Below are 144,179 nucleotides of genomic sequence, written 5' to 3'. Positions count from 1 at the left end.
CCACTGTTTCTGACAGTGGGTGCTCTGCCTGGCATACACCCCCAGGGTCCGCAAGTCCTTGGCGATGGCATGCCATAATCCTTTCTTTTGATGGGCGCTGACCTGCAGAGACAGACAGGAGAACACCATTAACCACACAATCCAGCCTGCCACATACAAGGGCCCACCAATCCCGTTTCCATCACCATTGGCACACACATTGGCTGGAGCGCACCATGTACACCACAACAAGACATTCCCCTCCAATTACATGATTCTTGCACACACATCTCCATGCATCCTTCCCACATGCATTGTGTCCAACGTGTACTCACCTGTTGGTCTGGAGGCACATACAGCAGTCCGTACTGGGGTATGACCCCATCCACCAATCACTCCAACTCCTCTGACGCGAAAGGAGGGCCCCTTTCCCTGGTCACATGGACCATGGTAAGTTTCAGACACAGGTCACAGCAGCACACGCAGTGTATGTATTAGCCTATTGAAGGTCAGGAAACAAGTGAGGAATCAGATAGAAAATGGCAGTCACATCGACGGTGGTGTACACTGTCACTGCTGGCACAGATTCCCATTGGCCCCTGAACTCCATAGAGCCCCATGTTATTCAATGAGGAATTGCACGGCGATGCAAGACCACCTTCCACCACGAAGCCCAACGTCGGCGGAGTTACCTCACTTTCACCTGTCCCAAGATACAGGACAGGCGGTCACCATTTCATGGTAGCAGACAACGGACATATCAACCTTAACAGCGTCACAGCCTAGATTAGCACATACCTCGCCACTCCCACTGTCCCTTCACATGTACACTGAAGTTGTGGTTCCACTGTTCAAATTGTGACAGCCTACTCACTCTTGTGTCCCTTAAATACCTATTGCTGCGGATGACTCTGAGGAGAAGGAGACAAACCCCTGTGTACAGACCCTGTTTACAGACAACCCGTTAGGGGGGCTGACAGGGACACAATACCTGAGGTGTGTGCCCAATTGGAGCCAGACCTGATATCTGCTATCCCTCATCCCACAGGCATTCCCCCTCTTGAGCAAATTCTAACAGTGCTCCATTTCCTGGCAACGGGTTCTTTCCAAGGCACCAGGAATGTCACAGCCAATGTTCTCAATCATGCTGGCAAGAGTTTTGTCTGCCCTGGTCAAACACATGTGCAGCTACATTTATTTCCCCCAGGTGAAAGATTTGGCCACAGTGAAGGCCGGATTCTTTGCAATGGGGCTTATCCCAATATTAATGGGGCAATTGACGGAACACATATTGCATTTGCCCCCCACCCCACCAGAATTAACAGGTGTTCAGGAATCATAAGAGCTTCCACTCACTGAATGTGCAAATGGTGTGCCTGATGGATCAGTACATCTCCCACGTCAATGCTAGGTATCCTGGGTCTGTGCGTGACACCTTTGTTCTGAGAAATAGCAGCATCCCAAATGTGATGGCCCAACTACAGATGTACAGGGTGTGGCTAATCGGTGAGTCATGGTCCCCACCCACTGTATGTTAGTGTATGCTTTCAGGTGTCATCCCTATAGTATTGTGTGAGGCTAAATGTTGTCCCTCAATACTTGCAGGTGACTCTGGCTACCCAAACCTATTGTGGCTGCTGACCCCTGTGAGGAATGCCAGGACAAGGGTAGAGGAATGTTATATTGAGTTACATGGGTGAACCAGAAGGATTATTGAGAGGACCTTCGGCCTCCTGAAGGCCAGGTTCAGGTGCCTCCATCTGACAGGTGGCTTCCTGTGCTACTCACCCGGGAAGGTCTGTCAGAAAGTAGTGGCATGCTGCTTGTTGCACAACCTGGCCCTCAGGCGGCATGAACCCTTTCTGCAGGAGGAAGAGAATGAAGATGCCCCTATGGCAGCAGTAGACCCTGAGGACAGTGAGGATGAAGATGCTGAGGATGAGGATGTGGACAACAGAACATAAGTTATCCGTCAATACTTCCAATGACACACAGGTGAGACAGTGCAACTGACCACTCCTCTGATATTGATGTATTCTGTGTGGCTGTTGCATGATGGCATTAACTTCCTTTGCATCTCAACTTATTGTCACCTATGGCTTGTCATTTTACAGATGTTGGTGATACAACAACGGTGTACTGATGGGCTGACTACAGACAGCTACAGGTTGTTATTTCTATGCTCTCACAGTGTTCAGATCATTTGCACTAGATGTGACTGTTTCCATAAATGCACATTTTCAAAACATAAAATAGATGTAGTCAAGTTGTGTTCAAGGGTATTTATTGTAGTGCTAAGAATTTGAGGGAAAAGTGCAATGGAATGGGGTGTTGATGGAGGAAGGTCCAGGGTATTGTTCCAGTCTGTTTGTAGCACAGGTCCAGTGTCCAAGGGGCCATAAGAAGGGGAGCAAAGGCAGTTCAAAGTGGACAAGGTGACAGGGTGGGATACAAGGGGGACAATCAGGAGAGTCTCATTTCCTGGCAGTGGTCTCGGCAAGTGTCTCTGGCTTCTGTCTGGCTCACAGGGAATGTTTGCTGGGTGGTTCACCTTTTGCAGGGGCAGGGGTGCTAGTGGCTAGTGGGTCATGTGGCAGGGCCACCTGCCCACTAGCTGCAGTGGAGGTGGAGGGCTGGTCAATTGACAGGCTAGTGGTAAGGGCCTACTGCTATGCTGTTGCCTCCCTCTTGATTTTGGCGCAGTCTGCCAGCACCCCTGCTATGGAGATCAAGGTGGTGTTAATGGCATACAAGTCCTTCTTGATCCCCTGGTCCATCCAGCAGCCGCCTATTCTCCTGCACATTGTCAAGGATCTGGCCCAACATGTCATGGGAATGTCGGTGGGCTCCCAGGATCTCAGAGAGTGCCTCCTGGAGAGTCGATTCCCTGGGCCTGTCCTGCCCCTGGAGCACAGCAGTCCTCCTAGTGTCCCTGTTGGCCTGTGTCTTGGTCCCCTCAACGGTGTACCTACTGCCACTGACCCCAGGTTCCTGATTGGCTTGGGTATGAGATGTGGCCTGGGGTCCCTGTACATTTCGGCACACTTCTGATTGGCGTGTCCTAGGGACAGAGATGTGGGTACAATGGGTGGGTACTGTGGTGTTGGATACTGATGGGGGAGGCTCTTTGGTGGAATGTGAGTGGGCTTGGTTGACTGACTATCCAGTGGTCCCTGATGGCCCAGGTTGTTGGTCCAGATCCTGAAGTCCAGAGTTACTGTCATCACTAGGGGTATCTTCTGTTGGGGGACTGGTTTGTCGTGGCACCTCCTCTCCGCTGACATTGGCTGCGCCACCTGTGGGGATGTATGTGATGTATCATGCTTCAAGTCTGTCACATATTGTACATCCCGGGCTTCCCCTCTGTCATTGGTGTTGCCCTGTCACCTTTTGCTTGTGTATGATGATGTATTGTGTGATTGTTAGTTTCCCTATGCTGTTCATGCTTTGGTGATGGGTGTCAATGCAGGGCTGGGAGGGGTGTACATGCATTGGTATGGCATGCAGGGCTTGGCATTGGGGTTAGTCATATGTGTAGGTGCAGTGTGTGGGATGGAGTGATGGGAGTGAGGGTGAGGGTGTAAGATGGCATGCAGGTATAGGGGTGATAAGTGGTAAATATTAACTTACCAGTGTCCAGTCCTCCACCTACTCCAGCGAGTCCCTCAGGATGCAGTAGTGCCATGACTTGCTACTCCCATGCTGTGAGCTGTGGGGGAGGAGGTGGGAGTCCACTGCTAGTCCGCTGGATGGCGAGCTGGTGCCTTGCTGCTATGGAACATAGCTTCCCTGTAGGTCGTTCCACTTCTGTCACCCCTTGTTCTTGGGTGCTGTCCCACGGCGTTCACCCTGTCCACGATTCTCTGCCATAGCTCCATCTTCCTTGCAATGGATATCTGCTATACCTATGCTGCAAACAGCTGTGGCTCTACCCTGACAATTTTCTCCACCATGACGCTTAACTCCTCATCAGTGAAATGGGGGTGCCTTGATGGGGACATAGGTGTTGTGTTGTATGTGTTGGTGAGAGTGTGTTGAGTAATGTAGTGGTGTGTTTGATGTGTGGTGCGTGAGGGATGTATGGGTGTTTGTGATGTGTGTGCCTAGTTGTCTCTGTGCTGTTCCTGTCAATCTCCTGGCAGTAATCGTTAATCGTAAAGGGTTGTGGGTACTGTGGGTGTGAGTTTTTAGTGCTGTCGTGGGTGGGTGTGGTATGTTTAAATGCCTGTCAGGTGAGTGGTTTTAGTACGTCCAAAGTAGTGATGTTTTGTATCTGGGTGTCCATTCTGAGTGCGGCAGTGTGTAGCGCCAATGGTTTACCGCCATTGAATGTCTGCTGTGGTGATTCATGGGTCATAATGTGGTGGGCACTGCTCAGTTGGTGTAACGGTATGGGTGTTGGAACTGCCACTTTATAACTGACCTTTGGGCTGGCGGATTTGTGTATGTGGCAGTATTCTGTCAGATTGGTGTGTGTGTCACAATATGTTGAACGGATATTCGCCACCCCGGTGGTATGTTGCCGGCCGTCACCACATCGGTAAGCAGCATTTACTGCCAATGTCATAATGAGGTCCAAATTCTATGCCTACTATTGAATACATTTTCTCCATACCAGCCCCTATTAATATGGTTTGGTATGACACTGTTGCAGACCACTAGGCTGACAATGAAAGGTGGAAAATACTAGCAACTAGTACGATGTCACACTGGTGAGCTACATATTTCTTGACTTAGGAATTTAAGGTGACGGAGCATAACCTGGCTGCATTACTATGCTTCCTAAAATGTGAGCTCGGTGGTTATTTCTCTTTTTGTAATGTGTAAAATGATTTGTTTAATGTGGTGCACTGAAAAGTGCACAATGAAAATTAATGTTTATGTAAGCAACATTTAATACTCATTTGCAAGAATGTTAAAGTTATAATATTTTAGAAATGCTATTCTTTATAATCATTTTATATTCAACAAGTTAGACATTTAAATATATTCGAATTAAAGGTATATTCGTGCTCATCCTAGTTGGTCCGAGTGAAGGCAGCGTGATTTTTGTATGTACTAACCTTCAACGTGAAAGCTTGTTTTTTCAAAGCTGCAATGCTGAAGTTAACAAGGAGCTCATGGTGCACGAGAGATAATAGGATCTTAGAAAAACGCTACTGGACGAAAGGAGGATCCAGGCACTGGCTGCTACAGCTCTTGAGTTCCCTAAATGCAAGGATGTATCAGGGTCAGGAGACAAAGGCTTCGGGAGATTGAATTGTTAATTATAATTTACTTACAGTTTTGTTTTTCAAAGGAGAGTTTGTGTCATGATGTCATCACACCTGGGAAAACTAACATTTAAGTGTGGTTTATCTGGCGAGACATTCAGACTGTCTCTAACCCTTGTTCAGAGTGGACCTTTTGAGGTGCAGACCTCATATTTTCTATGTGGCTTTATGCACTTTATGTATGAGACAGAGGGGGTCATTCTGACCCTGGTGGTCAGTGTTAAAGCGGCGGCCAAACCGCCAACAGGCTGGCGGTCAAAAAAAGGGAATTCTGACTCTGGCGGGAACCGCCAACACAGGCCGCCGCTTTAACACTCCGACCGCCACGGCGGCACAAACAAACAGCGCGGCGGTCACCGCCAACAGGCAGGCGGCAGACAATGTACCGCCCACACTATCACAACTCACCAATCCGCCACCTTTTCCGGGGCGGGAGCCCCGCCGATAAAAACGCGGCGGAAATAGACTACGAACGGGAAAACGCTCACCTATACACACTCCACGAGGATGGAGAACAGCATGGAACCCGAATTAAACATCCTACCAGCTATTGTCTACCTGCTCATCTACCACGAGTACGAACGCCGGCGCAGACGACAACGGTGAGTACTGCACCTACGACACAGGGGAGGGGGGAGGAGGAAAGCTTACGGGCACACACATATGCGACCCCCCACCCCCCAACTATCTACACACCAATGCAGAGCACCAAGTCACAGTGACACCACCCAAACCCCCCGGAATTATGCAAAGACATAATTAAAGTGAGAAACAAAATTTATGTATAAAAGAGGTTCTTTGAAGTCATGGTAAAATAGCAATATGAATTGTAAAAAATCAAGTAAGAACATTGCGAAACTGATAAACATAGGCAATAAGTCCTGCACAGTCACTTAAATTTCCACTGTCCGTGGGCCAAAGTGTATCAACACATGGGCAAAGCCCACACAGGAGACCTGAGTCCGTTGGAGAGAACACTGCTGGGGCATCAGATGACAAAACTACAGGCACCTCAGGGGGAAGGGAAGGGGGGGCACCTCAGCCACATGAGTCCATGACGCCAGATCCACGAAGGGTCCACCATGCCCACTGTGCCATCCTGGGGAGTGCAAAGCCACAGTCTCACAAGTCTCTACAGTGGGTGGTCTGCCCACTGTGCCATCCTGGGGAGTGCAAAGCCCCAGTCTCACAAGTCTCTACAGTGGGTGGTCTGCCCACTGTGCCATCCTGGGGAGTGCAGAGACACAGGCCATCAGGTGGATTACAAACTCCACAGGTAATGGAGGAGGCAGGGTGCCCCGAGTGCAGCGTGAACACTAGCTCGACATAGAACCGGCACTGTCAATGGGCCAGCGGTGCTTGACAGGAAGGGCCCAGCGGAGCGGTGCTTGACAGGAATGGCCCAGCGGAGCGGTGCTTGACATGAAGGGCCCAGCGGAACGGTGCTTGAGAAGGCGGGGCCCAGCGGAGCGGTGCTTGACAGGAAGGGCACAGCGGAGCGGTGCTTGAGAAGGCGGGGCCCAGCGGAGCGGTTCTTGACAGGAAGGGCCCAGTGGAGCGGTGCTTGACATGAAGGGCCCAGCGGAGCGGTGCTTGAGAAGGCGGGGCCCAGCGGAGCGGTGCTTGACAGGAAGGGCCCAGCGGAGCGGTGCTTGAGAAGGTGGGGCCCAGCGGAGCGGTGCTTGAGAAGGCGGGCCCAGTGGAGCGGTGCTTGACAGGAAGGGCCCAGCGGAGCGGTGCTTGAGAAGGCAGGGCCCAGCGGAGCGGTGCTTGACATGAAGGGCCCAGCGGAGCGGTGCTTGAGAAGGCGGGGCCTAGCGGAGTGGTGCTTGACAGGAAGGGCCCAGCGGAGCGGTGCTTGACAGGAAGGGCCCAGCGGAGCGGTGCTTGAGAATGCGGGGCCCAGCGGAGCGGTGCTTGACATGAAGGGCCCAGCGGAGCGTTGCTTGAGAAGGCGGGGCCCAGCGGAGCGGTGCTTGACAGGAAGGGTCCAGCGGAGCGGTGCTTGACAGGAAGGGCCCAGCGGAGCGGTGCTTGAGAAGGCGGGGCCCAGCAGAGCGGTGCTTGACATGAAGGGCCCAGCGGATCGGTGCTTGAGAAGGCAAGGCCCAGCAGAGCGGTCTTGACATGAAGGGCCCAGCGGAGCGGTGCTTGAGAAGGCGGGGCCCAGCGGAGCGGTGCTTGACATGAAGGGCCCAGCGGAGCGGTGCTTGAGAAGGCGGGGCCCAGCGGAGCGGTGCTTGAGAAGGCGGGGCCCAGCGGAGCGGTGCTTGACATGAAGGGCCCAGCGGAGCGGTGCTTGAGAAGGTGGAGCCCAGCGGAGCGGTGCTTGAGAAGGTGGGGCCCAGCGGAGCGGTGCTTGACAGGAAGGGCCCAGCGGAGCGGTGCTTGACAGGAAGGGCCCAGCGGAGCGGTGCTTGAGAAGGCGGGGCCCAGCGGAGCGGTGCTTGACAGGAAGGGCCCAACGGAGCGGTGCTTGAGAAGGCAGGGCCCAGCGGAGCGGTGCTTGACATGAAGGGCCCAGCGGAGCGGTGCTTGAGAAGGCGGGGCCCAGCGGAGCGGTGCTTGACAGGAAGGGCCCAGCGGAGCGGTGCTTGAGAAGGCGGGGCCCAGCGGAGCGGTGCTTTACAGGAAGGGTCCAGCGGAGCGGTGCTTGAGAAGGCGGGGCCCAGCGGAGCGGTGCTTGACAGGAAGGGACCAGCGGAGCGGTGCTTGACATGAAGGGCCCAGCAGAGCGGTGCTTGACAGGAAGGGCCCAGCGGAGCGGTGCTTGACATGAAGGGCCCAGCGGAGCGGTGCTTGAGAAGGCGGGGCCCAGCGGAGCGGTGCTTGACATGAAGGGCCCAGCGGAGCGGTGCTTGAGAAGGCGGGGCCCAGCAGAGCGGTGCTTGACAGGAAGGCCCCAGCGGAGCGGTGCTTGACAGGAAGGGCCCAGCGCAGCGGTGCTTGAGAAGGTGGGGCCCAGCGGAGCGGTGCTTGACAGGAAGGGCCCAGCGGAGCGGTGCTTGAGAAGGCAGGGCCCAGCGGAGCGGTGCTTGACATGAAGGGCCCAGCGGAGCGGGGCTTGAGAAAACGGGGCCCAGCGGAGCGGTGCTCGACAGGAAGGGCCCAGCGGAGCGGTGCTTGAGAACGCGGGGCCCAGCGGAGCGGTGCTTGACATGAAGGGCCCAGCGGAGCGGTGCTTGAGAAGGCGGGGCCCAGCGGAGCGGTGCTTGACATGAAGGGCCCAGCGGAGCAGTGCTTGAGAAGGCGGGGCCCAGCGGAGCGGTGCTTGAGAAGGCGGGGCCCAGCGGAGCGGTGCTTGAGAAGGCGGGGCCCAGCGGAGCGGTGCTTGACAGGAAGGGCCCAGCGGAGCGGTGCTTGAGAAGGCGGGGCCCAGCGGAGCGATGCTTGAAAGGAAGGGCCCAGCGGAGCGGTGCTTGAGAAGGCGGGGCCCAGCAGAGCGGTGCTTGACATGAAGGGCCCAGCGGAGAGGTGCTTGAGAAGGCGGGGCCCAGCGGAGCGGTGCTTGACATGAAGGGCCCAGCGGAGCGGTGCTTGAGAAGGCGGGGCCCAGCGGAGCGGTGCTTGACATGAAGGGCCCAGCGGAGCGGTGCTTGAGAAGGCAGGGCCCAGCGGAGCGGTGCTTGACAGGAAGGGCCCAGCGGAGCGGTGCTTGACAGGAAGGGCCCAGCGGAGCGGTGCTTGTGAAGGCGGGGCCCAGCGGAGCGGTGCTTGACATGAAGGGCCCAGCGGAGCGGTGCTTGAGAAGGCGGGGCCCAGCGGAGCGGTCCTTGACAGGAAGGGCCCAGCGGAGCGGTGCTTCAGAAGGCGGGGCCCAGCGGAGCGGTGCTTGACAGGAAGGGCCCAGCGGAGCGGTGCTTGAGAAGGCGGGGCCCAGCGGAGCGGTGCTTGAGAAGGCGGGGCCCAGCGGAGCGGTGCTTGACAGGAAGGGCCCAGCGGAGCGGTGCTTGACATGAAGGGCCCAGCAGAGCGGTGCTTGACAGGAAGGGCCCAGCGGAGCGGTGCTTGACATGAAGGGCCCAGCAGAGCGGTGCTTGACAGGAAGGGCCCAGCGGAGCGGTGCTTGACATGAAGGGCCCAGCGGAGCGGTGCTTGAGAAGGCGGGGCCCAGCGGAGCAGTGCTTGAGAAGGCGGGGCCCAGCGGAGCAGTGCTTGACAGGAAGGCCCCAGCGGAGCGGTGCTTGACAGGAAGGGCCCAGCGGAGCGGTGCTTGAGAAGGTGGGGCCCAGCGGAGCGGTGCTTGACAGGAAGGGCCCAGCGGAGCGGTGCATGACAGGAAGGGCCCAGCGGAGCGGTGCTTGAGAAGGCGGGGCCCAGCGGAGCGGTGCTTGACATGAAGGGCCCAGCGGAGCGGTGCTTGAGAAGGCGGGGCCCAGCGGAGCGGTGCTTGAGAAGGCGGGGCCCAGCGGAGCGGTGCTTGACAGGAAGGGCCCAGCGGAGCGGTGCTTGACAGGAAGGGCCCAGCGGAGCGGTGCTTGAGAAGGCGGGGCCCAGCGGAGCGGTGCTTGACATGAATGGCCCAGCGGAGCGGTACTTGAGAAGGCGGGGCCCAGCGGAGCGGTGCTTGACATGAAGGGCCCAGCGGAGCGGTGCTTGACAGGAAGGGCCCAGCGGAGCGGTGCTTGAGAAGGCGGGGCCCAGCGGAGCGGTGCTTGACAGGAAGGGCCCAGCGGAGCGGTGCTTGACAGGAAGGGCCCAGTGGAGCGGTGCTTGAGAAGGCGGGGCCCAGCGGAGCGGTGCTTGAGAAGGCGGGGCCCAGCGGATCGGTGCTTGACAGGAAGGGCCCAGCGGAGCGGTGCTTGACATGAAGGGCCCAGCGGAGCGGTGCTTGACAGGAAGGGCCCAGCGGAGCGGTGCTTGACATGAAGGGCCCAGCGGAGCGGTGCTTGAGAAGGCGGGGCCCAGCGGAGCGGTGCTTGACAGGAATGGCCCAGCGGAGCGGTGCTTGACAGGAAGGGCCCAGCGGAGCGGTGCTTGACAGGAAGGGCCCAGCGGAGCGGTGCTTGACATGAAGGGCCCAGCGGAGCGGTGCTTGAGAAGGCGGGGCCCAGCGGAGCGGTACTTGACATGAAGGGCCCAGCGGAGCGGTGCTTGAGAAGGCGGGGCCCAGCGGAGCAGTGCTTGACAGGAAGGCCCCCGCGGAGCGGTGCTTGACAGGAAGGGCCCAGCGGAGCGGTGCTTGAGAAGGTGGGGCCCAGCGGAGCGGTGCTTGACAGGAAGGGCCCAGCGGAGCGGTGCATGACAGGAAGGGCCCAGCGGAGCGGTGCTTGAGAAGGCGGGGCCCAGCGGAGCGGTGCTTGACATGAAGGGCCCAGCGGAGCGGTGCTTGAGAAGGCGGGGCCCAGCGGAGCGGTGCTTGAGAAGGCGGGGCCCAGCGGAGCGGTGCTTGACAGGAAGGGCCCAGCGGAGCGGTGCTTGAGAAGGCGGGGCCCAGCGGAGCGGTGCTTGACATGAATGGCCCAGCGGAGCGGTACTTGAGAAGGCGGGGCCCAGGGAGCGGTGCTTGACATGAAGGGCCCAGCGGAGCGGTGCTTGACAGGAAGGGCCCAGCGGAGCGGTGCTTGAGAAGGCGGGGCCCAGCGGAGCGGTGCTTGACAGGAAGGGCCCAGCGGAGCGGTGCTTGACAGGAAGGGCCCAGTGGAGCGGTGCTTGAGAAGGCGGGGCCCAGCGGAGCGGTGCTTGAGAAGGCGGGGCCCAGCGGATCGTGCTTGACAGGAAGGGCCCAGCGGAGCGGTGCTTGACATGAAGGGCCCAGCGGAGCGGTGCTTGACAGGAAGGGCCCAGCGGAGCGGTGCTTGACATGAAGGGCCCAGCGGAGCGGTGCTTGAGAAGGCGGGGCCCAGCGGAGCGGTGCTTGACAGGAATGGCCCAGCGGAGCGGTGCTTGACATGAAGGGCCCAGCGGAGCGGTGCTTGACAGGAAGGGCCCAGCGGAGCGGTGCTTGACATGAAGGGCCCAGCGGAGCGGTGCTTGAGAAGGCGGGCCCAGCGGAGCGGTACTTGACAGGAAGCGCCCAGCGGAGCGGTGCTTGACAGGAAGGGCCCAGCGGAGCGGTGCTTGACATGAAGGGCCCAGCGGAGCGGTGCTTGACAGGAAGGGCCCAGCGGAGCGGTGCTTGACAGGAAGGGCCCAGCGGAGCGGTGCTTGAGAAGGCGGGGCCCAGCGGAGCGGTGCTTGACAGGAAGGGCCCAGTGGAGCGGTGCTTGACAGGAAGGGCCCAGCGGAGCGGTGCTTGAGACAGCGGGGCCCTCTTCAGCGGTTTCTTTCTGCACTGCGGGGCCCTCTTCAGCGGTGCCTTTCTGCACGGCGGGGCCCTCTTCAGCGGTGTCTTTCTGCACGGCGGGGCCCTCTTCAGCGGTGCCTTTCTGCACGGCGGGGCCCTCTTCAGCGGTCTCTTTCTGCACGGCGGGCCCTCTTCAGCGGTGCCTTTCTGCGCGGTGGGGCCCTCTTCAGCGGTGCCTGTCCAGTCATTCAAGGGAGCCAGACCTGGCCAGGACTCCCTGCTTAGTCGCCCTCCGACCGTGCAGTTGCTGGACCCTTCTGTGACGGAGTCCTGGGCCCGTGGGTGTCCTCCCTCACACCCGGGATGGGGCTTGTGGGGCCCTCCTGGTCCGCGCCCCTGCTGGCTGACTTCTCCGCCCTGCTGCCCTTGCCCTCCTTCGATGAGGCTCTCTGGCCCTTGCCTCCCCTGGATGTTGTGGCAGATGACGGCCCAGGACTTTGCTCCTTGGGGGCAGCCGTGTCAGTCCTCTTGCGGCGGCCCTTGATTTTATGGGTCCTCTTTCCGGGGGGGGGGGCTGGCTGTCCCCTTGCTGCTGGCCGATGTATCAGTGCTTGGAAAGGGTGGACTCCAAAACCCGTGCACAATGGTGACACTTGAAGGAGGGCTGGTGGTGGCTGAGGTGCTCTTGGAACTCTTAGCAGATGGAGGGGGTGGGTCAGGTGGGGCAAAGAGGTTATGTTTGGAGAGGTAAAGTTTTTTAGGACCAATGTAAAGGGTAGGTGTAGTGGGTATGGGAGTGGAGGAAGAGGATGTGGTTGTAGGAGAGTCAGGTGTGCTGTCTTTGGGTGCAGGTGCTTGTGACGTAGGCTGTGGTGAAGTGGTTGGCTGTTGGGTGGGTGGCTGCCTGCGTTTGTGTGTCTTGGAAGAGGGGGTGACAGACACAGTGGGAGAGGACACAGGGGACGTGTAAATGGCAGTGGGGGTGGTGACTGCACGTGTGCGGACTGTACTGGAGGGTGTGCTGGTGATGGAAGTACTGGCTGATGGTGGTGTGCATGCAGGTGTGAGTGGAGACGTCACAGGGAGGGAGGAGGGAGACGAGGAGGAGGGGGACACAGAGGTGGTAGTGACTGTTGGCATGTCTGCATCTGGGTGTTGCTTGGGTGAATGCTTGTGTGATCTGTGGTGCTTATGTCTGGATGAGCTTCCCTTGGGTGTTGAGGTGTGTGCAGGCTGGTCTGATGGTGTGGATGGGATAGGCTGAGGAACAGGAGACAGAGACAGGGTGGAGGCAGTTAGAAGAGGGAGGCTGGAAACAGGGACAATGGCTGCCGTCAGTGCTGAGGCCAGAGCATTGAACGATCGTTGATGGGCAGCCTGACCCGAATGAATGCCCTCCAGGTATGCATTGCTCCGATGCACCTCCCTCTCTACCCCCTGGATGGCATTCAAAAGGGTAGACTGCCCAACAATGATGGTCTGTAGGAGGTCAATGACCTCCTCACTGAGGGCAGCAGGGGTAACAGGGGCAGGGCCTGAGGTGCCTGGGGCGAAGGAGATGCCCGCCTTCTTGGGCGAGCGGGCACGGAGCAAAGGCTGAGGGGCTGCTGGGAGGGCGGAGCTGGTGCGCTGGGTGGCAGCTGTACCTGTTGAGGCGGGGGGCACGGATGTTGCCGCCACCGCTAGGGAGCTCCCTTCCGAGGACGTGTCGGTGTCGCTGGTGTCACCACGGGTCCCCGTTGTGGTGCTCCCCTCGCCCTCCGTATCACTGGTGACCTCAGTGTCTGTACCATGGCCCACCGGGGCCTTGTGAGTTGCAGCTCCCTCGTGCTCTGATGCCAATTCTCCTCTGCCTGATGATGCTAATGCACACATGCACAAGAAGATAAAGAAAAAGGGTGGGGGAGAAATAAAAACAGGTTGAGTGCATGCATTGTCAACACCGTTGGCGGAGAGGACAGACACAGGAGCCTCATGCACTACGCCGCGCAATCGGGGTACACTACTCAGTACTTGTGACTAGGCCAACAGGTCTATGGACAACAAATGCGCACATGGGTGATGCTGGACCATCGATTGCTGTACTTGGCACCCTACAGAGGTGGGGGGCAGGGGCACAGGGCCATGCCTAAAGGAGGGGACTACACTACAGAAAGCGCCCTGGCCTAATGTCACCCACAGACCTCCTACCCCACACAGACACCTCCAGTGCGTGTAAAAATAGCAGAATGTGCTGGTACTCACCCCCTTGTGTCTGCTGTGATGTCCTCACGCGCCCATCCAAATCGGGGTAGGCCACCGCCAGGATCCGGGACATCAGGGGGGTCAAGGTACGACTGGCACCCCTCCTACGTTGGGAGGCCATCCCCAGCAGTGACTCGGCGGTCTTCCTGGTCCGGCGGCGGATGTCCTCCCACCTCTTTCGGCAGTGGGTGCCCCGTCTATTGTGGACCCCCAGGGCCCGGACTTCCTTGGCGATGGCACGCCAAATGTCGACTTTCTGATGGGCGCTGACCTATTTGACATGTACAGGGTGGGAAAGGAATTTTCATCATTTTTCTGCATGTTAGATGTGATTGCACCCCCTCCCCAACCCTGCCATGTGGCACATGCTCTCATCTGTCGTGCCTTGCACTCCTCATTCGCTCCCCACCCCACCATCTTACACCCACCATACACAACCCAGGCATAGCCCATTCAACGTGCACCCAGTGTACTTACCTGTTGGTCTGGAGGACCGTAGAGTAGCGCATACTGGGGCAGGACCCCATCCACAAGTTTCTCCAACTCTTTTGAAGTGAAGGCAGGGGCCCTTTCCCCAGTCGCAGCAGCCATTGTCTCTTCCAGATCGAGGTCACAGCAGCACTTGCAGTATAGGTCCTCTCCTGTGGATTGTCAGGTCTCGAGTGGTTAAGCAGATAGAAAATGGCGGTCACGCCCGCGGCGGTGCGTACTGCCGAGGTGCATACCGCGACCACCGGCGCACATCGTCATTGGCTCCTGAGACCCATAGGGTTCAATGTTAACCAATGCGCCTTCGCACTACGGTCTTCGACCGCCTACCGCCACGGTGTGCCACGCCAGCGTGTTGACCTCATATCCCACTGTCACACTTCTCAGGTCAGGCAGCCGCCATTACAAGGGCCCACATGGCTTCATTTCTACTGCGTCACACAGGCCTAGGCCTTGCATTGCCACTCATACAAGCCTTTCAATGCATAGCGATTCGTGTACTGTGCAAGCTGGGTGAACGTACCTGTGGGTTGCTTGACTCTGTGCTCCATGTTGTCCTTCCTAGGCACCGTCCGCTGGGACTTGCGAGGAGAAGGATGAATCCTCCCGTGTACCGACCGCTGGTGGACCTGTCGACAATGGAAGAACGACATATTATACTTCGATACCGACTTGACCGAGCCACTATACATGAACTGTGTGCCCAGCTGGAGCCTGACCTGATGTCCCCCATCCACCAACCCACAGGGATTCCCCCTCTGGTGCAGGTTCTGTCAGTACTCCATTTTTTGGCAAGTGGGTCTTTTCAGACAACAGTGGCCATGTCATCAGGGATGTCTCAGCCTATGTTTTCCAAGGTTTTGTCCAGAGTGTTGTCTGCCCTGATGAAATACATGCGGAGATACATTGTTTTCCCTGAGGAGGGTGATTTGGCCACTGTGAAGGGTGATTTCTATGCCCTTGGACATATCCCCAACATCATTGGTGCCATTGATGGGACCCATGTGGCTTTAGTACCCCCAAAAGACGATGAGCAGGTGTACAGAAATTGAAAAAGTTACCATTCGATGAATGTCCAGGTGGTCTGTTTGGCTGACCAGTACATCTCCCATGTAAATGCCAAGTTCCCTGGATCAGTGCATGACGCGTATGTCATGAGAAATAGCAGCATCCCTTATGTGATGGAACAGCTACAGAGACACCGTGTGTGGCTAATAGGTGACTCTGGTTACCCCAACCTGCCTTAGCTATTGACCCCAGTGAGGAATCCCCGGACCAGGGCAGAGGAACGCTACAATGAGGCACATGGGCGAACTAGGAGGATTATAGAACGGACCTTCGGGGTCCTGAAGGCCAGGTTTAGGTGCCTGCATATGACAGGTGGATCCCTAATGTACTCACCAAAGAAGGTGTGTCATATCATCGTGGCCTGCTGTATGCTTCACAATCTTGCATTGCGACGCCAGGTGCCTTTCCTGCAGGAGGATGGAAGCAGCTGTGGAGCCTGTGGAGAGTGAAGAGGAGGAAGACGACGGGGACGACACGGACAACAGGGACACAGTTATACAACAGTATTTTCAGTAGCACACAGGTAAGAATCACCCACGCCTTTTTACACTTACTTCTGCCCTCCTGCATCTCTACTTTCTGTGTTTCCCCTCAGATCCTTTTAACTGATTTTTGACTTTCCCTTCCCTTTTCAGAGCTGTATGACCCACAGCGTGACTGCTGCTTTGTTTGCCCATGGACTAATGCTTATAGACATTGGTATGTTGTAATCACATTATGACTGAACATTATTGCACCGTTATGTGTAATACATTTGTAAAGAATACAAGCAGACTCCTGATTTTTGAAGTGCAATTGGTGATTTATTTTAAGTGCTGCATATGGGTCCATGATAGTAAAACGGTGATGGGTGGGGGTGGAGTAATGTCCATGGCAGAGTCCAGTTCTCAGTCGCACAGGTGCATTGTCCATATGCCTGTGGAAGGATGGAGCAGGGGCAGTTCAAGGTTGGACAGGGTGACAATGTGGGACAGTGGGATGACATCAGGGGGTATTGTTTGCTGGCGGGGGTCTTGGCATCCTACTCTGTCTTCTTGTGAGATCTCAGGTTCCGCTTGCGGGGTGGTTGATCTTCAGCAGGAGGTGGGGTTCTGGTGGCCTGTCGTTGTGTGGGGGCCTCCTGTCCACTAGCGCCGGCGGAGGTGGTAGGCGGTTCGTGGTCCGGGCTAGTGACAGGGGCCCTTTGGGGTGCCACATGGTCCCGCAATGTGGTGACTATCTGGTTGAGGGCCAGGACGATGGTCCCCATTGCGGTACCTATGTTCCTGAGTTCGTCTCTCAACCCCATGTACCGTTCCTCCTGCTGTGCCTGGATCTCCTGGAACCTGGCCAGTACCGTCGCCATCGTCTCCTGGGAGTGGTGGTATGCTCCCATGATGGTGGTGAGGGCCTCTTGGAGAGTGGGTTCCCTGGGCCGGTCCACCCTCTCTCGCACTTCAGCCCTCCCAGTTCCCCTGTTTCCCCGGGCCTCTGTCCCCTGGACGGTGTGCCCACTACCACTGCCCCCAGGTCCCTGTTGTTGTTGGGGTGGTGGGTCAGCCTGGGTGCCCTGTAGTGGCGGACACACAGCTGATTGAGGCGTCCTGGAGACAGAGGCATGGGCCCGCTGGGTGGGAGCTGTGCTGGTATTCCCAGAGGGTGTTGGGTCTGCTGTGGCCTGTGTCTGTGTGTGGGGAACCGACTGTCCAGAGGTCCCCGATGGTCCGGGCTGGTCATCAGGTTCTAGGTCGACAGAGCTGCTGTCATCACTGGGGGCCTGTTCTGGGGGCGGGATGGACAAATCTGGACCCTCCTGGCTGGTGTGTTGGCGTTCGGGCCCTGCAGGGGTAAAAGAGTATGGTTATTGCTTCTGTGTGTGCCATGGCGTGCGATTTGTGGGTGCCCTTGTCCCCCAGTGCTGGCATTCCCTTGTGGGAGGAGTTGTGAGGGTGGTTTGTGGGGGGGGGATGGGTATGTGCAGTGGTCATGCTTAGGTGAGGGTGTCCATGGTTTGTGTTGGCATTCAGGGATTGGTGTTGGGTTGGGTGGGTTGTGCTTGTGAGACATTGGCAGGGAGGATGTGTGCTGGGGGTTGGGGGTGAGGGTGGGGGTGTGGGTTGGCATGCTGGTGGTTGGAGGGGGTAAGGTAGTTGAGATTAGACTTACCAGAGTCCATTCCTCCGCCTACTCCAGAGAGGCCCGCAGGATGCAGGATGTTCAAGACCTCTTGCTCCCATGCTGTGAATTCGGGTGGAGTGGGTGGGGGTCCGCCGCCAGTCTTCTGCACAGCGATGTTGTGTCTTGACACCATCGACCGCACCTTCCCCCGTAGGTCGTTCCAGTGCTTTCGGATGTCTTCCCGGTTTCTGGGATGCTGTCCCACAGCGTTGACCCTGTCGACGATCCTTTGCCATAGCTCCGCCTTCCTGGCTATTGTGGTGTGCTGCACCTGTGTGCCGAATAGCTGGGGCTCTACCCTAATTATTTCCTCCACCATGACCCTGAGTTCTTGGTCCGAGAACCTGGGGTGTCTTTGGGGTGCCATGGGGTGGTGTGGGGTGGTGTTTGTGGTGATGAGTGTGGTGTGTGTGGTGGTGTGTGGTGTTTTGTGCGTGGATGTAGTGTGGGTGATGATGTTGTGTTCCTGTGTGTGTTGGGGTTTTCGATAGCTGTGCTCTCTCTCTCTCTCTCTCGCCTTCTCTCTGAATTTCTAGTTGTGGGGGTTTGTGGGTGATGTGGGTGTGTGTTTTATAGTTGATTGGATGTGTGGGAGTGGTGTTTGTATGTGTATCAGGTGTGTGTATTTCAAATTGTCCAATGTGGCTGTGTTTTGGAGCTGGGTGTGTATTTTGACCGCGGCGGTGTGTACCGCCAATGGAATACCGCGGTTGAAAGACCGCCGTGTGGATTCGTGGGTCGTAATGGCATGGGCGTGTTTGTGTTGGCGTGACGGTGGAGGTTTGGTCATCTCCAGTTTATCGCTGACCGCTGATGAGGCAGCCTTCCGTGGATGTCGGGTTTTTGGCGGCTTGGCAGTTGTGGGTCAGAATGACAGTGGCGGTTTACCGCGGCCGCGGCGATAGAATGGCGGTCTTCTGACTGGCGGTAAGAGCCTTTTACCGCCGAGGTCAGAATGACCCCCAGAATCTTTTAGTGAAGTTCAATTTGCTAAACGTTTTCAGATATTCCTTAAGTTTAGGAGCTAGATTCAGTGGTTAGGCAAGATACATTAATTTTAGAATTCAGACACCTCATACTTTTCCTAATTTCCTGCATTGTTGCTATTGACGTCCTGTTCTTTTGCCTGCTGCTTCGATTTAATGTTGTGCTACGCTTTCAGTGTCCATTGGGGATTTTGTACATCTATACTCTGGTTTCGATACACACCTATGTAACTTTGGCTTTGCGTCGGTGATAAATCTCTTTGAATCTTTCATTTGGACTCTGAGGTTTAATGTGTGACTATTGTGTTGCTCTGTAATTGATTTGAATGGTTTGGTAAATGATCTCTTCACCCCTTGGAACAGAGAAGAAAAGATTTATCGGACCCCAGATGAAACAATGATGCCCCAGGCTCCATCAGTTGGTAGCAAACGAGGATCGTTCTCTTTTTGAATTGAGGAGAACCAAAATTAGGCTCTAGAATAGTTAGGGGCAGATTTAAGAACCCCTAGTGCCACGTTGGCACTGCCATAGCGTAATTTTTTGGACATTAATTCAGGTCTAAAGTGGCATTTTCCTGCCTGCGCCAGACATAAGGTATGCAAGGGGGCATTCCCCCATTAGGGGGGCTGACAAAATGGAGCAAGGAAATCAAAGAGATTTCCTTGCAACATTGTGTATGGCACTTTTAATGCCTGTTCAGAGTAGGCATTAAAAGGAGGCCTCCATTAATTATAATGGGCCCCTATGTTCTCTGCAGGAATAGTGTAAACATTTTGGCACTACTCCTGCAGAGTACATCAATAGCATTTAAAAAATTGACGCTATTGCCACCTACCTTGCACCATCATGTGTTGTACTTTAAATACGGCAAACACATGGTGGCAGTAGGGGGGCACTAAAGGGCTACAAGGAAAATGGTGCTGCACTAGGTGCAGCACCACTTTTCTTAAATCTGCCCCTTAGTTCCCTGAGACCAAACCCTAGTGTCCATGTCCAGAGTTGGAGAATCAGCAAGGTTGCCAAGGATCAGAAGAGAGTTGTACTGGTGGACAGTGAGTATTAAAAGGGTTGTGGAGTTCAGAGGTTTGAATTTAGCTTGCGGCGATTGTGAAATTAGATGGTGTTTTGCAGAGATGTTTGCATGTTGTGAGTGTGGTGAATATAGAGATGTTGACATGGTTATTGAAACTGTTCTGATTTATATGTTACCCCACTGGCCGAGGTCTCATTAGAAATGATTGTATCATTGCAACTGTTCATTCTTTAGCAAAGCAGACAAAGGTTATTGCATTGTATTGTATTTTGTATGTGTGTGACGTTTCGAAGTAATTGTGTGTGCAGATTCTAAAGAAGGAGGTACTGTTGTGGGGAGGGAGATCTATGACACAATGTGCTGCATTGGTATAGGTCAGTTGGTGTGGCATTGGGCTGCTAATGGTGGGCAACATCATACGTTGCCGCGCTGCGATTGGTGGTTGTGTCAGAGCAAAGAATTGTGGATATGGCATTATTTTTTATCAAACTGGAATATTGTGAAAGGTTTTGAAATGTGAAATGCTGTAACGTGATATGAGATATGTTTAGAGGAGATGTTCATACTCCCAGTAGGGAGGGAGAAGTTGAACCTCCAGAAGCTACTACAGTTCACTATATGATGATTAATGTAGGGCTTCATACGTGTGTTTGGCTTGGTCAGTGGTACGAGATCACAGAAAATGATGGTCCATTAAGATTCACCCAAAACGACACATTAAACTTGAGAATTATTGAAAATTTGAAGAGAGTGTTATGTGAAAATTAAGCCACCTTCTAGACCCACTCAATGTGAAGCACTCAGGCTCATATTTAAGAAAAGTGGCACTGCAAAAAGTGCAGCACCATTTTTCTTGCGCCCCTTTGCGTCCCTCTAACACCACCATGTGCACACCATATTTAAAATACGATGCACCATGGTGGTAGTTAGGGACTAGCATCAAAATTGTTGACGCTAGTCTGGCGCATTTTAGGATTAGAGTAAAAAATGTGGATGCTAATCCTGCAAAGCACCCAATGTAGGCCTCCTTTTAACGCATGCTCTCAATGTGCGAAAATAAATGGCGCAAGGAAATCTTTTAGATTCCCTTGCACCATTTTTTTGGACTCTACTTATGAGGGAACACTTCCATTGCATATATTATGCCTGGTGCAGGCATAATGTAGCGCAAAGGGTTACAAAGTTGCGCAATGCATGCATTGCACCACTTTGGAAATGTGATGTTTTTGGCCTTCTAGTGCCACAATAGCGTCAAAAGATTATGCTAATGTGACGTTGGAATGACGCTATGGGCTCTTAAATATGCCCCTTAATGCTTGGGAATGTGCTGCTCCTGTGAGAGAAAAAGAAAAGTATCATGGCAGATTGAAGAAAGCTATGCTTACTCATGCAGATGCTAGATGGGATGATGAACTCAGAAGGTGGAGCACTGACACGATAGAAGGAATTAGATTGTATCCAGCTTTGATGACAGATGCAGTTGAGGGAGAAGGGGAGAGGAAAATAACTTGGGCATCGAAAGTGTGAAACAAAAACATCTTGATGATATGAGTCTGGACAGTGATGATGGCTCTGGAGGCAGTCTTTTGGATGTGTTACTTTCTGAACATCCACCCCCGTATAATGAAGTTAGGGATGGAAGTGGAAATCAGACTGTTAGTGGTTGTGGTCTAACTAGCATTGTGACTGCTCAACTAAGATGCCCCTTTGTCCTGTGGGAATTACTGCCACTAGTGTACCCTGTTAGTTAAGAAGTGAAGGTTTGAGAGAATGTGTCCCAGTTCATCCTGTTGATGCACTTATAGTCATAGTTACTATAGGCCCAGCAGTTCCTATGTATAAAACAGAAGCATCTGGGAAAAATACATACAATTTGACTGTACCCAACAATGCTGAAAAGCAGAGCTGAGTTCCAAATGCCTCAGGGGTTATGGAGTTTGCTTAGTTAGTTCCTACACACACTAGCACTGCAGACACAACTTTGAATACGTCAGGATGTACTTCAATAGGTACATATCAGAAGATACTCACACATACTACTTTTGCATGGGATCCAACTTTGAATTTGGGAAATGGTGATCAGGGAAGTGATTCCACACCCAAAATAATGTGGTGGCGTAATCCATTAGTGCGAAGGAGATAGATGATTGAGTGCAGTTCCTTAATGAAAACACCCCTTCCAAAGAAAGTGCTAGTTCAAAAATGAGTCAGGGAACATTTTTATCGACAGAGAGATAGAGGACTTTAAATGTCGCAAAGTTGAAAAGAAGGTTGTCACTCCCCTCATCCACCATCTTCTTTTTCAGGTTATGCAGAGTTTATATGGCCTCTGTTATTAATCCATTGTCTGCATCAATAACCAACACGTATGTACAACAGGCAGTTTTAATTTTGGCACAAACTTCCCCCTCATAGCCGTCATCAAGTCAAGCACAAACCTGTGCTACATGACCATTACTGTCATAGCTTGCAACTCTTCTTTGACCGCATTAAAGCCATCTTTATTGGCATTGATGGCCTTCATGAGTTTCCGGCAAGTTATTTGCTACCAATGTGCACTCGCTTTTGCTTGGACAAACAGAAAGATGCTTCCAAAGAGCAAATGGGCATAGCTGAACAACCTGTGCTCCTACAGGACATTGTTCCAGGTTGTAATGCCAAAATAAGCTCTCTTCCTCTGATGATGGTGCAGTAAGGAATTTGGACGGCTCATTGGATGGTCATGTAACTTCGAAATGTCCACTCCTGGAATTACCCAGGAGGAGGTGTGAACTGAAGATGAGAGACCTCTCCATTGGGAAGGAAGTCACATGTACAACCACTCTCCGCACTGCCAAGAGTAGTCTATTAGACTGGAGGTGCAGCATTGCATGTCAACATTATAATTTGTGGTAATTTAATTGAAGTTGTTACCCACTGGGACCATTCCATTCCCCCTGAAACATAAGGGGGAAAAAATGGATGTTCTACCTACTCGAAGAGTTGAAGTTCTTTCTACCCAAGTTAGCCTAGATACGTTCTCATTCCATACTGCCTGACACTTTTGTTGTGTGATATTATCACTCAGGTTTCTTTTCCATATGGAAAGGGCTGTGCACCCAAATGTATCGCCATAGTGCCAGTGACCACAAATGTATTCTGATCCATTTACTCTGAAATATGGTCTCTCTTGACAATTGTGGGACCTAGGTATGACTGAGTAGTTTTTACAAAAAAGTGTGGATTGGGATACCCCTAAGAATACCTGCTACAATATTTTAGCTCTCCACCTTTCACCCTTCTATGTCATACCTTCTGTCTTGTCCATTGTGTCTAACTTCACCACAAGTTCTTTGTGGTCTGTCAGGGCATTCATTATGTCTGCTGTCTTCCTTATACTGTGTGGTGTTTACTAGGAATGTTTCCTGTTTTACCCCTAGGGGCTGCATCACTGTTCTGTGATCTGTGAAAAGGTGTAATAGACACTAGTTAGTATTCAGGGGTACCTCTTTAGATGAGTGTAGCCTGTCTAAATCACTGGCGAGTAGAATCCTGGAACACACAAAACATAATTCATTAGAGGTTTGCATGCCTACCTCTATCATATGAAGGTACCATATATTATCTAATAAGCTAGCATGAATACTCTGAGATACGTTTTTGTATTTGTATACTTCTCTCTGCCAGCGCTTTATATACTGACATAATCTCATACATGGGCTAAAATACCATTCCAATGCAGCTGCTAACATAAGAAGACATGAACAGAAAAACAAAACAGAAATACATAACTGTCCACTAGCTGAGCAGATGAACTACTCTTTTTGAGCTTTGAACGGAGACGTTGTTGCTCTTGTTTCTATTTTTTCTCCTTTAAGTCTCCCTCCGAGGATGACAATACTTGACACAAAGCAGGAGCCAGTTGAACGTTCAACAAGTATATCCATGGTTTCCTGCCCTCCACTTTTACTGCAGTGAGTGTACTCTGGGTTACTGAGTAAGGGCCCTCAAACTTCCTGTCCCTCCATTGCCATACAAAATTGCAGATGTACACTTGTTGGCCAATCAGTATTCTACTGGCCTGCTGGGCTGTAGTGGTGCACTTCTCCTGTCACAACATCTGTTTAAAAAAGAACTTGGCAGACTTTAACAAGTAAGTTGGTATGGGGTCAAGTAGTGAAACAGTGATCACTTTCTGTTGATTTCTGTGAGCGTACACAGATAGAGGGAGACAATGTGACCAATTCTTTTGTAACGTAGCACACAGTTTACCTATTTTATTTTATAGAAGGCCATTGAAGTGCTCCACTGTATCATTACTTTGGGGGTGATAAACAGACGACTACTTATGTTTTCTTCTTAAGGAGGTGCAAATGTAATGCATTAACAAAGTGTGTGCCATAATCTGAGCGATTCGCTTCCACAATTCCCCAGCTGGGTATTATTTCTCCTATTAAAAAATACTGCTGCTTTAGTATCATTAGGTATACACAGTCCTGCCTCAATCCATCTCAACAAGGGACAGACAACCACAATAGGATAGCTGTAACTGTTGCATCTCCCAATCATGACAACAAAGTCTAAATGTAAATTTTTTAATGGGCCTGTTGGGCATGGTATTGTTGAGGTGATCACTTTCAATGTAGGCTTAGGGCTATACTGTTGGCATACTGTACATTCTGCAATTTACATAGTAATCGTTCAGACAATTAGGGAATGAACCTATCTTCCTGTAGTGTAGCAAGCATATATTCCTTGGCAGTGTGTGCTGGAAGATGTAGTTGCTGTAGAGCTGTGTGCAACAGGGATTGTGGCATTACTGGCTTGCCTGTGCTTTCTTGTCTGTAAATGAAGTCTGATGGTGACTGTGTGCTGCATTGCTGTTCCCACAGTTCCCTTTCATGAGGTAGTGCTGTTCTTGGGATTCACGTAAATTTAATTGTCCTGTCTCTGTATATGGGGGTGGTAATTCAGTTGAATCCTCTTGCCTGCTTGTCATTATTCCTAATGTCTGTTCATCATATTATAATTTGGGGATGCTTTAGCTGCTTCTGTTGCTGCCCAATCTGCCAGAGCATTACCTCTGGAGATAAGGTCTTGCTGATTGGTATATGTTGCACACTTTTCACTGCCACTTTGGATGAAAGAGTTAGAGCTTTTATCAATTGTGCCAATAAATCTGTGTGCATTATTTGGGACCAATCAGATTTAAGAAATACCCTCCTTTCCCACATGTGAATGCTAGAATGTACAGTGGTGGCGGTACATGCTGAATCTGAGTAAATGGTTACCTCTAGTTTGCTGCAATGCTTCAGGGATGGCCACTAATTCTGCAGCCTGTGCTGAAAAATGAGAAGTTAGTGGTATCTGACTATCGGCAATGTATCAGATGATCCCTGCTGTTCAGCTCTTACAACTGCTGCTCCAGAATGCCTAGTCCCAGTTTCCAGTTTCCTGATCTATGAAAGAGGACCCTTCAACAAAGAGCAACATGCTTCTTGTGATGGGGTCTTCTCCCACCTTACTTCCTTCATCGTATATGTAATGTACTTGTTCATTGTCAGTAACTGTGTGTGCAAAGAATGTCAATGGATTAACTATGTGACAGCGAACCACTTGCAGTGATGGTATGGAAAGTATTACTTTGAATCCAGATGCTCTCTGAGTTGTGAGGATGCTCTTGCCTCTTTGTAGGATAGCAAATACAGTATACTCTACATACAGTGTTAAAGGTGATCCCATCACTTTAGTGGTGCTTTTCTGAACCGTAAATGCCGCTGTAGCCAGTGCGTGTTTATGGATAATGACCTTTCATGATGGGATCTAGTAGCCCACTGTAGTAGGCAATTGGTTTGTGTTCCATAAATGTCTTTTGAGTCAGTACTGCTGTCATTGTCATTCCATGACAATGACAGAAGAAGTAGAATCTTTTGCTGAAATCAGGTGATCCTAACCCTTGAGTGTTTGTGATTGCTTTCTTTAGCTCCAGAAATGCTATCTTTCTTTCATCAGTCCAGTTTATTTTGTCATCATTGATATGGGACTCTTCTAGAGCGGTAAGAAGTGGTGCAGTTAGGGTGGCATAATCAAATACCCATCCTGTCACATAATTGCAGAGTCCTAGTAACTGCTGCATTTGTTTTGTGGTGGTGGGTTTAGGCATGATCCTGATGCTCTCCAATGTGTCAGGTGTCACCCTCCTCCCCTCTATGAATACTATCTGCCCCAAATAGTGGATCTCTGTCTGAACATATTGCAATTTGTTTTTGTCCACTTCGTATCCTTTTTTTGCAAGCATGCAAAGGAGACCAATAGTGTCATCTCTATATATGTCTTCAGTGGGCTGCATACCATAATGTGATCCACGTATTGTAGAAGTGTCCTTTTGCATTTTAAGTTCACTAAATCCTTTTTCACCGTCCTGCTAAAGATACTTGGGATTCAAAATTGCCCTGTGGAAGCCTTTTATGGCACTATTCAGTTCCTTTTCATGTGAACCCCATTAAATATTGACCTTCTGGGTACAAAGGAATGCTAAAAAATGCATTTTTGAAATCAACCACCGAAATGTGGGTGGCACCCATAAAAATGTTTGTCAGTATGCCTGACGGGTCCTGTAGTACTAGAAATTCTGGTAGTACTATATTGTTCAGGGAGCTGAAATCTTGATTCATCCTCCAAGCCTCCCCCTTAGCCTTCTTTATCGAGAAAATCGGAATATGAGATGGTGTTGATCTTATATATATTACTCACTATGGAAATAATGCCTGAATTATAGGAAATATATCTTCTTCTGCTTCTTTGAATAAGGGATACTTGTAGACCCTTGGCAATATTGCCCCAGGTGTCAGTGTAATTTGACCAGGCTCAGCTTCTTTATTCAGTCCCACGTCATGTGGCCCCTTTGTCCACAAGCCTTCTGGCACCCTTGACAAATCATTTTTACTTATTGTACTGTCTTGTGCAGGTCTTGGCAATGTCCTGTATTGCAACTGCACTCTAATGGTGATATCCATTTCAAATGCCACTGCCTCAATGGGTGGGCTGTTGTTAAACATTTCTTCATCTGATATATCTCACAATCTGATACGTCCTGTTAGGTCTGAAAAATAGTTCTTTTGCTATTTGCTCTGTCTTCCCCAGCAGCTCTGGTGTGTGAGCTCTCCAAACACATATGCCACACTAGGAGGTCTCTGTGTCAACAGGAATTGCTCTGACCTGTTGTCCAATTCCTCATGAGCTATGAGTGACAGTAACCTACCTGCTGTGATACTGGGTGTGGAACACACCATTGACCCATCTTCAAGAAAAGAGATGGTCATGTTCAACTTGCTCATTAAGTTTTTTCCAAGAAGGTTAATCGGTGCCTCTGGGGAATTTAACAACGGTCCTTCAATTTGTGTGTCTCCTACAACCATGTTCACTGATTCAGTAAAAGGAACCCTCCTGACAGCCCCAGAAAAAACACCTGTGTGTATATTGATTTGTGAGAAAGTGGTAGCGTTCCTTCTTTTATACATGATTTGGTGGCCCCAGTGTCGATAAGAAAACTATGGCTACAGTCACAGTGGGCTCCTCATCTGACCTGTAGATTACCAATAGTATTGGACACAAAGGGCCGTAGTTATTTATACTTTTTGACGCAAAACTGCTGCTCACACCATTTCTTTGCACCACTCAGGCGTCAAATTTATACTTTGACGCACGGTAGCGAAAACCATAGGTGTGAGTCATTTTTTTGTACTCAAACCAATGCGTCACGTTGTAAAGAAAAACTACATTAACGTGGCAAAAATGACTTTGAGACGGTCTATAACATCGCAAACCGGATACGCAGCATTTTTTGACACATTTTTTAGCATCAAAAAGTGGTGCAAACATTGCATAATTTGCTAAGGAGAGCCAAAATGGATCCCAGATGGCTGGACAGACCCCAGGAAGATGAAATGAGACCAGGAACCATCCAGGAGGACCCACACAAGCCCACACAAGACCCAGGAGAGGGTGAAGAAGAAAATAAAGTGTTGGTTCAGTGCAGAGGGGCAGGAAATTCTGTTGAAAGAGGTGACAGAACACCAGCACCAACTTTTAATCTCCTCAAAATGGCCAATTAGTAGGAGAGAGGCAATATGGCAACACGTTGTTGGCAAGATAAACAGTGTGGCAGAAGTATGGAGAACAGTTATAGAGTGCAAGAAACGCTGGCATGACTGCTAGCGCAGGACCAAGGAAATGATGGCCAGGAACAGGAAGGCAGCACTGCAGACTGGAGGTGGGTGTCCAGCACCGCAGGAGGCATTGGACCACATGGAGGAGATGGTGGCAGCCGTCATCCTTGAGGAGATCGTCACAGGGATTCAAGGACAGGACAGCACAGACTACCAGGAGACAACACAAATGCAGGGTAAGTCGCATTGGGAATTAAAATGCACAAATGATAACTGTAAGCGGGGGGGCCTACCTACTACACAATGCATGGAAGTCATGATATTGAGGGAGTTGTATGAGTAAAGGGGCATGGCACGGAGGCATGGGCTGTTCAGAGGAAACCTGGGGCACAGTACTACACTACACCAACAACCTTTGCCTGGGGGTATGCAGCCATGCCAAGGATGTTGGAAAGGTAAAGCCAGTCCAGGAGGGTAGGGTACAATGGAAAACTGGCCTGCTGTCACACGACAGCTGGTATTCTCCCTACATGAACTAGGGCTCAATGAACAGTCTCAGGCCATATCTGCAAGTGGAATGTAATATTGACAACAGTTGCCACTACCACCTCTGCTGTGTGTGCAGGTCACATAGCTAATGGCAGTACAGTCCCCATGGATCAAACACACCCATGTTAGAGGGTTGAGGATGACAACATTATCAATCCCCTGAAATCAATACTAATGTTCTAATCCTGTCAAATGTGAATGTCCATAGTTGCTACAAACATCAGCCATTGTCATAAAAATGATGAGGTACACAGCACTAATGTCATACCCATGCTGCATATGTCAGGGTCCGGCTAATGAAATTCACCCTCACAGTCAGAAGAGGAAATGGAACACTGCTAGGACCATCAGTGCAATCCAATGTAGCAAACATTCCCCAAACATCAACATTACACACTATCAATGATGACAAATGTAGTGTGCCACGCCAATTCTATACATAGTTGTGCTAGATCTCAGCAACATATCATATAGCTGGATGTGAAATATCTGAGACTGGCTCAGTTCCAGATTGTTAGGTGTGGTGCAAGTGCCATCAGAACACCGACAGCCAGTGCAAGGCCTCACCATGAGAATGGAAGTATACGGAGGGTTGAGTAGGACAAGAAGGTGGCAATATACAATTTGGCCAGAACCAACACCTAGAGGATGTGATGCTGACACGTCCCCAAACTGACCACGCTACACCTGACATGCAGGTGGGGCAGAGGCCTAGGAGAATGCTAATATTATAGACAGGAACAATGAACCTATATCACAATGTGCAACAAATAGGAAGGCAGGCACGTCATATTACAAATGCCACAACACAAACACACTAATTGTACAATATCTCATTGCAGAGGACGATGGCTCTCCTGGGGATATGCCTGTCCTGGACTTCCCTGATGACATGGATGGCGAGCTGACAAACATCAGCCAGCAGACCCTCCAAGATGTCCTTGGAACCCTCCAGACCCTACCTTCAGTTGCAAGGAGGAGCACAGATACAGCAGCCAACACAGAGGACCCACCCACCACCCCAATTGTACAATCTGCCAGCTCCAACCCAGCTGAGGACTCTGACAACACTGGCACCAGCTTTGAGAGAACTGTAGTTGGAGTACAGCGGGAGCTGGCCAAGGAGGTGCGGGTGGGGATGGAAAACATGGCAGCCAGCCTAGAGGGGGTGCATTTGTGCATGATGTCAACTGCAGAACAGGCAGCAGCCATGCAAGGGCGATCATCAATCTTACAAGAACTTGAAAAAAATGTGAGGGAAATCAGCACAGCTGTAAGAGAGTTGACACAACACCTCCAACAACAAACCTTTCAACGCATGCACAAATGCAATATTGATCCCACTCAGGGCCGACCAGGCTGCCTACCACAGTGACATGGCTGCCCTTAATAGCCCCACAGTTGGCAGCTACCGGGATGTCTGACTCCACATCTTCAAACACTGAGGTGTTTGTTGTGCCTTCACACCCACCACCACCAAGGGCAGAGGAGACAACACACACATCAGAAGATGAAGACGTGGAACAGATCACCTTCACCCGTAGGAGTACCCGGTAGCACTAGTCCCTGCCACCTGGCCACTTATAACCAAGGTCCTGTGCTTTGTAACATGGCAGTCTTACAACAGCTGCTCTCAAGCACAGTTCTCCTGCCCACTGTTTACCTTGCCTCTCTGCCCTGTGATTGTCTCTCACTAACTCATTGGCAAACCATGTCCCTCTGGACTGTATGAACCTTCACCCCAGCATGCCCAATGACATTTCTTTTTGCACTTGTGCAGGATCACAATAGAAGGTGTCACACTAATGGACTCACAATCATGGACAATGTAAATATAGCACTACATCACTTTAAAATAAATAGCACTTACACAACCACTTTGTCTCTGTGTAATGTGACACATCAACCGTGATGGAGATCAGTGATGTTTGCCTCATGTCAATGATCATAGAATGTCAATACAACCGCCCTGAAAGAATGTGGGCTGATAACTATGCACTGTGGTCTAGATTATACCATCATCTCCCCTTCATGAAGGTCAATTCTGAGGTAACTCAAAACTATACAGTAAAATGCTGTATTGGACAGAATAAGTCTTCTTCAATGGATGTCTAAGCCGAAAAATATTGCATTCAAATTATTGTACTAGACAATCTTTACATATGTGACATTTGTCACAATTCTTTCCACACAAACCATACAGCAGGAATGGATGTGTATGAGTGTACATACAAATAAGTAACCTGGCTGTACAATGTAACAAATGATAGGTAAGAGGCATGTATACTATACTACTTGAGAATATACCATCACTCACCTCATAATCCTTCACTTGAACATCAGACAGCAGGCAGACTTACCACAGTGTCCTCAATACCAAATCTGGTCCCAAAGTATGTGAGATTGAAAACATACATCATAAATTAACAACACATTGGGATCCATAGTAACCTTGAGTGGTGGGTGCAATGGATGGCATATTCTTAGCAAAGTAGCTCTGTTATAACTGCCAGTGTGACAGCTCAATTGGGATTTGGTTGTGGGATGGGACACAAATGCAAATACTAAAGAGACACTGTTCACCCATGCCAAGGCCCTGATTCCCAAGCACATGACAGATACTGTAAAGGAGTACCTAAGTATTTATTTAACAGAAAAAAAGATAATAAAGCCTGGGAAAACACCTGAACTAACCTAACCTACCCTAACTACACATTACCCACAACTGGCCCTAACTAACCTAAGCTAAACTTACTTATCACATTTAACTAAACACTCTAAACATCAGCCCCCCACACCCCTTATAAGATGGGACACATGGAGGACAACATATACTAACCTAAACACATACTATCTTATACTAAACAAATATATATATAATTTGTATATGTTTTTAAATCCTAAAACCCCAACATCATCACCCACCCACACACACACATAATAAAATAACATTTCAAAATATCATACCCCCAACCCACTACTTCTAACTAAACTAACAGCCTATTCTAAACTAACACTAAGCTCCCTAAATCCACTAATTAAAAGAACCAGGAAAGAGAAGGGATAGGAGGGAATCATGGCAGAGGGTATAATTGTTACAAGTTCGCACTCCGCAGGTCTTCTTGATGGCATACACCCTCTTATTAATTTGTGACACCTCCTGCTGTAGCCTGTGTTGTCTCTGCAACATTTGCTGCACGTCCCATTGCATCACTCTGAAATCTGCAGGGTCAATGACTGCAGCAGGGGTGGTCAGAGTGCCAGTTGTAGATGTGTGTTTGGTTGGTGGTGCCTGATATCCTTGGTGCCACCTAGGTGGTAGTGGTGGTGCTGATGGTGGCAGCTGTTGTGGACATCGAAGGGCCCCCTTGGGCAAATGCCTTCCACACTCCTTAGGCTCTTTCATGGCGATAACGATGGGCCATGTGGCGGAACCCAGACTCCACATCCAGAATGTGGCGGTAACGCATCGCCCGGCGCTGAAACTCACGAATTTGGATGCCATTCATATTGACTGCTGTTAAAAAAGATAAAGCCAAACATTAGGTACTTCATTGTGTGATATAGCTACTGATGAGAATCAGACAATACATCTATTGTAGCTAAAACAGGCCATATCACCATACAGATCACAGATTCTCCCTGAGGAAGTACATGCCAACACAGCCTACACATGTCCCATCTAACAGCACAGCAATGCTCTAAAAGATGTGTAACAACTTAACTTCTGGATGACAATCAAGGGCCACAAGATCTGTGATTTGTAGATGATATTGCCAGGATGGAATGCAGTTGCTAATCATGAATGGGTACCCTAGGTTTGGACACATTATTTACAGATTTACATGTCTGTGTACTAAACATGGATCATCACACCTAGGTACACATTTCATAACCCTAAGCCTGTGCCTCAGGGGGAGATGGACAAGCAACACATACTTTCATACATCAAGGACACCCAGGAAGCTTTGGACAGCTGTACATGGATTTGGGCTGTCCACCGCAGGTAAGGAGGATGTCCGACTAGGATACACCCAAGCCTTGGTCAATCCCATCCACATTGATGTTTGTAAATGTAGGCAATTGTCAACATAATTTAATACCACCAATACCTGTCTTACAACAAGCAGAGAGATGCAAGCACACATCTGGCCATGAGCTGCATGCTCACCTATGACATTGTACTCAAGTGCCACATACACGTAGCACAACATGTGAAGCTAGATGCTGCTAGGAAGTCAAACATACAGTCGAATATGTTCATTAGTGAACAGGGATGCTCAAGTCTGTGGATAAGACTTTGGCATCCCTATTCTGTCAGATTCAGGGTCTGACTTGCCGACTAAGGGCCAGATGTAGCAACCCTTTTGCGAGTCGCAAACGGCGAAAATCGCCGTTTGCGACTCGCAAACGTGGGTTTGCAATGCACAAATGCATATTGCGAGTCGTTACCGACTCGCAATATGCATTTGCGACTCGCAAATAGGAAGGGGTGTTCCCTTCCTATTTGCGAGTCGGAGTGGTATGCAACTCCATTTGCGACCGCGTACGCGGTCGCAAATGGAGTCGCAGTTACCATCCACTTGAAGTGGATGGTAACCCACTCGCAAACGGGAAGGGGTCCCCATGGGACCCCTTCCCCTTTGTGAATGGACCCCAAATTATTTTTTCAGGGCAGGGAGTGGTCCAAGGGACCACTCCCTGCCCTGAAAAAACCGAAACAAAAGGTTTCGGATGTTTTTGAAATGCAGCTCGTTTTCCTGTGAGGAAAACGGGCTGCACTTCAAAAAAAAAAAAATACCTTTATTTAAAAGGCAGGTCGCTAACATGGAGGCCTGCTGACGTCAGCAGGCCTCCATGTTAGCGAGTGCCTATACTCCCAATGGGGTCGCAAACTCCGACCCACCTCATAAATATTTATGAGGTGGGTCTTTGCGACCCCATTGCGAGTTGCAGAAGGTGTCTGAGACACCTTTCTGCATGTCAAATCATGAATATGGGCCTCTGCTAATTTTTCTTTATAAAAATTTCAAATACAAATGTCACCCTCTTCTCATGGCCATGCCTACAGGGCTGCACTACAATCCCAAAATATGACCATACACTACTGATTGTCCAACTCAAAGATGGAAAAAAAGTGATACTCCACTCAAGTAACATATCTGATCATTTACCAGCACATCATACCTTGCTATGTGTCTAACACACAGGAGTCAATCACACAACAGCTGCAAACACAACACAGAACTGAAATATCAACTCTTACTGGATGTGTCTGGGTCCGCAGATTGAGCCACTTCTCCGATTGTGTAGGGGGCAGGTCCACCTGTAAAGCATGGAAGGGAGAAATGTGCTCAATGTCTGTGCACTGTACAACACTTTCAAATAAAATTACTGTGTGTAACATTAAATCTGAAAGTCCAGCCTCTCAGGCATGATGATACTCCAACAGACATACCACTGCATACATGTACAGACACGGTCACTCCAGTGAGTGATACACACATATCTGCACACATGCAGTGGCCCTAACTATCATGTGGTGACAAACATGCTCCATCAATTGGTTGCAGACTCATTTATGGAGTGTACTCCTCTCATCATTTGTGGTAATGAGAGACGTGCAAAGCCACTTTCCTGGAGCACTGCAATACCAGTCACTCAGGTATTGTGGCTTGTGCATCAAGGGACAATCATTTACTGTGTGACACACCTGTGGGTTGAATTAAGGTCATGATTTATCATGCTTTCTATGGTCCCTTGCATGTAGAGCCTGTGTTGTGTGTAGGTTACATATGCTACATTAACAGTGTGCCCTGAGCCACAAATGCCCTCATGACCCCATAATGGCAGGGATCCTGTGCATTAATTGGTGCCAGTTTGAGGCTAGCCATGGATTGACCAGTTTGAATATTTGGATACAACAAGGAGATATGTGCTAACAGTGTATATTGTAGTCATCCATGACAGACTGTATGGGCACAGGTGTAGTCATTGCACCTGAAATGTGACACTCATTGCCCTGTGTACCCATTATGGGTTTTGGAAATCACAGTGAGCCACATTCATCATCTTACATTTGCAAGTTGGTTGATCAGCAGCTATACATCAAACTGACACTGTCATATTATTAACACATCGTTTAGCAAATGTACCACTGTGTCAATCATGATGATGTAGGCTTCAAATTGTATGTACCTTCGGAATATCAGAAGTCACAGGAATGCTGGTCTTCTGATCTTAGCATACACCCATGTCTGTGATTGCCTCCATACTGGTAAGTTAGTTATTAAACATATGCCGCACTAGCTCAGCAGGGGTATACCAAACAAAACTAGCTAAGTAGTAGGGAACTTTATATGTATGATGGAATTGGTCCGGGGTCCCATGCATGACATCATGCACGTAATACATTGTGACCATGCATTCCCCAAACGCCAGGTATCTCATGATGATCCCAAAACTTATGAGAAGTTAATGGCTATAGAGTAACACAGATGGCAAATGCATTAGCTCGGTTCCTGTTACTGTGCCCAAGACCAATGTAAAACACACAGGTACAATCAACAGAGGGCCATGGATAGTTGTTATCCCTCAATTTGTATCATTTGCTTCATTTTATGTGCTACAGCTATGGAAAGTAGCACAAACATTTAGATATGAATCTGTGTGCATTACTTTGGCATCCATCCCTAATTTAATTGAGGCACAACCAAGTCAAACTATTAACCTAAGATGTTACCTGAGTTTAGAAAGAACTTGGTACGTATGGGTCAGAATACAGTTCAGACATGTATCAGAAATAATTGGGGGACACATTAATTCTTGAAAATATCTGGTGAAAAATATGTCTTTCCTGGTACACTCACAGACCATGTCTAAAACACATGTTAGAGACAGATTTGCATCCTCTATTGATGTGAAGTCAGCAGTAATTTACAGGCTCCAGGTTTGTTTTGTAACTCAGTGCAGCTGTTGTGTCAACAAATGACGGTAATGTGTAGCTATTATTGTATAACTCAGGGCCTCTGTCTGTTTAACTTGCATTCCACATGTCCAAATATATTGCCTGCAGCATGTTAACAAATCTGCTACTGTCGCTACAGAGCATTTAAATGTGAACATTACTCTGAATTGTACTCACCAACAGGGCCATCAATCACAATCCCCAGGTGGTCCAGCAGGTCTTGCTCCCTGGCAACAAGGTCAGCCCAGTGGTGTTTTAGTTGGTGGTCAATGCGTGGTGTGTTATAGACGCATTGCAGATGGTACAGGACCTTTGACCACCGGAGCCTCCTTGCCTCTGTGTGACACCCCTGTATCACTCTGCAACCTGCTTCGATCATCAATGGGAGGAAGTGGCACACCAGCCAAATTAATCCCCCCAGCTCCTCCTTACCCATTCTACCCAGACGTGGCCTACCCAACATGAGTGTGATAATAAAGGAATTAAGGGTTACAGAGGATAATGAAGGGAAAGGAGGAGAGGGAAATTAAAAGTAAATAACCCTAAAACAAACCAACTATCCCCAAACTAACACTACCCACAACAGACTCCCAACAGTACAAAGACAAAATTAGTCACCAGAAATGACAAAAATACACTTAGGGCCTGATTCTAACTTTGGAGGACGGTGTTAAACCGTCCCAAAAGTGGCGGATATACCACCTACCGTATTACGAGTCCATTATATCCTATGGAACTCGTAATACGGTAGGTGGTATATCCGCCACTTTTGGGACGGTTTAACACCGTCCTCCAAAGTTAGAATCAGGCCCTTAGACAGGATACCACAGACACGTAGAAAACACCAAAAGACAATATAAAGAGCACACAGGAGACACATTCCCCATATTCACAGACAGACAAGTCCAAACACAGCCACACAGTCAAGAAAAATCACAGACTGCAAAGTGAAAGTGAAAGTACACCCACTGTACCAATTCTGTAAACAGGATATCGTATTACATCACTTCCTGCCTCAAAGGTAGTGCGTTTTTATTAAGATGTGTCAAAATATTATAACGCTTACAGTCTTTGCATATTTTTTTTTTTTACGCACATGCTTAGAAATGACCCCGCATCCGTTTATTCAAATGTTTTTAATTGTTAACCAATTTCATGGGGTACAGTGTGGGAAATACCGCTCAGGCCCAATGGATGTATCATGGCGGTGAGTGTAATTTTTCTATGCATATGCAGTGTTTTTTGACCCATGTGAGTCTTTTTTGACACGTCTGCGTCAAACTGTATGTCTTTTACTGGTTTTGGGTAATTTCTCACAATTTTATAGTACATGACAGCTGTAACTATACGGAGATAGGCTGTTTGCACCTACATTGTGCATTCCAGTGTATGGGCACATGTGGCAGATCACCCTACTGTGGCCCATAATCCTCTAGTTGTTTTCCGGATTTGCACTCTTCACTGACGCAATAGATCCCCAAACTTTTGGAATAGAAATTGGTATTACCCAGTTTGAGCAGGTTGTGCGTCAATAGAGGATATCAAGGCTACACAACTTAATACAGTATCTCATTGCCTGTGTGTCAATGTGTGTGAATTGGCTGTTACAATTTTAGCTGTCCCACTGTGTAGGAAAGTCCTCCTTTTTGCCCTGGTCACCCCCACACTTTTTGGACAGGTACTGGTGGTTACTGACTCTTGGCTGTGCCCTGGGTACTGCTTACCAGTCCCAGGGCCAGTGCTCTGTGTAAAATGGATATGCAAATTAGGCTAATTATAATTGGCTAAGTTAACCTACCTATAAGTCCCTAGTATATGGTAGGGCATGTAGGTTTAGGGACCACAGCATAGGTAGTGCACCCATAGGTGCACTGCTGAGGTGCCCAGTGTCATTTTAAAGGCAGGCCTGCCTTGCTGGCTGCTTTTAAATTAAAGTTATATGCAAATTCGACTTTGGAATTAAAAGTAGTTCCAAAGTCTCAAACTGCCTTATTTTTACATATAAGTCACCCCTAAGATGTGCCCTATGTGCCCCTAGGGCTGGGTGCCACGTAACTATAAGCAGGGACTTTTAAAAAATAGTTTTATAAGCCATGGTGTGGTAAAAACAGCCAAATTCGTTTTTCCCTCATTGTAGTAAATGGCCTTCATAGGCTAGAATGGGGAGACTTTGGCCCTCATTCTGACCCTGGCGGTCGGTGATAAAGCGGCGGCCAACCCGCCAACAGGCCGGCGGTCCAAAATATGCAATTCTGACCCTGGCGGGAACCGCCAACACAGCCCGCCGCATTAACACTCCGCCCGCCACGGCGGAACAAACACTCCGCCCACCCTATCACGACCCACCAATCCGCCACCTTTTCCGGGGCGGGAGCACCGCCGATAAAAACACGGCGGAAACAGACTACGAACGGGAAAACGCTCACCTCCACATACTCCACGCGAGATTCCGGCAGTATGGAACCCGAGTTGCAGGTCATCCCCGCACTCCTATACCTGCTCCTGTACCAGGAGCACGCCTGGCGGCGCGGAAGACTTCGGTGAGTACTGCACCTACGACACAGGGGAGGGAAAAGATTACCGGCACACACCCACCCACCCACACCCACTACAACACACACATCAATGCATTCCCACAGATCACTGTCACAACCCACAAACCCACCCCTCCGAAATAATGCAAAGACCAAAAGAAGAGATCTTAAACGGGCAGATATATTGAAAAATGGACAGCAGTAATCCCAATAAATAAACAAACTATGTACAAAATATATACATCTACTAAATGTAGTCCAACCACTGTCCGTGGACCACAGGGGTCCTGAGCAAAGGGGCAAGGCCCAGTCCCACGACAAGAACTCCACGGAGAGAACACTGCAGGGGCATCAGAAAGAAAAAAGGACAGGCACCTCAGGGGGAAGGGAAGGGGGGGCACCTCAGCCACTTGAGTACACAACGCCAGATCCACGAGGGGACTCCATGACCACTGGCCCATCCTGGGGAGAGCAAAGCCACAGTCCATACAGTCCATACAGTGGGTGGCCTGCCCACTGGGCCATCCTGGGGAGAGCAAAGCCACAGTCCAAACAGTCCATACAGTGGGTGGCCTGCCTACTGGGCCATCCTGGGGAGAGCAAAGCCACAACCATACAGTCCATACAGTGGGTGGCCTGCCCACTGGGCCATCCTGGGGAGAGCAAAGCCACAGTCCATACAGTCCATACAGTGGGTGGCCTGCCCACTGGGCCATCCTGGGGAGTGAAAAGCCACAGTCCAAACAGTCCATAACAGACTCCACTGCCACTGGAGGAGGCATGTTGGCCAGAGGACATTCTGCAGCCCTGCCCGAGACAGATCCTGCCCTGCCACGTCTTGCCTTGAAGGGCCCAGTTCAGCGGTTCTTGAGACGGCGGTCCCCAGCGGAGCGGTGCTGGAGACGGCGGGGCCCAGTTCAGCGGTTCTTGCCTTGAAGGGCCCAGTTCAGCGGTTCTTGCCTTGAAGGGCCCAGTTCAGCGGTTCTTGCCTTGAAGGGCCCAGTTCAGTGGTCCTTGCCTTGAAGGGCCCAGTTCAGCGGTTCTTGAGACGGCGGTCCCCAGCGGAGCGGTGCTGGAGACGGCGGGGCCGAGTTCAGCGGTACTTGCCTTGAAGGGCCCAGTTCAGCGGTTCTTGCCTTGAAGGGCCCAGTTCAGCGGTTCTTGCCTTGAAGGGCCCAGTTCAGCGGTTCTTGAGACGGCGGTCCCCAGCGGAGCGGTGCTGGAGACGGCGGGGCCCAGTTCAGCGGTACTTGCCTTGAAGGGCCCAGTTCAGCGGTTCTTGAGACGGCGGTCCCCAGCGGAGCGGTGCTGGAGACGGCGGGGCCCAGTTCAGCGGTTCTTGAGACGGCGGTCCCCACCGGAGCGGTGCTGGAGACGGCGGGGCCCAGTTCAGCGGTTCTTGCCTTGAAGGGCCCAGTTCAGCGGTTCTTGCCTTGAAGGGCCCAGTTCAGTGGTTCTTGAGACGGCGGTCCCCAGCGGAGCGGTGCTGGAAACGGCGGGGCCCAGTTCAGCGGTTCTTGAGACGGCGGTCCCCAGCGGAGCGGTGCTGGAGACGGCGGGGCCCAGTTCAGCGGTACTTGCCTTGAAGGGCCCAGTTCAGCGGTTCTTGAGACGGCGGTCCCCAACGGAGCGGTGCTGCAGACGGCGGCCATTCTATGGCCAACTGCTCATTGCCTGGTGGTGCCCTCCTGGGCAGCGGGGATGGTGCTCCTTCAATGCCCACCTGGGCTGTGGGTGGTGGGGCCCTCCTGGCCAGCTGGGCTGGGTCCTCCCTGGGCAGCGGCTATGGGGGTGGTGGGCTCTCCCGGGGCAGCTGTGCCGGTTCCTCCCTGGGCAGCGGCTATGGGGGTTGCGGACTCCTCCTGGGCAGCTGTGACGGGTCCTCCATGGGCAGCAGGCCTGCTGCCTGACTTCTCCGCTTTGCTGCCCTTGCCCTCCTTAGTCGGGAGTCTGTGGCCCTTTCCTCCCTTTGGAGCTGTGGCTGTTGACGGTGGCTGGCTAGTGTCCTGGGGGGATATAGAACCCGGGCTCCGGCGGCGGCCCTTCCGCCTTCTGCTCCTCTTCCCAGGGGGTGGGCTGGCTGTCCCCTTGCTGCTGGGCGAAGATCCAGACCTGCGGGCTGGTGGGCTCCAATACCCCTGCACCCTTGTCAAGGGGGCTGCAGGGCTGGTGGTGGCTGAGGTGCTCTTCTTACCCCGACGAGAAGGAGGGGGGGCTCAGGGTCAGGAAAGAAGGTAGCAGTAGAGAGATAGATTTTCCTGGGACAATGGATAGTGGTAGGTACAGTGGGAATGGGAGTGGAGGGAGAGGATGTGGTTGTAGGCGAGACAAGTTTGCTGTCTTTGGGTGCAGGTGCAGGAGCGCGAGGCTGTCTTGAGGTGGATGGCTGTTGGGTGGGTGGGTGGCTGCGTTTGTGTGGTGTGGAAGAGGGGGTGACAGACACAGTGGGAGAGGACACAGGGGACGTGTAAATGGCAGTGGGGGTGGTGACTGCACGTGTGCGGACTGGACTGGAGGGTGTGCTGGTGATGGAAACACTGGCTGATGGTGAGGTGAATGAAGGTGTGAGTGTAGACGTCACAGGGAGGGAGGAGGGAGACGAGGAGGTGGGGGTCACAGAGGTGGTAGTGACTGTTGGTATGTCTGCATCGGAATGTTGCTTGTGTGAATGTCTGCGTGATCTGTGGTGCTTATGTTTGGATGAGCTGCTCTTGGGTGTTGAGGTGTGTGCAGGCTGGTCTGATGGTGTGGGTGGGACAGGCAGAGGAACAGGAGACTGGGAGGAGGGAGTTAGTAGAGGGAGGCAGGAGACAGGGACAATGGCTGCCGTCAGTGCTGAGGCCAGAGCCTGGAACGATCGCTGATGGGCAGCCTGACCCGAATGAATGCCCTCCAGGTACGCATTGCTGCGATGAACCTCCCTCTCCACCCCCTGGATGGCATTCAAAAGGGTAGTCTGCCCAACAATGAGCGTTCGGAGGAGGTCAATGACCTCCTCACTGAGGGCAGCGGGGGTAGCAGGGGCAGGGCCTGAGGTGCCTGGGGCTAAGGAGATGCCCGGCTTCCTGGCAGAGTGGGCACGGGGCGAACGCTGAGGGGCTGCTGGGAGGGCGGAGATGGTGCGCTGGGTGGCGGCTGTACCTGTAATGGCGGGGTGCACGGATGGTGCCACCCCCGCAAGGGAGCTCCCTTCCGCGGACGTGTCCGTGTCGCTGCAGGGTCCAGTCGTCCCCGTTGTGGAGCTCCCCTCGCCCTCCGTCTCACTGGTCCAGTCAGACTCTGTGGCATGGCCCCCCTGGGCCATGTGAGATGCAGCTCCCTCCTGCCCCGACGCCACTTCTCCTCCGCCTGATGATGCTGATGCACACAAGCACAGAAAGACAAACAAAAAGGGGGGGGAGAGAGAAATAAAGAGATTTTGAGTACATGGATCACCGGTACAGTTAGCGGACATGACAGACACAGATGCCCCCTGCACTAAGTTGCGCACTTGGGGTCCCCTACGCATTCCGTGGAACATGCCCTACACGCCTAGAGTTGACAACTGCACCCATGGATGACACGGCCCAGGGATGGCTGTACTGGCACACTACTGAGGGTGGTGGCTGGGGACACAGGGGCTTACGGGGGTGCCCAGCCTACAGATATCGCCCTGGCCTAGGGGGAGCCACAGCCCTCCTCCCCCACCCAGACACCTCCACTGCGCGACAACAGAGTAGATAATGCTTGTACTCACCCCCTTGTGTCTGCTGTGCTGCCCTCACGCGCCCATCCAAATCAGGGTAGGCCACCGCCAGGATCCGGAACATCAGGGGGGTCAGTTGACGGCAGGCACCCCGCCTACGTTGGGAGGCCATCCCCAGCAGAGACTCGGCGGTCTTCTTGGTCCCGCGGCGGATGTCCTCCCACCTCTTGCGGCAGTGGGTGCCCCGTCGATGGTGGACCCCCAGGGTCCGGACTTCCTTGGCGATGGCACGCCAAATCCCGATCTTCTCATGGGCGCGGACCTATGTGACACGTACAGGGAGGGAGAAATACCACGTTCAAGTTTGTCTGCATTTTCGTTGCCAGTGGCCCAACGCCCCCCATCCCCGCCAGGCCCCCCACCATGCCCCCCGCCAGGCCCAACATGACCCCCATCCCCGCCAGGCCCCCCGCCATGCCCCCTGTCAGGCCCAACATGCCCCCCATCCCCGCCAGGCCCCCGCCAGGCCCCCCGCCAGGCCCAACATGCCCCCCATCCCCGCCAGGCCCCCCGCCATGCCCCCCGCCAGGCCCAACATGCCCCCCATCCTCGCCAGGCCCCCCGCCAGGCCCCCCGCCAGGCCCAACATGCCCCCCATCCCTGCCAGGCCCCCCGCCATGCCCCCCGCCAGGCCCAACATGCCCCCCATCCCCGCCAGGCCCCCCGCCATGCCCCCCGCCAGGCCCAACATGCCCCCCATCCCCGCCAGGCCCCCCGCCAGGCCCCCCGCCAGGCCCAACATGCCCCCCATCCCCGCCAGGCCCCCCGCCAGGCCCAACATGCCCCCCATCCCCGCCAGGCCCCCCGCCATGCCCCCCGCCAGGCCCAACATGCCCCCCATCCCCGCCAGGCCCCCCGCCAGGCCCAACATGCCCCCCATCCCCGCCAGGCCCCCCGCCATGCCCGCCGCCAGGCCCAACATGCCCCCCATCCCCGCCAGGCCCCCCGCCAGGCCCCCCGCCATGCCCCCCGCCAGGCCCAACATGCCCCCCATCCCCGCCAGGCCCCCCGCCAGGCCCCCAAGCCAGCCAGTGGCCCCAAATCCATATTGAATTAAACTCACTTGTTGGTCTGGAGGACCATAGAGTAGCGCATACTGGGGGAGGACCCCATCAACAAGTTTCTCCAACTCTTCTCCAGTGAAGGCAGGGGCCCTTTCCCCAGGCGCAGCAGCCATTGTCCCTTCCAGACCGAGGTCACAGCAACACTTGCAGTATAGGTCCTCTCCTGTGAAAGTTCAAGTCGCAAGTGAATAAGTAGATAGAAAATGGTGGTCACGTCCGCGGCGGTGCGTACCGCGGCGGTGCGTACCGCCACCGCCGGCGCCCTTCGCCATTGGCTCCTGAAACCCATAGGCTTCAATGTTAACCAATGCGGCTTCGCGCCGCGGTCTTTGACCGCCGACCGCCGCGGTGTGCCACGCCAGCGCATTGACCTCACATCCCATTGTCACACTTCACAGGTCAGGCAGCCGCCATTTCGAGGGTCCACATGGCTCAATTTCAACTGCGTCACACAGGCCTAGGCCTTGCATAGCCACTCAGACACGCCATTCACTGCATAGAGAATCTTTTACTGTGCAAGCTGTGAGTACGTACCTGTGGGTTGCTTGACTGTGTGCTCCATGTTGTCCTTCCTAGGCACCGTCCGCTGGGTTTGGCGAGGAGACGGATGAATCCTCCCGTGTACAGGCCGCTGGTGGACCTGTCGACAATGGAAGCACGCCACATTATCCTGACCTACCGGCTTGACCGTGCCACTATACATGAACTGTGTGCCCAGCTGGAGCCCGACCTGATGTCCCCCATCCGCCAACCCACAGGGATTCCCCCTCTGGTGCAGGTCCTGTCAGTACTCCACTTCTTGGCAAGTGGGTCATTTCAGACAACAGTGGGAATTGCTTCTGGGATGTCTCAGCCCATGTTTTCGAAGGTGTTATCCAGAGTGTTGTCGGCCCTGATGAAATACATAGGAGCTACATCCTTTTCCCTGAGGTGGGCGAATTGGCTGCAGTGAAGGGTGATTTCTATGCCCTTGGACATATTCCCAACGTCATTGGTGCCATTGATGGGACCCATGTGGCTTTGGTTCCCCCAAGAGACAGGGAGCAGGTGTACAGGAACAGAAAAAGTTACCATTCCATGAACATCCAGGTGGTGTGTTTGGCTGACCAGTACATCTCGCATGTAAATGCCAAATTCCCAGGGTCAGTGCATGACGCCTACATACTAAGGAATAGCAGCATCCCTTACGTGATGGAACAGCTACAGAGACACCGTGTATGGCTATTGGGGGACTCTGGGTACCCCAACCTGTCGTGGCTACTGACCCCAGTAAGGAATCCCCGGACCAGGGCAGAGGAACGGTACAATGAGGCCCATGGGCGTACTAGGAGGGTGATCGAACGCACCTTCGGCCTCCTAAAGGCCAGGTTTCGGTGCCTGCATATGACAGGTGGATCCCTAATGTACTCACCTAAGAAGGTGTGTCACATCATCGTGGCCTGCTGCATGCTTCACAACCTGGCTTTGCGCCGCCAGGTGCCTTTCCTGCAGGAGGATGGTCGAGACGGTGGTGTTGTGGCAGCTGTGGAACCTGTGGAGAGTAACGAGGAGGAAGACGACGGGGCTGAAACACACAACAGGGACAGAATCATTGAACAGTACTTCCAATAGGACACAGGTAACAATTCAAACATAATTTAGTAAATGTGAACTACTCTCCTGCATCTCTGCTGCCTGTCTATTTGCCCCAGTGTATGATGACTGAGTTGTGGCTTTTCCCTCCCTATTTCAGATCTGGGGTCCCCACTACGAGTCCTGTGCTTCGTTTCCCCATGGACTACAGCTTTGTGGCAGCTGTTTGTTGACTTCACTATGTACAAGGACATATTTGCACTGTCATGTCAATTACAATATTTTGAAATCACAGCCAGACTCCAGATAGTTTTGTGCAAAATAGGTGTTTATTTCAGTGCTCAAAATGGGATGGGTGGTTTCAAGTGGGTGGGGGCTATGGTGAAGGAATGTCCATGGCAGAGTCCAGAGTAACAGTCACACAGGTGCATTGTCCATAGGCCTGTGGAGAGATGGAGCATGGGCAGTTCAAGGATGGACAGGGTGACAATGTGGGACAGTGGGATGACATCAGGTGGTATCCTTTGCTGGCGGGGGTCTTGACATCCTACTCTGTCTTCTTGCGAGATCTCAGGGCCCTCTTGCGGGGTGGTTCTTCTCCTGCAGGAGGTGGGGGTCTGGTGGGCTGCTGTTGTGCGGGGGCCTCCTGTCCACTAGCGCCGGCGGAGGTGGTTGGCTGTTCTTGGTCCAGGCTAGTGGCAGGGGCCCTTTGTTGTTGTTGAGTGTCCGTCCTGGTGTTGATGAGGTCCTGCAGCAGCCCTACCATGGTAACCAGGGTGGAGATGAGGGCTCTGATGTCCTCCCTGTACCCCCGATAGTGTTCCTCCTGCAGTACCTGGATCTCCTGGAACCGGGCCAGTACCGTCGCCATCGTCTCCTGGGAGCGGTTGTATGCTCCCATGATGGTGGTGAGGGCCTCGTGGAGAGTGGGTTCCCTGGGCCCGTCCCCCCCCTGTCGCACAGCTGCCCTCCGAGTTGCCCTGTTTCCCTGGGCCTCTGCCCCCTGGCCGGTGTGCCCACTACCACTGCCCCCAGGTCCCTGTTGTTGTTGGGGTGGTGGGTTATCCTGGGTGCCCTGTAGTGGTAGACACACCGCAGATTGACGCGCCCTGGAGACAGAGGCATGGGCCCGCTGGGTGGGAGCTGTGCTGGTGTTCCCAGAGGGGTTTGGGTCTGTAGTGGCCTGTGCCTGTGTGAGGGGAACCGACTGTCCAGAGGTCCCCGATGGTCCGGGCTGGTCATCAGTGTCCAGGTCGACAGAGCTGCTGTCATCGCTGACGGCCTCTTGGGTGGGGGGTGTGGAGAATTCTGGGCCCTCCGTGGCGGTGTGTTGACGGTCGGGTCCTGCAGGGGTATAGAGGTATGGTTATAGTTTCAATGTGTGGCATATGGGTGTATCTGTGGGTTCCCGTGTCCCCAAGTGCTGGCATTCGTGTATGTGGGCTTTGGTGAGGGTGGCTTATGGGGGGGATGTGTATATGCATTGGGCATGCTTTGGTGATGGGTGTCCATGCTTAGTGGACGCATGCAGGCCTAGGTTTTGGGATGTGTGGGTTGTGATGGTGAGACATTGGCAGGGAATAGGTGTGCTGGGGGTGGGGGTGAGGACGGTGGTGGGGGTGAGGATGGTGGTGGGGGTGAGGATGGTGGTGGGGGTGAGGGTGGGGGTGAGGATGGGGGTGGGGGTGAGGGTTGGGGTATGATTTGGCATGCAGGTGGGGGGAAGCAGTAGTGAAGCTTCAACTTACCAGAATCCATTCCTCCGCCGACTCCTGCGAGGCCGTCAGGATGCAGGATGTTCAAGACTTCCTCCTCCCATGTTGTAAATTGTGGGGGTTGAGGTGGGGGTCCTCCGCCAGTCTTCTGCACGGCGATGTTGTGCCTGGATACCATGGAACGCACCTTCCCCCGTAGGTCGTTCCATCGCTTCCTGATGTCTTCCCGATTTCTGGGGTGCTGTCCCACAGCGTTGACCCTGTCGACAATCCTCTGCCATAGCTCCGTCCTCCGGGCAATGCTGGTGTATTGGATCTGTGTGCCGAAGAGCTGGGGCTCTACCCGAACGATTTCCTCCACCATGACCCTGAGTTCTTCGTCTGAGAAGCGGGGGTGTCTTTGGGGTGCCATGGAGTGGTGTGTATGATGGGTGGGGTGGAGTATGTGTAGTTAAGTGTGTTGAGTGTGGTGGTGTGTGTTGTTTTGTGTGTGGATATTGTGTGGGTGATGGTGTAGTGTGCCTCTGTGTGATGGTATTCTGTGATCGCTGATGTGTCTCTCAGTGCTTCTTTTAGGATTTTGGTCGAAGGGGTTTGTGGGTGATGTGGGTGTGTGTTTTATATTGTATTGTGTGTGTGGGAGTGGTTTGTGTATGTGTATCAGGTGTGTGGAATTCAAATCGGCCAATGTGGCTGAGTTTTGTTCGTTTGTGTGTATTCTGACCGCGGCGGTGTGTCCTGCCAATGGAAAACCGCGTTTGAAAGACCGCCGCGTGGATTCGTGGGTCGTAATGGCATGGGCGTATTTCTGTTGGCGTGACGGTGGAGGTTTGGTCACCTCCACTTTTCCGCCGACCGCTGGTCTGCCGGTCTGTTGTGGCTGTCGGATTTTCGGAGGTTTGGCTGCTGCGGGTCAGAATGACCGTGGCGGGTTACCGCGACCGCGGCGGAATTATGGAGGATTTCTGACCGGCGGTAGGCGCCTTTTACCGCCGAGGTCAGAATGACCACCTTTATTTTTAATTTTTTAAAGTCTCCTTAAATGATGCATACTAAGAGTTTGGTATCAAATTAATTGTTGTAATAAATCCCACAACTTCCAGTTGTTGGATTTAATATAACTTATTCAGGTAAAGAGTTTTAACCTGAAAAGTTGCCAATTTCAGCCCTGCATTGTTTTTGCTGCTGAGCTCTGATTGGCCAGCCTTGAGCAGCTTGACCAAGCTGCCTTGATGAGGTGTGAAGTGGCCTGGCTTCACACAAAGGAATGTGACTGTGGGAGGGAATCTCCTCTCAGCAGATGGTGAGGCAGGAAGGGGGAGGGCTGCCAAACTGGTCTTCAAAGGCAGAGAAGGACATTTGGAGCAACCAGCAACACCCCCACATCCTGCAACCCCAGACAACTAGGTGCCCCCTTGATTAGATTAGGAGAGGGCAGGAGAGGGGTGTGTTTATGATTTTTAGCCACACCAGTGGGTGGGCTCAGCAAGATGTAACCTCCAAAAATCAGATTCAGCCATGATGGATTTTTAGAGAATGTTGCCTCCTGGGATTGATTTTTGCCACACTTCCCAAGGAAGTGGTCATCACAGGGGGGAGGACCCTGCACCTGATTGGAGAACCAGGACCCCCCTGCTTTTCACCCAGGAGCAAGGATAAAACTGGCAGACCTGCACCCACACCTCAGATCCCCATCAGATTCCAACAAGGAAGAACCAAAGGAGAAGAAGGACTGCCCTGCTGGACCCATGGCCTGCACCTGGAACCTGCACTCAGAAGGACTGCACCAGCTGCACACTTGGGCTTCACCACAAGAAGGACTTTGCCTGGCTTCAACTGGTTCAAGGAGGGACTCCCTGTTTGCTACAGGTGAAAAATTGCTATCCAGGGTCCCCTGCACCAACTCCTGAAGAAAGCGACCAGCTGACCACTGTCCAGTGGCGAAAAAGGAGTTTGCGCCAGGTGCATTGTGGGAGTTGTAGTCCGCACCCCCCAAGGACCATCTCAGAACTTCTGGACCCTTGGGGTGAGCTGTGGACCCCAAAAGAACCTTAAAAGGACATCTGGGAGAAGCACCAGAAGTTTGGAGAAGTTTGGACAACTTTTGAAAAAAAGCTCCATAGAGGGACCGACCCGCTGCAGCAACTCTCGCCGGCTTGCCTCAACCGCGACCCAGCCTGATCTGCTGGTTCGTCCCAGTAAAGAAAAATCTCCGAAAAAGAGACTAAGGGGGTCATTCTGACCTTGGCGGTCCATGACCGCCATGGCGGAGTGCGGCGGAAGCACCGCCAACAGGCTGGTGGTGCTTCCTGGACGATTCTGACCGTGGCGGTAAAGCCGCGGTCGGAAAAGGGGAGCCGGCGGTTTCCCGCCGGTTTCCCGCTGGCCCAGGGAACCCGCCATGGCGGCGCTGCAAGCAGCACCGCCATGGGGATTCCGACCCCCTTCCCGCCAGTCTGTTTCTGTCGGTGTCCACCGCCAGAACCAGGATGGAGGGAACGGGTGCCGTGGGCCCCCTGGGGGCCCCTGCACTGCTCATGCCACTGGCATGGGCAGTGCAGGGGCCCCCTAACAGGGCCCCACAAAGATTTTCACTGTCTGCTTATCAGACAGTGAAAATCGCGACGGGTGCCACTGCACCCGTCGCACCCCTTCAACTCCGCCGGCTCCATTCCGAGCCGGCTTCATTGTTGAAGGGGCTGTCCCGCTGGGCCGGCCGGCGGTCTACTGGCGGTCACCCGCCGGCCCAGCGGGAAAGCTGGAATGGCCGCCGCGGTCTTTTGACCGCGGTGCGGTCTTTCGGCGGGAACCGCTTGGCGGGCAGCGACTGCCGTCCGCCGCGGTCAGAATGACCGCCTAAGTGTGAAGGTAAACTTTTAACCGAGGCCTCCCGCAGCCTGTAGCCGAGCAGGGCTCCATCGCGGTCGGCCTTAAACTTTGACTTTGCCCCAGTCGAGGTGCAACCAGATGACCCGATTGGCGCTTTTTGTTTCTAGGCGCTAAAAAAAAAAAAAAAAAAAAAAAATTCATATCTCCGGTTCCCCTTTTCCGATTTTATTCGTTTTGGTGTCATTTTAAAGATAAAAATATATTCTATTTTTTAAATTGGTTTTGGATTTTTAAACTGTTTCCTGTGTTTTATTTAATTACTGTTTTGTGATATTTGAATGCTTTACACTCTGTCTCCTAAGTTAAGCCTTGATGCTCGTTGCCAAGCTACCAAGGGTTGAGCTGGGGTTAATTTACTGAGACCTAACTGGACCTTAGTGGAGGTTAGTGGCCTATTGCTAAGTGTAGGTACCTACCTGCCCTTACCAATAACCCATTTTCCAACACACTGTGTGAACATCACAAGACATGTTTTCATAAATGTGCTTGTATGCATGTGTTGCCAATGTGGATAACAATCAGATGCTATTCAGTGTGGAAATGAGTAAGGAAATGTATTTGTCATACACATAGCAACAAATGCTGTGTGAACTTCCCAGAATTTTGGGACAAAAGCATCTCCCATTACAAACCATGCACAGGATAGATAGAGGATGGTTGATCATGGCAATGTTCCAAGACTAAGCCCTCACCTGTCCTTGAATGTTGGATACTACTTCCTGGTCTCTTGTTTCGATACTACCTATGAGTCAGGCATTTGAAAATGCTATGTGGGTACGGTGTTTGTGACACAGAGTCCCAAAACCAATCCACAAATTAAATGTCACTCCACAGTTTAAGTCATATAAATTACCTATGTTTCTCTCTTGGCAGTGGAGGCCCAGCAGACCAAGCAGCACGTGTTCAGATATTTACAGTGGTTAATTGCACAAAGGTGTCCAGTTCAAGTGTGTGGGCCCATTGGTAGCCTGTGTCATTATTGGGGTCCATGTTGTCACAGTTACGTTCAGGTCCAGTCATAAGTCTGTGGAGCCATTCCCTGCATTAACAAAGTATCCTTCACAGCTGAATTGAACGAAAGCCAAAGAGGAATTGAGAACACACATGGGGATAGTCCAGCTATGGCACTGCAGAAGTTTTATGAGACTGACAACAGGGCAACCTTGGTGTGCTCACAAAGTTAATGGATCAGTAAGGTTTCCTCACAACATTTGTACACAAGGTGGCCTCTAAAATTCCCGCTGCAGCCGGGAACATCACTGCCTCTGTGCTGATTAATCTCACAGCTATTCACCACGCAAGCCCCATCAATAGGTTGGGCCAATTCGAATCAATGTGTGGACCGTCAGGGTACAAACATGTGTTGACATTTCATGCACATTATCAAACTTTGTTGTGCTGGAGGCACCATACCCAATCCATGCATACAGCCATGGTACACTAACAGGATGCAGGGTCAGTCAGGAACAAAAATGAACAAGGCAAATACACAGTAAACAGATTGAGACTGGTCAAAGCTGCAACAACACTGTGGAAAATGAAAACTGTATTTGTCCTGTGTGCTGCAACGTTACACAATAACCCAAGGCCTGTGTTCCACAAGTGATTTATACGGCAATGCATAACAGGGATATACATATAATGGCGGCTTCTATGCCGCTCCAGGCAGCAGCAAGGGCAGTGCATGTTCAAATGGCTGGTCTGCATGGAAGTGCTCACAGGTGTTTGCAGCTTCAGTCTCTCACAAGCCCTGTAGGTGAAAATCAAGTTCAAAGGGCCAACAGTGCCTTTCACATTGAAAGCTATGGACAGGTGATTACAGTTCCTACAGACTACCAGGCAGTGCATTATCTGACCAGAACGCCATGCAGACAGATGAACTATGACTATGGCATACCATACTAAAGAGGGAAGCACACTGGAGTCAGAATGTGAGTCTGAGTGTGTGTAGATGAAGGATTATCTGGCTACAAATGGTCAATTTCCAGGGCCCCCTAGAGAAGGGTGGGGAGAGACAGAAAACATGGCAGTGGCAGGAGTTATGACCTGGGATGGCATGTGCAGGGGATGTCTTGTGAACAATGCTAGTCCTACCTGGGGCACTTGTGCTATCCATTTGCAGCTTACATGGACTTCTTGTCACACATACTCCTTACAAAGATAGCTGATGTCACACTTACTTCTGTCAAGGGTCTGGTCATACATTACTGTTACCAATGCAATAGCACATCCAATGCCTCATGTATGAGGTATTTTATTTCCTTATTGAATGATAGTGTCTTTGTTATGTGCCATATGTTGCAATGATCCACATTGCCAACAGGTATGTGTGAAATAGCTGTGGTCCTCTGATATTGCCCTTCAAATGTGAAATGGACAGGATATATGTCATTTACAGTGTGTGTGAAGTTGGGTGTACATTCATACCCATCAAATGTGATGTGGATTTTTTAGGATCCTAATCTGTATTTCTGCAATGCTCCATGAGGCTACTCTCTGATTATGAATCTTAGGGATAATGTGATGCAGAAATGATTACCCAGACCATTATATACTGATTAGAATAGGTGTTTAATGATATATGGTAATACAGTGGTGATGGTGACTAGAGTTAAAAGAAGTTTTGGACAATGTGTTTTCTCCGACGCAATCCTGATGCAGTGTTAGGATGGTCCCCCTCATGTTGATGGACAACGTCCTCCTCTTCCTCCTCTTCTGCCATCTGTGGGTCTGGTTCATAGAGGGGAATGCTCCTCCTTACACAAATGTTTGCAGAATGGCACAGGTCAAAACGATCTTGCAGACCATTTCTGGTGAGTATAGGAGGCTGTCTTCGGTGATGTCGAGGCACCTGAATCTTGACTTCAGGATGCCAAAGGTGCTCTTGACTATGGTGCGTGTCCTCCGATGTGCCTCATTATAGGCACGCTCTGATGCTGTGCTTGGGTTTGCAACTGGGGTCATGATCCATGGCTGGATCCCATACCCTTGATCAGCTGAAAGAGAAAATGAGTGAGAAAATGTGGATGTTGCTTGCACCATGATTATCACTTTGCATGGCAGTTGTTCTCTTTTGTTGTCTGTGACTCATCTGTGTTTGTGTTATTGTGGTGAATCCTAGGCTTCTAGGATGTACCTTCAGCAATGGGTTGTTTCATTATCTGAACTGGTATTTGGCTGATTGACCGTATGTCAGCAGTATTTTTGTAGACTTGCAGTACATTGTGTACTCCCATGCATTATGTCATGTGAAAGAGGTGTCCATGTGTCTTAACTGGGGGTGACATGATACTTCCATATACAGAATAAGTTCCACAGTGGTGGTAACATGGTTGCATCTATATGGCCTGGACATCCCATTCCAAATTAACATATGCAATCAAATTTGTTAAACATCAGTGAGGACCTTTGATTTGGCTAGGTGACAATGTACAACACATCTCCATAAGTTGGCAGCACTGACGTGTTGACAGTTGACAATGCACAAATATCCCATGTGTGACAAGTTCTCTGCAGACCTATTTATCTGCTCTTACCGAGTTGACTCCTGTTCAAACGTGTACCTATACTACTGAACCTGGTCCAGGTAAGCTGGCTACCTTGGATGTGAGGTTGACGGTTTGAGTGTCAGAAGGTCCAGATGCCTGTATATCTGTTGAGTATAAGTGTAATTGTCTTAAACCGTATGTGTAGGAATGTGCAGTTTCAATATATTCACATCAATATGTGTTCTTAGCACAGTCCACTTGCTTATTGGTAGTGGGCAATGTCAGAGCAGGAGTGATGTGAGATATTGGTGCAGCCTCAATCATTCCATGTCACCTTTATTAGAGCCATCATCATCATGCTATGTGTCTCATGGTGTTTGACCTGCAGCAAAACACATTACACACCCCTCACACAGTACTTATTGCTTGGAAGGGTGTTTGATTGAGTGTTATTGATGTGTTATCGAAAGATTCATCTTCCAAGATGTACTGCCAGTTAAGGCCATGTCATTGTCATTGTGTTATTTTAAATTGTCCCCATGTGTCTTTGGAGTGGCATCTGTTGTTATTTGCATCTGTCATTTGTCCATAGGTGTGTATCACATGACTAGCAGTGTCACAACCTCAGTGTGTTTCTGGCCACGTGTCAATGTAATGGTGTATGTGTTGTGTGTCCTACAGGGTTGCTGTGCTGTGTGTATATAAGTAGGTTTCTGTACTGACCAACAAGTAGGCCATTTCCATACCATCCATCCTGCAGGTGTTGATTGATGGTGCAGTGGCGGAAGATGAATGAATCATTTCCACTCCCAGGATACTTTGCTGCGAAGTTGGTGATCAATCCCCAGTGATCGACAATGGCCTGCACACTGATGGAGTGTGTGTGCTTCATGTTGCGGTATAGATGTTTGGTTGCAGCAGGTGGCAAAATGCGCACATATTTGTCAATGGCACTAAGCACGTGTGGGAAGCTGTTGATTCGGAGAAGCCCTGTTTTGTCTCCTGCTGCTTCAGCTGTGTGTTGGGGATGCTGATGTGGTGGGGTGTGAGGGTGATGATGGCATCCAATACCTTGGGTAGGAAGGCAGAGTATGAGGGCTGTGAGATCCCGGCAACCAGGGCACCAGTAGTTTGAAACGAGCCACTTGCCAACATATGGAATACAGCCAGCAGCTTGGTCTCTGGTGGAATGATGTTGGGTGTCTGCAAGCTGGGTGCCAACTGTGGCTCAATGTTGCGCAGCATCTGCTGAATGGCTTGCCAGTTGAGTCTGTACCTCTGGATGGTGTCTTGTTGCTGGAGTCCCAGAACGGTTGTCCTGGTCCGGAATATCCTCTCCTGCCTTCTGCGTTGTCTTTGGGGTCCCTGCTGGTGTTGTGGAAGCAGCTGGTGTTGGTCCTGTGCTCTGCGTCTTTGTGCATGCTGGATGAAAATCAACTCCATGTCTTTCTTTTGGAGCTCTGCTGTTGCTTCTGTGTGTTTTCCTTAAGTACTGGTGTGTTTGCCCTATTTGAACGCCTGCCCTGGCCCAGGTGTTATTTTGTTGAGGCAAATCGGGCTGTCCGTCATTTTCTGACTCCACCTCCCGGCCGTGCAGAATTTTTGCGTGGTTGGATAAATGTGGCGCACAGATGTTTAAGTAATTTTTGGGACGGGAACGCCTACCTTGCTTGTCATTAACGCAAGGCAGTTTCCCGCATCCAGAAAATGACGCACATGGCAGAATTTGGGCATTCGCAAGGTCGGGCGTCATAGTATAAATATGGTGCAAGGTTTGCACCGAATGTCCATCAAACTTTTTGACACAGATTTGGCGCAGACAGAGTATAAATGTTCCCCATAGTGGTTGTTCATGACCTCTGTCATTGAGTATAATTGCTGGTCAGTGTCCCTCTGGACATTTAAGGTAAAAGGGGTTACCTCCTTGCACCATGACTCTTCCCACTTGGTCTTGTTTTGTTCCTCTCGTATTGTTCCTCTCATACTGTTTCTGCACTGGCCCTTGGCCAACCCACAAAACATCCTTGTCCCATTCCCAAGTTGCTTGCTAACTGCCCTCCTGGTGCCTGCGCCTGTACTGGCGTTACGACAGCTGTTGGTGGTGCTGTCACAAGTGCTCCTTCTGTGCTTGGTTTCTTAGGTTTCTGTTGCACCAACTTAGCTGTGACCCTCTCTGCCTGTTCTGTCCTCTCTTTATCCTTTTCTTGTTTTTGCATGAAATTATGTATTATAGGGGCTTGTATTTCTGGCCACTGATAGTTTAGCCTATACTCCCACTACTCTATCTAGGTTTGGGCATGCTCTGTTTCAATACATATAAAATAAAATTGCATTTCCTCTCGTGTTTTCCCAAATGCATCCTACTTCTTATACCCATTGTTCTTTCATTACGGTAATAAATTTGCAATGTCCTGAGTCAGTTTTATGCTTTTTGCCATAAGGGCTCTAATGTCTGGTCTGTCTGAGTATGTTAGTTGGAGCGCATCCCAAAAAGGATTAATGGACATTGTTAATGGATGTCTTTTCAAACTGTGTGTTTATCAATCAATGTTATTTTTAGGGAATCCTGCTCTAGAAAAAAATGGTGTTTACTTCATCTCCCACTAAAGAACTTAAAAAGCTTTTAACATTGTCCAAGGCAAGGTTTACTCCAGCAGTGTGCTTTTCAAAGCATTCTATCCATTTTCCCTCTCCCTCAGACATCGGTGGTAGTGCTCTCTTCAAGTTCTCTTTATCCATCTGTGCCCATGGTACATATCTGGGTACTTGCCTACCTTGGAAAATGAGATGTAACTGAGTTATTGGAAGAGGGTTTACTGGCCTCGGGCCTAACCTCAGATCTGGTTTATTACCTCAAATTTCTTCAGTTGGTTTGTCTGTAGCATACTGCTCCCAGACCGTTAGGCACTCTTGCATGTAGGGGTAGTTCCAGTCTGGATCCCCCTATCACTGCCATTTAAAATCTTCTGCAGTTACTAAGTCAAAGGGTTTAAATGAGCTTTGTCGGGCCAAGGCTTTCTCCCTACCTTTTAAGTCCATCTTGTCAATTCATCTGAGAAGGGTTGGCAATAGTAATTTCCCTCCTTTTGATCTATTATCACTATGGGTATTAAATTAGGCTTGCTGTTTGTTAGGATTGACTTCCTCCTCATGTCTGAGGTTTCTCTTGCTGTCATTAGGAACCCCTGCGTAGGACAAGATAGAAATGATATGGTCTCTGGTTAGATTCCCGTTCATCTGCACCCCTGTTAGGTCTTTCTTCCTACTCTCCATCATCCTCTGCCTCTGCTACATCTTGTAACTCAGTTTGGGGTTCATTATACTGTGATGTCTCTACATTAATTTGCCATCCTACATCTTCTCTGGTCTATTCCTCAGCGCCCTCTCTCAGAGTCTCTGCAGAAGTATCACCCAGCCAAAGAACAAAATGTCCCATAGTCCATTGCCCTGGAAGGGGGCAAGACTCTCAGATTGTTCTGCCTATCGCACAGTATGCTGCAATTAATTTGTTAGTCTGTCTCTTCGGTCCAGTTCTGACCCAGCCTGAGGAATTGTGGGGCTGTGGTCTGACGTTGACTCGGCTGACTATGATTCTTGTTTCTCCTCTTTAGACTCAACTCTAACTGGATCCTTGTACCCTACCGCTGGCAGAATGGGATCACGATGGTAAGGTGGGGGGGTCCCCTAAAGCCTTTTCTGGGGGCTATGTCACTGCCTCTTCGGGTGATTTTGGCTTCAAGTTTGTTTTTGTATCATATAATTCCCGCCATAATGATAGGGTAGCTTCCCTTTTCTGTCTTTTCTTTTTCTTATACTGAGGGTGAATGTATGTCAATGTATGTCTTTGTCAAATGACCCTTTCTTTGCCCATGGCTGGGCGTGGTTCTTGGTACCTTTATACCATTGTTTGAAGGGAATGTTTTTATCACATGTTTCAAAGGAGTCTCCATGGTCCCCAAAAGATGTGTTTCCTCTATGTATCTCCTGATCAGTTGTCCACAATTTTATGTCCCTTTTGGACCTCGTCTCCTTTATTTATGTGTTTTTGTCTTTATCAATATTGCTAACCTATGACCGAGGTAAGCATCTGTTAATCTCATGCAGGGTTACCTGACGTCACATATATTGTTGTGAGACCAAATTAGTCAACATCAGCTATACTTAACACTAGTCTGTATAACACTGTCACAGTGCCCTTTCCTGGGGATCTGCACGTTGCTGACCAAAAGGCCCACCTCCTGGCGTCACCAACTCAGGGAGCTATCAGAGTGCAGAAGGGAATTAGGGTAGGGAACTGCAGGGAGAGAGGTCTGAAAAGAAAATGGTTAGGACAAATATGCATCTACTCTTTCATAACAGTATAAACTCACCACAAAACTCTGGAACAAAGGGGTCTCCGTGATATCGGATTGAGACCCTTTGTGAATTGGGCGTAGACCCTTCTTTGAATCATTGAACAAGAACGAACTGCAATCTCTGTACGTAAAGATGTCAAGAGCTTTGGACTATGATCATACTCTGAATATTAACCAAGTCACAATTATGCTTTCATAACATAAATGTTTGATCTCAGCCTAGAAATGCACAAAGATTTAAATATGTATCTCACATATCGTACTCCCCAAAAAACAATGAAACTACAACTTGCTTTTCTCAAGCGCTTTCACATTTGCAACTGAGGCCTGAAAAGTTTTACTAATTGAACTTGAAGCGCTTTGATCGTCATGCATGAAGTGCTTTACTCATTATGCCAGAGATGCTTCCCCTTGTTTTGCCTGAAGCGCTTTACTCGTTGTGTCAAGGGGTGCTTTACTCGTTTTGTCTGAAGCGATTTGATCGTCGTGCCAAGGGAGCTTTACTCGTGTGACCTGAAGCGCTTTGATTGTCATGCCAAGGGAGCTTTACTCATGTGGCCTGAAGCGCTTTGATTGTCGTGCCAAGGGCGCTTTCCTCGTGTGGCCTGAAGTGATTTGATTGTCGTGCCAAGGGTGCTTTCCACGTGTGGCCTGAAGCGTTTTGATTATGGTGCCAAGGGCGCTTTACTCGTTTAGCTTGAAGCACTTTGCTCGTTGTGCTAAGGGGGGGTTTTATTCGTGTGGCCTGAAGCACTTTGTTTGTAGAGCCAAGGGCGCTTTACTCATTTGGCCTGAAGCGCTTTGATCATCATGCCAGAGGCGCGTTACTTTTGGTCTAAAGCGTTTTTCTTGTTTTGATAAGGGGCACTTTACTTTTGGGAGTAAACAACCCCCTTCAAGATTTGACTCATCAAGACCTTACCGATACGAGTACGACCTACTTGTTTTTTAATTCACCATGGAAGCAAGGATACTCTGACATGCTGCCACTCTGCCATGCAGGAAATCCGCTTTCTTCCGAGGAACTCCCAACGAGGTCTGACTGCACCGAAGTCTTCAAAATAGTGAGTAATGTGCTTGGGTGTGGCTGCCTCTAAAAACTTGGGAGTTTTAGGCTATTCATAGAATGGTATTGATAAGTGCATCTTGTCCACCAATGTCCTGACCCTGCAGTTACATGAGCTTTACCACAGGGCAAGCAACACTGATGACCACTTCTGGAGCAAGCGGAGATGACAAGCAGCGCGCATGATGCGCCGCAAAGACGCGAAGCAGAGGTCAGGGCAGGTCCTGGACCGCGCACAGCCTTATTCCTGACAAAAACTTCTTCCACGGTTATATTTGGGCTGGTGCATTTATGGGAGGTCCAAGTGGATTGGTGCTTGATGCAATACATGATATGACAGTATCATGAGTTAAAATAACTATTTGTGATTTTCACGAATGTGGTGTCCAGTTCATGGTTTAAAGTCCTGAATTGTGAATGTCTGTGAGAAATGCATCAAGGAGACCATATAATATAACAGGTGACTGTGTTATTATTTCAAACCGAGGGGTGTTAAACAGGCCCAAGTGTTCTCCATGGGCCCACAAAAATAAATAGTTTTAATTCAATGGCCTCTGTTCCTGCCACAGTGAATCACCAGTCTCACTCATAGGGATTTATTATTAATCATTACACTTGTCTTGGAATGTTTTATTTTTGCCCCCATGTTTTTATCTGAAAGAATGTTCCCCTTCCAGGACACTCTAGGGTTTCTATCCGAATGTCAGAAATATGAAAAAAATCTGGCACCCTTTCTTCCTCACTTATATCAGACTGTATGACATCTGGCGTTGACCCTTGCCATTTCTCAATGTTTTGGCCCTTTGGATTATTAAGTCCTTTACTCTTTATGTCATCCTTCTTACTCATTACTCATGGGGGGATAGCTACTTGCTACTACTGTGCTTTGTGGGTTTGCAGCCAAGGGTCTGACTGTGCTCATGATGAAATCAATTGACTCCAACCATCCGGATGTCCCCTTTCCTAAACGTCATATTCCCTACTGATGCCTCAGCCTTCATCACTCTCATTTAAAAATACTTTCCAGATATTTAGATCTGGGAATTTGGAAACCACATGTCTGCCTTATTCAGAGCAAGGCTTGCTGGTGCCGGTGAAGTGACAGTTTCTTTGCCACATCAGACTTCACACCTGTTACCCAGTCCACTTCACTACTTATACTCTGCCCCTCAGGATCTAACCAGGATAACTGTCGGCCAATCCCAAAGGAATGTTCTTCCAGGAGCTGTCCTCTGGGTAGTACACTATTACCTGTTCTTCCTCCCTTTTATCTAAAATGGGATTAAAACTAGCTAGACTTCCGGTCTGACTGGGAAGTCACATTTTCATTTCTGTAACATGACATTGCATTCTGAAAAAACACAAAAATCATGCATGCATTTCCTCTTCCCCTTATACTATCATTGACACACAATCATGCAATTGAAATGTTAAGGTATGAAGCCCAACCTCTCCTCACCCTTTAGCACAGCAACTTCTGGAATCCCCACCCACCTGTTAGAATAAGCAGGTGTACACTCACCTCATTTCTGCACAGTGTTCTATTAAGCCAGTGCAGGCGGTGCCTCCTTCAGCCTCAGTCCAGGAAGGTAAGTGGCTCCAGGCAAGCTACATAAAATATTGTCCAAAGGAGAAATGGAGACAACACAATTCTGATTGGCAATATAGTATAGGTTTTTATCAAATACGGCCAGGAGGGCAGATCAGCTCTGTGACTGAACTGCATTGAAACTGCAACATTACAGAAAGTGTCTTATATAGACTCAAGACCACAACAAAAGCCTATTCATGACTGCCATGCATTTGAATTAAAGTGCTTGCTTAGTACACTGTTATCTCTAAAAGTTACAGCATGAAACAATAGTTTCCTGCAAAACATCTAAGCACACGTTACAAGAATGCATCTCAAGTGCACCTGCTATTGACACATTTTGCTAGCAAGCACAATGTCTTTTAGTCTTGTGCTCGAAGGCATATCAGCAAGTCCTCCCTACACGCCTGCTGTTCTGCAAAGTACATTCTTTCTCAGAAATGTGTCGACAATGGGCCTATGATTCATGCTGTAACCTATTATTTCAGCTGTGTCACTAATTATTGTATCTATTACAACTTGTGTCTGACTTTCACCAGTTCCCGACTCTATTCCTGCTCTCTATTCCGACATCGTAAACAGTTTTGGCCTGTGTTTGTCTTCAACCACATACATTTCTGCACTTTTTCCTGCTGATCCATGCATTAGCAAACATGGGCCTTCTCCATTTTCTATATTTTCTATGACAATTAGATAATTGGAAGTTCAAATGGCTCAAAAAGAAAGAGGTGAAGGAATCTTCAGGTGAGCTGCCACCCACTGAAGCAGAAGGAGGTGTTACAACCTTCCCCTTGAGAGAAGAACCTGGTGGAGGTTATGTTCATGTGCCATGGATTCAAAGTGATCTTGCATCGTTAACCAATAATTTCCTAGAATTTTGAGAGAAGCCAGGGGAATGGTGTTGATAGGGTGAAAGATATGTGTACATTTTGCAGGTGTTGTGGATTGATTTGAATACATAGTTTAACAGTGGCATTCCAAGTGACTTGTGGACTGGGTGCAAAATAGCTGTTTGATGGCCTTAGACAGAGCCGATTAGGAACATAGGGACTAAGGCTCCTTCGCCATTGGTGATGAAGAAATATCAGGAGGTCATGACATTCCTGAACAGGAAGGTACCTCCTCAAGATGTTGATTGGTTCAAAATCTTTAGAACAACTCAAGAACCAAAGAGGATGATCCATGCTTACTACGAAAGGCTGTTACAAGCATTTAAACAGTGTAGTGATGTGGAGACTTCATAGGTGTAGGATAAGGGAAATTTTGAGTCGAGGTTTGTGACAGGATTGAGGCCAGAGATAAGTCTTGTGATTCAGCAGTATTTAATCTGTTTGCAGAATAAGTCCATTGACAAGATTTTGCGTTATGCTCAATATTGCCATGGTGAAATCGAAATGAAGCTGAAAACATTGAAGGAAAAGTTTATGCTTACCCAAATGAAACCTGCTGAAAGAACTAGCCATATGCCCATGTCTGTAAACAATGCTGGTGCAATGCAAGGTGTATATCAACAGCGACAAACTCCAATGCAAGGTAGAGGTTGAGGAGTCCCACTAGACCCTAGTACAGGAATGGATTTAAACAGTCTGAAAAGGTCAACTCCTTGTCACCTCTGTAATAAGCTGGGAAGTTGGAAATGGGAATGGCATTTGAATCAGGCTAATCAGGTCCAAAACAGAGGATTTGTGCCTCCTCAGAATACCAGTCCTAACCAGAAGCAAGGTGTCCAAAGACCCAGGAGCCAAGCTCCGGTGTTGCAAGTACCCCAACCCCTGTAGCCACAACAGAATGCTCTTGGGATGTGCCACAATATAAATCAGGACATGACAATGAATGGGGTACAGGATAAACATCCGTTTCAACAGTTCCTTTTGATTGTCACAGGTGAAAGAAATGGCTCCAATTAGTCAGCCTGATGGTGCCTGAGAGGGGAGGAAGACTACATACTTGGTGCAGCCTTAGAGGTAAACAGGACTATTCACGGATAGTGAAGTGAATTGCCGTCCTGTGCATTTTTGGTTGACAATGGTGCTACCCATTCTACTCTGACAACAGCAGAAGCCTAAACCTACCCCTCTCTGGAAAAACAGTCCAAGTTGCTGGTGTGGAGAATAAACAAATGTAAAGCTCAAGAAACTGCCCTAGTCACAGTAAAACTAGAATCTTTTGAAGACAACAACAAGTTTATGATATGTGTTCAAAGTCCATTGAATCCCTTGGAAAGAGATTTACTGTCAAAACTGATTAGTGTCATCCATTTTACTCCAGCAGGAATAGAAGTTCATACCTAAGATAAGGATGCTATCTTTAGGCTGATGAAAACTAAAATGCATTGCATCTTACTGACTTTGTTAACAGTTAACGATCTGACTCCAGATTTAATAGAAAAGGTTAGACTTGAAGTGTGGGATTTTTCAGGAAAAGATATAGGACAGATAAAAGGTGTAGAACCTGTCCAGATTACTGTTAAACCAAATGCTGAATTTAAAAACACCACATAGTTTGACCCCCTAATGATTTCTGGAATAACTCCTGTGATTGAGTCCATGATACAGTAGGGAGTTCTGAAGGAGATCATGGGAAGTCTTTGCAACTCTCCCATCATGGCTCTTCAGTAACCAAATGGAAAATACAGAGTTGTACAGTACTTTAGGAAAATAAACAATAATGTTGTCTCTTTTTGCCGTGTGGTACCAAATCCAGTTGTAATATTGTTTCAGATTCCAGTGAGGATAAGTGGTTCACTGTCACTGATTTGTGTCAAGCCTTCTTTTCTATTCCATTGTATGAGTATAGACAATTCCTCTTTGCATTGTGGCTCATAAACAGGGTTTTGGCATGATGCTAAGTTCCATAGGGGTATACTGAGTCACCATCGATTTTCAATCAGAAATTAAAGAAAAATTTGAAATCCTTGGTCATGTTTGTAAACAGGATACCATTGCAGTACTGAACCACCTGGCTGAGAATGGACATAAAGTACCCCAGGAAAGTTGCAACATTGTCAAAAACAAGTCCAATACCTTGGACTTCACATTGAGAAAAGAGTGAGAAAGGTGTCACAAGAGAGGATTTTAGCAATACTGAAAAAAGTGCCCACCAACTACACAGAGATAAGTCAGGATATTTTTGGGAATGGTGGGCTTCTGTTGACAGCGTATACCCAACTTTTCCAAGGTGGCTAAGCTTTTACAGAGGCTAACACACAAGAATGTGTCTGATCCCATACCATGGGACAAGAATTGTCTTGTCACATTTCTAGAGCTGAGATAATGCCTCTGTCGTGCCCCGGCTCTAGGGATGGCTGAATATAACAAATCTTTTGTACTTTTCTGCAGAGGGAGAACTGTGCTCTCTCAGTGCTGACTGAAATTCATGGACCTGCTAAGAGACCTGTGACATATTTTTCCACCGCCTCAGATCCTGTTGCTTCTGCATTGCTTGGATGTTTAAACTCAGTAGCTCTAGTTAGCACTAGCATAGAGAGGTGCAAAAATATTGTTATCCAACACTCATTAACTGTGTACTTCCCTCAATTAGTAGAGCTTTTATTGACTAGAATGCAGCATCTATCAAGTAGTCAATTTACTAATATTATTTCGGCTGCAGAAAATGTAACAATCAAATGTTGTGGGATTTTTAATCCTGCTACTCTGCTGCCAATAGTAAATCAAGGAAATACTGAAGATTGTGAAGAGGATCATGATTGTCTTGATGTCACTGAACTATGTACCAAACCAAGACAAGACATTTAAGATGAACCATTACCTGAATCTGATTCTGCCCTTTATGTTGTTGGTTCATGTTTGAGAGACCACAGCAGAAGTTTGAGAGCTTCTTATGCTGTTTGTACATTGCCTGGAGTTGTCAAAGCTTCGTGGCTTCAAGGAATATTTTCTGTCCAAGAAGCTGTATTTATTGCTTTTAGTAGACCATGCTGTGTCTCTGATAAATTGAAAGTGACAATCTGTACTGATAGTCAACACAGCTTTGACGTTGTTCATGACTTTGGACAACTGTGGTATGAACAAGGTTTTATGACGGCCATTGGTTCTATGATCCAGAAAAGCGAACAAGTGAAAAACCTCCTCTATGCACTATAATTGCCTGAGCAAGAGGCAATGGTCAAGTGCCCTGCATGTCATTCTGGAGATGATCATGTGACTTTGGGCAATATGTATGATGAAAAGATTGCAAGATATTGTTCCCATTAAATGTAGATACCTTTAATGGTAAATTCACAAATGATGGAATCAATGAGACTATTTTTAACCTTTTTGTGACAACAGCTGTTACTTGGGATGAGGTGAAAAGGCTTCAAGAGCAAGTGTCTGGATGGTCCCTCTATAAAATCCTGATAGGGAGGGGGATGAGCCTGCCAGCTATTCATGTGAATGCACTTGGGACTATAACAGATGATTTGGCCCTAGATTATTGCAGGAGGTTAGCTGATGTGGTGCATTGTATGTTTTATCAGTTCAGATTGACTATAGTTTCTCCACTACAGGAACAGTGACATGACATTGGTCCTGGAGACTTGGTCTTGGTGAAGAAACACCCCTGGAAAACGTGTCTCAAACCTTGGTGGCGTGAACCTTACAAGGTGATCCTAGTGACCACGAATGCTGTGAAGCATAGAGATCTTCCGAATTGGATCCATACTTCCATTACTTGCAGTGTTGACTGGCCCCTTGAAACAACAGTGCCTGTCCCAGAGGAACTAGTGGTGTGAGAAAGACAACCGGAATAGGTCAGCCAAGCTGTTGTGGACCAAGCAGATCCAGAAGTAGCATTCAATCAAGTTGAAGAGGGGTTAGAATTGAGTCTTTGGTTGGCAGTCAGTGTGCACTCCGTCCAAGCAGGAACCCTCACTCTAGTCAGGGTGAGGGAGATGCAGAATTAGAAAAAACCCTGCTCACCCCCTTGGTAGCTTGGCACAAGCAGTCAGGCTTATCTCAAAGGCAATGTGTAAAGTATTTGTACCACTACACACAGTAATACAGTGAAAACACTACAAAATGGACACAGCACCAGTTTAGAACAATATCCAATATTTATCTAAATCAAACAAGACCATAACAACAAAAATCCAACATATAGAAACAAAGTTTTGACTTTTTAGATTAAAAAGAGTCTTAATCCATAGAAATCAATGGATGCATTGTTTTTACACAAAGTACCTGGTTTGTGTCAAAAATAAAGCCACATGGACGAGCGTGCTTTGAAAAAGTTAGTGATGCGTTGATTCTTTACTCACAAATAAGGCTGTGCATTGTATCTTCTCCGGTCGGGTAGGCTATGCATCGTTTTTCTCTCCTGCAGAGGAGCGATGCATTGATTTCTGGTCAGGCAACCTCAGGACTACGCAGGTTTACTGACGCCCAATGATAATGTCTGCAAAATTCCAGCACATGGTGGTGATGCATCGGTTTTCGCAGACACCAGCAGGTGTTGCACCAATTTTTTAGCTGCGATGGAGGTGGTGTTTTGATTTTTCTGTCGTGAAGAAGGTGCTATGTCAATTTTTTTCCCGCCCAGCTCCTGTATTTGATTTCAGTCTTGGTTCCATCAGCTACTCCTTTCAAGGGCTGAGGGACTAGATTGGGCACCACTTTGCAGGGTGGTAGTCTTAGCAAGAGAGTCCAGGTGCTGCCAGAGGCAGTCTTGGCCCTGAGACTTCAGAACAAGAGGCAAACTCAGTTCAAGCCCTTGGAGAAACTTCACAAGCTTAAAACACAGCAAAGTCCCATATTTGTCCTCTCAGTCAGAAGCAGCAACTGCAGGCCCACCCAGCAAAGCACACTCAGGCAAAGGGTCAGTACTCCTCCTCCAGCTCTTCAGCTCTTCTCCTTGGCAGAGGTTCCTCTTGATCCAGAAGTAATCTAACAGTCTGGGGCTTTGGGTCCAGTACCCATACTCATTTCTGCCTTTGAAGCAGGCACACTTCAAAGGAAAATCTCTGTTGTTCACAAGAGCCTGCCTTGCCCAGGCCTGGCCCCAGGCACACACCAGGGGTTTGGAGACTGTGAGGTGTGAGAACAGGCATAACCCTTTCAGGTGTAAGTGTTAGCTTCCCCTCCCCACTCCAGCCCAGGAGACCTATCAGGGTATGCAGACTACACCCTAGCTCCTTTAGTATCACTGTCTTGAGGGAATTCACAAACAGCCCAACTGTCAGTCTGACCTAAATGTGGATTCCACGGGGAGGCACAGGCAAAGAATGGTTAAACAAGAAATGCCCACTTTCTAAAAGTGGCATTTTCAAACTGACAATCTAAAAACCAACCTTACCAAAAGATGTATTTTCAAATTTTGAGTTCAGAGATCCCAAACTCCAATCTCTATCTGCTCCAAATGGTAAACTGCACTTAAAAGATATTTAAAGGCTGTATCAATGTTCACCTATGAGAGGGATAGGCCTTGCAACAGTGAAAACTGAATTTGGCAGCATTTGAGGAAAGGTTTGAGCCAGGCAAGTGGGTACACTTGCCAGCTTGAATTAGCAGTTTAAAACTGCACACACAGACACTGTAGTAGCAGGTCTGAGACACATTGATAGGGCTACACATGTGGGTGGCACAATCAGTGCTGTAAGGCACCCAGCAGCATTTGATTTGATTTACAGGCCATGAGCACCTCTAGTGCACTTTACTAGGGACTTACTAGTAAATCAAATATGCCAATCATAGAAAAGGCAATTTTGTATACAGTTTACAGAGAGAGCACCAGCCCTTTAGCAAGGGACAGCAGTGGTAAAATGACCAGACTTCTAAAAAATAGCAAAGTCCAGTGCACAGTCAAAACATAGGAAGCAGAGACAAAAAGACAGGGGAGACCACACCAAGGATGACAGGTCTAACAAGTTGGTCTTGAGCAAGTTACAAGTGACTCTGAAACAGAAACAGTAGAGTTTTTTTTTGTGGCAAGTGAGTCAGATTCAGAATCAGACCCCAGAAAATGAACGAGTGCTGGAAGAAAGCAAGTGGAAACTGGCGAAAGTTGGCCCAGAAGACAAAACAAGGAAAATTGAGTCTGCCTAAAGAGCGTGTGCCCCCAGCAATTGCTGAGGAAACTGAGAACTCTGACCTGAGTAGAAGTGAAGACAAAGGTGTTGCATTGAGAAAGTCAAAAAGAGCAAAAGTTCCTAGTCATAGGTATTCTTTACTAGAGTGACCTACTTTTCAAATTACTCAGATCAAGAAATCCGGGAGTATTGGAGTCAACATACAGGTTCAGCTGAACCTCCAGGAACCTCCAGGAACTGAACATTGTGAACATTGTGAACATTGTGATTGAACTATACATTGAACTTTCATTGTCATCCACGTGTTTCGATTACATGCACATTTGAGACATTTACATTTATTAGGATAAAAGAGTTTGAAAGATTCCTAGGCACCAGTAGAAGAAAGAAGGTTGCCACTTAGAAGAATACTGAGTAGGGCTAGGGAAGTCTCACAAAGATTTTTTACTTTTTGTCGTTTGCATTGGTGAAATCAACAAAGACATTTGTTGCTGCTACGGAATTTGCTTAACAATAGTTCTGATTTTAAAGACATAATGGAGCTAAACATGAGAAATAGATGTAAATATAATGGTTGCTTTATTGCTTTATTGCTCATTTCCTTTATAATCCTAATAAGTTTGCTAGTATGAGTGTTTTGCCCTACCAATCCAATAGAAGTGTTCCACCCAAATTAATAATCCTAAGAAAGGTTCTAAGGGGCATATTTATACTCTGTTTGCACTCAATTAGTGTCATTTATTTTTACTCTAATTCGGTGCAAAACTAACTCCACATTTATACTTTGGTGCTAGACCCCTCTAGCACCAAATTTATGGAGTTAAAGTCATTTTTTGAAAGTGGAGACCTACCTTGCCTTAATGAGATGCAAGGTAGGCGTTCCAGTGCAAAAAATGACTCTATGGCCTTAATGCCATATTTAGGGGCATATTTATACTCTGCGGCATATTTATACTCTGTTTGAACCGAATTAGCGTGATTTTTTTTAACTCTAATTCGGTGCATATCTAACTCCATATTTATACTTTGGTGCTAGACCCATCTAGCACCAAGGCCCTGACTTATACTTTTTTTGCACCGCATTAACGTCATTTTTTGACGCAAAAGTGGCGCAAACTTACAAAATATTGGCCATTATTTATACTTTTTGCTGCAAACCTGCACTAACTCAGTTTTGCACCAAAAAGTTTAGCACCGGCTTGCACCGTTTCTGTGCACCAGTCGGGCACCATATTTATGGAATGGTACAAGCCGGTGCAAAGGGTAGGCTAGAGTTTAAAAAAATGACTTTAGTCGGGTGGGGCTGGCAGTATAGAAGAGGAGGGTTTAGCACCAAAAAATGGCTTTAGGCAGGTTAGAGTAAAAAAAAAATGACTCTAACCAGATTAGCGTAATTTTATGGTGCTAAACTTACCATGCCACATGACTCCTGCCTTCGGAAAGGCAGGAGTCATGCCCACCACCCCAATGGCCAGCACAGAGGACAGGGGTCCCCTGGGCATGGCCATTGCACCCTGTGCCATTTATGGGGCCCATTTCAGGGCCCCCTAGGGCACTTTCAAAAATAAAATGCACTTACCTGTACTTACCTGGGATGGGGTCCCACATCCTCGCAGTCCCTCTAGTGTGGGTGGGGGTGCCCCTGGGGCCTAGGGAGGGCATCTCTGGGCTTATTCCATGGTGTTCCACCATGGAAATAGGCCCACAGGTTCCCTAACGCCTGCCCTGACCCAGGTCTTAAAAAATGGGGCAAAGCTTGCTTTGCCCCATTTTCTGACCCCTCCCTTGCACCATTTTTGCATGGGAGTATAAATATGGTGTTAAGGCCATAGAGTCATTTTTTGCACGGGAACACCTACCTTACATCTCATTAAGGCAAGGTAGGTTTCCACTTCCAAAAAATGACTTTAACTCCATAAATTTGGTGCTAGACGGGTCTAGCACCAAAGTATAAATATGGAGTTAGTTTTGTACTGAATTAGAGAGAAAAAAAATGACGCTAATTCAGTGCAAACAGAGTATAAATATGCCCCTTAGCGTCAAAAAATGACGCTAATCTGGTCAGAATCATTTATTTTGACTCAAAACTGCCTAACGTCATTTTTTTTTAAGCTAGCTTACCCTTTGCACCGGCTTTCACCATTCCATAAATATGGTGCCCAGCTGGTGCTAAAAAAATGGTGCAAGCCGGTGCAAAACTTTTTGGTGCAAAACTGCGTTAGTGCAGTTTTGCACCAAAAAGTATAAATAAGGCCCTAAGTTAGCTGAGAAAGCATTACACTTAGATGCATCCTAGGGCAGATTATGTATCACTTATATGAATACATAGAGACTATGGATGTAAGGGATTGCTATGTATGCACTCAATTGCCTGCTTTTGTTTCAGAAGGCATTGCCTATCATAATATTTCTGTGACTTATGGAATGTCATGTAGTCTATTGATAAGTTTGCTTTATGGGACAGGACAGTATCAGTATTATTTTTCAAACTACAATTTAATTCTTTCAGGAATCCCTATTATTGACCAATAGAACAGACGTCCAGCTCCCTTGGAAATAAGAATATTTCAAGATTTCTCAAACCTGTTTCCACTCTAGACACAGTTTATGCACATCAACACAATTTAACTTGTATATTATTAGATTGTGAATTTAGGTGAGATCAAAATAGGGTTGTGATCTAGCTCAGAGTCAGATGAGCATTTCTAGAGTCAAAATAACTGGACAAAGGAAGAAATAGAACATCAGTTAGCTGGAAACTTAGGTGATTTAGCTTTAAATTGAGAAAACAAAAGAAGATTGAGCATCTGGATGGAAAGAACTGATACTGATAATGTTTTCATGGGAAAGAGTGAATGTGAACACACTTTTTAAGTTCAAAGACACTATGCCCCTCATTCCAACATTGGCGGTAAATGCCGCTTACCGCCATGCAGAAGACCACCAACACACCGCTGCGGCGGCGGAATTCCGCTACAGCTATCACAACCCACAGCTCAGAATCCGCCATAATCCAGACACCCACACAAGTCCGCCACACCAAACGTCAGTGATAAACTGGCAAAAACAAAACCTTCACTGTCATGCCAACAGGAATACGCCCACAGTATCAAGACCCACGAATCCACGCGTCCGTCTTTCAACTGCGGTATTCCATTGGCAGTACACACCGCCGTGCTCGAAATACACACACATTTACAAAACACAACCACATTGGACAAATCGAAATACACACACCTGATACACATACACACACCACTCCCACACACCCAATCCAATATAAAACACACACCCAGATCACCCACAAACCCTTACTACTAAAAATTCTAAAAGGAGGCCAGAGAGAGACACCACCAGAAACAACACTAGCATCCACAGACACACATCATCACTCACACAACATTCACACACCTCAAACAACACACAACACATCCCCTCACACATCACACCACACACCACCTCACACTTCACCCACACCACATCATGGCTAAACAATGACACCCCAGGTTCTCTGAGGAGGAGCTCAGGGTCATGGGGGAGGAAATCGTCCGGGTAGAGCCACAGCCATTTGGATCCCAGGTGCAGCACACCTCGATTGCTAGGAAGATGGAGTTATGGCGCAGAATCGTCGACAGGGTGAACGCAGTGGGACAGCATTCAAGAACACGGGATGACATCAGGAAGAGGTGAAATGACCTACGGGGGAAAGTGCGTTCCGTGGTCTCAAGACACCAGATTGCAGTACAGAGGACTGGCGGTGGACCTCCACCTCCTCCCCCACAACTAACAACATGGGAGGAACAAGTCTTGGCAATACTGCATGCTAAGGGCCTCGCAGGAGTAGCATGAGGAATGGACTCTGGTAAGTCAACTCTTAACTATTATATCCCTCACCCTACCTGCATGCCATCACATACCCCCACCCTCACCCTCACCCCATCACTCCAACGCCTCACATATGTGCCACTACCACAACCCACCCATCCCAACACCAAGCCCTGCATGCAACACCAAAGCAGGGACACCCATCACCAAAGCATGTCTACTACAGATACCCACACAGATCCCAAACCAAATATCACACAAGGACAAAGACAAGAATGCAAGCACTGGAGTACAGGGTCACTCACCCACTGCACACAATGGCACACACATATGCAATAATCATGCCTTTACACCCCTGCAGGACCCCTACCCAACGTCACCGGACAGGAGGTTCCAGACATATCCAGTCCCCCCACAGAAGAGGCCCACAGTGATGAAAGCATCTCTGCACAACTGGATCAAGAAAACCAGCTCAGCCCATCTGGGACCTCTGGACAGTCGGTTCCCCTGACACTGGCACAAGCCACCACAGAGCCTCCCCCTCAGGAAACACCAGCACAGCACCCACCCATCAGGCACATCCCTCTGTCCCCAGGACACGTCAAGCAGCAGTGTGTCCACCACTACAGGGAACATAGGCAAACCCTCCACCCCAAGAAAATCAGGGACCTGGGGCCAGTGGCAGTGGGTACACGGTTCAGGGGACAGAGGAACAGGAAAACAGGGGAAAAGGGAGGACAGCTGTGCGACAGGGGGAGGACAGGCCCAGGGAACCCACTCTCCACGAGGCCCTCTCCACCATCATTGGACCGTACCATCATTCCCAAGAGACGATTGCAACTGTACTGGCCAACTTTCAGGAGACCCAGCGGCTGCAGGAGGAACACTATCTGGGGATCTGGGAAGAACTGAAGTCCATTAACACCACCCTGGTCACCATTGTAGGGGTTCTGAAGGACCTTGTCAACACCAGGAGGGACACTGTCGAACAACAAGGGGCCCCTGACACTAGCCTGGATGATGAACAGCCCTCCACCTCCGCCGGTGCTAGTGGACAGGAGGTACCGCCACAGGACCACGACACCAGCACCCCACCCCCGGCAGATGGAGAGTCACCCCGCAAACAGTCCCTGAGATCCAGGAACAAGACAGAGAACATTGCCAAGACCCCCGTCAGGAAATGAGACCCCCCTGAATGTCACCCTTCTGTCCCACTTTGTCACCCTGTCCATCCTTCAACTGCACTTGCTCCACTTCCTATGCCCCTTTGGACAATGCACCTGTGAAACAAATAGACTGGACTCTGCCATGGACATTCCTCAACCATCACCCCTGCCCATTTTACAACCCCCTCCACTTATTTGCACAGAACTAAATACACATCAATCACAAAACAATCTGAGACAGTCTGTGCTTTCACTAATGTGTAATTGCAATAACTATGGAATATAGCAATGTCAATTTAATTGTCCACATACCGATGAAACACAGCTGTAGGTCTGGAAGAAATATAGCAGAGGGCACAAAGTGGGACCCACATCTGTTAAATGGAAAGTCAAAGTGACAAGTCAGGGTCCATACACTGGGTGAAAATGACAGACTTCTGATAGCTCAAACAATAGTATGAGATATGTGAGGCAGTGACATCTTATTACCTGTGGCTCACTGGAAGTATTGATGGATAACGTTGTTTCTGTTGTTGATATCCTCTTCTTATGCCACCTCTTCTTCACTGTCCACAAGCTCCACAGCTGCCACAAGACCTCCAGCTGGAAGATCCTCCTGCAGAAAATGCACCTGTTGTCGCAAAGCCAGGTTGTGTAGCATACTGCAGGCCACGATGATCTGGCACACCTTCTTTGGTGAGTAGTAGAAACAACCACCTGTCATATGGAGGCACCGGAACTTGGCCTCCAGGAGGCCGAAGGCCCATCCAATCACCCTCCTAGTTCACCCATGTTCCTCATTGTAGCGTTCCTCTGCCCTTGTCCTGGGATTTCTCACTGGGGTCAGTAGCCATGAGAGGTTGGGGTAACCAGAGTCACCTGCAAATATCGAGGGACAACGGTTAGACACACACTAACTCTTAGGGACAACCCCATATCCAGATACCTACTTATACTGGGTAGGAACCTTGGGCTCACCTATTTGCCACATCCGGTGCCTCTGGAGTTGGCCCATCACATATGGGATGCTGCTATTACTCAAGATAAAGGCATCATCCACAGAGCCAGGATATTTGGCGTTCACACGGGAGATGTACTGGTCCGCCAAACACACCATCTGCACATTCATAGAGTGATAGCTTTTTCTATTCCTGAAAACGTTTTCATTTCTCGGGGAGGGGGAAATGCCACATCTGTACCATCTATGGCACCAGTGATGTTGGGGATATGTCCCAGGGCATAAAACTCAGATTTCACTATAGCCAAATCCTCCACCTGGGGGAATACGATAATAGCTGGGCATGTGTTTCAGCAGGGCTGACAACACTGGTCAACACGTTGGAAACCATTGGCTGAGACATCCCTAATGTTATGGCCACTGCTGTTTGGAAGGAACTACTTGCCAGGAAATGGAGCACTGACAGGACCTGCATTAGAGGAGGGATACCTGTGGGCTGGCAGATAGCTGACATCAGGTCATGCTCCAATTGGGCACACAGTTCTTGGATTGTGGCACGATCAAGTCTGTATGTTATGATAATATGTCTGTCCTCCAGTGTCGCAAGGTCCACCAGGGGTCTGTACACCGGAGGATGCCGCCATCTCATATTCAGCCTCAGCTGTTGAAGCCTATGGAAGAAAAAGGTGAGCAGATGTTCATATTCACATACTATTGCACTAATGATGATGTTTTTTTCCTTTACAGAACCAGTATGTGAATCCGACAACCTGTTGCTGTGCCAATGTCTGCTGTGACTCAGTTAGGTGCCATGCCCTGTGCCCCCCTGAAATGGCGGCTGCCTGACCTGTGAGGAGGGACAAGTGACAACGAGGTAATTCTGCTGGGGTTGTGCAACGTCGCGGTAGGCGGTCGAAGACTGCTGTGCAACTTTGCATTGGTTATTATTGGGCCCTATGGTTTCCAAGAACCAATAGTGATGTACACCAGCAGTGATGGTACGCACCACTGCGGACTTGAATGCCATTTTCTATCTGTTCACTCACTTGCTACCTGACCTTTAACAGGAGAGGACCTACACTGCATGTGTCTGGGGAAAGGGCCACTGCCTTCACTGCGGAGCAGTTGGAGAAACTGGTGGATGGGGTCCTACTCCAGTACACGTTACTCTACGGTCCTCCAGACAGAGGTCAGTAAACTGTGAGCATGATGCGTGGGTCATGAATGTATGGGGTGCTGTGTATGTAAGCCACATGTAGGGAGGGGCAGAAGCATCCTGGCCAGAGTGCTGCATGTAAGGTGGTCAATGTATGTGCGTCAGGGGATGGCAGGGATCTGGTGGGCCATGAGTATGATGGTACGGACGGTTGACTAATTCACTTTTCTGCTCTTTTTTCCATGCAGGTCATCACCCAGCAGAAAAAGTGTATTTGGCGTCCCATCGCCAAGGAGGTGCGGACCCTGAGGATCTTTGACAGGCGGAGCACCAACTGCTGCAAAAGATGGGATGATCAGTGCCACTGGGCAAAGAAGATGGCAGAGGACCAGCTGGGTCTTTTCTCCCAACGAGGAAGGGGTGCCCGTCGCACCATGACCCCCCTGATGTTCCGGATCCTAGCGGTGGCCTATCCGAAGTTGGATGGGTGCTTGAAGGCATCATAGCAGCCACAAGGGGGTGAGTACAGATTCAGAATCCTGACTTTGCGCGCGTTAAAAGTTACCTGGACAGTGGATGTGGGCTATGGGTGCCCCTAGGCCAGGGCGAAGATGGCAGGGTAGGTCCCTCGTTGGGCAGGCTCTGAAGCACTGTTAACCCAATGGTGTTAGTGGGCATCTACTACTGGGCAGGGTCCTGTGGGTTTCAGGTGTGCAGCTAATGGCAATAGGCATTGTACCCCATGGGCTGGTGACTATTTTAGTAACTGGTAGTGCATGGTTTAGTGCATAGGGCTGCTCCCTGTGTGTTGTGTATGCAAACGGTAGTGGTGTTGTTGGCATTGACTAAGTGGATCCTTTGTCTATCTCCACCCCCTTTTTGTTTTGTCACCCTGTTGTGTGCATTAGCATCATCTGGCGGAGGAGTAGAGGCACCGGTGATTGGGGGAGCTGCATTCCACAGAGGGTGAGGGCAGCAGTGGGAAGGGGGGGAAGAGAGCACCACAACAGGGACAGGAGGGGAGACCACAGAGAGCGATTCCTACTCTGATGGAAGCCCCCTACCAGCACTGCCCTCCCAGCAGCCCCTCAGTATGTTTCCCATGCCGGCTCACCCAGGAGGGTGGGCATCTCCTTCGCCCCAGCACCTCAGGCCCTGCCCCAGTCAGCCCTGCTGCCCTCAGTGAGGAGGTTATTGACCTCCTGAGATCCCTCACTGTTGGGCAGTCAACAATTCTGAATGGCATCCAGGGTGTGGAGAGGCATTTGCAACAAACAAATTCATACCTAAAGGGCATTCAGTCTGGTGTGGCGGCCCAACAGAGAGCATTTCAGGCCTCAACACTGATGGCAGCCCTTGACTTCTCTCTAGCCTCCCCCTCCAACTTCCTCTACCTAGACCCAGTCCCCTCAACGCCAGCCAATCCCAAGCACACCTTCAGACCAGCATTCACCCAAATCAACACCCAGAAGTGGCTCAGGCAAACACAAGCACCAAACTTCATCTTACAGGCACTCACACAAGCACCATCCCCATGCAGACACACCAACATCCACTGTCTCCATGGTGTCCCCCTCTTTCTCGTCTTCCACCTCCCTCCCAGTAGCATCTCCACTCACACCTGCATGCACTACATCCTCATCCACTACCTCCATCACCAGCACACCCATCACAACACACCACTCACGAGCAGTCACCACCCCCACATCCATTCACATGTCCCCTGTGTCCTCTCCCAGTGTGTCTGTGACCCCTCCTCCCAAAGTACACAAATGCAAGCACCCACCCACCCAACAGCCATCCACCTCACAACAGCATCCAGCTCAGGCACCTGCACCCAAAGTCAGCAGACAGACACCTCCTACAACCACTCCTTCTTCCTCCACTCCCAAACCCTCTCCCTATTCCCACCCCAGTGTGTCTAAGAAGCTTTTCCTGGCAAACATTGACCTCTTCCCTACCCCACCCCCCGTCCTTCCCCTTGGGCCAGGGTGTCCAGAACCCAGGTCAGCACCTCAGTCACCAAGTCGACGTCTGCTGTGGAACCTGCAACTCACAGAGGCTCAAAGGGGGCACTTGTCAGGCCAGCCAGTGTGCCAGCAACCCCTGCAAAGAACAAAACCATTCCGCCACCTGCCAAGGTGAAGAAGGGGACATCATGCAGCAAGGTTAAGGAGCACGAACCACCCAGCAAGGCCTCCTCAAAATCTCCAGCAGCCAGACCCAAGGTCCCACCACCATCTGCCAAGGAGAAGAAGGGGCAGGAAACAACAGACAAGGCACTTCAGCTGTCGGAGCCTACAGTTGAAGCCCTGGTGGCTACCAGCACAACCGCCAGCACTGCCACCTGCACTGCTGCCAGCACCGGCAGCAGCCCTGCTACAGGCACCACCGCAACCACCACCACCTGCACCGCCGCTAGCACCACTACTGTCAGCAGCAGCAGCCCCAGGGGAAGCAGTCTGAGGCTGCAGGAGAAGGGCTGGAGACTCCCTCTACCACTGGCAGTACCGGCACCTGCACCACGGCCAGCACCGCCACCTGCACTGCCACTAGCGCCGCTGCAGGCCCCGCCACAACCACCACCACCTGCACCGTTGACAGTAGGACCACTACCAGCAGCAGCACCAGTGAAAAGCTGTCCGAGGCTGCAGGAGGAGGGCTGGCGCTTCCCACCACCACTGGCAGCACCCCCACCAGCACGGCACTATCACCAGTTTGCAGCCTTAGCCACTGCAGGATGGAGTCTAGCCCTGCCTCCATGGACTATCATGCAACCTGTTCCCTGCAAATCTCGTGCCTCAGACACCCAGGTGAGGGAATGTGAACTGCCACACCCCAAGTGTTGTTTTACTGGGCACCAAGCCCCCTCCAGAACCAGTGGAGGAAGGCATACACTCACCCTATCCTTGGCAGGATGAGGCAGACTGAGCACCAAGCCCCCTCCAGAACCAGTAGAGAAAGGTATCCCCTCACCCTATCCTTGGCAGGATGAAGCAGACTGGGCATCAAGCCCCCTCCAGAACCAGTGAAGAAAGGCATCCACAAACCCTATCCTTGGCAGGATGAAGCAGACTGGGCACCAAGCACCCTCCAGAACCAGTGGAGAAAGGCATCCACTCACCCTATCCTTGGAAGGATGAAGCAGACTGGGCAGAAAGCCCCCTCCAGAACCAGTGGAAGAAAACATCCACTTGAGAGACTGTGGCTTTGCACTCCCCAGGACCAAGCAGTGGGCAAACCACCCACTTGAGAGACTGTGGCTTTGCACTACCTAGGACGAAGCAGTGGGTAAACCACCCACTTGAGAGACTGTGGCATTGTACTCCCCAGGACATAGCTGTGGGCATGGAGCCCCTCCAGGAGCAGTGGCGTTATTCAATCTTCCGCCTGAGGTGCCCCCCCTCCTGATCCCCCTGAGGTGCCTGTGTGTTTTTGACCTGATGCCCCTGTAGTCTTCTCTCCGTATTGAGGCAGGAGTCAAGTGTGGGCTTGCCCCATGAATTTTGGCTCAGTGGCTCATAGACATTTGGAGGGGACAATGTACGGCCTTATGAAAATATTGTAAATTTTTGTAAATACTGTTTTTCTGTTCATTACATATATCTGCCTATTTCAAAAATATCACTGATTTAACTCAATTCCTTTTGTCCTTGTGTTCTTCCTGGGGGTTACGGGGTGCAAATGTAAAGTTGATGCATGTGTTTGTTTGTATGGTGTTGTGGGTGAGGGTGGGGGTGGGGGTGGGGGCGTTGCTTGTTGCGTGTGTGTGTCACTCTCTTTTTCCTCCCCCCTTCCCTGTGTAATAGGTGCAGTACTCACCGTGGTCGTCGCCGCCGCCTTTCGTATTCCTGGTAGATGGGGAGGTAGACAGCATGGGCAGGACCTGTAACTCGGGCCCCATGGCGTCCTGGTTCTTCGTTGAGTGTTGAGAGGTGAATGGTTTTCCTTCTGTGTTTTGTTTCCGCTGAGCTTTTGATGGCGTTGGTACCGCCCAGGAAAAGCTGGCGGATAGGCGGGTTGTGATGGGGTGGGCGGTACATTGTCTTCCGCCTGTCTTTTGGCGGTGACTGCTGCTGTGTTTGTTGTTACCCCTGTGGCGGTCAGTGTGTTAATGTATCTGTCTGTGTTGGCGGTTTCCGCTGTGGTCTTGATCCCATTTTGTTTACCGCCAGCCTGTTGGCGGTATTACCACCGCTTTAACACCGACCGCCACTGTTGTAATTAGGGCCAAGATCTGCTCTTTGCTCAGAAGGGACTTTTTGAGGTGTAGACCTCCTATTTCTATGAGGCTTTATGCCACCACACCTCTTTTAGACAGAATCTTTTACTGAAGTTTTGTTTCCTTGCCCTGTTCAGATACTCCTCTAGTATTAGAATAGCAGCTAGATTCAATGGTTAGACAAGACAAGTTAATTTTAGAATACAGACCCACATACATTGTTGATTTTCTGCTTTGTTCCTTTTGAAGTCTTGGGCTTTCTCATGTTGCTTCAACTTAATATTGTGCAATGCCTAAATTGTCCATTGGTGATTTTGTATATCTATACTATGGTTTTGGGACTCACCTATGTAGCTTTAAGTCTGTAATAAAGCTCTATGAAACTTTAATTTGGACTATGAGGTTTAATGTGTGACTATTGAGTTGAATTGTAATTGATTTGAATGGTTTAGCAAAATTTTCTTTTCAGCCCTTGCAACACACAAGACAAGATTCATCAGACCCTATATGAAAAGATACGGCCTCAGGCCCCATTAGAGGCATATATTATTTCCCTCTCCGCCAAATATGACTATGTAGCCAGTGTTAACTACACAGCAAAACCTAAAAGTCCAAAATTCATACTTTGCCTACAATACGTTCACAGCCCTCGAGACATGTTGATTTGGTATTTTGTGGGTGTAACTGATTTTAGTCATAGTGCAAAAATTCAACATAAATATCATGTTCTCCATTGTTTGTAAAACGAAACAGAGATTTCAAATGTTTTAATTTAAAAAAAGAAAGCAAAATGGGAAGAGAAGGCTAATTATACAGATAAGATTTGGGGAGGAAGTTAAAAAAAATGCTGATGACCCGGTATCATAAGTATGTGCTGCCACCGACTACAAGAAGCAATGGCACGATTATAAGCACCTCACAAAGGAAAAACTGTGCAAGAACCTAAAGACAGCAATACAGACGAGAGGAGGGAGGCCAGAACCCTAGGATAAGCTGAATAGCTCTGAAGAGTGGGTGTCAGCTATCATTCCAGACAAGTTGGTGGCAGTACCCCAGATACAACAGTGCAGCCCATGAGAAATAGCCACAGATACAGGGTAAATATCAACAAGGGTCTATGTGGGCAAAAAGGTCATGTTGTGTAGTGCAGCTAGTTATGTCTCAGCACTCCACTGCATTGTGTGTATGGAAAAGGGCAGGAATCTTTACCACATCCTGTGAAATGCCACAGAATTCTCACTCACATTGTGCAGTAAAATGTTGGACAGCTCAGTCCGGCCACGTCATATTTATGCATTACATGTGTGATGTGCAGCAAGAGTCCAGGTTAGGCTTTGTATACTGGCACGTGTAGTGCAATGCACAACATGAGTCACCAGAAGTACAAGTCACACAATACAAAGTAAAAAACATGGAAGCCAAATCACAATGTAAGCGGTGCAGGGCAGCGATGCAAGTCACCTTGCTGTTCTGTCCTGTGCCACAGGGAAAGGGGGGGAATGGCCTGTTCCTACAATATACCATGCATTCCTGTCCTCTCCCCCTGTGGTAATGCACACTGGACTGTCCAACGCCTGATGTAAGCATCTTTGCACAATGTTCCAAGGATGCCTGCATCACAGACAGGATTGTCCCTGTGACCAATCATGTCAGGCTTTGTTATCTTCCTATGTGTGATGCAGAATGCCCCCCGACACAGAGTAAGGCAATGCAGCGACTTGTGGTGCTTGCCTCACTCCATATCTACAAGTCTAAGAGAGCCCAAGCAAAGTAGCCATGTATAACCTTGTAAAAAATTGATTTGCAGCTTACTCCACCAGCGTGTCTCAAGAAGTGACATGCCAGTGGTGAAAGCTGCATTAAAATGTGCCCCATGGACTGGAGATTAGGAATAATCAGAACAGTAGTGGAGTCAACATGGTAAAATACAATCCATGCAAATCATCTTGGCAGATGTGGACCTGACCTCTTCTCATGCATCCAGTAGTGCTAGGCCAAGTGGCCTATGTAACTGTGTTGCAAATTGTGCCATGGGTCAATATGTCTGTCTTGTAACACAGTGGTTGTATCAAGAACACAGAGGATACTGACTTATGAAAGGCAACTACAATGCAACTTGGACTCAATACGCCTATGCATCAACATTGTATTGAAAGTAAAATATTACCAACTCAGGTTGTCAGTCAGATTATGCATGTCAACATCTGACATAGGACCCCATGAAGATTGCTCTCTCACATTGCAGAGAATGTACCTACATCTTGTGAGCAGCTGCCTGTCCGATATGAAAATTTGGCTGAGGATGACAGACTGCCTATTCTTGACCAAGATACCCTCTGGCAAATCCTGGCCTTTGACACATCATCACCAGATGTAGGAAGGGCAACAACATTGTGGGGTCTCCAGAGGACCCAGCCAACACGCAACAATCACCACCTGCCATCCCATCCCTAGTAGAATTTCAATGTTGTGCGGTAGGAGTCCAGCAGGAGATGCTAGATGTGGTGCGCATGGGGATGAAGACCATGGCAGGCACCCTACAGACAGTCCCTAGGTGCCTCAGTCAAAATAGGGACAGCTTAGTTGCTATAGGAGGAACCTACCCTCCACTCTGTGGACTACAATAGCCTCTGTCTAACATTGCTGGTGTCATGAGGCAGATGCATGAACCACTGCCCTGCCAAGGTTGCACCAGTGAGGTTGCCACACAGCTGATGCAATCTGCAAAATCATGAAGTCCATGTAGTAGAAGCAGGACACATACATCGCTACAATGTGTGCCTACCACTGCAATATTGGTGCTGTCCTGGAAAACCAGCAGGCCCTTCTCAGTGAAGTGATGCCTCACTTGTTGGCACAGACAAATGCTGCTGCAGACTGGGGTTCCACATTTTCAGCCCTTGATATGTGTGTGTGTGCCACCCTTCCCTCCAGCACCTATAACACCCCCCTCACTGGAATCACCACACATCAGAGGAGGAAGATGCGTACTTCACCTCTTTCAATGTAAGACAGCCACAGGACATTTTTGCTATTCCACCTGTTGATCTCACCCATTTGGGGACTGTCAATGAGGCCTATCTTCCCTCCTGGCAATTTGTGACATCTCCTCCTCAATGAAACACTTCTCTCCTCCACATGTCATATGCAATGTATTACCCATTGACTCTGTCTGGACCTTTAATGGTCCAAAAAAACTTTTTGGGTTGTCACAGAAAGAACTGTGTCTGTGATTCTAAATATTTTTGCACATGTAAATAAATGCAACCTGTGTTTTGTATGCCTGTTGGAGTCTAGACTAAGGAGCACATGGTGGATTATATGAGACTAAGACACCAACTATTATCAATAGGGGCATGTGGGTAATAATGCCATAGACAAAGTTACACAGGCTGTGGGAAATATATTTGGTGAATCCTATCCGTATGTAGATTAGAAATTAGTTACTCAAGGTCACAAGCAAGAGATGCAACAAGTAGCATGCTGTCAACATTGATGGTGAATGAACTCACAGCACTGGTGAGGAGTCTATCCATGGATACTAGCCAGCAAACAACAGTGCTGGGACAAGTAAATGATGGAAAAGTAAGTGTGTAAAGGTCTGGCATCAGTATGTGACCACAAAACTCCTTAATTAGTCAAATTGGTTTGACATTACCATCCCTTCAATTCCTGTTAAATGACTTATACACAGAGCAACAGAATGTGAATACCTGTTTTGGACTGTCTATCCATTCTTATCAAGAGTACCACGTACAGTGCACAGCTATGTTTGTGGATCCCTTATATGCCCAACCTGACAGATTCCTCTCCAGAGATCTTTCACCTAGCCACATATGTCTACAAACACTGCTAGCAAAGCCAACTGCATGTACTTATCATTACCTAGGCAGATATGCCAACTCCTACACAGTAAATAATGAAAGTAATAACAGAAGACTTCAGGCTCTACAAGGGACTGCTGAATGAAAGACAACTGGCCTTCCAAGGCCGATATATCATATCAACCAGGAACACATCCGTGCCCAAGCCTTTTTGAATGCCATTTACCACAAGCTGGAGTCCTTGGCGGTCCAGCATTAGAAACCCTGGAAGATCCAGTTCATTTGTTACTTCTTTAAAGTTCAAGCAGGGATTCAATTCTTTCACAACATCAATTAAGACTTCTACATTCCAGGTGTGAGCTTGGGTACCATCACTTTTGTCCTTTCCATCACTCCAGATGCCATTGCCAGGGGTTGAAATGGACTGTAATGGAATACCATCAGTAAGTCCAGAGTGAGTTCGAGCCATCATTCCTAGGACCCTGGCAACCTGTAGAAGATAATGACACTTATTGTAATTATAAAACGTACCCTACCTAAATCGACCTAAGCTACAGTACCTTCCATATCCAATCTAAACCACACATAAACTAAACTGTGATACTTAATCTACAATATCTTATTCTAAGAGCATCTAAATGTCTTATATTAGCTTACTCTATACATATAACACAACATGTTAAACATCAACCCGCACCCCCTTAATACACAGCTTCATACAAAAACAACAGAAAGTACACCTAAGCACAAGCTACCTAAACATTTAAACCTAAACAAAGATTTTTATTTTTATTTTTCTGACTATTGTTTTTTTTTTAAACACATATCCTAAACATAAACCCCACTTCAAAAATAGCCTGCACAGCCCTAGACCCTAATAAATACCCAACCTACCTAATATATAAAATGTACTGTAACTGCCTACACTACCTATGCCTAAACTATGCTATAAAACAGTGTTTTAAAAACAAGATCTAAAACATGGAGAAGGGCAGAAAGGGTCCATATGGCCTACAATTGTTCAGAAATCTAGTCCACAGCCTGTTGCAGAGTTTGAAATAAGCAAATTGCAGTGCTCATCTTGTGTTCAAGGCCTATCAGGTAGAACGTTAGAGCAGACATCCTTCATTATCATTTGTTCAAAGGTTGAACCCTGTCCTGGAATCTGTGACTGGGGCACTGCTAGTCCTGTGGGCTGGCTAGTGAGTATGCTTAGCATGGGTTCAAATGCACCTCCCTTGTCTGCTGCAATTTCATGAACTTTGCCTGGCTGGGCAGGTTTGACTGGTCCCTGGAGTGTGACGTGCCAGGTCCGGCCGCCCTCTCTTCTAAAAACTGCTTGGCAATTCTCCAATATGCCTTTGCTACGAGGCAGATATTGTGATAATGTTTGGCACAGATGGGGTGGGCCTTCTTGTGCTCTGGAGTCATGTTGGCTGTTGGAGCAGAATGAAAATCTATCAGACAAAACATAGCTAGTAACAGGGTCAATCATAATGAATCATTAAGTATCAAACATCACATGTGGCATCGCTAAAACCTAAAATTCATATGTAAGGATAAAGTGACCATCTATCTACAAATATTTTTTTTCTCCAAATTTAACAGGGCCAAAGTACAAAGGTGTTGCAAATGTTGGCTATTGCAATTGCATTGTCTGGTCAAATCTAGGTATAAACATGTCAGTACAAAGTAAGCTTACGAATAATGCTATTGTGCACATATGATGTGGTATACATATCTCAATTACTGGCCATTTGTCACTCCTCAGCAGCCTGCAATGAGCTTGATTCCATGGCCATTAAGTGAGGTAAGATGAGCAATGTCCACCAAGGACATGTATAGTGCCTCCACATTGTGTACCTGACATGGCAAGGACACATCTCCAGGCACATAGCTATATAGGCTTACCATGTCCCTGGTTTTGGAAATATGAATCAAGGCTGGCTCGCTAACTCACATCAAACAGAGATGTTGGATACATCTCCTATATTGACTATTGTAAATCCATGATAGTCCATGCCATGGCTCATGACATGAGGCAAAGTGATATAGCATTTGTCCCTCATATAGTCTAGTGCCGGTCCCCACATGTCAGCAATTAACGTCACCTTGCTGCACATCATCACTAAGCATATCTATGGGATGGGTGTGTACATGCATGCTGTACATCTCTTCTACACAGGTATCTTGTTACATAAGTATCAAGTGATAGCCAAAGTGTAAACCTGGGTGGGAATGTTTTGGCAAGCTGTCATGAGTAACACCATCAGATGGTGGATTGTGTAATGGACTGTCAGATGACTATGCTGTACAGACAATCCTCTGGCCAAACACACCTTGGAATTTTTGTTCAGACAGCACAAAGCTATGTCTATGTATCCACTAATGAATATGGACATTAGATAAAAAGTGTGAGGCCTTCAACTGCATTACTATTTATGGAATGCTGACAACTGGGTCTGCTACACTTACTCATTCTGTCTTGACTGAATTGTGAATCCTCACATCCTGTGTGGACTAGTCATACACAATTGACATAGAATGCAATGTGGATGACTACAGTTTCAATGCGCATCTGACATGCATTTGGAAGGTTAACCATCCCCGGTCATGTTTACCTCTGAATCCACTACCACATATTTTAACAGACTATGGCATTTTGATCATGGCCCTTCTGTTAGGCCACCTATCATGTGGTTCAGCAGAGATCGTTAGTACATTTACCTTCACATTAGTCAGAAGTTCATGCACATGCAACTTTGACATATTTTATTTATGATGTACCATGTGTAGAACATATTTTTCCATTGGAATTTGAATGTCTATTGAGCATGGCATTGCAAACATTATCCAGCATCATACTAAATCCTTGCACAACGCATCAACCATTCAGGTGACAGTCACTGGTAGTACAAGGATCCCTGAATCTCTCCACCACACCCATTCTGTATGGTGCTGGTCCACCTACAAAACATAACATGGTACATTGCACTGTGAATGTAGAACACATACACTTTGGACATAAGAAGCACAGTACACTGAATTAGAAATTGGCTAGGTAAGTCTGCTTGTTGATCCTGAAGCATATGGCACAGATGACATGGCTTAATACACACCTATGTAAGGCAGGGTGAAGTGTACACAGATATGATGTGCATAATCGTGCATCTGGTGCCCAGATTGTGGAACAAACACAAATACATCACTACTTACAAAATGCCACAAAGTTACCTGCCTTTCATGGGTATGTGAATCTAATGATTTGACAAACCGCACTCTGTAAGGTATTACATTAGCTGTGTCTTTCTCATACCTTTCCATATCCATGACAATGCTACACACATCAGACTGTAGCAATGCACGTTCCTTGCCTTCACTGAGCTCATTACCTGTCAATGCTGCACAGTAACTACACATTGTCTAGTCATGCCCTGTAGAAGCACAATGAGGTACTGAGGACATATGAACACCAACATGTATGACAAATATTCAGATGTGACCTAAATAGCCTGTCAGGCATTTGGAGATAAATACCTGAATGAGTTTACCAGTAACATACATTGGGCCTCATTTACAAAAGGTCTGCACCACTAGAGCATCATTTTTATTAAATGCTCCAGTGGCTCAGCCCTCTCAGTCATGTCAATGATACTATGCAAAGCCACCCTATATGGCTTGGCATGTCTTCATAGATAAGGAGTGAGACAAGGCAGCACAAAGCACTGTGTAACCATACTCTACATGAAGGATGCATTCCATGTGCATTTTGATTGCTTCTCCAATGCAACTCCCATGAGTTTTGACACCTTGCCAGATTCACAAAAATATGTAAACCTGGGAAGGCATCATTACTGGTAGGCATAAGAGGATAAACATCTTTATTTCCCTTTGTGTTTTCAGACTTGTATATGTCCTGCATTCCGGAGCACACATAGAAAAGAGGAAAGCACCTAAATTGACTGTGTTTGTGCAGGAAGGTGTCCCTTCCCTTCCTTTCCTGCACAAAAACAATTGTGTCAACAGCGCAAACACCCTTGCACCATGGTGCAAGGGTGCCTAGGTTTGTGAAAGGCTCCACTTTGGGCACCTGCATAGGCAGAAAGGACAAACAGGTGATAACGCGTCCCTTTATGACTAATTTACTCACTTTGGGACTCGTTTTAGGCCAATGAATCTTTTGACCCTGATTGAAGACACCTTAGGACGAGATAACTAATCAGCATGTCAATAATGTCAATAACGTCATCAAGGTTTACCGTAATAAGACAATTCAGATTAGTCAAAGACATTAATAAAACTCAGAAACCACCATGACCTTTCAGTCATGACTAACCACACCAGTTTAGTACTATTATATGAAGTTTATTCCCTATTGATTACAATTCTACTAGTAAGTTTATTAGTCTCAATACCAAGAAACACATTAGCATAGTCACAATATGACAACTCTGATAAGATTTCATCAAAGCAAGAATCACGAATATTAGAACATAGCACGACGTCAACATAGGTTATCCTTAGCAGAGTATCATTATCACGTTATTCAACAAAGCATAGGTTCAGTCATTTGTCTATGTGCGTCTGTTTAGTGAACCCCTCATCTAACCTCAAATTAGCAGTGGCATGTTGGGCTTCATGCAAAATAATTTAGCAACACCAATTTGAAAAACATCTAACTATGGTCTCTGTCAAAAGGAGCAGTTGGTACCTAGAAAGGAAAAGCAAACAGACAATTACAATATCATTGTCATATAGTTACCCTCCGTATTGGGTCAGCGCACAGATTCAGTCTTCGTCCTCAGGGCATCAGTTGATTCGGCATCAGCCAGGAATTCAGCAAGTCAGGTAAAAGGGCACTTCCCTCATAAGGAGGTAAAGTGTAAACGGGCAAAATAAGGCAAGGATGGTTTTAAGAACCAAACAGCAAAGTCTCTATGCAGAGTGACAATGTGTCTGGGTCATTAGCAGAGTTTGCATCAGCATCTCCCCCTCCTCTAATCAAATGGCTCTGCGTTCTGATTTAGTTCCTTGTGTCAAGGGTTTTTATCCCTTTTCCGTTGTACAGTCCCCTAATTTTCCATTGGTCTAGGGTTTGCACCCCAGACCAATGGAAATAAGAATCCTATTAGAGGAAATAGGTCTCCCTCCAATAGGATTTCAATGACTTCATTAAATTTGTCACCCCATAACAGTTCTCACATAGTTTATTGGTCCTTATGATTGAAGTCTTCAGCAGGTAGAATGTCCGGTATGATTTCATACTTTCGTGGTCTTCTTTGCATCTTTAGTCAGTGGTTCCATTGTTTGTACCAGTTCAGGTGACCTTGTACCTGCGAGGAGTCTACACTTTTGCATTCAGCAAGAATGTTTCTCTAAGCAAGTTGAATTTCATGAGAACGGATCTACTACAGTTACATTCATCTTCTAGCTTTGGAAAAATAAGAGTTCATGTCCTTTTGCAAGTCAGCACACTGTACGTTAGAAAAACACATTTAATATGAAACCAGGCAGCTAGGCCTCGACTCATGCTAACTAAGGCCTAATGATTTATTAGCTGAACTTTAACATATAATCTCTTTTATATTAGTGCAAAATCATACTTTAACATAATATTTCATCATAATTAATCAGTTTCATTAGTCATTGTAAATATTGGCGGACACTCCCCGTGGGCACATTTCAAGCACACATTTAGCAAAATACATTAATACATTTTCTATGCGGCATTATTACGCATTAGTTCATAAACATTTCACTTTAATTTCTAAGTATATAAGCTACACTCTCTCACAGGAATGCCCCATATTTCCTCAATAAAGGACAGTCCTGCCCTTTCCCCTTGAGGCAGGGCAGTTCAGCAGGAAGCCTTGTTGAACTGCCCAAAATGAGTTTCAGAGAGTTTGACAACACTACCTGCCCAGTGCTGGTGGGGCAAGAAGCACATCTGGGACTGACATGCACTACCTGGTCTGTGTGGGCTATTGCCAGTCCAGTGTTTAAATGGGTCTGTAGAATGCTTCTCCTTTTCAACATAGTTTGGCGGAGTCATGGGCTTTTGAACCTAAAAATTATGTGACCTGCCGAGTCATTGGATACAAAACATATATTAGCAAAGGAGACACAGCATATCTGCACTTACCAGCTTCACCCACTTTGTCTTCAAGGTGATCAAGGAGGTCACACACCCTGCTGACCATATCTGCCCACCGATGTTTTGATTGGTGCATTGTCAACTCAACCTTGAAGATCCAATTAATGTGCTGCCATGCCTTTTCCTGTCATGTGTTCCCCTCCTGGGTTAGGTAGCCCATGATGACCCAGCCACCCCTAGCAATCATGTTTGAGAGGTAGTGTGTAATGAGCCATAGGAACCCCTTACACCCTGAACTCCTGTTCTGACATGCTGCATGCCCTGCCCCTCCCAGACATTTCTCTCCACAAATATAAATTACCCCAAATAACCATATACTGTCCTAAGTACCCCCAAACTACCCATAACAATACAAAGCCCCCAAAAGACAGACATGTAACAATACACAGGACAAAACAATACAAAAATCAATTACGATATAAAATTAAACCTTTAGGGACACAAAAAGGACAGCACAGACTTCAACAAGGCCAAAATGCAGCTACTCACTGTCCAGCAACCACAAGACACAACCTCCAGCAAGCACAGAAAGACTGTGAGGGAAACTGTAAGTAACTTCACACTTCCTGGTTTGGAGCATGGGAGAGCTGATGAACAATTTCCTGGGCGGATGTGTCACGTGTTTTTCCAAATGTGTTGTTTTTTATGCTTCCATGGAAAAATAGGCAATGCATGATTTTCACACAAGGCATGACAAGGCACCTTCCTGTATTGCTGCCACATTGACAGGGATGCGCGACATCCGGCTGATGTGAACGGCCAAATGTGTGTTTTACAGTACAATGTGTGGTGCAATGCATGTAAACAATTACAGGGATCAGTGTACTGCCTGAGAATACTTGAGAGAACATGCTTGATGTATTTGAGTGTGCTGCATGTGTATGTTGACAGTGCACATATGTGTGACTTCTTGCATTAATGGTGCCCTATTGCTGATAGAGTACACTTCTCTTTGTGTGAGAGCATACCTTACAAGAGGTGTGCCCTGCACAACCTGAGAAGATGCACACTATTAAATTGAATGTGCTTCCCCCAGGGCTGGCAGAAACTTGCATTGCCCTGGTGGCAGCACATTCAAGTGTAAAACGAAGCGCCATTGGTAAAGATGCTATGTGTTGCACAGTGCATGAGACAGCCTGCCTGCAATTTATTGAAGAATCACAGATCCCCTTGCAGGTGGGTGCAGTGAGTGTCTGTACCCACTTGCAAGGGAATGGCTGGGTGGGGCTGCAGGACTCCCTTTCTCCCCTCCAGAGTGCTGCTATCAGGGAGCACACTGTCAGTGCACCTCCTCACATCTTCTTTGCCTCTGCGTCCACATCTTTGATACAGTGCAGACAACGATGCAAAGTTATTCCTTAATTTGCATGGGGCCATGCCCCCCTGCAAAATAGGGATCCTCATCTGGTGATAACGCAGGCACTCTGGCGGTCATTACAACATTGGGGGTAAAAGCTGCTTACCGCCATGCAGAACACTGCCAACACACCGCGCGCCCACGGAAATCTGCCACAGCTATTATGACCCACAGCACGGAATCCGCCAAAATTCAGACACCCACACAAGTCCGCCACACCAAAGGTCGGTGGTAAACTGGCGAAAACAAAACCTCCACCATCACGCCAACATAAATACGCCCACACTATCATGACACACGATTCCACACGGCGGTCTTTAAACTGCGGTATTCCATTGGCGGTACACACCGCCGCGCTCAAAATACACACACATTTACAAAACACAGCCACATTGGACAATTCAAAATACACACACCTGATACACATACACACACCACTCTCACACACCCAATACAATATAAAACACACACCCACATCACCCACAAACCCCTACGACCAGAATCACCAAGAGAAGGCCAGAGAGAGACACCACCATCAACAATACTAGCATCCACAGGCACACCAGACCATCACCCACATAACTTCCACGCACCTGACACAACACACCACTACATATCAGCAAACTTATCACCACACACACCACCCCACACATCACCCACACAATCCCATGGCACGGCAAAGACACCCCAGGTTCTCGGACGACGAGCTCAGGGTCATGGTGGAGGAAATTGTCCGGGTAGAGCCACAGATATTCGGATCACAGGTGCAGCACACCTCCATTGCAAGGAAGATGGAGCTATGGGGAAGAATCGTGGACAGGGTCAACGCAGTGGGACAGCACCCAAGAAATAGGGATGACATCAGGAAGAGGTGGAACGACCTACGGGGAAAGGTGCGTTCCGTGGTCTCAAGAAACCACCTTGCGGTTCAGCGGACTGGCGGCGGACACCCACCTCCTCCCCCACAACTAACAACATGGGAGGAGCAGGTCTTGGCGATTCTGCATCCTGAGGGCCTTGCAGGAGTAGCAGGAGGAATGGACTCTGGTAAGTCAAATCTTAACTATTACATCCCCCACCCTACCTGCATGCCATCACATATCCCCACCCTCACCCTCACCCCCATCACTCCAACTCCTCACAAATGTCCCAGTATCACAAACCACACATCCCAACACCAAGCCCTGCATGCAACTACAAAGCATGGACCACCAACACCAAAGCATGCCCACTGCACAAACCCATACACCCCCTAAACCATCATCACACAAGGTCCAACACAAGAATGCAAGCACTGGGGTACACGGTCACCCACCCATTGCACACCATGGCACACACAGATGCAATAATCATGCTTTTACACCCCTGCAGGACCCCTACCTAACGTCACCGCACAGGAGGGTCCAGACATGTCCACACCACCAACAGAAGAGGCCCACAGTGATGACAGCAGCTCTGTCCAACTGGATCTGGATGACCAGCCTGGCACATCAGGGACCTCGGGACAGTCGGTTCCCATCACACAGTCACAGGCCACTACAGAGCTTCCCCCCTCTGGAAACACCAGCACAGCACCCACCCAGCGGGCCCATACCTCTGTCCCCAGGACACATCAATCAGCAGTGTGTCCACCACTACAGGGAACCCAGGCTAACCCACCACCCCAACAACAACAGGGACCTGGGGGCAGTGGCAGTGGGCACACGGTCCAGGGGATGGAGGCCCAGGAACACAGGGGAACTGGGAGGGCTGCTCTGCGACAGGGGGAGGACAGGACAAGGGAACCTGACACTAGCCTGGACGATGAACTGCCCACCACCTCCGCCGGTGCTAGTGGACAGGAGGCACCGCCACAGGACCACCACACCAGCACCCCACCCCCTGCAGAGGGAGAACCACCCCGCAAACGGTCCCTGAGATCCAGGAGAAAGACAGAGAACAATGCCAAGACACCCACCAAGAAATGAGACCACCCTGAATGTGATCTTTCTGTCGCACTTTGTCACCCTGTCCATCCTTAAACTGCCCCAGCTCCACTTCCTATGCCCATTTGGGCAATGCACCTGTGAGACCAATAGACTGGACTCTGCCATTGACATACCTCCACCATCACCTCTCCCCATTTTGCAACCCCCTCCAATATTGAGCACTTAAATAAACACCCTTGAAGCACAAAACAATCTGGAGTCAGTCTGTGATTTCAAATTAGTGTATTATCAATTACTGTGGCAAAAAGCTCTTTCAATTGTAATGTCAACATACCTATGTCACACAGCTCTAGTCCATGAGGAATCAAAGTAGATGTCACACAGTGGGACCCACATCTGTGAAATCATAAGGGAAAGTGACAACTCAGTGACCATACACTGGCTGAAAACGACAGACAGTAGAGAGGTAGTAGTGGTAAAGTACATGTAGTAGGCAGGTCTGTATTCTTACCTGTGTCTCACTGGAAATATTGCAGGATCACCGAGTCCCTGTTGTCGATTTCCTCTTCTTCTGCTTCCTCGTCTTCACTGTCCACAGACTCCACAGCTGCAACAACACCGCCATCTGGACCATCCTCCTGCAGAAAAGGCACCTGTCGTCGCAAAGCTAAGTTGTGAAGCATACAGCAGGCCACGATGATCTGGCACACCTTCTTTTGTGAGTAGAATAGGGATCCACCTGTCATATGGAGGCACCGGAACCTGGACTTCAGGAGGACAAAGGTCCACTCGAATATCCGCCGTGTTCGTCCATGGGCCTCATTGTAGCGTTCCTCTGCCCTTCTCCTGGGATTCCTCACTGGGGTCAGTAGCCATGACAGGGTGGGGTAACCAGAGTCACCTGCAAATGGCGAGGGACAACTGTTAGACACACACTAACCTATAGGGATAACCCCAGACAACCATTCCCACTGACTTGCTTCCAGGTGCTCACCTAATAGCCACACACGGTGCCTCTGGAGTTGACCCATCACATAAGGGATACTGCTATTCCGCAGGATGTATGCGTCATGCACTGAGCCAGGGAACTTGGCATTCACATGGAAGATGTACTGGTCTGCCAAACATACCATCTGCACATTCATAGAATGATAACTCTTCCGGTTTCTGTACACCTGTTCACTCCTGCGGGGGGCCCAAAGCCACATGTGTCCCATCAATGGCACCTATGATGTTGGGGATATGTCCCAGGGCTTAGAAATCACCTTTCACTGTAGGAAAATCCTCCACCTGAGGGAAAACGATGTAGCTGCGCATGTGTTTAAGCAGGGCAGACAACACTCTGGACAACACGTTGGAAAACTTAGGCTGGGACATCCCTGATGCTATGGCCACTGTTGTTTGAAATGACCCACTTGCAAGGAAATGGAGCACTGACAGCACCTGCACTTGAGGGGGGATTCCCGTAGGATGGCGGAGAGCTGACATCAGGTCTGGCTCCAGCTCGGTACACAGTTCCTGGATTGTGGCACGGTCAAGCCTGTAGGTGATGATCACATGTCTTTTCTCCATTGTCGATAGGTCCACCAGCGGTCTGTACACCGGAGGATGCCGCTATCTCCTCACATGTCCCAGCGGACGGTGCCTATGAAGGACAACAGCGAGCACAGAGTCAACCAACTCAGAGGTACGTACCCACATCTTACACAGAACACGAATCATAATCCGAAAAGTGGCCACTATGTGTGTTGAGACTAGGCCTTGGTATGTGTGACACAGTTAAAAATGAAGCCATGTGGGCCCCTGAAATGGCGGCTGTCTGACCTCTAAAGTGGGACAATGGGATGTGAGGTAACTGCGCTCATGTTGTACACCGTTGCGGTAGGCGGTCGAAGACCACGGCGCAATGCTGCGTTGGTTAACATTGGACCCTATGGGTCCCAGAAGCCAATGATGATGTACGCCGGAGATGACGGTACGCACCGCCGCAGACGTGACCGCCATTTTCTATCTGTTCAATCACTCGATACCTGATCTTCGACAGGAGAGGACCTACACTGCAAGTGCTGCTGTGACCTCGGTCTGGAAGAGACAATGGCTCGAGTGTCTGGGAATAGGGCCCCTGCCTTCACATCGGAGGAGTTGGAGAAACTCGTGGACGGGGTCCTCCCCCAGTACACGCTACTCTACGGTCCTCCAGACAAACAGGTAAGTAGATGGGAACATGCTGTATGGGCTATGCCTTTGTGGAGAGGGGTGGATGTAAGAAGGGGGGTTAGAGTGCGGTGTGCCTGAAATGATGGTGAGTGCATGTGCCACATGGCAAGGGTAGGGATGGGGGCCAATGACTGTGACGGTGCAGGTGGTAATAAGTTTCTCTTCCCCCTGTATAAATCATGTAGGTCAGCGCCCACCAGAAAAAAGATATTTGGCGTGCCATCTCCAAGGATGTCCGGACACTGGGGGTCTACCACAGACGGAGCACCCACTGCCAGAAAAGATGGGAGGACATTCGTCGCTGGAGCAAGAAGACGGCGGAGGCTCAGCTGGGGATGGCCTCCCAACGTGGGAGGGGTGCCCGTCGCACCATGACCCCCCTGATGTTCAGGATCCTGGCGGTGGCGTGCCCGGAGTTGGATGGGCACTTGAGGGCACCACAACAGCCACAAGGGGGTGAGTACACTCTCATCCTGCTGATTTTGCGCGCAGTGGAGGGGTCTGTGTTGGGAGGTGGGCTCCCCTAGGCCACAGTGAGTTTAGTAGGCAAGTTCACTCCATAAGGCAGGCCATTTGGCACCCCACCCCACCTCTGTAGAGTGCCAAGTACACCTAGTCATGCCCCTGTGTCATCCATGTGTGCAGATGTTGTCCATAGCCTAGTAGGCCATTTCCCAGGGACTGAACAGTGGAGCACAAGAGCACGGCGTAGTGCAGGTGGCTTCTGTGTTAGTCATGTCCGCCAACGGTAGCGGTAATGCATGCACTCAACATGTCTTTCTTCTGTCTCCCCCCCCCTTTTTGTGGTCTCTCTGTACTTGTGTGCATTAGCATCATCAGGAGGAAGAGCAGTGGCACCGGAACACGAGGAAGCTGCATCCCAAATGTCCATGGAGTGCGAGATTACGGACTCAGAGTTCACCAGTGGGATGGAAGGGGAGGGGTGCTCCACGACGGGGACAGTAGCTGACACCAGCAACACAGACTCGTCCTCTGATGGGAGCTCCCTTGTGGTGGCGGCAACATCTGTGCCCCCTGCATCTACAAGTACAGCCGCCACCCCCCCTACCAGCACCGCCCTCCCAGAAGCCCCATAGCCTTTGCTCCGTGCCCGCTCACCCAGGAGGGTGGGTATCACCTTCACCCAAGCACCCCTGCTGCCCTCAGTGAGGAGGCCATTGACCTCCTCAGGTCACTCACTGTTGGTCAGTCTACCATTTTGAATGCCATCCAGGGTGTCAAAAGGTAGTTGCAACAAACCAATGCATTCCTGGAGGGCATTCATTCTGGTCAGGTGGCCCTTCAGCAAGCTTTTCAGACTCTGGCCTCAGCACTGATGGCAGCCATTGTCCCTGTTTCTAGCCTCCCCCTTCCAACTTCCTCCACCCAGACCCAATCCCCTGTAGCCCAGCCTATCCCAAGCACACCTTCTGACCAACATGTACACACGTCAACACACAAGGGAAGCTCAGGCAAACATAAGCACCACACATCCCACAGGCACTCACGCAAGCATCACACACATGCAGACACACCAACTTCCACTGCCTCCACTGTGTCTCCCTCCTCCTCCTCTCCCTCCTCCCTCCCAGTCTCGTCTACACTCACACCTGCATGCACTACATCTACAGCCACTACTGCCATCACCAGCACACCCACCACCACACCCCGCTCACGTGCAGTCACCATCCCCACTACCATTCACACGTCCCCTGTGTCCTCTCCCAGTGTGACTGTGATGCCACCTCCCAAGATACACAAACAAAGGCACACACCCACCCAACAGCCATCCACCTCACAACAGCCTCCAGCGCATTCACCTTCACCCAAAGTCACCAAACGAACACCTCCTACAACCACAACCTCTTCCTCTACTCCCAAACCCCCTCCAGCTACCCGTCCCAGTGTCTCCCAAGAACTTTTATTGTCCAACCCTGACCTCTTTCCCACACCTCTCCCACCCCGTCCGTCTCCTAGGTCCCGACTCTCCAGGTCCCAACCTAGCAACCCAGCCACAACATCTCCGGGACCAGTGGTGCCTGTATTCACCGGAATCTGGACTACACCGGCAACCAGGGCAGCCAGTGTGGCACTGAGCCACAGCATGGACAGTCCCCCACCTGTAAAGCATCAGAAATTGGCCAGTGCCTGGCGGGAGAGGGGGAAGACTCCAGCCACCAAAGCCGCTCCCAGGGGTCCCGGTGGGAGTGTGAAGTCAGCTGCGACACCTTCCAAGGTGGGGAAGGGCCACAAGAAACCAGGAAAGTCTGGGAAGAGCAGCACGGCAGAGGAGACCGCCATCATCCCCGCTGCCCAGGAGGCCACCGCCATCATCCCTGCTGCCCAAGAGACCACCGCCATCATCACGCTGCCCAGGAGGCCACTGCCATCATCTCCGCTGGGACAGAGGGGACCGCCAGCCAAGCCCCGCTGGGCTAGAGAGGACCGCTAGCACAAGCCCTACTGGGCCAGAGAGGACTGCCAGCACAAGCCCTGCTGGACCAGAGAGGACCGCCAGCACAGGCCCCGCTGGGACAGAGAGAACCACCAGCACAAGCCCCACTGGGACAGAGAGGACCGCCAGCACAAGCCCCACTGGGACAGAGAGGACCGCCAGCAGCTGAGTCACTGCAAAGGAGCCCGCCGCCTCAAGCACCGCTAAAAAGGGCCCCGCCGCCTCAAGCACTGCTGAACAGGGCACCGCCGCCTCAAGCACCGCTGAACAGGGCACCGCCGTCTCAAGCACCGCTGAACAGGGCACCGCCACCTCAAGCACCGCTGAACAGGGCACCGCCGCCTCAAGAACCGCTGAACAGGGCCCCGCTGCCTCAAGCACCGCTGAACAGGGCCCGCCGCCTCAAGCACCGCTGGCCCATGAGCGTCAAGGGCACTGATGCTACTGAGTCAGTCACGAGCAGGATGTAGCACTCTGGGCACAAGGCCCCCTCCAGAACCAGTCAGAACCAGTGGAGAGATACATCCACTACCTCTGTCCTTATCAGGATGAAGCACTCTGGGCACCAGGCCCCCTCCAGAACCAGTGGAGAGATACATCTACTACCTCTGTCCTTAGCAGAATGAAGCACTCTGGGCACCAGGCCTCCTCCAGAACTAGTGGAGACTGTTATCCACTTGAGAGACTGTGGCTTTGCACTCCCCAGGATGGAAGAGTGGGCAACCCACCCACTATAGAGACTTGAGAGACTGTGGCTTTGCATTCCCCAGGATGGAACAGTGGGCAACCCACCCACTGTATAGACTTGAGAGACTACGGCTTTCCACTCCCCAGGATGGAAGAGTGGGCAACCCACCCACCCACTGTATAGACTTGAGAGACTGTGGCTTTGCACTCCCCAGGATGGAACAGTGGGCAACCCACCCACTGTAGAGACTTGAGAGACTTTGTCTTTGCACTCCCCATGATGGAACAGTGGGCAACCCACCCACTGTATAGACTTGAGAGACTGGCTTTGCACTCCCCAGGATGGAACAGTGGGCAACCCACCCACTGTAGAGACTTGGGAGACTGTGGCTTTGCACTCCCCAGGATGGAACAGTGGGCATGTGGCCCCCTCGTGGATTTGACATTGTGCACTCAACCGGCTGAGATGCCCCCCGTTCCCTTCCCCTGAGGTGCCTGTTTTCTTGCTCTCTGATGCCCCTGCAGTGTTCTGTCCGTCATGGTCGGGGATCTTGTGTGGGCCTCGCCCATACCGTGTTGGCCCAGTGTTCCACGGACTTCATTGGAGCACTACCTGGACTACTAAGCTTGGTGTATATTTTGTTTATGGTGTATATATATTTGTTTGTGTACTTGATTTTACAATGGTTACACTCATTTGCTTTTGTCTTTGCATTCTTTCAGGGGATTTTGGGGTGTAACTGCAATGTATCATGCTGTATTAGTGTGTGTGTTGTAGTGGGTGAGGGTGGGGGAGGGGGTGTTGCGTGTGTGTGTCCCTGTTTTTTCCCTCCCCCCTCCCCCCTCCCCTGTGTCGTAGTTGCAGTACTCACCATTGTCTTCGCCGCCGGCGTTCGTGCTCCTGGTAGAGGAGCAAGAAGATGAGGGCTGGAAAAATGTGCAGCTCTGGTTCCATGGCGTCCGGATTCCTCGTGGGGTGTGTAGAGGTGAGCGTTTTCCTTTCGAAGTCCTGTTTCCGCTGTGTTTTTGTCCGCGGTGAATCCGCCCCGGAAAATGTGGCGGATTGGTAGGTTATGATACTGTGGGCGGTACTTTGACTTCCGCCTGTCTGTTGGCGGTGACAGCCAAGCTGTTTGTCTGTACCGCCATGGCGGTCGGAGTGTTAAAGTGGCTGTCTTTGTTGGCGGTTTCCGCCACGGTCGTAATTCTATTTTTTTTACCTCCGGCCTGTTGGCGGTCTTACCGCCGCTTTAACTCCGTCCGCCAGGGTTGTAATGACCCCCTATATGTGGCCATGCTCTATTGCTTTTTAATTAGGGGCTGGACAGGTGTCTGCAGCCCCTTCTGGCATTCCAAAGTGCCCCAGGGGTGAACAAAGCAGATGCAAATGCCCATTGTGCCCAGCAGCACTTCTCTGATACAGCCCCTGGTGTGAATACTGGGGCACACAAAGTAGCATTTTCAAATTTGCAGGCATGTGAAGGGGCCTACTGTCTAATCATTGACACAACACAGGGTAGAAAGCCAAGTGGATGCACTGCATTACATAAAAGGGAGAGGGCGGGCCTGCCCCCATATATATGAAGATACTGAGCATTTCATCTGGCTCCTTGTGCTGATGGACCACAGGCAGCCTAGCACCAACACAGGCACCCTTGCACCATGGTGTCTGGGTGCCATCATTGAATAGAGAAGAGTTTCTGTGCAAAAAGGAATAAAATCCTGCACAATAGCAAGCTCTTGGCGTATTTCCCTCTTTCTAGGTTTGCAGCATAAGCTAACCCATGAAGGGACCCTTCTCCTCACCTGCAGATAGGATCTGTGCAGCACCTAACCTTACTTTGTTCACAGATGTATCCCAGGGGGCAGATAGTACCACCATGGCCAAAACAGTGGGGTGCCCACTCCACCCCCAGAGTGTGACTCCTGCCCCCCCTCAGGGGCAACTCTGTCTACTATCACAGCAAGTCACATTGGCCACTGACAGGTGTCAAGAATGAGAGCCAGGCCCCAAGTCTTTCAAGGCTCTCCAACCACTGTGACTGGAGAGTGGGGGGCAGTAGCCCGAGGTGCCTGGCACACCTTGTGCACTATCTCTTTCACCAGGTCAAGGATGGCAGTCTGACACTGGTTCCCCCTTCTATTGCTATGTACCCTCCCCCTAGGAGTGGCACCCCTAGAGTCCAGAATTGTCAGGCTGCTTGTGGAAGCAGTCCTGCACAATTCTCCCACCAGTGCAGGGATGTTAACCTGCAACTGGTCTTCCAATGTGGGCTCTGTACCTTCAAGTTGGGCCAAGGCAAAGGTTTTCCTCCCCTGCCCTTCCTTCTAGGGTCCTGCACACCTCCACTAGGAGTGACCCTACCAGAATTGTCAGGGTGCCTGAGAATGCAACCCTGCACAATTCTCCCACCAGTGCTGGGATGTTAACCTGCAACCGGTCTTCCAACCCTGGATCTGTACCTTCAGGTTGGACCTGGTGAAGGTTGAACCTGGGGCAAGGATTATCTCCCTTTGCCCTCCCTTCTGGAGCCCTGCACCGCCAGTAGGAGTACCCTCTCCTGAATCCAACATGGTAGGGGCACTATTAACAGTAGCCCCTCCCTCCAGGTCAGAGGGGACACCCTGAACCTGGCCTTTCAATCTAGGGTCTATCCCCTCAGGGTTAATTGGGGTCAGAGGTGAGCCTCTCCCTCCCTTTCCCTACTCCCAGGGTTCTGCACCCCCCCACCTTGGCGAGTACCCCTAGAAGTCAGATGGGGGGGGGGGTGATTGGGCCAACCGTCCCTCCAGCAGGTCAGGGTTTACTGTTTGCACCTGATCCTCCAGTCTAGGTTCTGTACCCTCAGACCAGACCATTGCCTGGCAATCCAGGCCTTCCTGGGGAGCACACCTACCCTCATCAAGTCAGAGCTTACCCCCTGAACCTGACCATCCAAACCAGAGTCACCACCCTCAGGCTGGACCACTCCCTGGTAAGCCAGGAAATCCTGAGGAGCACACCTATCCCCCAAAAGGGAAACACAGGTCACACTGTATCAAAAAACCTTGCTGTGTGGGGTTTGCTTCATTATCATCCTCTGTAAGAGCATCGTTTCTCCAGCCACAGTGCAGCGATCTCCCAGCCGCGATGCAGGTGGAGAGTCAGTTTCAGCCGCAAAGCTGCAGAGCGTCATTTATCAGCTGTGTTGTAGAAGATGCGTTGAAAATTTCCCCGCACAGTATTCTGTGTGTGGATTTTCAGTTCTTGTCTGCCAACTTTGCCTTTCAAGGGTCCAGGGACCGAATAGGGCACCACTTGGCAGGGCAGTAGCCTCAGCATAGAATCCAGGTGCTGGCAGGGGAAGTCTTTGATGGCCCTGAGACTTCAACAACAGGAGCAAGCTCAGTTCAAGCCCTTGGAGATCTTCTCAAGCAGGAATGCACAAAAAGTCCAGTCTTTGTCCCCTTTCACAGGCAGAAGCAGCAACTGCCGGACAGCCCAACAAAGCACAGTCACAGAACTTCTCCTCAGGCTCTTCTGCTCTTCTCCTTGACAGAGGTTCCTCTTGATTCCAGAAGTGATCTTGAAGAAATCTAAAGTCTGGGGTTTTGTGTCCACTACTTATACCCTTTTCTGCCTTTGAAAATGGTAAACTTCAAAGGGAAGTCTCTCTTATTTACAAGATCATGCCTTTCCTTGTCCAGGCCCCAGCCACACACCATGGGGTTGGAGATTGCACTGTGAGAGGGCAGGCACCGCCCATTCAGGTATAAGTGACCACTCCTCCCACCACTCTAGTACAGATGGCTCATCAGGACATGCAGGCTACAACCCAACTCCCTTCCTCTCACTGTCTAGAGGGGGTTCACAAACAGCCCAACTATAAAACTGAACCAGACAGGCAATTCACAAACAGGCAGAGTGACAGAATGGTTTAAGCAAGACAAGAAAATGCCTACTTTCTAAATGTTTTTTCCAACTAACAATCTAAAAAACAACTTCACTAAAAAAGCTATTTTTAAATTGTGAGTTCAGAGACTCCAAACTTCATATTTCAATCTTGGCATTCACATGGTGGTTTTCGAATCGGCAAGACCCACAATTAATTTCTTGTGTTTAGTTCATGATATTCAGTGCAAGCTACCATTTCATGGCATTCACATGGTGGCCTTCGAATCGGCAAGAAGCGCGATTCATTTCTTGTGTCTAATTCATGATATTCATATTGCGTTACCACTTCTTGGCATTCACATGGTGGTATTCGAATCGGCAAGACGCGTGATTCATTTCCTCTGCTTAATTCATGATATTCAGTGTGCGCTACCATTTCTTGGTATTCACTTAGTGGCCTTCGAATCGGCAAGATGCGCGATTCATTTCTCGTGCTTAACTCATGTTATTCATTGTGCACAATCATTTCATGGCATTTATAAACCTTTGTGGAAATCTGCAATGTGCAAAATTCATGTTCCTGCATTTTAAGAAAAATAAAGTGTTAGAATTCTAGATGTTATATTGTATGTGCATAATAAGTCCCTCTAGCACAATTCATATAATGTTATAGAAACCTTTCAGATTATTTCCTGGTCCTCATGCAAAGACTATTCCCGAATTTGAAAGTGTAATGCTAGAAGGTTCTGATGTTTCTAAGCCATGTGTAACATTTCATTGAGTGGTTCATTAGAAAATGGTACTAATCTTTCTTGAATCCCTCACAGGTATCCAGACATCTTGAGGCCTAGTTGTTTACGTTCATGCCTAAGTTATCCATATTTCCAATATGACAATGCTTAGAGTCATAGCCTAGTAATGATTAATATGGTGTAATCGTGATATTGTGTGTTTTAACCTTTTGCTTCCTACAGGTCTCCTTCCCAGCTGTTCCCTACCTAATCCCCTTTTCCCCACTTGGACTCTCTTAGACTCTGTGACACTCTAATCAGAGTATTGGAGCTGTCTTGTGGTGGACGTGTTGGGAACGTGCACAGACCCCAAGGATCTGGCGACTCTGACAGGTAGGAAACTTGTGTTGACCAGCGTCCAGCACATCCATTAAAATGGCTTCTCTGTCCACTCACTATGTCCAAGGTTTGGCAGTGACACGGTGGGGGCATTTTGCTCATGCAACTATGCCCTCACTTACAATATGAAGCACTCTGCCTTAGTGCTTTAAGGCCTGCTAGTGCGGTGTCTTACCCATAATAAATGCAGTGTATGGTAGACAGGGCACACAGGTAGAGTGCCAAGTTAAATTTGTTTGTTAGGTTTGCATGAGAACACTCAGCCTGTTATGGAAGTGCTGGTGCTTCTGGATGCATGGCCCTAGAGGGTGAAACAATCAGTGCTGATACCCTCAGGGGCTACCCATAGTGCCCCATGCCCCAGTACCTTTTACTAGGGATTTATAGTGGAAGCTGAAGGTGTGTCCAATTACTTTTACAATGTTTTAGGGAAAGAACACTGGCATTGGGAACCTGGTAAGCAGGATCCCATTGCACTCCAGTCCAAGTTGCATCCAGAAACCAGGAAAAAAGTGGGGGGTACTACAACAAGGTTCCAGTAAGTCACAATGGCGGCCAAGTACAAATCCCTTGGGGACGGGAGATAGTCAGGCCCTACCTGAATGCAAGGGAAGTTTTCTATGTGTCTTCTTCTCTATCTAAACAGTTTGAAAGTCTGCCACTAGGGTTGCCCATGCATGTGCCATCTCTATGGTGCCTATTCCCCACTTAGCTTCCTACAAAAGCACTTCTCCTTCAACTGCTCCCCATTGTTCTAGTTTTCTACATCATTTTAGTACAAGGGCCCTCCCGGTGTATTACCAGTTTCTTGTAGTCTCACCTTTTGCCAGCAGAAGTGCTAGATCTTAGAACTTACTAGTGGCTTTCATTTTAGCGGTATGTGGGAACCAACCTAATAGACAGTGCCCTGGTGTGCATGGGACTTACTTGCTTGAGACAGTCTCCAACATCTCTGTTATCAGCTCCCAGTAGGGGTGTATCTGGCGGCAGGCTCACAGCATGTGAAGGAGACCTGCCCCCACCTCACCACATCTGGGGCAGGCCACATCCTCTATTTGAAAGTGACGCTGAATGTGTTTTGGGTTAGGTATGCCCTCTGTAAAATATAAAGTATTCAATTTGAAGCTAGCATTTCTGGAAATACGGGGAGTCCTATCAAGGATGGAAGCACAGGCCTCCTCCTATATCAGCATTTCCAGGTCTCCCTCCCAGCTGCTTTTCAATTCCTCTAATGGATGACGCAGATCTTCCCCCAATGGCTGAGTATAAACAGGAGTCCACCTCAATGGTACCAGAGGAAAGGGCTATGTATCATCAGCCTCTGTGGATTGGAGGTTCAGCAGCCCCCACCTGCCAGTGTTTTGGTATAGTCACGGTGACCGGCCTGTATAAGAGGAAGTGCCCTTGCAGGAGATCATTTTCCACCCTTTAATCTTCAAATGGGAGAAACTCTGCTGATAAATTCATTTCTCCCACCATAGTGGATCCCGCAGCAAGCCACTCCTATAGACCTCTCCAGTCCCCTCCAAATTGCAGTTTTCCTAGCATTGTAATCAGTAAATCTGAGGCTTATGGGCTCTTTTCATGGTTTTTTTGTAAGCATCAGGCCCAGCATCTCCTAATCATACAGACTTACTCTGTGTCCATGGGCAAGACACGTCTCACCCTCATTAGAGTCTGCACTAGTTCTGTCAGAGTAGGCACAAATAGTCCAAGAGTTTTGTCTGGTCTCTGACAGCATGCTAGCCACTGTACAAACCACTGCAGCTGTGCCACCAAATAATACACCTCAAAATCTGGCACCACCAGCCCTCCCTCTGTTGTTGGCCACTAGATTGTGGACAGGTCCCTAGATAAATGCTACAACCAAGGAGTCTAGTTCTATGAATGCCACCCAAGGCGCCCCTCTATTCAGAGGACCCAAAAAAAGTATAGGAGGCTCGATAGGGTGATCATCTTCAGTAATGTTATTCTTCCTATCACTGGTGGGGAAGAGTTTTCAAGAAATCTATACTTCATTTTCGGAGTCACACAGCTCCACCCACATTAACATCCAGAAGATCAGTTCAGTTGTGGTCAATCTTAACACCCAGGTAGGGCAAGCTTCTAGGGGCCCACTGCAGGGGAGCCAGGTCCTCAAAAGATTTGTATTGGGGGCTGCTGGGAACACACAAGATTTCTGCCAGTTCATTTTAAGCACTAACAACATTCTAAAATACTCTAGCATGCTATTGTCCCCCTCTTACTTTCTGTGTGTGTTGCTCAGGAATATTAAAAGATCATCGGAATATAGAGCTATCCTATGCCAGTGCCATTCCACTTTCAGCCCATGGAAGTGGACTCCTAATTGTGCTCAAGTCGCCAGGGGCTCCATGGCCAGGGTAAAGAGCAGTGGCAACAAGGGGCACCTCTGCTGTGTTTCTCTCCCCGCCTTGTAGCTGTGTGATATCACCCTATGTGTTTCAGACCTGAGAAATCGGATCTGCGTAGAGCAATCTGGTCCAGGCTAGGAAGCCCTCCCTTAGTTCCATATGCATCATTACCTCACATAAATACTTCCACTCTAGGCTATCAAAAGCCTTCTCTGTATCAACTGGCATAATCGTCACTATCTCATGATCAACATCTCTATGTTCTAATATACAAAGAAGACGTCAATAATTAAGGGCCGTGTTTGGTCCAGGTATAAGTCCAGCCTGGTCAGGGTGGATACGTCTGTTCATGTAAGGGAGAAGTCAATATTTTGCTAAGTATTTTTTAGTTGACGTTGAGCATCAAGAGCATTGATATGCCTTGTAGTCACTGGGGGGTTTCCTGGCTTCAGTAATGGTACAATCAGCTCTTCTCCGGTAGAAACTGGCAGATAGCCCAAAGATCTTGCTCCAATATTTAACTCTTTTGGGGGTCAATTGATCTGAGTAAGTGGCATACCATTTCACTGGGAACCCATCAGTTTGTGGAGTCCTCCCTTGGGCCATTGGCTTTATAGGTACCTTTATCTCTTGTTGGGTGACAGCCCCGCCTTGAGCCTCTGCCTCCTTCAGTGTAAGTTGTGGGAGATTCAGGGGGTCAAGATAAGCTCGCACTGACTCTGCATTATAGTTACCCATACTCTCATATAAATGTGTATAATACTGCAGGAAGCAATTATTGATACCATCTTGACTGCATTCTCAGTCACCCCCTTCTAATTCTATTTCCAGTACATGGAAGCCTCTCTTCTCAGGGTTAGCCAACCAGGAAAAAAGAGCAATAGCCCGATCCTGCTCCCCAGGTGTATGTACCAAATACCACTATGTCCAGGTCAAGGTCTCAATAACTTAATCCTTACTCAACCATTGGTAGCTTGGCCCCTGAGCAGTTAGGCTTAACTTAGGAAAGAGGTGTGTAAAACCTTTAATATCAACAAAAAAGTAAAGAAGTAAAACACAACACAAAAACACAACATCAATGTATAACAATAGAAAATATTTTTATCTTTAAAATGACACCACAACTGCAAAAATCCAAAGTACGGAACCAGAGATATGAATTGTTAAAGACTAAATGAAAAAAATGCTTTCTAGCACCTAAAAAACTAAACCGCTATCTTGGGACATCTGGTCGACCATAGCAAAGTCAAAATTTTAGGCTGATGTCAATGGAGTACAGCTCAGCTACACTGAGCTGGAGGCCTTGGTCAAGTTTTTGCCTTTGGATGTAAAAACATTTGAAGGGCTTTTCTTCCACAACTTTGGGAGGTCCTCCTCAGCAAACCAGTTTCAATGCAACGTCACCAGATTGCCTTTCTGAAAGCCCCCTATCAAATCATTGAAGTCCAGGACTCCGGAGCTTTTCACCAGGATGTACCTGAAATTCAGGTTGGGTCAACGTTGACGTTGTCTAGCTTGACTCTCGACATCGGGTCAGTCCACGTATGAAGCTTTTTTCCAAAGTTGTTCAAATCTTCTACAAACTTCTGGATCTTCTTCCAGATGTACGTTTGGGCCCTCAAAGTATCCACAAACCTACTCCAAGGGTCCAGTGGCTCTGCATCGCTCCTTGGAGGTTCGGACTACAGTTCCCTGAATGCACCTGATCAGAATCCTCAAATGGCCACTGTACACTGGTCAGCTGGGCTATTCTTGCAGGACTTGATGCAGGGGACTCAGGTTAGCTCCTTTGTACCTGTTGCCCACAGGGAGTCTTCACTTGGAGTTGCAGAAGCAAGGCAAAGTCTTTTTCTTGTTGAAGACCAAAGTGTTCAGCTGGTGCAGCCCTTGTGGTTGCAGTGTCCAGGTGAAGGTTGGGGGTCCAGCAGATCAGGTCTTGTTCTTCTTGTATCTTCTTCTATCAGGGATTTGAAGTGTGGTGCAACTCTGCCACATTCATCATTTCTACTGGGGGTAGAAAACAGGTGTGTGCTCCTGTTGAAGCAAGTGCACTACTTCCTGGGAAGTGTGGCAAAAAACATTCCAAAATCCTGTACGCATGTTTGTCCTAAGTGGCATTCCTTCCTTTGAAGACCAGTTTGGCTACTCTTCCACCATTCTGTTCTGCCATCTGCTATAGTAGTTCTCCACCCAGCAAATGATTCCTTTGTTTTAACTCAGGCCATTTCACACCTCATTAAGGCAGCCTGACTCAGGCTGCCAGAGGGTGACCAATCAGGAAAGGGCATTACGGGGCTGAAGTTGATAACTTTCAGAAAGACTTCCAAAACTCTTTTCATGTGTTAGTTATATTAATGATACCACACTTGCAATATTTTCCTCATTCATATGGAAAATAGGACTTTATTATTTTAAAATAAAGACTCTTCATGTTGGCCTATGGGGTCCATTGCCTACAATTGAGTAAACGGATTTAGGTGTTTTCCCTCACTGGGGCTTATAAAACACCTTTTTTAAAGTCACTGCTTATAGTGACAGTGCATTTAACTCTGGGGCACTTACGGCAGACCTTAGGAGTGTTTTATATGTAAACATAAGGTAGCTTAGGACTTTGAAATACTTTTATTTCTGAAGTTGAACTTGAGGGTTAACTATAACTTAAAAGCAGCCAGCAATGCAGGCCTGCCTCTAAAATGACACTGGACCCTACAACAGTACACCCATGGGTATCCTATTGATACTGTATTCTGTATTGGAGACCATGCTTTACATGTCAGGCTAGCATAAGAAGGTGTCAAGCCTTAAATGCAAATTATAGAGGCTAGAAAATTAAGAGTAGTCTCAAGTATGAGGGTGTGTGAGCCTCCATGTGTCCTCTACACCCCAAGCCCGTTGCTAGTCTGAAAAGGCTTGGGCTACTCTACTTGTTGGAGAGTCCTGCAGCAGGGTGTGTGACCTATCCATTGGCCAGTTAAAATCAACGCCCACCAATGTGGAATGACTGAACTATTGCACCAGGGGCCTGATAATCTTGACGGAAATTAGCTTTGGTCCGTATTAGGTGCCCTTTATATTAATCAATGTCAGATCTCTGCCTTCAAGCCTCCCTCTTACTACTGCATACCTGTGTTTAGGGTCTACCAAGAAATTAACATGCTGGAATAGGACTCCAACTCTCTCCCATATTAGTACACCCCTTGCAAAGGCAGAATAGCTAGTGTAATTGGCCTGACCCTGCAATCTGCGCTGGAGCGTCAACCCTTCTTTAGCAGTGAAATTAGTCTCTTGAAGGAACGTTCTATGTATGTCTTGTCTATGCAAAAGAGAATAATACTTTACAGTTCTTTGACATTGTACTCATACCTCTAATATTCCAGTAGAGAATTTTATGAGGCATGAGGCAAGACTATGTTATTGGCTTAGTTGCTCCCTGCCCTCCCGTCCTCAGCAATTACCCATAATCTTCTGAATCTAGTATTATAGCTACACAAACTAATGCAACTCCAATGTCCCCTATCTAATAAACCTCCAACCCCCTAAAATGTTACTTTCCCCAGTACAAGTCAGCCAAGGCCTCTTGTCCAAACTAATATGCGAACAACTATAAAATGCAGGCCATTCCACAAAATGTACATTAGAAAGTAAGGTTGGAACTTATTCACGGGCCCCCAGCTCTAAACCCCATCAAGTATCCTCTACAATATAATATTCACCCGTCATCGCCAGGAAGAGACTGGGCTGGGACCCCTCCCTTTCTTTTCTTCTTTTTTTTTGGAGGCCCTGTTCTCTGGAGAGCCGCTGACTTAAGGAAGGCAAAGAGGAGTCTTTGCCATCCATGACTTGGGTATTTAAAAATGTATTTATTTTTAAATTAGTTTGTCCCCTGTACCCTGTTGATTAATACATACGAAATACACGCAAGGCGACAGTAAGGCCTACTGCGCTACAACTTGAGGGGGTTTGGTGTGGCAGAAGGTTGTGGCTGGACAATTTGAGCCAAGCAGGACCTGAGTATAGCTTGGCTTTACTTCTCCTTAGCCTGGGGCATCGAGACTAATACACCTGTTAAAGAAATATACAGCGCCTCTTGGATAAAGGACTAGCTTGCCTAAATGGGAAAACGTAAGGGAGACAACTGGGTAAGGGAACCCATTCAGGAGGCCCCCCCAACTAGGTTAATAACAAGCTATCTAACTTCAGTAATGGGCGCCATTGAGACGGAGATAGGGAGAGTAGAAGCCACTCTAGAGTCGTCTCTCGAGAAAGCAGGAAAGGGTGGGGGGGAGGGAAGGACTCTGCCTGTAACATCTTTATTAAGCAAGACTAAGATAGGAAACCCTTGCGTAACAACAGAAATTAATTTAATTACTCACACAACTCCTGAGAGTCCACCTCCAAAAAAAAGCAGGCAAGTAATTCCCCCCATACTGCAGTAACCCCCACAGATCAAGTTGGATCTCGGGTAGACAGTTATGACTTTGGAGAACCCCTTTAAAGAACTAAGAAGAACAAGAGGAAATGTCTACCTAACCCTAAAAAAAAAAAATGTATAGGGAAACAGCCAAAAGACTGTAAAAATTCAGATCCAATTACAACCTGTTTTTCTCAGATTGAAGATCAACTTAGAGACATAAAAAAGCTGTGTTCATCAGTTCTGGAGAGAGTGGCTATCCTCGAGCAGAAGGTTGAACTTATAATAAACATAAAACCTATGCCATCGAGGGCAGAACCTCAGAACAATCACTCCGTCCCTGAATGCTTACCAACTCCACCCATTCATCAGCATCGCAATTATAGATTGACTCCTGCCCAGAACCCAACCCAAAAACCTCTGAATTCAGAGGTACTCCAGGATTCTATAAACCTACAGTGGGGTACAATCAAATGGGAAGGCTTAGTGGGTCATGAGATTACAAGAACTCAAGTAGCCTGCCCGAGGATTCCGTTGGCATGTGCCCCCTATATTTTAATCCTGGAAAATGTCCCTATACTAGAAAATACTCACCCTGAGTCCCATGTGTCACTGTTAAATAAAGTGACTCATTGGGTAGGAAAACATTTGGGAGGGCGGGTAGATTTCCATAGGGACATTTTAACTGTAAGAAGGGTCCCTTGGGTTGGCTCATCTCCTAAAGCATCACCTGGGGACTGTATTATAATAAACTTTAGGGGTCCCTGGATTGTTAATGCTTTGTAACACCATCTTTCGACTATCAGACCCTATGTAGGGCCTATAAGAGTACAACGTTTGACTAAGTTTAACTTCCCGATATCAAATCCATGCTATCGTGATCCAACACATGTCGGGAATCAGAACTTCAGCAACTCTGGTCCCTCTAACTCCCCTGACACTGTCTTGACATTGTCTAACAGGTATGAGCCTTTGACCTCACTAGAGCAGTTAGATTGACCATTAGTAATCGAGCCTTTTTTGCAAGGCCCCCTGGAGACAAATATACTGCCACAATCCCCGTCACAATCTAAGGGAGTCCCCATCATATATGATACACAGGGTACGACAGCCCTAGGGATTATTTCCTGGAATGTTGCAGGTTTAAAATCAAAAATTGGAAACCCTGACTGGATAAGATTAGTGACAGAATATCTTTTTATCTGCTGCCAGGAGACCTGGCTCACAGAGTCCCCGCATATTAATGGTTATACCAAATATAGTGTTCCTGCAACTAAGGCCTCCGCAGGTAGAGCTAAGGGCGGTCTGGTTACCTTTCTATCTGTGGAGGACGGAGGGATGGAAGCACATGTTGTGGGCACATCCCCTTTTTTTCTGGCTTTATTTTTGAAATTAGCAGAGCCATTTGACGTACTACTGATCAACTATTATACCAACACCTTTGATAATTCTGATATAAGTGTGGTCAGTAGTTTGGAGACGTTAATACATAATGTAACAACCTTTAGCAGAAAGGGCCTAAGCATAGTCTGGGTTGGTGATTTTAATGCCCACCTGTGTGAGCCAGAGTTCTCGGATTGCTGTGGTCTTTTGGACGGAAATGATAATCCCATTCAACATTTTAAACACTCCCCATATGGGAATTCCCTTAACTCTCTGATAACAGTAAATTCTCTTTTTTTCCCACACCAGTTATTAGAGGGATACCAACATTTGTAAGGGGGGATACTCATACTACTATTGACTACATTATTTACTCCAGAGAATTATCCTCTATTTCAGGACAATTCAGGGTGACCCCGACCTTTATTAGTGACCATAACCCCTTATCTATCGCGATTAACTTAGATCTGACGAGAGATTCAAGAAGAGGGAAGCGACACCCTGCTATGAAGCTCTCATCCCAAAAAGGACTCACAATCAAATGGGGAAAGATAAATAGTAATACCTTCTTTAAAGATCTATTTCTGAATAAATGGTCAGATGTTATGACATCCCTGGATGAAGACAGGGCCCCCCATGAAATTGTCCGTGCATTTTCCTCTCTGACAAAGTATATGGCGGAGATATTACAGCCCTCTCGCGCTAACAAAGTCCATGGCTCAAGATGGTTTAACCACGCATGTACCACATCCTTAAGCAAGCTAAAGAAAACAATCAATGCATCTCCCAAAGATCGACTAGCAATTAAGATTGCTAGGAAAAGTTATAAAGAAGCACTTACCAAAAGGAAAGTCGAACTAAGTGAATCTGTGTGGGAGGAACTGATGGTTGCAAGGAAAATCAAAGACACAACAGCATTTTGGCGTGTAGTTAACTCTTCATTGTTGAATGATAAACATGAGACGCCCCTGGACACTGTCAATCCAGCCAAGACCTGGGTGGACTATTTTTAAAAAAAACTTCGCCATAGAGACAAATGTTCAATCAGAAATGTTAAACTGTCTGAAGCTTGCAGGAAATGATCAGCTAAGTCTGGCTTTTAGCAACATTATAAGTGTGGATGATGTTAAACAAGCCATTCAAGACTGCCCCTCTGAGAAAGCCCCTGGCTCAGACAGAATTCCTGCTGATTTATAAAAAGCATTTCCAGATTTCTGGGGACCACTGCTTACCAATATCTTGAGGTCGGCTGTGGCATGCCCTCTAGTAGATTCTTGGAAAGAGGCAATCATCGTCCCGATTTTTAAGAAGGGAGATAGGGCAGATCCCCTTTGCTATCGCCCAATTTCTTTATTGGATAGTTCAGTCAAAATTTTAGGTCGAGTGATCCTAAATAAGCTAGAAGAATGGGCGACTGAATCTCACTCCCTTTCAGAAATACAATTTGGCTGTCGCCCAGGTGTGGGCACAGTAGAACAAACTCTCAACTTGACTCTTATGTTCCAGAAATATACCAACGCCAAAAGGGGCTGTATACATCTAGCATTCATGGATCTTTCCTGTGCCTTTGACACAGTTAACAGGGAGAAATTGTGGAGGGTAATGCTGGGTATGGGCGTGGATAAAGATATAGTTATATTACTTAGTAAACTTCATGCCTGTACAGAGGCTCGGGTCCGCTATTCCCAGGAGGGATGGATGATAGAGAAATTTCCCTCATCAAAGGGGGTTAGACAGGGATGTATCCTTGCCCCTTTTCTTTTTCTCTTGTATATAAATGGGTTAGAGAAATTTCTTTGTGAATCAGGGAAGGATTCCCCAGTCATCAATAACTCTCCAATCCCTGTACTTTTGTATGCGAACGATGCAGTACTCATCTCAAGGACAGCAAATGGCCTCCAGATTTTATTAAACGCTTTTAATACTTTTATGGGGAACCTCGGTCTTAAAATTAACAGAACTAAGTCATTTGTGATGAAGACCGGACCCAAATTAGCAAAAAACTAAATATTTGTTTTAGACGGGCATGAGATACTTAAGGTCCCACATTTTACGTATCTGGGGGTCCCCATTGATGTAGATTTTAATTGGAAATTTTTAGTTAATATACGTTCAATACAATTCCAAAAAGCCATTCAAGCTGTTTTTAGGTTCACGAAAAGACTCCGACATAAACCTGTTAAGGAAATTATGACTGTCTTCTCCTCTATTGCGACATTTGGAGCTGGGGTTTGGGGGCATGCAGAATGTACAGGACTTCAGGCTATAGAAAATAATTTTTTAAGAAGGTTATTAGCAGTCCCTCAATCTACACCAGTAATGTTCTGTCATAAAGAAGTAGGTTTGAGATACATATCTAGCTATATAAAACTTCAACCCGTAATATTGTGGGTAAAAATCTGGACTAAGCCAGAAGCGCTTTTCTGTAGAAAGGTGATACAGGATTGTCTCCTCTTGTCACGATTTCTGGATATACCCTGGCTTAGATATGTTTATCTCTCTCTCCTATCATTAGGACTAGGATAATTTTTTCTTAAACCAGATACTTTAACAAGACAGGTCATCAAGAAGGTTCAAGACATATTCTGGCAGAAAAATCAGGCCATGGAGTCAGCCTCTTGTGTAATGAGACTATGGATGAGGCATGAGACACAACAACTTCAACCAAAATTGTATCTGACCATTATTAATCACGAGCGACAAAGGTTTTTACTCTCAAGGCTACGTTTAAATACTTTACACTACCTGGTAGCATTTCCAGTATGTGGAACCTGGGTCAAGAACCTCCCTCCTTGTTGTTGCAATGGAAAGACATCTCAAAGTACATTACATTTTATGCTTTTTTGCACTTTATATATTGCTCCGAGAAAAAGGTTTTTACGTCCGTTATTTTTGTCTAACAGTAATAGAACTAGCCAGCTTGCTTATTCCCACTTACATGATTTGGGAAATGTGGACGTAATTCAGGCTTTGTTAAATTTCATATATGCTGCTCATGGTATTCGGAAAATGTATTAATAACGTCTTTTAGAAATTTTTATGATTGAGAAATGTGTATGTTTTATTTATTTGATGTCTTTTATGGTCTTTTTGTACCGAATAAAGTAATGAATGATGATATTGTGTAGCCCTAGAGAGGGGCGACTGCGTGTGACAGGGTTCTGCCCCTATAGGATGTAAGCAGAATTGTCAGATAAGCAGGTTACTACCCAAAACATTTGGAACAACAGATCAAACTATCAAATTATGTCACCAGTCATTCTGGGTGTGATGTGTGGCAATAGGGTACTGGAAGTGTTCGGGATGCTAAATACTAAGTCAGATTCTGAGTCTTCTGCAAATTTCTCAGGTGTATGCATCAGTGATCCTGGGCCTGATATTCCTAGTGAAGCCAGTGCTTCTACTGATCGCTTCCATTCCCTTCAGACCTCCTCTTCTGTTAGAGTTGTCAAATTGTGTTGGTTACTTATCCAAGGCCTGGGAGATTGCTGCTATATAGGTGTGCCAATTGCTCTGGCTGTGGGTGATTATCAATCCAGTCTCAGACCACTTTGGGGGGATTGGAAGAACTGAGCTCCCTCAGGGGTCACAACTCTAAGTCAGGCTGAAAACATAATTCTGTACTGTAACCTCATTTGGTGGAGATGTTTTTGGCCTCATAAAAGGTAGAACAGCACTTCTGGGTTTCCCCAGAGAAGTCTGGGAAGATTTTCACTCTGCTTCCTGCTAGTAGGTTATCCTTGCAGCAGGCCTGGGCTAGGATATAATCTTGATCTTTAAAAAACAGGAGTTTTGCCACCACTGGCTGCAGCGGCAACCCCGGAGGTGGTGGCCATGCCATGACTAGGTGGGCTCTTTCTAGGACAAATAAATGCGATAGCCCTTCCTGGGGGAATTCAGACCAAATGAGAGTCTCCAGATAGGTTACCAAGTCCTTCTGTCAGTTCCAGTAGGCCTACTATCTGAATGCTGCTGCAGCATGACCTATTTTCAGCATCCTCAGCATGGAGCTCCAGAATCCCGGTCTTGGTCTCAATTGTGATCAGGCTTTCATCATTTCAGTGACAGCGGAGGGTACCTCAGCAAGTTCCCTTTCCATATCGGTAACTCATTCCACAAGACGACAGTGGTCATCTATGAGAAGGCACAAGTCAGCTCCCAGAATACCTATTTTTGTTTCCAGAGTCACTGTAGAGGCTGTTATGGCTTGCAAAATATCCTTGTGGAAGTCCCATTTCAGAACCCAAAGCTTTGCCATAGGGTAGGATGGTGTCTCTTTTCTTTGCCGTTTTCTCCATTGTTGCTGCCACTGCTGGAGTATAACAGGGTAGGATGGTGTATCTGAAGATGAAGAATGGGTTGCCAGAGTGCTGCATACACTCAAATGAGCACAGGGTAATCAAATATACTTCACGGGAGAGGTACGCAAGAAAGGTTTCTTGGGCACTCCCTTGAGAACCAACTGATCAGACTCCATGCATCTCCAGTCAGCCCCAGTAGCGTGTCTTGTGGACTAATAACAGTGGAGAATGCGAGGCCCTCATTAGTTGCTACCAGTCTTTTAGGCCTCCAGTCTTCCTTTCACCTCTTATAGTACAGGAATTTGTGCCTGCTGGGCTTCCTTCTCCTACTAGCATTCCCCTCCTTGTGCGCCTCTCATTCCCCTGTGAGCCTCAAGTCTGGGTTTTACAGCAGCGGATGAGAACAAAGGGCCCCCAGCAGTCCACTGCCAGGGACAGTATTTTACCTACAGTTTAGAATGCACTCCTCTTGGTATACAAAGCGTCAGGCTCAGGGATCACTGATAGCATGTCATAGGAGTATGAGTAATTGGGTTGATAGTTCAACTGCAGAGGATGTGCCCGTCAGTGGCCGGTTTGGGTTATTCTTGAGTTCCTGTATGCCGGGTACTTCCACCTTTGGGTGCAGGGTGATCAAATATACTTGGGGGGAGAGGTAGGTTTGAATGCTTGCTGTGCGCCTTCTTAAGCACCCATTGATCGACCTCTGCGTACCGCCTGTAGGCCTTACTTAGGATTACTCATTAGTCACTCATGATGCAGTTCTCACAGTAGCATCTGGTCTGGGGGACTAATATCATTGAAGGAGGCCAGGACCTTGCTAGCTGCTCCCAGTAGTTCTGGCATCCAGTCCTCCCTCTGTGCAGCATCCCACACTAGAAGCATGAAGGAAGGGTGCAGCTCTGGCAGATGATGTCTCAATATGTGATGTTCCTTTAAGGGCATCCTGTTGCTCGTAGCTGGGCTCCCAGGGGCTATAGTGTGTCCCAACACCCTTGTTCTCAAATAGTTGCCTCTCACATTGTGGGCTTCAGATGGGGAGAGGGGTGGGCCTTGTCAATGTGCAGAGCTGGAGGGAAGGAAGCACCACTGTAGTTGTTGTAGAATGTGGAGCCTCACCTATTTATCACTGTTCTTAGCGAGGCCCCAGCATCAGTTCACTCAGCTTTCACCACCAGGCTTCAGAAATCCACAGCCCCCGCCAGGTATGGGCATATTCTCTATGCCCACCACTCAGAGGTGGCCCTACAGGTCTCTTCAGTGTGCCTCCGATGTAGATAGAGGAGATGACCATCTGGCCCCCTATTCCATTAGTGTGGTGCAGCCCACCGGTGAAGGTCCCACCAATCGGTCACACCAGTCACCCAGACCGCTGTGTGGTTCTTTTGTAAATCTGGCTCCTGTGATTTATGTAAGTCTCATACTTGCACCTATTTGGGGGCCTGAATGTGGTTGCACTCCTTTGCGGTGGCCGCAGCGGTCGCCCCTGGCAGTCACAGCAGCGAGGTTAAAGTGAGGAAGGCCACGGCCTTCCTCACAGTAGAAGCTGCCATCTTGTAGTGTGTGGACTGTGGCCCCACTCCAGCAAGCAGGATAGTTTCTCGACCCCCTCTGTGGCTCATTTTTACCTGTTCTGGGGTTTATCTGTTGCATGCAGTATTTACCCTCTGTATTGTTCGCTCCTTGGGCCAGGTTACATGTCAGGATCATGCTGATGGGGCCCCTGTCGCTGAAGCTATTCACTTTACTGCTGTTGCCATCAGCCTCACCTCCAAATACCCTTTGGTGATGTGTGGGAAATCCAAAAGCAAGGCCCATGGAACACATCCTAACTGTAGAGTAAGTAAACGCAGCACTTTGCACTGCCTTGCCTTACTCCATATCTATCATGCCATGCAAGGGCACACAGGGTGAATTTGTGTTGCCTTATAAGCTAGATTGCCATTTATGCTCCACCAGACTGTCATGGAAATAGATGCTCCAACAGCACAGGACCTTTGCACATTAGGCCCACTGTGGCTTAGCAGGTCTCATGATGTGTGACTTGCAAGGTTGTACTGCACATGTACAAGTATGAGGCCAACACCTGCTATATATGCACTGTTTCATTCACCCAACACAAATATAACTTTTTTTTCAAAATATTTTCCAATCATGTGTTGGTAATGTGATTGAGACATACTTACCATCCAGTAGGTCAATTCCATATCTCCCATTTTAGAAATGTTCATTTATGATGTGTTAGACCTGACATCCTTGGTGTGGTCTCCTCTAACTTTTTGCCTCTGCTTTCCAGGTTGTTGATGTGTCCTGGAATATGTTTTTGCTGTTTTTTGTTACTGTGGGCACTTTACCAATGCTGATCAGTGCTAAAGTGCAAGTGTTCCCTGTGTGAAATTGTGTGTGTAATTGGCCTATACATAATTGGCTCATTTGATTTACTAATAAGTCCCTAGTAAACGTAACTAGAGGTGCCCATGGTCTGTACATCAAATGCTACTGGTGGGCCTGCAGAACTGATTGTGCCATCCAAATGAGTAGCCCTTTTAACATGTCTCAGATGTGCCACTACAGTGTCTCTATGTGCAGTTTTGTACTGCCAATTTGACTTGGCAAGTGTACCCACTTGCCAGGCCTAAACATTCAATTTTGTTCATGTAAGGCACCCCTAAAGTAGGCCCTAGGTAGCCCCGTGGGCAGGGTGCAGTGTATGTTAAAAGTGGGACATGTACTGATCAGTTTTGCATGTTCTAACAATGAAATACTGCCAAATGTGGTTTTCACTGTGCAAGGACTATCTCTCTCATAGGTTAAAATTGGGTTTCCTTTAAATATCCTTAAAGTGCAGATTCCCTTGGAGAGCAGGTAGAAATGTGGAGTTTGGGGTATCTGAACTTACAATTTAAAATACATCTCGTAGTGAAGTTGTTTTTTAGATTGTTAGTTTGAAAATGCCACTTTTGGAAAGTAGGCATTTTCATGCTTTAACCATTCTGTGACTCTGCCTGTGTGTGGATTCCTTGTCTTGGTCAGATTGACAGTTGGGTTATTTGTGAATCTCCTTTAGACAGTGACACAAAGGGAGCTGGGGTGTAGCCAGCACATCCTGATGAGCCACCTGGGCTAGGTTGATAGGAAGAGTGTTCACTTAAACCTGATTGGACTGTGCCTGCCCTCACACAATGCAGTCTCCAACCCCCTTGTGAGTGTCTGGGGCCTGGCCTGGGCAAGGTAGGATCCCGTAGACAACAGAGACTTTTCTTTTAAGTTGGGCAACTTCAGAGGCAGAAAGAGGTTTAAGTATTGGGCCCAAAACCCCAGACTTTAGATCTCTTCAAGATTTGCTTCTAGAAGCAAGAGGAACCTTTGCCAAGGATAAGACCTGACAATTTAAGAAGTGCTGCCCCTGCCTGTGACTGTGCTTTGTTAGGCTATGCTGCAGTAGCTGCTTCTGCTTGTGAAAGGGGACAAAGAATGGACGTTGTGGTATATTCTTGCTTGAGAAGAATATCCAAGGGCTTGGACTGAGCTTGCCCCCTGTTCTGAAGTTTCAAGGCCCTCAAAGACTTCCTCTGCCGGCACCAGGACTCTCTGCTGAGACTCTTGCCCTACCGAGTTGTTCCTAACCCAGTCCCTGGGCCCTTGACAGGAGAAGCTTGAGGAAAACCAAGAAGATCCAAGGAAACCAACTTTGGACGACTCTGGGCCAATATCTCTGCTGAATCCCGTGAAGCTGCTTACAACCAAAGAGGTGGTCCTCGCTGGAGTGAGATAACCCCACTGGCCCAATGCCACAGCAGCTTCAGTGAAGTCTGTGACTCAGTGGAAGTTGCTGCACCACATTGACTCAGCCGGAAGTGTGAAGATCCAACATTTCACCCCAATGCCCTCTCACCGCCTCTGCTCCTTCACTCCGTGGAACATGAACCAATCCCACCTCAGATCTAGCGACGATGCGATCCCCAATTCTGTGCACCAGCTTGTTTCCTCATTTTCACAAGGTACTGTACCTGCTCGTCTGTGTGACTCTGTGACTGGCACCATTGGGTTCAGATTGTTGGGATAGACTCTGTCACGATGCTGTGATATACCTAATCGAAGCATTTGTGTTTCTAAGCACTATTTTTGTGTTTAATCTTAAAAAAATCAAAACCTGACTTGTGTACGTTGGACTTTTGTTGTTTTGGTCTTGTTTGGTTCAGGTAAATATTGTCTATTTTTCTAAACTGATGTTGAGCCATTTTGCAGTGTTTCACTGTGTGTGTTGTTACAACTACTTTACACATTGTCTCTGGGATAAGCTTTCCTGCACGTGCCAAGCTACCAAGAGGTGGGGGTTACACATGTGTGTTTCTCCTTTGCCCTGACTAGAGTGAGTGTCGTTGCTTGGACAGGGAGCAACCTGACCCCCAACCAAAGACCCCATGTCTAACATGATGGAATGTCTGAAGATATATGCCTCATGAGCACTCCCCGGGTGCTTTGCCAGCACATTAATGATCATCCCCTGATTGTCCTCTATCCCTGCACTTTGATTGAATATGTGTGCTTCTGGTTGTGGTACAGGTGGAATGTAGCAGCAGGAGGTACCAGTTGCACATGAGTGCAGTCCATTGCCCCAACCTATGTGGAAACCCAGCATCTGCATAGAAGCCTTATTTGTTTTGAAGTTGTTTCTGCCATGTGTTGGGGAACATGTAATACTGTGGTGTGAGGCTTATGATGGTATCAAGAATGTAGGGGAGGAATGCTGAGACAGATGGCTGAGATATTCCAGACACTCTTGTTTTGTCTGCAGCCTTGGTGCAATCTGGTGCAGGAGCTTGACAATGGCCTCCCTCCTGAGCCTGTAATATGCAATGATCTCCCCCTCCCTGGCGTCAATGAGGGTAGTCTTCTGCCAGTATGCCCAGTCTCTTCCTCTGCGCTGCCTCCGTTGTGAATGTGAAAATGGTGGTGGTGGTCATGTTTTTCCTACTCCAAGCTGCAGATTGAGTAGCTCTATGATGTATTTCAACTTGCCAAATTGCTTTGGGTATGTTCTGCTTATGTACCAATGCCAATGTGTCATTTTTACGCTTTACGCCTGCATTGCTGATGTGCAGAGATTTTGACACATTTTAAATTTTGTGTGTTATTTGCCAATTATTTGTCACTTTTCTAAATACTTGTAAATATGGATGCTTCAGTCCTGTCTTGGATTTTAAGGAAGAATGCCTACCTTGCATATGATTAAAGTTAGCTGATGCAGCTGGCTGTAGTGCAGGTAAAAAATGATGCAGGATAGAGAAAAGTGACAAATTTAGCCAAATGTGTCACTTTGTGAATATGAAACAGTGACTGTGCCGCCAGTGTGTCAAAAGTAATGACGCAGCAGAGGCAGAAGCTCCTTGTAAATATGTCACTCATCTCAAGACTTCAAAGAAAAAAATGCAATGGGATTCTTTTTTTTTCATTTTATTAAGGCAAGGATCACACATGTCACATTACATTTATAGATCATCATTTGTAAATAATCTGTAGGGATAGAAGATAAAAAGTACAATACATTCAGCGTGATTAATCCAATACAAAATCACTTTATCTCATAGGTCGATCTCCTCCACCCATTTAGTCAATGGTGCCCAAATTAGTTTCCCTCAGTATCTCTCCTTATGCCCTTGAAGTCCATATAAACTCAGCTCAATACTATGAAATGCTAGTAATCTTGACCTCCAAGTTTTGAAAGTCGGGGGGTCTTTTTTGATCCAATCCAAGGTTATACATAATCTGTATATTGCCATAGCCATATACAGAAAATGCCTTTTTTTATAACATGCCCCATATTTTCCAGCAGGTCCATCACACCTACCAGTACTAAAGTCGGTGTGAGCTTCACCCTTCCTCCAGTTATTTAACAGAGAAACAATGCTATTTCACACAGCAGCAATTTCAGCCTAGGACATTCAAAAAACATATACAATATCTCAGCTTCCGTCTCCCCACACCAGTTGCATTTTCCTTCAGATCCTCCCCATTTACTCAATTTTGCTGTTGTGCGGTACAAATCAAATACCGTCTTAATGCGCTGCAATTTCAGATTAGCTGATAGAAGGGTTTTTTTCTGCTAGCTTCAGTGATTTCACTAGCCACCCCCCTCTTTACCCACATGGTTAACCCATCTATCATTCTGTAGTACCAAATCATCTTGTTGAACATCTATTAATAGATTATATAATTTGCCTATCTTCTCCCTGTGGCATGTAGCCTCAATTAATGGTATCCTATCCCTTAGAGAAATATCCTGTTTATAATGATGGAGAAAGCCTTGGATTTGTAAGAATTTGAAAAAAGTGGTTCCTGGGTAAACCATATTTTGTCTGTAGCTCCAAAAACAACTTACACACAGAATTTGCATTTAGATCCCCAATCCTCACAATCCACTAGTGTCGCCAAATGGCTAAAATAGGATCGCTAAAAATGGAAAAAGGTAGAACTGAAGAGCACAATGGAGTATACACGTTGATCTTACCCATCCCAGTCAGTCGTCTCAGCTGCACCCAAACCTTATGCACAGCTCGCAAAGTTTTAAATCTCACTCTTTTAAAGTAGCTGGGTTCTACAAATTGCGACAACCATCCTTTTGCCTTGGGCCCAGCACCATTTCGTAGAGAGAGGGATGCTCTGTTTGCATGCCCTCGCTTACATCACCCGCTGTCAATACATCCATATGTTGAATGCAGCAGGCATAGTAATATAACGTAAACTTGGGAACCTCCCAACTGCCTCGACATTTTGGAAGAGTCATATATTTCATAGTTCTTCTGGGCTTGGCTTAGCCCCACAAGAAATTGCAACCAATTGTCTCTAGTTTGCTTGGTCAACTTTTTGCAAACTCTAAAGGAATTGATCAAAACAAATACAATACCTTTGGCAGGACATTCATTTTTAAAACATTACAGTGACCCTCAAGTGATAAATATAAATAGTGCATTCTATTAAGATCGCTCTTCACTTTGCTCAGCAGAGGGGCTATGTTAAGTTCCACGAACTGGTTAACTGCAGCTGTAATCCTAATCCCCAAATATACAGCCTCTGTCACCACTCGCTTGTCTTTAATCAGGGACTGCACTGAGCATATAACCTGTGTCTTATCCTCATTCAGTTTGAATCCAGAATATACTTCAAAATGTCTACCCAGTTCTTCAATTTCCCTAATGGTTTTCTCGGGGTCAGTTGTTGTCACTGCTACATCATCTGCATAGGCAAATTCCTTATATTCTTCCCCATAGTAGGCCACTGGCATGAAGTTACTACTCCTCTCCAATTTAAGTAGAAATGGATCTATATATAATGCAAACAGCAACGTAGAGCATGGGCACCCCTGTCTAGTGCCCCTAGAAACTGATATTAAGCTTGACTCTAGCCCTCCGAGACATACTCGAGCTTTGGGGTCCTTGTATAAGACCCTGACGGCTGTTAAATAAACTTCCTCAATCCCCTTCCATTTCAAGGTCTCCCATAAAAAGTTCCAAGATATGCGATCAAATGCCTTTTTGGCATCTTATAGCACCAGGCCAAGTGGTGTCTGGTGCATTTCCACAAGTATGAATAAAGAAATTATCTTTCTAATATGATCAACCATCCCCCTGCCAGGTTTAAATAATGCTGCCTCTTACAGACTAGCAAGGGTATAACTCTTGCTAGCCTGGTTGCTAAAACTTTGCATATATCTTCCCATCTGTATTTAACAAGGATATTGGTCTGTACGATCCGGGAAAATTCTGTAGCTTATCTTTTTTTTTAGACACTATAATACTGGCACATTCCCAAGATAGTGGAACTTGTCATAGTTGTGTCTTGCGGAAGGTTTCAAGCATGTCCCTCCTTACTGCTTCATAAAACGTTTTATAAAACTTGAGTGGTAGGGCATCCGGGCCTGAGGCTTTTCCTGAAGCTAATGAGTTCACAGCTTCCAATATTTCTTCCAATTAAATCTATGCATCCAACATGGTTATATGTTCTAAAGAGAGTCTAGCTGCTTTTAATCCTCCCAAAAATGCTATGGCCTCTCTCTGTACCCCAACAGCATATTCTACATCTTCCTTATACAGCTCCTGATCAACATCTCTAAAAACTTCTAAGATCTCCCCCGTCTTTTTTCATGTTTCTGCCCCTGTGCATCCATAATAGTCTCTATGCCCACCTTTATTGTTTTTTGCCTTATATACCTCATCAGAATTTTGCCAGTGGTCTCACCATATTCCTAACTTACTGCCTTATAGATCTGATAGCTGGCAGCTACTGCCTTGTTCAGATATGAATTTATTTTAGCCTTAAAGATTGATATCTGAACCTGTTCTGAGTAACAGTCCTCCTTTTTTATTATACATTGCATTATTTTTTCTTTCTGCTTGGTTAAGTGCTGACTGAAGATTTTTAACCTCTCTCTCCCTCACCTTCTGTGAGTACAGGCTATTGCTCAGTGTTTCCCCTCTAATTCCAGCTTTTAATGCATCCCATACCATTACTGTTATGGCTGTATCTCGGTTATCCTCTAGAAATTTTTAATCTATGCCTTAATGTGCTCAACATAACCAGACTCAATTAATAGCTTCTTATCAAATGACCAAGAGTGGTGCGGCCTCGCAAATCCACTTATTGACACAGTTAAAACTACTGGATTATGATCTGATAGAAACCTGGGCAGGGGATCTATACTTATATCCTTTATCAAATTAGCCGTGATAAAAAAGTAGTCCAGCCGTACTAATTTAGAATGTGGATAAGAATAATATGTATAGCCAGGATCAGGGGCCTTAAGTCCCTCACATATATCCACCAACCCATGATCCCTAAATAGTCTCCTCATGGCCCTCCAGACCTTAGGTTTACGACCCTGATAGTGGTCCTGCTTACCCAGGTTTTTTTCAGCATCCAAATATATATTCAGATCTCCACATATTACCAATGGTAATGGCCATGCCATCAATTCAGAAAATCTATCACAGTGGCGTCATCAAAATTCGATCCATAAATAATACAATGAGTAAACTTGATTGTGCCTATTATACACTCTAGAATGACCCAGCAGTCCCCTTTAGCCACCAATGAGCGGCCAACATTACAGCAAGAGTTTCTAGTCAGTATTGCCACTCCCCATGTTGACGCCGTCTGTTGGGTACACACTGAAGGTATCATTCCTAGTTCTTTTAAAAGCCCCCGCCTCTCCCAAGAGATATGAGTCTCTTGCACACAATACAAATCTGCCTGGATTAATTTTAGCCCAAGTGCTACTTTTCTCCTCTTTTGGGGGTTATTAAGTCTGCATATATGCATAGGATATATCATTATATTGCATGCCATTTTTTCATTTTTAGGCATCTCCATTTCATTAGAGTCACCATGCCTTCTCTGCATAATGTTCCCCTGCTGAAGTTCTGTCCTTGCCCTATACTGAGTTTTTCATCCATCTTTCTCCTCAAACTCCCCTGTCCTTTTACATGTTTTTGCTGGATATCCTTCCCCTAACTCCTCCTGCCCTCCTTGCCTTCCTGAAAAGCCCCCCACCACCCCAAATCCAAAATCTCCATAGCACTAAGCCCTGCCCCTTTCTCATCCCCACCATCCCCCCATAACCACTCCCTTCCCGTTGTACCCCTCTGCCATTCCAGCCCCCAACCCCTTTAATCAGCTTTGTGGAGGTCATGGGACTGTGGTCCCTTCCAAGATGGAATCGTGTCCCCCCTGCCTTTCCCAAACCCAACCCATAATTGTGTCTTATATCCCACAACAGTGTATAGCTATATACTATTAAAAAAAATAAAAAGAAGAAAGAAAACTACACCCACCAACCCCCCCATCCAGGGAAAGAAAAAGAGAAACAAAGTACCACCTTGCATTTAAATATATGAATGTACATTTACCCCTAAATAAGCCCTATAAAAAAGGAAGCACGAAAAGAAGCAGAGACCCCGCCAGCTATTGTCATAGTCCGTCCATAAAATCTTGCACTTTTACTTCAGACGTGAAGTAATGAGTCTTGCCACCTACAATCACCTTTAGTTTGGCAGGATTGATCAAATATACCTGAGCCCCTTTGTTCTGTAGGGACTGAAGTAGTTGATGAAGTCTCCATCTCCTTTCCACAGTTGTATGTCAATAATCTAACAAAAAAGTCACATCCCCTGGCGATGCAATTGTGATCAGGACGAGCTAGATCGTATACCGCTGTGATCCGGATGAGCTACATCGTATACAGCCGGTCTTGCCTGGAAGTTAAGGAGAGAGATCAGGATAGCCCTAGGCTTAGTGTCTCCTACAGTTGATTTAGCTCTAATATTAAGCGGAAAGCGTTGTGCCCTCTTTACTTCTCTCTCCCAGACCCACAGAGTCAAGTCGGGAAAAGCCTCCCTAAACAGGCCTGCAATAAACCCACATGGGTCAGTGCCCTCAACCCCTTCCGGTATACCTGGTACTCGCAGGTTATTACGCCTAAGCCTGAATTCTAAATCCTTCATTTTCCAATGGGCATCTTCGAGTTGTGTTTTCATTGAGTCCCTGGGTGATCTCTGTGATACAACATCATCTTCCAATCTAGAGATTCAAGTTTCTGCCTCCCCTTTGCGTGTCGCAAACTCAGAACATGTTTTTCCCACCCAGCGGATTTATGTCTGCATTTTACGGCAAGCTAACCAGGTTCTGCGTCTCTCAGTCTTCGACTCTTCTTGGTGTTCCATAATACTTTGATAGATAGTTTCCAAGGAGATTGCACCAGCTTGTGTTTCAATATTAGAATGTGTGGCTGGACCTACTTTGAGCTGGGTATTTGTATAATCCCACTGGAGATCTTTAGTTTCCCTAGACATATGCGAGTGAATGACTGGACCAGACTGTGCATTCCTCTTTCTCTGCTTCTTCTTTACTCTGGTGACTTTGTCACTCTCCAATTTCTCCTGTTCTGATCCAGGAGAGGATAGCACGGAGCCCAGTTCAGAAGACATCTTCCTTGTCTCTGAGCCTGACCCCTCCTTGTTTGTCCAGCTAGATTGAAAATAATTTATCACCCTGGCCCTGATCCTTGACACAGGTTGCCATAAACATCAAGTTTTCTCCATTAGCTCGCTTTGAACTACTCAGTGTTTCCGGATCCATAATGTGGCTCCCTCCACCATTTCTATCAAGGGACTGCTGCAAGACCTCATTACATGATAGCAGTGTTTCAGCAATCGAGCACTCAATATTCAGGGTATTTGTGGAATGAGCTAAAGGTGAGGGGGGTAGAGTAGTCCCTCACCAACAATGGAGTCCCGCTCAGTACATTACTGTCCCGACCCTTATGTCCTTTCTCTTGAGATTTAGGTAATTCCACATTGATCATTAGTCACCCCTGTTGCTCTATATTAGATGGACTCACCACCCCTTCTCTGCCCCGAACTCCTTCTCAGGATTTATTCTTTAAGAATATGTTAAGCGGGGCAGTCTTTAATTTTATATTTATCAAGGACTTCTCCCCCATCTTCTCGGGAGCTCCCCGTTTGACCTTACGCTGTAGTATGGGTTCGTCTGCGGTGCCAGACCTGCGTGTGACACTCAACTTAGTCTATTTCCCCCTGTGCTGTGGGAAACGCCATCTTCATAATTTTCGGAGGCATCCACCTAGTGCTCGACCCCGGACGAGCACTGCTACAATGTGTCAGCTGCCCTGGCTGATTGATGAAACAATGTATCTGTATGACAGCGATATACCGGGGATGGAGCCTCCGACCTTCCCCGCTGCAGAAGTCGAGCTGAACCACAAGGCGCATTACTCAGGTAAATCGCAGGGAGTAGGGATCCGCAGCAACATGTTTGGGATCGGGCTGGAAGAACATCAAACAGCCGTCTTACACATCCTTCATCTTGCCCATGCAATGGGATTCTTATTGCAAGATAAATGCAATAACTTCTGTGAAAAGATGTTTGCCTGAGTATTACAAATGCTCAGAAGAAAACAAGCTGTAGTGCAACAGTGCAGCAATGTTGTTTGTTATTAAACATCCCATTAAGCATTACTTTTTGGAGTCTGTGGTATGACCAATTACATGGTGTCTAAGAAAGAAGGATAATCACTGTTCCTTGTTGCAACAAGAAAATTGATAAAACAATTTGGAACAATTTATTAAATCAAGTGAGTGGCACTTATCTTCGGTTCATGAGTCGAAACATGATTTGCAAGGTGGAATTTCGCACATAATTGCATCATGCCTCGGATCGTAATAGTAATATATAACTCTTCCTATTACACCACTACCAATTCTAACTTCTGCTAACAGTTTTTACTCAATGTATCCGCCACAGAAAGATGGAAGGTTGAGTTGGAAACGCCAGCAATTGAACTAGTAACCTACATATCAGTGGAACGTTAATTCAGGGAGCCCTCCTTCTGGCACTGTGCTGGATTTTATTATCAGACAAAGCCTACATTTTTCAGAGATATGAGACTGCAACAGATAGAGAGAGACAATCACTAGATTCATTATGGCTGGGGTAAGGAAGGAAACTAAATTTGATAAATATTTATGTGGCAATGATCCGTAGTGAATAATTATTTAAAGCCCACATTATTCTAATAATAGCTTCCACTGTGGTTGAAAAGAACACCATAAGAGCAGATGGAGACAATGAATTGATTCAAACATCCGCTGCAGACAGTACGGTGTGGAAATTGCATGATCAATGTGCATCACATCAACAGGATTCAGCCATTTTATCAAAAAGCGTTCTCCTGAGATTTCCTTCATTAAAATCTTTTTGTAGACTAATTCCACAGAATTAATTTGACTTGCAGTACCATTATAGTAGCGTTCATATATGCAGATTTATCTTCAGCGAAAATGCATATATTTTTCTCAGCGAATCCCAACATTGACTGCAAATTAGTTGTTTGGAGATAAATACATATTTTTCAAGATGGAAATTACCCACACAAATCGTGATGGCTACATTTGTTTTAGCTCTTATCATACTACTTATTAAAAACCCGTATTTAGCAAAAACAATTAAGGCACATAACAATATATTACTTTCCAAGTCAGAGTCAAATATGTCATAAAATTAACTCTTTGGCTGCCTGGCCTTTTCCCCCTCAGGTGCCAGGCCTTTTTTAAGCTATTTGGGGCAGTTTGGGTGTAGGCCCTCATATTTTTTGTCCACATAAGTTACCCGGACTAATTTGCGTCCTTTTTTTCCAACATCCTATGGATTCTAGCGGTACCCATAGTATGTGGGTTCCCCTGAAGGAGACCAAGAAGTTACCCAAAATACAGCTAAAATTTCGTTTTTTTCAAACAAATTGGAAAAAAGTGCTGCAGAAGAAGGCTGAAAATGGCATTAACAAAGGGGTTATTGTGCTAAAATCAGGATCTTCTCAGCTTTCAGGAACAGGTAGACTTGAATCATAAAATCCAATTTTTCCACACAATTCTGACATTTTACTGGCACATACCGCATTTTTACTAGTTTTTGTGCTTTCAGCCTCCTTCCAGTTAGTGACACAAATGGGTGTGGAACCAATGCTGGATCACAGACAGCTAAACATTTCTAAAAGTGGACAACATTTTAAATTCAGCAAGTGGTAATTTGTGTAGATCCTACAAAGTTTCCCTACAGAAAATAACAGCTGAAATAAAAAGAAATATTGAAATTGAGGTAAAAAACAGCCATTTTTCTCCACGTTTTACTCTGTAACTTTTTCTTGCCATGTCACATTTTTTAAATCAATATACCGTTACATCTGCTTGACTATTCTGGTTGCGGGGATATATAGGGCTTGTAGGTTCATCAAGAACCCTTGGTATCCAGAGCCAATAAATGAGCTTCACCTTGCAACAGGTTTTCGTTCTATACTGGGTATACAGCAATTCATTTGCGGAAATATAAAGAGTGAAAAATAGGTATAAAAAAAACCTTTGTATTTCCAAAAAGGGCACAAGACAAGGTGTTGAGAAGCAGTGGTTATTTGCACATCTCTGAATTCCGGGGTGCCCATACTAGCATGTGAATTACAGGGCATTTCTCAAATAGAAGTCTTATTTACACACTTTCTTACATTTGGAAGGAAAAAATGTACAGGAAGACAAGAGGCAATAACACTTGTTTTGCTATTCTGTGTTCCCCCAAGTCCCCCGATAAAAATGGTACCTCACTTCCGTGGGTAGGCCTAATGCTCGCAATAGGAAACGCAACATGGACACATCACATTTTTACATTGCATTTGTTTGCAAAATGCTTAGCTGTAGATTTTGGCCTCTAGCTCAGCTGGCAACTAGGGAAACGTACCAAACCTGTGCATTTTTTAAAACTAGACACCTAGGGAAACCCATGATGGGTTGACTGGTGGGGCTCTCACTGGGTTCTGTTACCCAAAATTGGTGTTAGATGTAGGAGGACACTATGATTACCATTGTACACTCCCAAAATACACCTTCTGCCCTCAGAATCCATGTCTACTGTAACAAGAGACTTTCTCCATCTAGAGCAAGTGTACTGAAGCCAAAAACATTCACCTTCTAGAAATGCCCACAATGAGTAGGTTTGGCACTGGAAATTTTTAGCCCACTTGTTAGGGTGTGCCCAAGAGTCATTCCAAACCACTAGCTCATGCCAAGCATAAATGTGGCATCTCCAGGCACTCAATTCGGAATGTTTTCTGGACATCAGGAAGAATTAAGAGGGACTGGACCAGCTGGCTTCAACTTGAGAACAGCAATGAAAGAGTGGACAATGAAAACGTGGACTCCAGGGGTCAAAATACTTACCTCCTCTTTAAGCTATAAAGATACACAAGCTACAAAAGCCATTCTCTGCAACTGTCCAGCTTACCAGTGACAATTTGACCTGAACTGGGCTCTACTGTTGACCTCAATCTGACACCTTTGAATATACGGAATTCCCAGGGATCCTGAGTGGCATTAGAAGTATATGGTTCTGTGCTGACACATTTGCGTAGCATTCTGGACCCGGCATGCAAATGAAATGTACACATGCAAAGGCTCATAATCAACAATTGGTAGACAACCAAAATTATTTAGATTTCACAAAGACTGCACTTATAGTCTAAAGCAAAAAATAAAGGCAACCCATGCCTGATAAAAACAAATAGAAAGCAAAACAATATAACCTTATATTTGGTACACCATTGAGGGAACTCCATATTTTTATGTTTGCATATCCAGGATGTCCAGAGCCCCCTAACAGTCAGTCGGCATCCCAGGAATGACCCTTGACTGCACCACCTGATGATCTCTTTTTTTGACTGCTCAAATATCCACTCGGTATCACCCCATGTAATCACTGGTTTTAATCAGCTTCATCTGACCAAAGATATGTATCAAAGTTAGCACACTCCAATTCAGGTCGTCTACAACTCAACACTCACAGCAAGCTAATTAGATACTAAGATGGGAGTTGGACAATTATCAGTAGTGCACTGAGGTATGGAAAATGGACAGTTGAGGTTGAACTTAAATCCCTACAAGAAGGGCTCCACCCCCCACACCTGCTCTGGCCCCTTAAGTTTGTGGAGGGAAGCCCAAGACAGCCATCTCCATTTAGTGAGCCTCTGCATCTTCTCTGTGTCCTGCTACAGCCCAGTGTTCAAGGATTGCAAAAAGACCTAGGTAAGTAGCCCTGAGATATTTCTGGGTAAATAGTATTATTTGTTCAAAAGTGTTTATTTCAGCTACCTGTGTCTGTTTTACTGTGGACTCTCTGTGTTTCAGGCAGCCTGGCCTCTTTTAAAGTGGTGGTTTTTTTTTATGTGTTTTTGCTGTGACTGTGTGAATTGCCTTTCTGGCACAAACGCCCCCTTTTATTTCTTCTAAGTAAAAAGGCTACATACATCTTGCAGAGTGTGTTCTTAGGAGACTGTTTTAATCTGTTTCTGTGATTTAAATTGTGCTTAAAAACTGTCTGCCGCCCTGTTTTTTTGCCTTTAAAAAGCCAGATTTCAGAGTGCGCGCACAGCAGTATTCCAGTGTTTGTTTCTTAAACAATCCCTCCCTTACATGGAAAGTAGACTCAGCTAGCTTGGAAGTGTGGATTCAGCCTGTCTGTGTCCAAGGAGATTCTGAATAGAGCAGCAGTTGCCTTTCACCCTGACCACAGGGACTGGACTTCAGTTAACTTGCTCCTTATATAAGTTCCTATTGGTTGTTGCATATGTTGTTGTGATAGGTTGTTGGGAGATGGTCTTTCCATTGGTTGCTGGCTCCAGGGCTGGGGTTATGATTGGTGGATAGGGCTGAGAATCTGATTGGCTGTTGGTTCTAGGGCTGTGATTGGTAGATAGGGCTGAGATTCTGATCGGCTGTTGGTTCTAGGGCTGTGATTGGTGGATAGGGCTGGGATTCTGATTGGCTGTTGGTACTAGGGCTGTGATTGGGAGATAGGGCTGAGATTCTGATTGGCTGTTGGTTTCTAGGGCTATGATTGCTGGATAGGGCTGAGATTCTGATTGGCTGTTGGTTTCTAGGGCTGTGATTGGTGGATAGGGCTGAAATTCTGATTTGCTGCTGGTTCTAGGGCTGTGATTGGTGGTCAGGAATAGGGCTATGATTGGTGATTGGGGCTGGGTCTCCCATTAGTTGTTTGAATCAGGGCTTGAAATTGGATTGGCTAGGGTTAGGACCAGCTTCTTATTGGCCAGTAGGGCTAATAAAGGCTAGGACTCAGGGCGTCTCATCCCGGGCGTCGAGGCAAAGTTCAGAGAGGACAAGGGCAGCTGCCTGTTTGGGCCTGTTCGGGACAGGTAGGCACTAGGGACTAGGGCCAGAAATGCTACCCAATTCTTAATTGACCAGGAATGGTTCCAGCCGCTACACATCCCTCAACATGCAAACACATATTCTACAAAGGCATCCAACTCATGCATCACAAACTGACCACAGACAGATTGCATTGTCCCATCACCCAACACAATACCCTTTATACAACACATATACACATATCCCACACAACTACAACAGTCAAACACCTGTATTCTCACAGCAAACATTACTCTGCCCACTCCCACTAACACAACCTGCCATCACCCACACAATACAAAACTACAGTATACATTTCTCTCAGTCTCAGCCTTCCAGACACACACTCTCTGCTCATACTAACCAACAACACTATCAGCTGTTTTCTCCACACAGACCACCTTTCATCATTACAATGCCCAAACCCTGCCTTCAAACACACCATCTACAAACACTCTTCCCCTCTTTTCACCAATTACACACAACTATACAATCCCCACATTTCACTCCACCACATCTATTACCTCTTCCAGTCATCACAACTAACACTAACTCCCCTGACACACATCCATCACCTCTTACACACCTCGTACATTCATCTCCAAAACACATCAATACCCCATCTAACACTCAAATTCCACTCACCCGCACTAACTCACATACAAATCCCTCACCAAAAACAACTACAGCAATAGCCCCTCTCACTATTGCACAAAAACAATACAGACCACAAACATCAGCACATCAAAGCAACACAAACTTACATTAAACTTATCGTCATACCCACTCCCACCCTAAGTACTACACAAAGAATACAAATTCCATCCTATCTCCACCCCTACTTTCTCACTCTTCACAAACACCTACCACAAGCACCCCAACCCAGCAACTTTCATTCACTCGTCTCTCCTCCATTGCACAATTTAGAGCCTTACATCATGATCCACATGTTCCTCCACCACCCCTAACCCATACTCCATCCACACTAAACAAACGCAAACAAAATAAAAAACATGCCACTCATAGCAACCTCGCATCCCTTTGTCTATTACATAATAAGACTACCCTACAAAAAACAGTACACTCTTCACGGCTCTCTCAGCCAGCAAGTCCACCACCCACACACACAGACCCAACAAAATGCCTCCTTAACCTGCTGGAAGAGGAACACTACATTGAAAAGCAAGACTATTTTGAGCCTCAAACAGTTATCACAACCAGCAACACTCCTGCTTCAAGCTCACATTATACTACTTACCCTTCTCCTAAACAAAACAACACTATGACTGACACACTTTTTCTAAAATGCTCGATCACTCTCAAAAAACAAGCACCAGATCTACGACCTGCTCACAGACACACAACCTGACTTACTATTCATAACTGAATCCTGGTTGGGAGATGACATGGCCCCAGTGTTGCACGAAGCCGTTCCTCCAGGCTATCAAACCATCACACAAAACCATATAGGCAAGAGAGGAGGTGGCTAGCTATTATGTTCAAACAGGCATTGAACCTCAGTAAAACAGACAACATCTCCATACAAGGTTGTGAAGCCCTCCTTACCAGATGCCACCCTACTCCAACTTCCTCCTGTAACTTTCTCCTCCTTTACAGACCTCCACCTAACAACTCTTTTCTAGACACACTCTCAAACCTTATTACACTATACTCCAGCCTATGCCTTCTTGGGGATCTAAACATTTGGTTTGACAAACCCAATATGCTCCATCCAAAAGCTATCACCACTGGCCTAGTCGCATTGAACCTACATCAGTTTGTACACAATCCCACACACATCGATGGACACATCCTAGATGTCATTTTTGCTAAGCCTGAACTAGTTACTATTCATAGCATCACGCCAATCACTTGGTCCGACCACCATTTGATAACTTTCCCACATAAAACTCCACAATCAACGCACCCCACAACTACTTACATACATACAACTATCGACCATGGAGAAAATTCAATTTGGATGACTTAGAAACACAACTAACAGCCAACACAGATCTCGATACAATTAATTCTGTGCCAAAATTTTATGAGTGCCTACAGGAAGCTTTTGATATCCTAATACCACTCAGAAAAACTAAACACAACAAAAGAAAAACAACACCTTGGAGAAACACAGAACTTAAAAAGATAAAGCAACAAATCAGAAAGTTGCAGCGGACCTGGCACAAAACAAACAACAGTCAAGACAAACTGCAGCTACACAAACTTAACAGGATATACAAATCATCAATCAAAAAAGCTAAAAAAAAAGGTACTACGCAAACAGAATTCAAAATGTTCAATCTACAACCAAGGAATTTTATAAAATTCTCAATGAATTTCGAAAACCTACATGCATGGAAGGAAGTCGTCCCATTACTCAAGATTTCACAAACAAATTGGCAACTCACTACACAACCAAGGCAGACACATTGGACTCCTATTTAAAACAGAAGAAAAACATCAGCACCAACCCCGTTCCTAAAATACCCTCTAAGAATAAACCAACCCAACCTCTACAGTCCTTCAAACAAATAGCCCAGGGTGAATTTATGGATTTGTTCAAAGCAAGCAGACCTTCCGGTTGCCCTTCTGGCCCTTGCCCACCATAAATCTCCAAGAACATTCTTCTATCTACTTCTGCTGCCACACATGTAAGAAGAATCATCAACAACTCTTTAACTTCAGGAATTTTTCCTGTAGACCTGAAAAAGACATACATAAGACCACTATTAAAGAAAACAAACCTAGACCCGCAAGACCCCAACAACTACAGACCAATCACAAATGGACCTTTCCTAGGCAAATTGATAGAAAGAGCAGCATTCACCCAGATGTCACAATTCATTGAAGACAATTCTATACTTTCAGACTTCCAAACTGGATTCTGCCCAGGAAGAAGCACTGAATCGGCACTCATAGCAATCTGGGATGATCTTAAAAACACAGTCGACTGAAATGGAGTTGCTGCACTACTTCTCTTGGACCTCTCAGCTGCCTTTGATACGGTTGACCATGACACCCTAATTCAAAGACTCCACGAAGCCAGCATACAAGGGATTGCTCTCGACTGGATTACTTCCTATCTTAAAAAAAAATCTAATATCATCCACTCGCCCCCCCTTCTTGTCCGAACCCTACCTCACAAAAGAAGGGGTCCCCCAAGGATCAATCACCTCACCTTTTCTTTTCAACATCTACATGATATATTTACCAGAACTGATCAATGATTTCCATCTCACATGCTACAACTATGCAGATGACACATACATACTACTTAAATTAGAATGCCCCAAAAACATTGAAAACTCACAAATCTTCAGTTGCCTCAGAGCTGTTGATCAGTGGATGACCTGGAGCCATCTCAAACTAAATACCTCCAAAACAGAAACACTCATATGTGGCGAATGGAAAAATTATGACCCTCTGTGCATCTGGCCTGACGATCTTGGACCACCTCTTCAATTATCCAAGGAAGTAAAAAATCTAGGAATCAGCATGGATTCCAAGTTAACTATGAATGCCCAAGTGGACAAATTAGCAGGAACAAGTTTCATCACCTTGAAGACTTTACGACGCATCTTCCCCCACCTCGGATTTCCACACAAGGTGCAAACTACTATCTCGCTTGTACTATCCAAACTGGATTATACCAATGGCCTCTACCAAGGATCATCTTGATCTATTATGAAAAAAATACAACGTATCCAGAATTCCGCAACCAGGCTACTATTACATGTAAAGCCGCAAGCCAATATCTCCCCTGCCTTGAGAGCACTACACTGGTTACCCGTTGCCAGAAGATGCACTTTCAAGCTGTTTTGTATCACCCACAAAGCTATACATGGAACAGGACCACTTTTTATCAGAAACAAAATAACCAAATACATCTAACAAAGAAACCTCTGCTCAAGATTGGCACCCTGCCTTAGAACACCACCATACAAGAAAAAGATTATAGGTGGTACATCCTTCTCCACTCAAGCAGCCAAACTATGGAATTCATTATCCCCAACTATAAGAGCCACAGATAACTTTCTTGTCTTCAGAAAACTACTCAAGAGTTGGCTCTTTCCTTCATAACCACCATATTCAAACAACTATGGACTGCATATGCCTATGTTGCTAAATACTTTTTTAAGATTATGTGTATATTTTTAGTTATGTATAGTTCTTTAGAAAATATGTATTGCTACTATGTCATAATAATAAAATACACACACACTCTTTAAACCTGTTTGACTAAGTATATTTTACCCATGGTTCTAATTTAGTATTGTATGTACATATGTGTGTGTATTCATGTGTGTTTGTATGTGTGTGTGTATGTGTGTATGTATATATATATATATGTATATATATATATGTATGTGTATATGTTGTTTCTCTGCTTGGCATGTTCGTAGGTCACTGCATGGCTCCTGGGTGGGTTGTTATACTAGATATCTATGAATTCCTGCTCTCATCTTATCACACTTATCTACCCATCATCATATGTCATGTCTTTATCAAACTATCCTCCATTCTCACTTTGCCTCATCCCAAATCCTTTCTACTACTTTCATCTCCTAAATAACTCTGCTTAAGCTCTTCCCTCCGCTTCCACATCTAACTCACCAAACCTCACTCTACTACCGTGACCTCCCACACAACCCTACTAAATTCTCCTGCACTTATCTCACCCTGCTACTATGCTCTCCCTAACCCTTCCACATACTCTTCCCTCCTCCATCCCCCTTTACTCATCCCAAGCCTTAAGGTTGAGTAAATGAAGGATATACTCCCAATGAACACTTCTGGATTTCTTTCCTCCTCCACCCCTCAACTACTCCAGTCATTCTAACTAACAAACTCTCATATCCGCGGCTCAAATTAACTCATAATAATTCTTAAACTGTGCTCATTATTTCCCGATACTAATCCATCACTAATTCTTGTTGGGTTCCAGAGTAGCGTGCTACTCACCGAAAAGCACCTTGACGCCTCATCAGGGGTAGTAAGCGCTATATAAATACGATTACAATACAACACAATACAATATTGCTAATTTCTATCTCTTCTCCACTCATCATAGTTTCCCCTCTTTCTGCAATCTCCATCTCTCTCTTCTATATTAAATTCCATGTTCCCGTTTTTAGATCTCTGAATTTGATTTATATTCCATTTATTCTCGCTTCTTTGCCCTTCCTCTTGCTTCCCTTTCTTATTGTCCCTCTTCTTAATTTATTGCCTTCTCTTATCTTCCTCATTTACTCTTTCTGTTTCACTTTCATTATGATCTCTGTCATTCTCTTTTGTTCTTTCATTATACTCTCCTACCCTGCACCTCCTCTCACCTCTTACTCTCAGTTTCCTTTCTTTTTGTAATTTCTCCTTTTTCTCCTATTCTCCCCTGCCTTGTGCTCCCCTTTTCTGCCTTTTTTGATTGTACCCTCCTTTTTTCTATTCTCTTCCTTCCTTTTTCCTCTTCACTCGTACCTCCCATTTATATACTTTTTCCTTTCTCTCCTTCTACCCTTCTTCACAACCCTTGGTTTTTCTCTTGCATTTTTACTCTTGCTTCTATATAGTTCTTTCTCCTCTAGGTTTCATTCCCTTTCCTTCACAAAACCTTATCTATCTCTCTTAATTTTCTTGATTTGTCATTGTTCTTGGTCAAGTAAAGGTTTCAGCAATTTAGACCTGAGCTCAACCTTGGCAGCTTTGGCACAGAACAGAGAGGCTTAACGTATAAAAATGTTTACAGCATTTAGAAATACCAAAACAGTTAAAAAGTCAGAAACACAACTCAATATATCATCCAGTTCAATTTACAAAACTAGAGAATATTTGATCAAAATGATACAAGAAAGATAAAAATAAAATGAGGAACCAGTGATATGTTTTTTTAGATTTGTCAATAAAAATAGTGCAATTTACTACAAAATGCCTACTGTGTGCAGCTTGTAACTCTAAACTGAGTCAAAGGTAAGTTTTAAGGAAAATTGCATTGGAGCACACTTGGATATATGTGCCAGGTTGGTCATGGTTAAAGAGTTACTGCTCTGAAAAGTTCTGAGATGGTAGGTGTTAGAAATGGGGCCTTTGGTTGGCAGTCAGGTTACCCCCTGTCCAAGCAAGGACCCTCGCTCTTGTCAGGGTAAAGGAGAATTACACTCAGTTAACCCCCACTCACCCCCTTAGTAGCTTGGCATGAACAGGCAGGCTTTTCTTCAGAAGCAATGTGTGAAGTACTTGTACCAACACACACAGCAATACAGTAAAAACACTACAAAATGGACACCGCACCAATTAAAAAAAAAAAAACTAATATTTATCTAAATCAAACAAGACCAAAACAACAAAAATCAAAATATGATTTTTTTAAAGAATAAGGGGGTCATTACAACATTGGCGGTAAAAACCGCTTACCGCCGTGCAGAAGACCACCAGCACACCGCTGCGGATTTCCAACACGGTCATTATGACCCACAGCTCAGAATCCGCCAAAATTTAGACACCCACACAAGTCCGCCACACCAAAGGTCAGTGATAAACTGGCGAAAACAAAACCTCCACCATCACGCCAACAGGAATACGCCCACACTATCACGACCCACGAATCCATGCGGCGGTCTTTCAACCGCGTTATTCCATTGGCAGGACACCCCGCCGCGCTCAACATACACACACATTTACAAAACACAACCACATTTGACAATTCAAAATACACACACCTGATACACATACACACACACCACTACCACATACCCAATACAATATAAAACACCCACCCACATCACCCACAAACCCCTACTACCAAAAATTCCGAAAGAAGCACAGAGAGAGACACCACAATCTGCAATCAAGCATCCACAGGCACTCAACACCATCACTCACACAACATCCACGCACCTCACACAACACACCACTAAATATCACCCCACACATCACAACAAACACCAACCCACACATCACCCATGCCACCCCATGGCGCGGCAAAGATACCCCAGGTTCTCTGAGGAGGTCATGGTGGAGGAAATCATCCGGGTAGAGCCACAGCTATTCGGATCACAGGTGCAGCACACCTCCATAGCTAGGAAGATGGAGCTATGGCGAAGAATCGTGGACAGGGTCAACGCAGTGGGACAGCACCCAAGAAATAGTTATTACATCAGGAAGAGGTGGAACGACCTACGGGGGAAGGTGCGTTCCGTGGTCTCAAGACACCACCTTGCGGTACAGAGGACTGGCGGCGGACCCCCACCCCCTCCCCCACAACTAACAACATGGGAGGAGCAAGTCTTGGCTATTCTGCTCCTGAGGGCCTCGCAGGAGTAGCTGGAGGAATGGCCTCTGGTAAGTCAAATCTTTACTATTACATACCACACCCTACCTGCATGCCATCACATACCCCCACCCTTGCCCTCACCCCCCTCACTCCAACTCCTCACAAATGTCCCAATATCACAAACCACCCATCCCAACACCAAGCCCTGCATGCAGTAACAAAGCATGGACACCCATCACCATCACCAATGAATGGCCACTGCAGATACCCACACAGACTCCTAAACCATCATCACACAAGGTCCCACACAGGAATGCAAGCACTGGGGTACACAGTCACCCACTCATTCCACACCATGGCACACACAGATGCAATAATCATGCTTTTACACCCCTGCAGGACCCCTACCCAACGTCACCGCACAGGAGGTTCCAGACATGTCTACACCACCAACAGAAGAGGCCCACAGTGATGACAGCAGCTCTGTCCGACTGGATCTAGATGACCAGCCCGGCCCATCTGAGACCTCGGGACAGTCAATTCCCCTGACATAGCCACAGGCCACCACAGAGCTTCCCCCCTCTGGAAACACCAGCGCAGCACCCACCCAGCGGGCCCATATCTCTGTACCCAGGACACATCAATCAGCAGTGTGTCCACCACTACAGGGAACCCAGGCTAACCCACCACCCCAACAACAACAGGGACCTGGGGGCAGTGGCAGTGGGCACTCCGTTCAGGGGACAGAGGCCCAGGGATACAGGGGAACTGGGAGGGCTGCTGTGTGACAGGAGGAGGACAGGCCCAGGGAACCCACTCTCCACAAGGCCTTCTCCAACATCATGGGAGCCTACCATCATTCCCTGGAGACGATGGCAACAGTACTGGCCAAGTTTCAGGAGACCCTGCGGCTGCAGGAGGAACAGTATTTGGGCTTAAGGGAGGAACTCAGATCCATCAATTCCACCCTGGGCACCATCGTAGGGGTGCTAAAGGAAGTCCTCATCACCAGGAGGGACACTGTGGCACAACAAGGGGCCCCTGACCCTAGCCTGGACGATGAACTGCCCACCACCTCCGCTGGTGCTAGTGGACAGGAGGCACCGCCAAGAAATGAGACCACCCTGAATGTCACCCTTTTGTCCCACCTTGTCACCCTGTCCATCCTCAAACTGCCCCAGCTCCACTTCCTATGCCCCTTTGGACAATGCACCTGTGAGAATAGACTGGACTCTGCTATGGACATTCCTCCACCATCACCCCTCACCATTTTACAACACCCTCCAATATTGAGCACTTAAATAAACACCCTTAAAGCACAAAACAATCTGGAGTCTGTCTGTGATTTCGAAAATGTTTATTAGCAATTACAGTGACAAAATGCTCTTTCAATTGTAATGTCCACATACCTATGTCACACAGCTCTAGTCCATGAGGAAACAAAGCAGATGTCACACAGTGGGACCCACATCGTAAGGGAAAGAGACGACTCAGTGACCATACACTGGGTGAAAAGGACAGACAGTAGAGAGGTAGTAGTGTTAAAGAACATGTAGTAGGCAGGTTTGTCTTCGTACCTGTGTCTCACTGGAAGTATTGCAGGATCACAGAGTTCCTGTTGTCGATGTCCTCTTTTTCTGCTTCCTCGTCTTCGCTGACCACAGGCTCCAAAGCTGCCACAACACCTCCATCTGGACCATCCTCCTGCAGAAAAGGCACCTATTGTCGCACAGCCAAGTTGTGATGCATACAGCAGGCCACTATGATCTGGCACACCTTCTTTGGTGAGTAGAATAGGGAACCACCTGTCATATGGAGGCACCGGAACCTGGCCTTCAGGAGGCCAAAGGTTCTCTCTATAAACCTCCTAGTTCGCCCATGGGCCTCATTGTAGCGTTCCTCTGCCTTGTCCTGGGATTCCTCACTGGGGTCAGTAGCCATGACAGGTTGGGGTAACCAGAGTCGCCTGTAAATGGCGAGGGACAGCTGTTAGACCCCCCCTATTCTTAGGGATATCGCCAGACCCAGACAACTATTCCCACTGATTTGGTTCCAGGTGCTCACCTAATAGTCACACCCGGTGCCTCTGTAGTTGTCCCATCACATAAGGGATGCTGCTATTCCGCAGGATGTAAGCGTCATGCACTGAGTCAGGAAATTTGGCATTCACATGGGAGATGTACTGGTCTGCCAAACACACCATCTGCACATTCATTGAATGGTAACATTCCAGTTTCTGTACACCTGTTCACTCCCGCGGGAGGGACCAAGGCCACATGTGTCCCATCAATGGCACCTATGATGTTGGGGATACGTCCCAGGGCATAGAAGTCACCTTTCACTGTTGCCAAATCCTCCACCTGAGGGAAAATGATGTAGCTCCGCAGGTGTTTCAGCAGGGCAGACAACACTCTGGACAACACGTTGGAAGACATACGCTGGGACATCCCTGATGCTATGGCCACTGTCGTTTGAAAAGACCCACTTGCAAGGAAATAGAGTACTGACAGCACCTGCACTTGAGGAGGGATTCCTGTGGGATGGCGGATAGCTGACATCAGGTCTGGCTCCAACTAAGCACACAGTTCCAGGATTGTGGCACGATCAAGCCTGTAGGTGATGATTACATTTCTTTCCTCCATTGTCGACAGGTCCACCAGCAGTCTGTACACAGGAGGATGACGCCATTTCCTCACCTGCCCCAGCGGATGTGCTCTATGGAGGAGAACAGCAAGCAGAGAGTCAACCAACTCAGAGGTACGTAAACACAGCTTACTCAGAAAACTATTCATAGCCCAAAATTTGCCTGTATGAGTGTTGAGCCAAGGCCTAGGTATGTGTGACACACTTAAAAATAAAGCCATGTGGGCCATAGAAATGGCGGCTGCCTGACCTGTAAAGTGGGACAATGGGATGTGAGGTAACTGTGCTGGCGTTGTACACCGTTGCGGTAGGTGGTCGAAGACCGCGGCGCAATTCTGCATTGGTTAACATTGGGCTCTATGGGTCCCAGGAGCCAATGACAATGTACGCCGGCGGTGACGGTATGCACCGCCGCGGACGTGACCGCCATTTTCTATCTGTTCAATCACTCGATACCTGATCTTCGACAGGAGAGGACCTACACTGCAAGTGCTGCTGTGACCTCAGTCTGGAAGAGACAATGGCTTGTGCGTTTGGGGAAAGGGCCCCTGTCTTCAGCACAGAGGAGTTGGAGAAACTCGTGGATGGGGTCCTCCCCCAGTACACGCTACTCTACGGTCCTCAAGAAAAACAGGTAAGTACGCTGTGAGCAAGCTGTATGGGCAATGCCTGTGTGGAGTGGTGTGGATGAAAGATAGGGGGGAGAATGATGCGTGCAAGAAACAACGGTGAGTGCATGCGTGTCATGGCTGTGACGGTGCAGTTGGTAATGACTTCTCTTTTTCCCCTGTACAATTCCTGTAGGTCAGCGCCCACCATAAGAAGGATATTTGGTGTGCCATCACAAGGACGTCCAGACCCTGGGGGTCTACCACAGACGGAGATCCCACTGCTGGAAAAGATGGGAGGAAATCACCGCTGGAGCAAGAAGATGGCGGAGGCCCAGCTGGGGATGGCCAACGTGGGAGGGGTGCCTGTCGCACCATGACCCCCATGATGTTCAGGATCCTGGTGGTGGCGTATCCAGATTTGGATGGGCACTTGAGTGCATTGCAGCAGCAATAAGGGGGTGAGTACACTCTCATTCTGCTGATTCAGCGTGCAGTGGTGTCTGGGTGGGGGAGGTGGGCTGTGGGTTTCCCTAGGCCAGGGCCAGTGTGCTAGTTAAGTCCTCTTTTTCAGGCAGACCCTGTGGCACCCCACCCCACCTGGGTACAGTGCCAACTACACCTAGTCAGGCTCCTGTGACATCCATGTGTGCAGATATCGGCCATAGCCTTGTAAGCCATGTCCCAGGGATTGAATAGTGGACCCCAAGTGCTCAGCGTAGTGCAGGAGGCTTCTGTGTCTGTCGTGTCAGCCAACGGTAGCGGTAATGCATGCACTCAACATGTCTTTCTTCTGTCTTCCCCCCTTTTTGTGGTGTCCCGGTACTTGTGTGCATTAGCATCATCAGGCGGAGGAGCAGTGGCACTGGAGCAGGAGGGTGCTGCATCCCACATGGCCCTGGAGGGTGACACTACAGAGTCAAATCAAATCAAAAACATTTATAAAGCGTGCTACTCACCCGTGAGGGTCTCAAGGCGCTATGGGGAGGGGGTTACTGCTGCTCGAAGAGCCAGGTCTTGAGTTGCCTCCGGAATGCGAGGTGGTCCTGGGTGGTCCTGAGGTTGGTGGGGAGGGAATTCCATGTCTTGGCTGCCAGGTAGGAGAAGGATTTCCCACCTGCCGTGGTGCGGCGGATGCGAGGGACGGCGGCGAGTGCGAGGTTGGCGGAGCAAAGTTGACGGGTGGGCTTGTAGAAGCTGAGGCGACGGATGAGGTATTCAGGTCCCTTGTTGTGAAGGGCTTTGTGTGCGTGGGTGAGGAGCCGGAAGGTGATCCTTTTGTTGACGGGAAGCCAGTGCAGGTGTCTAAGGTGGGCACAGATGTGGCTGTTGCGGGGTATGTCGAGGACGAGGCGGGCGGAGGCATTTTGTATTCGCTACAGACGTTTCTGGAGTTTAGCGGTGGTTCCTGCGTATAGGGTGTTTCTGTAGTCCAGGAGGCTCGTGACGAGGGCGTGGGTCACAGTCTTTCTGGTGTTGGCGGGGATCCAACGGAAGATCTTTCGGAGCATGCGGAGGGTGAGGAAGCAGGAGGATGATACCGCGTTGACTTGTTTGGTCATGGTGAGAAGAGGGTCCAGGATGAATCCGAGGTTGCTTGCGTTGTTTGAGGGGGTTGGTGCGGGGCCAAGGGCCGTGGGCCACCAGGAGTCATCCCAGGCAGACTGGGTGTTTCCGAGGATGAGGACTTCCGTTTTGTCTGAGTTCAGTTTCAGACGGCTGAGTTTCATCCATTCTGCGACGTCTTTCATTCCATCTTGCAGGTTGGTCTTGGCGTTGGTGGGGTCCTTGGTGAGGGAAAGTATCAGCTGAGTGTCGTTGGCGTAGGAGGTGATGTTGATGTTGTGTTTGCGTACGATGTCAGCGAGGGGGCTCATGTAGACATTGAAGAGAGTCGGGCTGAGTGAGGAGTCTTGAGGGACACCGCAGATGATCTCAGTGGGGTCTGAGTGGAACGGTCGGAGGTAGACTCTCTGGGAGCGGTTGGAGAGGAAGGAGGAGATCCAGTCCAGGGCCTGTCCTTGGATGCCGGTGGAGCGGAGGCGGGATATTAGGGTTCGGTGGCAGACGGTGTCGAAGGCAGCCGAGAGGTCGAGGAGGATGAGGGCGACAGTTTCTCCGTTGTCCATCAGAGTTCTGATGTCGTCTGTGACTGAGATGAGGGTGGTTTCTGTGCTGTGATTGGCTCGGAATCCGGACTGAGAGGGGTCGAGTAGGTTGTTGTCTTCAAGGAAGTTGGTAAGTTGCTTGTTGACGGTCGTTTCTATGACTTTGGCAGGGAAGGGGAGGAGCAAGATGGTGCGGAAATTCTTTTGGTCGCTGGGGTCTGCCGTAGGTTTCTTCAGTAGGGCGTTGACTTCTGCGTGTTTCCAGCTCTCGGGGAAGGTGGCAGAAGCAAACGAGCTGTTGATGATGGTCTGGAGATGCGGGGCAATGATGTCGTCGGCTTTGTTGAAGATGAAGTGTGGGCAGGGGCCCAAGGGGGCACCGGAGTGGATGGAGTTCATGGTAGCTTTGGTCTCTTCCGTGCTGATGTGAGTCCAGGCGTTGAGGGTGATGGCTGGGGTTGTAGGATCTGTGGTGGTTGGCTGGGTCTGGTGTCCGAAGCTGTCGTGTAGGTCGGTGATCTTACGATGGAAGAAGGTGGCGAGGGAGTTGCTGAGGTCTTGTGAGGGCATGATGGCGTTGGCGTTGACGTTGGGATTGGAGAGCTCTTTGACAATGTTGAAGAGTTCTTTGCTGTTGTGAGTGTTCTTGTCCAGTCTGTCTGTGAAGGAAGTTCTTTTGGTGGCGCGGATCAGATGGTGGTGTTCGCGGGTGGCGTTTTTGAGGGCAGACATGTTTTCTGCTGTGTGGTCCTTGCGCCAGCCTTTCTCGAGGGTGCGGCAATTTTTTTTAGATTCCTTGAGGGTGTCTGTGAACCAAAGAGGTTTCCTGGTGTTGGTCTGTCTTGGGAGGCGTCTGAGGGGTGTGAGGTTGTCTGCGCAGTTGGTGATCCAATGCGTGAGGCGGATAGCTGCGTCGTTAGGGTCGGTGGAGAAGGTGGGTTGGTTGTCGCTGAGAGTGGAGAGAAGCTGTTCCGTGGGGATTTTGTTCCAATGTCTGCGTGAGATGGATTGTGTGCGGAGGTGACGAGTCTCGCGTCGGAAGGTGAAGTGGACACATCTGTGGTCGGTCCAGTGTATTACGAAGGAGTGGCTGAAGGATACAAGGTTGCTGGCGGAGAAGATGGGGTCGAGCGTGTGTCTGGCGATGTGGGTGGGGTTGTTCACCAGTTGCTTGAGACCGAGGTTGGCGAGGTTGGCAAGCAGGG

This window comes from Pleurodeles waltl, chromosome 7 (assembly GCF_031143425.1).
Source record: "Pleurodeles waltl isolate 20211129_DDA chromosome 7, aPleWal1.hap1.20221129, whole genome shotgun sequence".
In the NCBI taxonomy this organism is placed as follows: Eukaryota; Metazoa; Chordata; class Amphibia; order Caudata; family Salamandridae; genus Pleurodeles; species Pleurodeles waltl.
Note: the sequence above shows the minus strand (reverse complement) of the source record.